This window comes from Corylus avellana, chromosome 10 (genome assembly GCF_965113065.1).
Source record: "Corylus avellana chromosome 10, dhCorAvel1.hap1.2, whole genome shotgun sequence".
Classification (NCBI taxonomy): domain Eukaryota; kingdom Viridiplantae; phylum Streptophyta; class Magnoliopsida; order Fagales; family Betulaceae; genus Corylus; species Corylus avellana.
This window is the reverse complement of record NC_142499.1, coordinates 10924289-11068467: the sequence shown is the minus strand read 5'-3', so window position 1 is coordinate 11068467 and position 144179 is coordinate 10924289. Positions and strand designations below refer to the sequence as shown.

At 37.2% G+C, this 144179-nt stretch overlaps 5 protein-coding genes and 4 pseudogenes across 10 annotated transcripts; 5 read left to right on the top strand and 4 right to left on the bottom strand.

The window, feature by feature from the left end:
• The first annotated feature begins 26302 nt into the window (after window positions 1-26302).
• HIT3 (HIS triad family protein 3) lies at window positions 26303-42163 on the top strand. The gene is made up of 5 exons (XM_059607336.2): window positions 26303-26523; window positions 27318-27375; window positions 39805-39894; window positions 41670-41787; window positions 41894-42163. Exons 1-5 carry the CDS (start codon window positions 26378-26380, stop codon window positions 41959-41961), a joined length of 480 nt encoding a protein of 159 aa, XP_059463319.2. The 5' UTR covers window positions 26303-26377; the 3' UTR covers window positions 41962-42163.
• Window positions 42164-43312: 1149 nt separating this feature from the next.
• Window positions 43313-44636, bottom strand: PKS4 (phytochrome kinase substrate 4). Its single transcript, XM_059572555.2, has one exon. The coding sequence runs from the start codon at window positions 44585-44587 to the stop codon at window positions 43403-43405; it is 1185 nt and encodes a 394-aa protein (XP_059428538.1). The 5' UTR covers window positions 44588-44636; the 3' UTR covers window positions 43313-43402.
• Window positions 44637-50107: 5471 nt separating this feature from the next.
• LOC132191874 (myb family transcription factor PHL13) lies at window positions 50108-64631 on the bottom strand. 3 transcript variants are annotated; one of them, XM_059606993.2, is made up of 7 exons: window positions 64123-64631; window positions 63753-64000; window positions 57648-57724; window positions 57485-57533; window positions 57325-57382; window positions 57141-57210; window positions 50108-50633 (listed from the first exon to the last, which is right to left on the bottom strand). In XM_059606993.2, exons 2-7 carry the CDS (start codon window positions 63973-63975, stop codon window positions 50223-50225), a joined length of 888 nt encoding a protein of 295 aa, XP_059462976.1. In that variant the 5' UTR covers window positions 63976-64000; window positions 64123-64631; the 3' UTR covers window positions 50108-50222. The 3 variants fall into 3 exon arrangements, with proteins under 3 accessions (XP_059462976.1, XP_059462975.1, XP_059462977.1); XM_059606992.2 differs by having other exon boundaries at window positions 63753-64010; window positions 64123-64630; XM_059606994.2 differs by lacking the exon at window positions 64123-64631 and having other exon boundaries at window positions 63749-63898.
• A 1713-nt stretch (window positions 64632-66344) lies between these two features.
• Window positions 66345-67711, top strand: LOC148583353 (uncharacterized; annotated as a pseudogene).
• Window positions 67712-67791: 80 nt separating this feature from the next.
• On the bottom strand, window positions 67792-81216 carry LOC132191873 (FAD-dependent oxidoreductase family protein). 3 transcript variants are annotated; one of them, XR_009441308.2, is made up of 6 exons: window positions 80857-81216; window positions 79355-79636; window positions 78743-79179; window positions 74974-75133; window positions 68246-68451; window positions 67792-68176 (listed from the first exon to the last, which is right to left on the bottom strand). XR_009441308.2 is itself a non-coding variant. In XM_059606991.2 (5 exons), the coding sequence occupies exons 1-5, from the start codon at window positions 81169-81171 to the stop codon at window positions 68338-68340; spliced, it is 1308 nt and encodes a 435-aa protein (XP_059462974.2). In that variant the 5' UTR covers window positions 81172-81216; the 3' UTR covers window positions 67792-68337. The 3 variants fall into 3 exon arrangements, 1 of the variants encoding a protein (XP_059462974.2); XR_009441309.2 differs by having other exon boundaries at window positions 67792-68169; XM_059606991.2 differs by having other exon boundaries at window positions 67792-68451.
• A 3366-nt stretch (window positions 81217-84582) lies between these two features.
• On the bottom strand, window positions 84583-86146 carry LOC148583352 (protein FAR1-RELATED SEQUENCE 5 pseudogene; annotated as a pseudogene).
• An 8816-nt stretch (window positions 86147-94962) lies between these two features.
• On the top strand, window positions 94963-96078 carry LOC132162305 (uncharacterized; annotated as a pseudogene).
• Window positions 96079-104211: 8133 nt separating this feature from the next.
• Window positions 104212-113544, top strand: LOC148583351 (uncharacterized; annotated as a pseudogene).
• Window positions 113545-120604: 7060 nt separating this feature from the next.
• Window positions 120605-143938, top strand: LOC132161841 (protein ZINC INDUCED FACILITATOR 1). 2 transcript variants are annotated; one of them, XM_059572042.2, is made up of 17 exons: window positions 120605-121694; window positions 122362-122402; window positions 123816-123876; window positions 123977-124079; window positions 124198-124300; window positions 125688-125741; window positions 125854-125916; window positions 128463-128512; window positions 128628-128703; window positions 133487-133705; window positions 133819-133906; window positions 135663-135748; window positions 135850-135957; window positions 139823-139867; window positions 139963-140051; window positions 142740-142783; window positions 143585-143938. In XM_059572042.2, exons 1-17 carry the CDS (start codon window positions 121478-121480, stop codon window positions 143686-143688), a joined length of 1551 nt encoding a protein of 516 aa, XP_059428025.2. In that variant the 5' UTR covers window positions 120605-121477; the 3' UTR covers window positions 143689-143938. The 2 variants fall into 2 exon arrangements, with proteins under 2 accessions (XP_059428025.2, XP_059428027.2); XM_059572044.2 differs by lacking the exon at window positions 122362-122402.
• Window positions 143939-144179: the final 241 nt, after the last annotated feature.

The following is a 144179-nucleotide window of genomic DNA, read 5'->3' as shown; positions in this document are numbered from 1 at the left end:
AAAAAAAAAAAAAACAATTAATTTACTAATGACCAAAGCAAATGGTTGATTGAATCAATTTCTATACGTTTATTTGTTTCTTAGATAACTCCGCCGATGGATATACAAATATAATTCGTGGGTTTCAGATCACACTCATTCTCATCCAGAGAGAAAAAAAAAAACACAGAGTTACTGAAAGGTAGGTATATCAACTTTTGTTTTAGAGATGTAGTTCTCAATGAATTTGTTTGAGAACTCCGTTGGCGGCTGCACAGAAACCCTGAAGCGTACGTAATTCATTTCCAAGAGCTGGAGAGAGTCTAAATTTCTGCAGCTGAGCGCTGCACTGCCGGGCAGCATTGAGAGCAACTAACATCTGGTTGCTAGCCACCGCATAACGTGCATTCTGAAAGCTCTTGAGTGCACCCGTTATCTGGTCATCCCCAGAACGAAGCTTCAACGCACAATCAATGTACGAATTCTTCATGGCCTTGTTTGTGGCATTGACCACAAATTTATCCACGAGACCCGTCACGGTTATTGACTCGAGGCTAGCACAATCGAGGGATGTTCTTCCGAGGGCTTTGACATCCTCATGGGAGCTTCGGCTGTACATGTTGTAGCACTTGTGGCAATACACGGGGTCTCCAGTTTTGCTGCACACGTTGTTTATTAGTGCTGCATTTCCACTCACAAATGCAATGAGGCCAACAAGCATGGCCACAACAACGAGAACAAATTTGCAAGGGGAAGCCATTTGAGAATATATAGATGTGTTTAATGCAAATTAATTAAGAACAAGTACAATGAATCAACTCAAGGATGTTATTATGAGTCATGAACTTGCCATTTTATAGCTTACAAGGCTCCTTGAAGTCCCTCAATAAAGGGGGGAAGTAGGCTATAATTAGGCCATTTGGTATTGCTGCAAGGGTTGCTCCCCTATTCAGGCCGTTTTTGCCTTTTATTTTCTATTATTCTCAAAACAAAAATATTAACAAATAACCTAAAAACACTCACAAAAACGCTTCTTTTATTTTCTGTTCTAAGGAAAAAAAAAAAAAACTTTAACAAACGATCTTTCGCGTTTAATTGATTAGCAGCTCCTTTTTCTAACCACTGAGAAATTGCCTAAAAATTTATTTTCTTCTAGCAACAAATAAGGACCTCAATTTTATATATGAGTTTCGACTTCGTGGCAAAACGACATTTTGTCGAATTTTTCATTTAGGCTACGTTTCTTTCCGAATAATACATATATTTTTTTTTGTTAGAAAATGTTTTTAGTGAAACCTTTTTTTGGCAGTTTGTTCGTACAAAAAATCAACTACAGTGGGTTACGGCTGACGACCTACGCTAGCAGATTTCAGCCAGTTCCATCGGAAAATTTTGGCACCCTCCTGTGGGGCTGTTGGCGAACTCCGGCAGTGGATTCTTGCGAATGTCTTAAGCAAAGTCTAGCGAACTTCAACGATGGATTTCGGCGAACTCTATAAGCGACCGATGACCACCGTCGAACGATTCTCGCAACTTCTGGTAAACTTCTGCAGTGGCAGAAAATAAACTGCTGTTTGGAAAAAAAGGAACCCGCTTTATGGAAATTAAAGACAGATTTTCTAGTCAACTGAAAATGCTTCATTTATTTTGACGTAAAAGCTTTTACTTATTTCCCAGTATTTGGTGCGATCAACAATCATGGAGAAACCGAAAACATTTTCGATTAATTAAGGAAACCTCCTTTTAAGCAGCACAAAATGATATAAATATATATAATTTCTTTTCCGAAAACCATTTTTGAGTTTGACCTTCTCCTTGTTGCACACAATCTTTCGCTCAACTCATTTTCAGGCTCCGCCAAGGATAGATTGGACTAATGCACTAAAGGAGACGACACCGTGTTGAATATGCGCCTATTTAAATTCAATTGAGGGTAAAATCAATCCTATAATACGTGATTCAAAAATGTATGAGTCTCATTACTTAATCTTAACAAAAAAAGCATGTGTTAATCAATTATTATAACGACATAGTCTTTTAACTCAGTTTACAAGTTACTTTATTAAATAGGTTTTTAACTTTATTTTGTTTTTTCACTACAAAAGCATTTAGGAAACAATGTATTCAAATGACATATTTTACTCTCAATATAAATGCATGCTTGTTTGTTCTTATAAAATGTTATATATGCCCTCTCCTTTTTCAATTTCCGTTCCTTCTGCACTCCTTATTCTATGGTATAAAGTATCCAATTGATTTTATTAATTGGTACACGCCGCATCTATAATGAATTTAATATTTTCCTTAGACCAAGACCAACCATTTGCATGGAGAAAAAAAGAAATAATGAATCTTGTCTAAAATTAATTCCCAAAGTGAAATAAAACAAAAGATTGGATTTAAATTGATAATGATAAAATGGTAGGGCGTATCCACCACTAATTATATTTAGCTAATATATCAATATGTCATTGTTTTGATCATGTTATGAATATCTAATGTTTGTCAACCTAAGGGCATTGGTGTCTACTCCTTAAGCTATTGATTTCCCTAAGCAACAAATTAGGCATGGGTGTCTACTCTAATTCTTTTCTTTCTTAAAGGATTTAGCGTGTGATAAACGCTAAAATATTCATATTCTCAGCCCTTATCTTACATGTTTTAATCCTTTGATTTTGGTAAATTAGGCAATTTTACTTCCTTTTTGTGTTTTTGATGGTTTTACAGGCTTTTGGAAGAAAGTGAAGTAAAACTGGGTGATTTAGGCTCAAAAGGAGAATATGGGAAAATTGGAGCTCCCTGGTACTGCGATCAATCGCAGGGTACCTGCAATCGAGCGCAATACCAGAGAAGATGCTGCATGAACCAGGCCAGGAGCGATCGAGGTCAGGCAAAAGAAGGATCGATCGCAGCGCACACGGGCTGCGATAGAGCGCACCCGTGCGCGGGAGGCATTCCAAGTGGCGGCTATTATGTCCCTATTTCCATATTAGGGTTTTTCAAACTCCAAATTGTAATAGGACTAAAACCCTGCGAAATCGCTAGGGTTTACTACTTTTCCAAGGACTTCTAAAGCCTATAAATAGACTCCTAAGCCTTTAGAATAGGTAGGCTTGGAGAAGGGAGAAGAATAGGAGCTCTCAAGTTCAAGTCTTGGGTTTATTCTTTCATTTCTTTTCTTTTATGAAGATGTTTAACATCAACTCTATGTGTAGCTAATTTACTTAATAGGGCTAGATTGAAGCCCTAGTTATGTTAAATTAATATTTCAATATTGGCGCCTTGTGATGATCATGTTGTGCTATTTAACTTGATTAATACCTGCTTGCATGAATTCCTCATATGTGTATGCCTGATCAACATGTGCATGTGGTATGGACTTGTTAGTTAGATCAATTTGGATGGCCGAGTCATGGGTTTAACTTAAGTAACAAAAGAATCCACACCGCGATTCTTGGGTTAATCAACATGGGGAACCGAGAGTAGACATGCCCTAGGCCCTGTGTGTTTGTCGATTTCCATAGAACATATGCTTTTCTAAAAAACAACTTAGTATATATCATGCTAAATCGTTTAAGAAAGAAAAGAGTTTGAATATACACCCATGCCTAACTCGTTGCTTAGGGAAATCAATAGCTTAAGGAGTTAGAGTTTAACCAGTAGGTTGGCAAACATTAAATATGCATAACTTGATCAAAACATTGGCATAATGAAATACTAGTTTAATATAATTAGTAGTGGATACCAAAGCCCTACCCTTTGTTATCATCACATCAACAATCAATCTTTATTTTGCTTTTGCTTAAGGAAATTATTTTTAAACATAAATTCAGCAATCCTCCTGGGAATGATCATGTACTTGCACCCTATACTACCATGTTGACCTTATGCACTTGCAGGTAAAATGTACAATTATTTACCTATTAATTTAGCTAGATTTTTGCACAACAGAGTGGGTGTCTACTAAGTTGTTCTTTAAGAAAGCATAAAACTGTGAAAATTGACAAACACATGAGGCCTAGGGAATGGGTGTTTACTTCCGGTTCCCTATGTTGATTAACCCAAGAATCCTCTATGGATATCTTTTGTTACTTACGTTAAACCCAGGACTTGATCATCCAAATTGATTTAACTAACTAGTCCATACCACATGCTCAATAAGCTTTCTGATTGACCCATGTATCGAGTGTTAGGCCAATGACTCCCAAACCAGATGGTTTTAGGGCATTAGGTGTAAAGACACCCTTAAGGACTTACTAACTCGGGTCAAAAAGGCTACAAAGCTAATCTACTTTTTGTTCTCTTTTTTTTCTTTTTTTTGAAATTTATGCCAAGGTCATTTTCCCAATAAGTTGCCCAACTACATTCTGAATATTAAAACTAGACATTATTGATTCTAGATTTTATGCCCCACATACTACATGCTAGTGTGCTTGTGAAAATCAAATTGAAACAAGTAATATTTCATGCTGCCAATGAAAGTAACACAATTTTAATTCCTTAATCAAGTGATCATGTGTTTGTCATATTAAGCCCATCAATGAATTTCAAATCACAACAGGAAAATTAATTGCATGCTCAGAACTAAGATGTATGCCCACAGAGCCTTGTGTTCTAATTCTACAGGGAGGTGACACGCCTTGCCATATACCAGCCTATAGGGAGACATTCCAATGGGGGTTTTGTAAGCTGTGCGGTAGGCCCATAATGCATCATTGAGGCGCAAGGACCAATTCTTTCGGTCTGGCCTAACTGTCTTCTCCAGAATATGCTTAATCTCCCGGTTAGAAACTTCCACTTGGCCACTTGTTTGAGGATGGTAGGGAGTGGCTACCTTATGTGTGATAGAGTACTTGAGAAGCAAGGCTTTGAAAAAACGATTGCAAAAGTGTCTACCTCCATCACTGATGATGGCCCGGAGAGTACCAAATCTGCTGAAAATGTTGGCTTGGAGGAACTTCACCATAACCTTGTGATCATTGGTTTTTGTGGCAATGGCTTCTACCCACTTAGAAACATAATCCATTCCTACCAAAATGTACTCAAACCCACAAGATGGTGGGAAGGGTCCCATGAAGTCGATACCCTAGACATCAAAAATCTCAACAATGAGGATGGGGTTCAATGGCATCATGTCCCTCCGAGACATAGCTCCCAGGCGTTGACATCTCTCAAATGCTCGGCAGAAGTCATGAGCATCTTTGAACAAGGTGGGCCATGTGAATCTGCATTGTAGAACCTTGGATGCTGTCTTCTTGGCACTGAAATGTCCTCCACAAGCGAGAGAGTGACTGAATGTGAGAATACTGGAAAATTCACTCTCAGGGACACCGCGTCGGATGATCTGATTAGCACAATACTTGAACAACTCCGGATCTTCCCAAAAATAGAAGCGAACTTGCTTGAATATCTTAGACCAATGAGAAGGAATCCGTCCTGTAGCTAGATAATTGACAATATCGGCATACCATGGCGGATTTCGCAGAGTGATTTCAAATAGTTGCTCATCTAGGAAAGAGTCATGAACAGGACCCGGCTGGGTTGTCTCCAATAAAAGTCGTGACAGATGGTCAGCAACAACATTCTCAGTGCCCTTCTTGTCCCGAATCTCAATATCAAATTCTTGCAGAAGTAGTATCCAGCGAATCAATCATGGCTTTGTTTCCTTCTTGGCCAGCAAATGTCGCAGAGCAGCATGATCAGAAAAAATGATAACTTTTGATCCCAAAAGATATGAGCGGAACTTATCCAGGGTAAAGACCACGGCTAGCAATTCTTTCTCGGTAGGTGTGTAATTAACTTGAGCATCCATGAGAGTCTTGCTAGCATAGTAGATGACATGAGGAAGCTTGCCTACCCGTTGTACTAAAACTACACCCACAGCATAGTCAGACGCATCACATATGATTTCAAAGGGCAAAGACCAATCAGGGGGCTGCATGATGGGGGCAAAAGATAACAAAGACCGGAGCTTCTGGAATGCCTCATGACATGCTTCATCAAAGTGAAAAGGGGCGTCCTTAGTAAGCAAGTTACATAGGGGACTTGCAATACTAAAGTCCTTGATGAAACGGCGATAGAAACCGGCATGCCCTAGGAAAGAACGGATCTGCTTCACTGAAGTGGGCGGTGGTAGATTTCCAATTAGCTCAACTTTAGCCTAGTCCACCTCAATACCTCTTTTAGACACTATATGGCCCAAAACTATACCTTCCTACACCATGAAATGGCTCTTCTCCCAACTTAGAATTAGGTTAGTTTCTTTGCAATGTTGAAGTACAAGTGAAAGATTATGGAGACAGTTATCAAATGAAGATCCAAAAACAGAAAAGTCATCCATAAATACCTCCAAAAATTTCTCCACCATGTCGAAGAAGATAGACATCATACATCTTTGGAATGTGGCAGGTGCATTGCATAAGCCGAAGGGCATGCGTCGATAAGCAAAGGTGCCAAATGCACATGTGAATGTCGTCTTCTCTTGGTCTTGGGGATCAACTGCAACCTAATTATACCCGGAATAGCCGTCTAAGAAGCAATAATAGCTTTGGCCAGCAAGACGCTCCAAAATTTGATCAATGAATGGGGGCGGGAAGTGATCCTTCCGGGTATGGGAATTGAGCTTCCGATAGTCGATGCAGACACGCCATCCCGTGGTTGTGCGCTGTGGAACCAACTCTCCAGCAAAATTCTCCACGAGGGTGATGCCGAATTTCTTTGGAACAACTTGAGTGGGGCTCACCCATTTGCTATCTGAGATAGGGTAGATGATGCCTGCATCAAGTAACTTGACTACCTCTTTCATGTTGGGATTCAACCGGCGCTGTGCCTCACGGGAGGGTTGAGCATCTTCTTCCAAATGGATCCGGTGCATACAGATAGAGGGGTCGATGCCTTTCAAATCTGCCACGCTCCCTCCAATGGCCTTTTTGTACTTCTTTAACACTGCGAGTAGACTGTCTTCTTGGTCCTTTTGTAGGTAGGAAGCAATGATAACCGGCAGAGTGTTGTTAGATCCAAAAAATGCATACTTGAGCTTTGCTGGCAGAGGCTTCAACTCAAGCTTCGGTGGAGACAGTAGAGAAGGAACAGGAGGAGTGCTCGATGTCACAGGTAGGGGCTCCTTTACTACTCTCCATGGGTGGAAATCTACACTAGCGGCTGTTTCTAGCAAATTATGGACCTCTTTAATGTACTGGTCGGTGTTGAATTCTTCAAAGTCAAAGTAATTCAGGCAGGCTTCCACTGGATCCTTTGTCAGGAGACTAGGTAGTGAATCTTCTACATATTCTTCAATGCTGTCCAAAAAGAAACACTCATCCTGATCAGGAGCATGCTGAAACGCAGTAAAGATATTCAACCGAACCTTCATATTGCCAAATGAGATCTCCATGACTCCAGTTCGACAATTGATACATGCATTCGCTGTGGCTAAGAAAGGACGCCCAAGGACGACAGGAACCAGCTTCTCAGGATTGCGCACAAGCTCGGTGTCAAGCACTATAAAGTCGACTGGGAAGAAAAATTTATCCACCTGGATGATTACATCTTCCACAATCCCTCTAGGCTTCTTAATCGAACGATCAGCTAGTTGCAAAATCACTGTGGTGGGCTTCAGCTCCCCTAGGCTGAGCTGCTGATATACTGAATATGGAAGTAAATTCACACCAGCTCCCAGATCTAAGAGTGCCTTATCAATCTCCCTTTTTATCAATGATGCATGAAATTGTAGGAGCCCCAAGGTCCTTGAACTTCGAAGGAGTGTTGTGCCTAATCAGGGAACTCACTTGCTCAGTTAGAAGGACTTTCTTGGGGATGTTATTTCTGGTCTTCCTCTTTTGAGTACACAAGTCTTTAAGGAACTTGGCATAGGCAAGCACTTGTGCGATGGCGTCAAGAAGAGGAAGGTTGATTTTGACCTGTTTGAACATCTCCATCATTCCTTGTATTTTCTCCCCTTGTTTCCCAAAGTGGGACGGTGCCTTGAGACGTTCTGGGAAGGGAGCCCGTGGCTCATATGGAATCTCAGTAGTGGGAGCTACTGATGACGAAGCCTCATTGCTCACTTGCTTGCATTTATCATTCTGCAGATTCCGTGCAACCTCCATGTGCTCATCCTTCTTTTCCTCCACATAATTGTCAACTATTCTTTCACTTCTCAAGGTAGTGATGGCTTGAACTTGCTAATGGTATGAAGTGCCCTCATCTACCATGTAGTGCCCCTTAGGATTTACCACAGGCTGACTCGGGAGCTTTCCTTCGTCCCTTCTATTGAGGGTGTTGGCAAGTTGTCCCACTTGAGCTTCGAGCTTGGCAATGGATTGGGAGTGTGAGTTTACTATTTCCCCCTGAGATTTGACTGTCTGCTTTATCTCGCCCGCCAGTTCACTCATCACTTTGAGCACCCGATCCTCAAAATTAGAATCTGCGGCCTGGTATTGCTGCTGTGGAGGCCGGTAAGTGGAATGGGGTTGATAGGGCTGCCTGTTGAATTGAGCTTGATTGTGTGGCCCTAGGGCTGAGTTGCCCGAATTTGAATTCTTCCATGAGAAATTTGGATGATTTCTCCACCCGGGGTTGTAGGAATTGGAGTACGGATCATTACCCGGTCTAGAGAAAGCTGCATTAACCTTCTCATTAGTAATATTAGTATAATTTCCAGTAACAAGGCAGTTATTTACATGATGCATAGGACTGGAACAAAATGAACATGGTTCAGGTAGTGTGTGTGTGTGTGTGTGAGCAGCATTAGGAGCAAAACCAGCAATCATCCATTGGTCTAGCTTCTTGGTGATAGCCTCAACTACGTGGTTAGCCATATTTGGGGAATGGCCTGCTTCATACAAACTCTCTGTCTTGACTGCTTTAGGTCCTGGTGCCTTTCGTCTGGTGGAGACCTGTTGAAGAGAATTGTTACTAAAATTTTCAAACATAGCTCATGCTTCATCTTCACTTTTTAACATGAAAGCTCCCCCATATGATGCATCCACCATTTTTCTATTGGACTCGGTTAGGCCATCATAAAAACACTGTACTAGCTGCCATTTTGGAACAACATGGTGTGGGCATGATCTAAGCAAGCTCTGTAACCTATCCCAAGTCTCATGGAAATCTTCTCCCTCATATTGAGAGAAGGTAGTGATGGCTCTCCTAGTGTCATTGGTCATTCCTATGGGGTAGTACTTCTTAAGAAATTCTTGTTGTAATTGAGCCCAAGAAGTGATAGAGTTGGGTGTTAAGGATTGGAACCAATGTTTGGCTTTTTCCTTGAGGGAGAAAGGAAAAAAACGCATCCTTAGGGCATCCTCAGTGAATCCGTTCATTTTAGTGGTATCACAAATTGCTTCGAAATCACTAAGGAAGTCATAAGGATTTTCAGTGCTAAGCCCTAGGAATGAAGGTAAACTTCGTATAGTGCTAGGCTTAATTTCATAATGGGTTGCCATAATTTCCGGCAGCCGAAGACATGTGGGAGTTGTGTAAGTGGTAAGAAGATAATGATCTTGCAGAGCTATGTGGTTACCGTCTCCCATGGTCTCAGTGGAACGCTCTTCTAGCAAATTAGGGGTCCTTTGGGATCTAATTTGTCTAAGAGTGCGTTCAATTTCAAGGTAGCAAGAAATTAATGGAAAAGACAAAGAAAAACTATGCTAAAACAGAAAAGTAAAGCTCACAAACAGCCTTTAGATGCACTTAGGGTTCTAGATGCAGGTTGCCGCAAGTGCGCTCGATCGCACGGCAAGGTGCGCTCGAGCGTACTGCCGCAGATGGGTGCGAGCACAGGAAAAGAGGGCTCGAGCGCTGCGGACTTAGTTCTTGCTGGAATGTGTCTGTGCGCTCGATCGCACGCGACCGGCGCTCGATCGCAGTCACAGAGAGGGCAGCTACGAACCTGTTTGCAATTTCTTAAATAAAATAAAAATAAAACACAAAACAGAATTAAAGTTAGTAACTTGAAGCAGAAAAATAAATTATTAAGCTAAAATCAATCCTTAAATTTAGATAATGAAACGTTAAGCAGTCCCTGGCAATGGCGCCAAAAATTGATGTGGTATTTTTGTGACCAAAAATATCAATAATAAAAATAACCACTCGCAATAGGACGAATCTTTGTAGGATACAGCTATATTGAGGGTGTCGAACCTCAAGGACTGCAGGGGTTTAATTATCAAAATTTAAAAGATTAAAGTTAACTTAATTAAAAAGGAGATTTGATTTGATTTGCTTAAAAACTAAAGTGCATGAAAATAAAAAGAGTAAATATATTCGAGAGAGAGAGAGATAGAGAGAGTAGGGTATTGATTTCACCACAATCCACACATCAATGGTTAACCATATTTAATTCTAGCAATTCGTTCTATGCATGTTATAATTTAAACAAGAAAACAAAAGAAAATAACTTCATACAATCAACAGAATAGCATAACCCATCTTCGGTTGGCACGGATCGTCTACCTAAATTACACTAAACTACGGTGTAGTACAATCTGTCTTTCCTAGGTATGGTCTATCTAACCCTATTGATTACATGCCAATTAAGAACCATTGTATAACCATCATTCTTGTAATCACAGAAAATAAGAATGATTTGAGTCAATAATAGTAAAATAATTTCTAAGACAAGATAATAATTTTACTAATATTGAATTGGAATTAAAGAACAATTGCATTTAATATGAAGAACATAAATCAATTGTAGCAATCCTCAGAGTTATACAATCAACATGCATAAATAGAAAAACTAGAAATTAAATACAATCAAACCATTGTGCTTGGAAAGGGTTACATCAATACCCCACAATTGGGTTTGGCCACTCATGATCTTCTAAGCTTCACAAACAATTTACTGAAATTTAAACTCTAGAAAGCGGTGTGTCTGTTTACAATGTTTAGAGCCCTACTTATAGGGTTTAGGAGAGTCCTAGAAACCCTAGAAATTCTCAGAAAACCGGAGGTCAGTCTACCAGTACAATTGGGAGACTGAAAACCAAATCCACGCTGGAAAAGGATTGCTGCCGTGCAGTACACGCCTGAGTGCGCTCGATCCAAGCATTTGCTAACTGTTGTGCACACGAGCGTAGGCATGTGCTCAATCCCTGGCCGCAGACGCTCGAGCGCAGGTGCGCTAGATCTCAGGAGTGCTGCGCTCGATCCTAAATCCAGAATGCTCAGCTTTTTGCCCTTTTAAGCCCAATTTTCAATAGTTTGTCAAATAAGACCTGAAACACAAAAACAAAACAAAATCAAACAAATAACAATGCTAAGGAATTAACATATGTAAATTAAGGGGCTTGAATGTGCAATATTCGGCACTTATCAAGCATCCTTTTATTATAAAATGATGCATATCCTCTCTTCAAAACCAAGTGCCTTGCTGTATTGACTTGGGCTCCATACTCCGCTAGCTAATCTAAGCAAATGCTCATATGCAAGCTGGCTTCTTAAGCTGTTTAAGAGTACTTGAAGTTTAAATTTATAATAAAAAAATAAATTAATAAATTAAATTAAATATAAGAGCCAGCTCGTGAATTGGCTCAGCTCGGCTTAACTTATTATGAGCTCGAGCTCGAGCTCGATTTCTTGGCTCGGCCTTAAGCTCGACTCGAGCTCGAGTAAAATTTAAACAAGCCGAACCCAAACATGGGAAGCTCGCTCAAGCTCGGCTCGTTTACACCCCTAAGCGCAGTGAGCGCTTGGTACTACAGTGCCAAGCATTCGTGTATTGTTTACCCAGTGGTTTTTAGGTTGCAATCGTATGCTCGGGCAATAACCAGTGGTCAACCAAAAGTCAACGCATGCTCGGGCTAGTCCTTACACAAGCGCTCATGTACTGTTGGCAGGCGAGCGCTTGCGTGGTCCCTACACGAGCGTTCAGCCTAAATGTCTAAAATTTTCAAAAATGACACTCCAGCTGTCTCTAGTGACCCAAAGTCCAATTAACCATCTAACCAAGCTACCTAAGCCTAGTTAATTATTTGGGTCACTACACATTATGTGTTATTAGAATTAAAATATAATTATGAATAAAGTATGATAGTAATTTGCAATGTGGTGAATGTAGTGAGCATTGCAAAGGCTTGGTTGAGGGATCCTTCGCAAGTGAGTTAAGGATAGGTAAGTATTTTACTTACTAAGGACTACACTTTTAATGTTTTACTGATTTAAATGTTTTAAGGTTTAGTAAGCAATTCTACTTACTAAGAAAAAGAGATGTCAATTATTATTTGAGAATGATTGCTAAAAGGAAAGCTAGTTTCATTATTACGCATGAGCACAAATGAGTAAATGAGAATAAGATGTTAATAAGGAAATGTAATGATGTGATGTCATGATGATAATGACAAACCTAAATTACGGGGATTAATAACCGTAATACCTGAATTTTGGGGGTCAGAACCATAATGCCTGATTTAAAGGGGCCAGAACTGTAATACCTAAATTATGGGGTTAAGAACCGTAATACCTAAGTTATGAAGGTCATAATCATAATGCCTGAATTACATGGGTTCAGAACTGTAATACCCAAATGTGCGGGGGTCAGAACCGTAACAATTAATAAAGGAAATGGAAATATGAAAATAGCTAAAAGCATGCATGGCATATGTTTTATGATGTGTTTTGTGAGGGATTTCATACTAGATGTATCAATATGCATATGTGGAGGGAGATGCAATCAAGCATATGTCTATCGTTACAACTAGATGGCATATAATGTTTTATATGAGATTTTACATTAGATGTACTTGTATGAATATGTGACTGAATGAAACAGAACATATGCATACTTTTACAATTGGATTACACATGATGTTTATTAAATGTTGGGGAAACTTCACTTTAAATTCCTAAACTACTATGCGATTTGACATACCCCTAGAACTTTGAAACCTCTCAATTTGGACCCCTGAACTTTCAGTTGCAATCAATTGAACCCCTCAATCAAATTGTAAACGTTAAAAGTGATACAATAACATTTATACCCCTGAATTTTTTATAAAATTTCAAATTTACCCTTAATTTCAGATTAATTTTTTTTTTAAAAAAAAAAAAAAACGGTTGGGCCACCTTGTGACACTTTTTTTTCAATTTTTTTTTTCCATTTTTTTCAATTGTTTTAATAAAAAGAAAATTGAAGGGTAATTTTGTCTTTTTAGGGGTTTTAATGGCAAAAATTGACGAAGTGATTCAAATTGATTGCAATTAAAAGTTTAGGGGTCCAAATTGAGAGGTTTTAAAGTTTAAAGGGTATGTCAAATCGCGTAGTAGTTCAAAGGTCTAAAATGAAGTTTCCCCTTAAATGTTTTCATACCAACAATATTTACTTCATCAGCTACGAAATGTTTTTAAATGTAATGTTGGGTAGTTTTTATTGTAAACTAATGTAAAAAGTGAAAGGTCGGCTTATTGTGAAAACTTAGTAATTTCTATACTTACAAAGACCGTGGACTCATTAATCCGCTTATGTGAACGTGGTTAACTCTACGATCACATAGATAATGTTGTTGCCGCAGGAGATGATAGTGTTAATGAGGATTTGATAGCCTTATACCTAGGCTACTATGATTGAGGTCATAGGTTGTTGGATGCTTTGGAGTCAGTTTTTGCTACCCCTCTCTTTTGAGTTGGGATTTTGTATGTATATAACACCTTGTCCTATAAGACAGCTTTTGTATAGTTTGCTTGTGAGTATATACTTAGTTCAATATAAAGATTTAAAGATATATAGACGTTTATGTCAGCTTTGGATGTTATGTAATATTAATGTTGAGTTATTTCCACTACGTAGTTATAATCTCTGATGTGATGTGCTAATATTATGAGATGATAATAGGTTTTACAGGTTATTGTGGTGACTTGGTCCTTATATATATTAAGGGTATCGTTGCAATACTTATGACTACTTTCAATAAAAATGTGTGATAAGTCAGTTGCCTGAACACGTATATGTTATGAGCCTGTTTACTTTTCATAAAATTTGGTAAATGTTTAACTAGATGATTAATGACATAGTACACCGGTACGTGCAATATAACAACCATGAGCTTACTATACGGGCTTGATTCTATAGTCAAATGAAGTGTGAGTGTTTATGTAGGCCTTGGATCCAATGATTGTTCGTGATTATCGCAACCATATTTGATTAGCGGGTCATTACATGACATACATCATTAGTAGTGTGGGCTATCCAAGGTCGTACTTGGTCGGGGCTACTAGTGTTATGAACGGTAGTGTGCAATATCCGGAGGCTCATGTATTGTATTACAGGTTCCTCAAGACAGTGCCAACCTTGCTGAAAATTGGTAATATCTCGAGTAAACCATACAAGATAGCTACAAATTGAATAATACATTATCTTATTGCATGAAAAGGATTGGGGATTGTCACTAGAATTATGCCATACCACTTCAAAACCAAAACTGCATTTTGAGGTATAATAATAGAGGCAACACCTATTATATTTGTGAAAACTCATGTTTATTATTCTAGTATATATAACTGTAACTCATAAGCTCATTTCATACTCTACTGTGAAGTTTACTTACTAAGTCTTAGACTTACGCAATATTTGCGGCTTATCAGGTTGTCGATTATAAGAATAAGAGAACTCGCTAGAATGTAGATGTTGGACAATTATCGTAGTTTTAGGTTTGACTTGTAATTATTATTTCTGGTTAGGAGCTCCGAGTCATTGGCTGGTAATAATGCTTTTACACCTCATGATTATAGAAATCTCAAATATTATATTTTTCACATTCTGCTTAAATTTACTTTGACTTGTTATGGGTAATTCTCTCAATCAGTTACTAGTTAAATACACTGGCAGAATTGCCAGTAACCCTATCAAAATAGTCCAGTCCAGTTCTGGAGGCGTTCCACTAAAACACATTACAATCCTATATCACACAATGGAATCCCTAAAACAAGCTTTCAGAGTAGTTGAGATCAATTTGAAAAGTTATGGGGTCAATTTGGACAGTCTGAGATCAATCCTGAGAAGCTGAGATTGATCTTGTATGAACTAGGATCGATCTTGCTAGCTAGGATTGATCCCTGCCATGCAGGATCCTGCCTGCATATGCAAGGATCGATCCTAATGCCTTCCGCACTATGTTTGAGCCTTCCGGACCTCCCAAATACGTATCCAAACATCTCGAAACTACCTTAGGTTTGGAAAAGCATCCAAAAACGTTTACAAACAATTTTAGGATCGCAAGGTTATGATCTTGAAATGAGATTATCAAAAGTTTACCTTGATTACCTTAAACCAACCATAAAATATTAAATGTGTGTATTTGTGTTGGTTTAAAACATTGTTTGAATATGTTAAGACATATATATGTAATGCTGTGCAAATTTATTTAACTTGCAAGTGCACGAATCGATTGTAGTTAATTGATTGCAAGTAAGAGGTCGATCCCACAAGGAATTGTGTTCTTGAAAGCAATTTTAAATCTAAATTAATTGAACCCTAACCTAGTTCCAAATTTTGAAAAATTATTGTTTGAATGAAAAATCAAAAGCATAAGCAATTTAATTTGAATGTAATCCAATGACGAAACACTAGGGTTTCAAAATCCGCATTTACAAATTCATAGCAACATAATTCCATGATCTATAATATTTCCCAAAGTTCTCACATATAAATTTTGGATTTGTTTTACTATTGCATCAAAGAATTAATCAAAACATCTCATATATCCATACATAACCCAAATCATAAAAGAAATCAAATAAATAATTAAATCATTAACTGTATCCGTAAATCACAAGAAAACATCCAACTTTCATCAAAATATCAATTGTATCCAAAGTATAAATCACAAGGGAAATCTAATTTTTAACAAAGAAAACCAAGAAATCAATTGTATTGAATAATCTTAAATCATTAAGTGTATCATTGAATCACAAAAGATATCCAAGAATTATTCAATCCAATTGTGTTAAAGTAAAACCATAGGGCAATTAAATTATTAAATTGGGAAATATTACATACATGGAATGATGTGTTAATCATAAGTGATGCTTCATCTTCAACCTTAGTTGAAGGTTTAACCTCTCATATTATTAAAAGACAAAACGAGATTAATTGAATTCATAATGGAAAATTGAGTACTTACAAACATGGAATCACAAGTTGAGATCCAAAAGTTAGGAAACCCTAAAACTCTCTTATTTCTCCTCTGAAATCTCAAAATTCGCAGCCTCCCTAAACTAATCTGATAATTATCTATTTATAGACCTAAAACTAGGGTTTTACAAGTTGAATTCGGATAAAACTACTGCCATATCAAACAGGTGCGCACGATTGCACACTTAGTGTGCCCGAGCGCACTCGAGCATCAATTCTCCTATGCAGTGCACACATGCGCGCGCGATAAGCTTTGGATTGTGCACGTATGCACTTGATCACAGTGCGCTCGATCGTAGCATCTTGCGCTCGATCACAGGTTTGTTGGCTACTTCTCCAAAGTGTGCAATTTTCATATAAATTCCACAGTTTTCTTGTAGCAACCTACAAAACACTAAAGACACAAAACTAACACAAAACATCAAATAATAACACAGCTAAAGGAATAATAAAAGTAAATTAAATTGTCCAAAGATACAATATTTGGCACATATCACGTAACATAAAATAACAACATTTATTTTAGAACACAAAAAAAATAGTGAACATAAAATATAAACCATACTTTGTTTAAAATCATTGTTTAAGACACGTATTTTATTTAAAACAATCTATCTTATTATAAAAACATAATCATAATAATTAAATAGTGTGATTACATCATATATAGCACAAGAACTCAAGAATTATAGGTTTAGAAAATAAATATGGAATAAACATTGTGGTTAAAGGTTTTACCTTGAGAAAACTAAAGAAGAATATCATCAAAATCTTAAAAATCGTCACGGAACATAAGTTTCAAGCTTCACTCAATGGCTTTGTCCTAATGCTTTGGGGGTAAGGTTTTACATACAAATAAGTTGTAAGACGTTTAAGGAGGCTTAAATACGAATTTCTAGGGTTTTAGGTGCTTAAAAACGAATTTCTTACACATGAGAATTGATCATAAAAAAGTGAAGGATTAATCCTGCTGGGTTAGAATCGATCTTGGACAAACGAAGATCAATCCTAAGAGGGAGGATTGATCTTCTCTTTTTTTTTTTTTTTTAAAGAGCCCTAATTCACATAAAATATATTTGTCTCAAAAACTATGTGCATTTAAAAATGATTTATATTTTTAAAAATAAATTTTATTTTTCGAGGTATAACAACATCACATCAAAATATATATTTTTATAATAAAGAAAAAGATACTCTTGAAAAAGTAATAGCAAACGAAGCTATTAAATTTCACAGTAAGTTCATAAAGGAACTTATTTAAAGGTTGAACAAAACCTAAAAATATCAAACTCAAAAACTAAATTAAAATGAACGACCAAATTTGAAATATATATATTTTAAATTTAAATTATAAACCAATCCCTGAACAAATTGACACAATCCAACCGAATTTGATTCTTTTCAACCAGGTTCGGTTAACCGGACTATTTGGACACCCGTACGCTGAGCCGCGATGTGTTTAGGATTGCGATTTTGTAATAATAATTTATGTTTTTAAAATTATCTCAAATGGTGTTTAACATTGTGATTTAAAAAACACTTTATTTAAAATAAGAAAAAAAAAAACTATGATTTCTACGAGCAGGTTATGGGGTGTTGATTTACAAAAACGCGAATTTAAATCAAAATTATAATTTCGTATAACAAATATTAGATAAAAATTTATTTTTAACATATTTTAGCAAACATTTTTACAATTTTAAAAAGGGAAATCATATATAAAATCCTTAGGTCAACGCGCTTTTATTAAAAACTCCCTGGGTATTTTTTTCCGGAAATTTAGTCCCTAAGTCACTCGAAACTACTAGAAAACTCCCTACCGTCAGTTTTTGGTAACTGCCGTTATTTGAGTTAAACGAACCGTTTCACTTAAGTCCACCTCAGTCGAATTTTTGTATCCTACGTGTTCATATTGGACACGTAGGATATAAAACTCACAGTTTTGGACCATCCAAAACGGTGAGTTTGGCTTAAACTTGAGGGCTTCATTTTTGAAACCCTCAAGTTTCATATGGTCAAAAAAACAAACCACCCGATACACCTCAAGCGGCAACCCACCGAAGCAGACCCCGCCGGCAACGAAACCCACCGGCGACAGTACCCACCAGTTAAATCACTCATTCCGGCATCACTTTTCCGGCTAGGTTTTCGTCAAATCACAATATTTTGAATCGGAAAAATCTGGTTTCGACGAAGGTATTTTCCGAAATTTCTTTGTGGGTTTTGTTGATTGACTGAAATGGAAGCCTTTAATAGTTGTTTTTTGAATTTTTTTGTTGTATTGGAAGCTTTTGGTGGAAACCCCATCCCCAAGCTTTTTTTGTCCAACATCTATCGAATATTGCACTGTCGAATAGCTTTTTTTTTAGCTAATATTATTGTTGATTGGCAGTGGGTGTGGTCCACCTTGGTTGTGGTCCTGGAATGAGACAGTTGTTTTTTCGTGTGCACTGGCAAGTTAGTCTATTATTGTTTTGTCATGTTAGGCATAAGGCATTCTATCAATTTTTTTTTCCTGTGGGGCTTAATTTCCTTCCATTTAATGTACAACTCAATTTGCTCAATATACTGTTACCAAAAAAAAAAAAAAACTTGCTCAATATACAACTCACCGTGCTCATTCTAGAAGGGTATGGATGTTCTGAATTTGGAGAAGTCAAATTTGGTGTTTAATTTATCTGTTATTTTAATTTGAGTGTGGCTTTCCCTATATAATACCGGTGTATAATAAACACAAAATGAGATCCCCATTTGGTGTTAGTCAAATGTATCCATCTCAACACAAAATGATATCCCCATAATCCAAAATAATAAATCTATCCCAAATGAACTACTTGGATTGATGCTTGTGTAATGTCTGTATGAAGATCCATAGAATGTTTTGGCTATAAACATACTCTCTTTTGGAAATGTAATTTTTGTGTAATAGTTCCATTGGACATATTTATGAGTGTATTGTATGCATTTGTTGATCTTCCACATATAACAATGGGCAAAAAGTGCACTTTGCACCTATAACATGCATGTGCAAAAGTATATGTTTATTATTACTATTATGTTTTGTCTTTTTTTCCCAAATGAATGGTTGTCAACTATGTCAACCTAACATCCAAAATCAGCTTAACTTGGGCATCTTGAGTCCAAAACATGCACGCATAATTCTTAGTCTGAATATATATATATATATATATATATATATATATATATATATATATATATATATATATATATATAATCATTTCATATCATGCAATAGATAGATATTATTGTTTTTTGTGTTTCCTTGTATGGACAAATAGTTTTTTCTTACACTCTTTTATATGTTTACAGATATGGCTGTCAATATAATCATGCACCACGGTGGGACAATGACCCATACCCCATTTAAATACGTTGATGGCGACGTCCATGAAGTGAAAGCCTATGATGTTGACTATTTCAGTATGTGGGAAGTCAAAGTGTTGGTTCGTGACTTAGGATACATAAGCGACGTTAGATGTTGGTATAACGTCAGTGATAGTTCACATAATAAAGTGATATCTTTACATAGTGATGCAGACGTTGTAGATTTTGTAAATATTATGGCTGATTGCAGATCACAAGATGTTCATTTATATGTTGAACATATGGTGGACAATGCTATAATGGTAGAGGAGCATTTATTTCTTGAAGTTGTTGAAGGACAACATGAAGAAGGTAGTGGCGGGGTGGGTGAGATACCTAGTGCTGCCCAGCATGATGGAGATGGAGAAGGTGGTGGCGGGGTGGATGAAATACCTAGGGCTGAAGGTAGTATACTTATTTCTTATTTGTTTATCCTTTTTTCAAATAATATACCATGAGAGCACTTAGCCTTCCCTCCTCGAATGACTATCAACAAATTTGATTGTTTCTTTTAGGGATGGAGGACATACCTAATGCTGCACGTGAAGATGGAGATGTACAAGGACAAGCTGGAGAAGGTGGAAATTCTCAATCAAGACATTTTAAAAGCCCACGAGTTAAAACTAAGGCTGCTCGTTCTGTTGCGCCATCCCAAAGCAAGCAGGCAACCGACCACCAGCCGAGGAGGTACATACAAATTGAAATTGAGTTGGAATCTTATTAGTTTTTTTTTTTTTTTAGAAATGATATTCACCAGCAACTAACTTTATGTTGTCACAATTATTATATTGTGTTCTAATATAATCAATCATTTGTGAATTGTTGTCGTTGTTGATCCTTTTGCTTTTGGTTTTTTATTTTAATTTTTGTATATATTTTTTTCAGTACGTAGAAGAAGAAGAACACGGATTGCCAAACCGGTTTTGCAGGACGAGGAAGACAATCTTAATGTTGGTGCGGACACCGTGCCCAAAACTGATACAAAAAAAAATGGATGTGGTGGTAGGCCACGGAAGAAGAAAGTGGAAGAGAATATTGATGAAGTCATCAAGGAGCTGTTGACTGACTTCGAAGTAACTGATGGCGAGGATGATGACATTTTCTATGATGATGCTGAGGTTAATAAAGAGAAGGATGGGATGTCCAAATGGTAAGAAAAAGTTGACATTAACATAGGTGATAAAGGAGCCGATTTTGGGGATGAGGAATCTGATGATGAAAGTGATGGTCTTGCAAGTTTGCAATACAGTGATGCTGGCGAGGTTGGAAAAAAAAGGAAGCGGTATAGACAGTTTAATCTGAAATATGACTTGAAGATTCCAGTGACGTTTGAGCTTGGGGATCAATTTGCAGATTCACATTCCTTCAAGATGGCACTGAAGACGCATGCTGTGCAAAAAGGGTTTGATTATAACTACAAGCACAATGACATGAGTAGGGTGAGTGTAGTCTGTAAATTAAAGCATTACTCATGGAGGATTCATGCCTCTACTGATGCTACCAGGACTTGTTTTCAAATTAAGACGTACTACCCGGTTCATATATGTGGTAATCAGTACAAAAACTCCAGATGCGATGTTGAGTATCTTGTTCGTACTTATAAGAGGGACTTCAAGGATGATCCCACGTGGACACCATATGCATTGAAACAGAAGGTGAAGAGAGACCTTAACGTCGATGTTCCTATTGATCGTTGCTATAGAGCGAAGAGGGAGGCATTGCATCAGCTTTTTGGTAGGCACTCTAAGCAATATCGCCTCACACGGAGATACGCACTGGCCATACTCAGCACCAACCCTGGTAGTAGTGCTTTTGTACATAGAGATGGAGCATTCTTTCAGAGGATGTATATTTGTCTTGATGCATGCAAGAAGGGGTTCAGACATGGTTGTCGGCCCATAATTTGTTTAGATGTTTGTCATCTGAAGGGGGAATATGGGGGGTAATTGTTGTGTGCCATAGGCAATGATGGTAACGACGACATGCTCCCCATTGCAATTGCTGTGGCCGAGGCAGAGACAAGAGATTCATGATAGTGGTTTATTGCCATTTTATTGGAGGACTTATGCGGGCCAGAAGGCGGACTTGGTTGGACTATAATGTCTGACAGACAGAAGGTATTTGGTGTAATATACTATTTATGTTCTTATTGTGTTATTTTATTTCTTTATGTTATTACATATAATTTAACATAAATTTATGTGTGTAGGAGCTTGGAACTGCAGTTGAGGTTGTGTTGCCACATGTTGAGCATCGCTTTTGTGTTCGGCACCTACATACGAACCTCAAAGCGAAAGGCTACACAGGGAAAGCTATGAAGGATGAGTTGTGGGGGGCTGCACGTGCAGCCAATATTTATGCGTTTGACCATCACATGCAGAATATATTGTCAATGGAGAAAGGTGCACACGATTACCTTAGTGGTGTACCTAAGGCATCATGGTCCAGACATGCTTTCAACTGCCAAACCAAAAGTGATATGTTATTAAACAACTTGGCTGAGAGCTTTAACGCATGGATTAGGGAAGCTAGGATTAAGCCTATATTGACTATGCTTGAAGAAATTCGTCTACAAATAATGGCACGCTTCCAGCAAAAAAGGAATGGAATCTGGTCGACGCACTACACAGTATGCCCAAAGATCCAGAAAAAATTGAAGAGGTCAAAAAGTAATGCAAAGAATTGTATTAGTCGGTGGTAGAATGAGTTGGAGTTTGAGATTGAGCACATATACGAGCCACGGCGTTTAGTCCGGTTAGATCATCGCACATGCACATGTGGAAGATGGCAGGTGAGTGGGATCCCTTGCTCACATGCTTGTGTTGCAATTTACATGCATAAACAAAAACCAGAGGATTATTTGGATGATTATTACAAGATGGACAAGTACATGCAAGGATATGTAGCTCGAGTTTATGGCATGGAAGGTCCACAGACATGGCCAGTTGATGATCCATGCGATGAAATCCTGCCACCTATCGTTAGAAGGGCTCCTGGTCGACCAAAGATTAGTAGGGAAAAAGCTGTAGATGAGCCGACTAACCCCTAGAAGCTAACCCGTAGTGGATATATCGTTAAATGTGGAAATTGTGGGGGTTTAGGGCATAATTATAAATGTTGTCATTTACCTTTGAACCCGGACCGGAAGAGGTGGAAACCGAAGAAATATAAGCCGAAAAAAGATGCTGCTCAAGCACAGGTAAAACAAAGACATTTTACAACATAAGGTTCATATTCCAAAATTTGTTAACTTAATTAATATATAAGTAATATAATAATTATTGTTGGTATTTGTCTTAATGTTTGGTTAAATTATTGTAGGGATCACAAGCTCAACCCCACCCAAAAGCAGAAGCCCACGAGGCATCACAGCCAAGTATACGTACACGTAGGGCTACTCAGTCACAGGTAAAATCTAAGTTTTTTTGTGCTTAAGAAAACTCATATTTCACGATAATTCCCTTTATTTTATTTTTTTAACGCATTTTTTGGATCCCAACGTGAACCACAGGCAGAAGCAGAAGCCCACGGGTCATCACAGCCAAGTGTACGCACACGTAGGGCTACTCAGTCACAGGTAAAATCCAAGTTTTTTTGTGATTAAGAAAACTCTTATTTCACGATGATTCCTTTTTTTTTTTAACGCATTTGTTGGATCCCAACATGAACCACAGGCAGAGACAGAAGCCCACAGGTCATCACAGCCAAGTGTACGTACACGTAGGGCTACTCAGCCACAGGTAAAATTCAAGTTTTTTTGTGCTTAAAAAAACTCATATACTTGTGCTTAAGAAAGTAATATTCACAATGATTTCCGTTTGTTTTTTAAAAAAATAATATTTGTCTTAATTTTTATTCCTAAACCCGTATTCTTTGGATCCCAACATGAACCACAGGCGGAAGCAGCAGCGGAATCATCACATCATGGTAGTACACGTAGGGCTACACGTGTACTAAGAAGCCGAGGAAGTGGTGCCACGCAATGATCACATTTATCACTTACCAGATCTCTTCCTTTTGCCTTTTTCCCGCATACCCATTTCATAATCAAGTTATATGTCGTTTTTTTTTTGTTTTTTGTTTGTAATATAAAAAACAATTGGGGGATTCATTTTGGGACTTTATGTGCTTGTTAGCTTCAATGTTGTTCATGAAGCATTAAACGTGCATTGTTAGTTATTGAATTACATTTTGGAATTTGGTCATGGCAATTACCAATTCCGGATCGTATTAGTGGACGGAAAAAATTAATTATGCCTGCAAATTCTATTGTAGGGTTCAATATTTCAGACTTAAGAGCAACATACAAATAATCATAAATTGCCGCATACGAATAAAACTAATGCATGGAAATAGTTGTTCCATAAAAGTAATCAGCCAACCTTCAATGCATGAAAATAGTTGTTACATAGAAGCCATAACCATATATTGTTGTGGATAACATAGCTCAGTAAACAATATCCTTGACAACAACAAAATAGATAGTCTATTCCACTCATAATAATCTAATTGCCTCCTTCCCATGCCTCAATGCCCCATCAACCTTAGACAAATCAACAGTACACAAATCACCAACAAAAAAACCAACATATATGTTTGGATCTTTAGTTTGCCCCTAAGTAATGACACTTCACCTTTCAGGGAATAAACTTGTTTATACAGCCCAAGTAGGACCTCCCTTCCGCGAGCACAGGTTTCTTCGTCATACCATTGGAAAAAAACGACATTCGCTAACTTTCTGTAATTACACAAAAAATCTAATAATTACGAACAAGCACGAAGTAATAACTATTTCTTAAAACCAAATTATTCAAATTCAAATATATTTTTACGGTCATACATAGCACACCCATAGAATCGCCTCCCAGGATTTTTTAAAGTAGTGGATGTTATAATTGGGCTTGTAAGTCCGCACCTACACTGCACAGGTTCCATATCCTCTTTGACCGATGATATTATAGATGCCGACGACATTGACTGTTCATTCTACAGTGAAACCCACAATTATTAGAAGTAATTACAGTTCCCTAATGGGTTTCACTAAATAAAATTCACAAACCTTTTTCATTTTCCCATCGTAAAATTCGCTTTCATTGTCTCCTTTCCTGAAATCTTTCTTCCTCCTGTTCATCTTATATATAAGATGAACCTAACAATATATAACTGACATGTGAGAGAATAATCAAGCTCATAAAAGAAAAATAAAATCAAGCTTGCCAAAAAATTGTTCTCACTTTAATTTGTAATCTAAACAATACTGGGAAAAAAAATGTACCCTAAACCCTAAACAAAAGATAATCACATTGTTTAAAATGTGATTCTCCTACAGAAATAGTACTGCTCAATTTGTAATCTAAACAATACTAATTTGTTAGTGTAGTAGCTAGAGATGGTATATGAGCATAGGCAGCTCCCTACAAACATGCAAATATGCAGTGTAATCAAACATGCAATAAGAAGAAATTAGCCGTAACATCCAACTACGTATATAATACTGCTCAATTGTAGAATGATGAAACTTCCCTAAAAAAACTTACAAAGTCATCAAAACCCAACCAACCACAATCTATCATATTTCAACATTAATACCACTTTTTCTCCATAGAAAAATACTTTTCTTTCAAATATTAATACTAATATGATTAACATTTCTTTCAGTAATTGAACTTTCTTCTCATCAACTAAAAATGTGGCAAAAATATTGGAGGACCTAAAAACAAAGACATGCATAGAAAAGTATGGCATGAACTATTAGGTAAAAAATAAAAAATAAAAAATAAATACTGGTCAATTGTAGAATGATGAAACTGGCGTAAACTATGCACAAAGAATTTCTATTTTCATGTCCTCAGCAATCCACCATTTGAGTAAAGAAGCAAAAAAATAAAATAAATAGTTATACAGATGAAAAAATCACCCTTGACCAACTTGCCAGTGCACACGAAAAAACAACTGTCTCATTCCAGGACTACAACCAAGGTGAACCACACTCACTGCCAATCAACAATAATGTTAGCTCAAAAGTGCAATATTCGACAGATGTTGGACAAAAAAAAGCTTGGGGATGGGGTTTCGACTAAAAGCTTCCAACACAACAAAAAAATTCAAAAAACAACTATTAAAGGCTTCCATTTCAGTCAATCGACAAAACCCACAAAGAAATTTCGGAAAATATCTTCGTCGAAACCAGATTTTTCCGATTCAAAATATTGTGATTTTACGGAAACCTAGCCGGAAAAGTGACGCCGGAATGAGTGATTTAACCTGTGGGTACTGTCGCCGGTGGCCTCTGTCACCGGTGGGTTCTGTCGCCGGCAGGGACTGCGTTGGTGGGTTGCCGCTTGAGGTGTATCAAGTGGTTTGTTTTTTTGACCATATGAAACTTGAGGATTTCAAAAAAGAAGCCCTCAAGTTTAAGCCAAATTCACCGTTTTGGATGGTCCAAAACGGGAGTTTTATATCCTATGTGTCCAATGTGAACACGTAGGATACAAAAATTCGACTGAAGTGGACTTAAGTGAAATGGTTCGTTTAACTCAAATAATGGCAGTTAACAAAAATTGACGGTAGGGAGTTTCTATCAGTTTTGAGTGACCTAGAGACTAAATTTCCAAAAAAAAAATACCCAGAGAGTTTTTAATAAAAACGCGTTAACCTAATGATTTTATATATGATTTCCTTTTTAAAAAATACAAATTTTAAAATATAATGTTTTAAATCGCAATTATTAAAAGGGCAATATCAGAAATGGACCCTATTTCCCGAATGGACCCTAAAGCCCAGTAGTGGCCTCTGGAACTGAAATGACCAAAGGCGCTCGGAAGATGTCGTGGCAATCCCGTATTGGGTAGAAGAGGAATCTAAAGGACTTCCCTTGGAGAGACGATGCAAAACAAGGAAGGGTTAAAGGGGTTGTTGATGAGTGATGAAAATACAAGTAGTCGACTCGCTGTGTTGAACTCTCACTTGTCTCCAATGGCTTCAGAGAAAGAGGCTGCTCTTGCTGCCGTTCCCACTGATTCTCCTACCATGTAAGCTTTCTTCCTCTACGTATCCATATTTTCTTTCTTAATTTTAATCATTTTCTTTTTAAATTTGGAGTAATTGTTTTTTAATTGTCAATCTACGATCGATCAACTGTGTAATGTTTTGACATTATGGCATGCATATGGGGGTTTCGATTTGCTTTTTAAGAATAGTGCTTATGAAATGCACTTTCTATGCGAAAATGTTTTCCTGATGATTTTCAGAGATGGGGTATTTCCCATTTATCGCATAATATTTTGGATCTTCAAGCCTTTTCTCATCTCTATGAATGCGAATAGTGAATTATATTTTCCATTGGATCTAAGTTTCCTTTTTGTAAGTTACAAATTACTTTTATTAGCAATTTATTGTTTGTTACCTTTAGATTCTAAACGAGGGTTATAATGAAGGGACTTAGGGAATTGAATTAATCTATTAGGCACAGCTCCAGTCCAGTTATATGCTAGAGATTGAAGAATGAGTGTTACGAGAAGGAACTGGAGTGTATATCAAAAGCATTATTATGCAAGGGCTCTGAGAATAGTGGGTATTAGTTTCAATTGTAAGCTTTCCAAATATCAATATTACATATTTGTGTTATTTTCGGGGTTTACTTATTCAATAGATAAATAAATAATCAAATAAATAAAGAAGCATTTATATTTGGTTTGAACATTGAATCGCTTATTAAAAATTATGCAGAATTGTTCTGGTGCTGTTGTTGTATTTGGATCTTTAATCTCAAATTTTGTTAACATATTAATCTGATATTAATCGTTTTGTTTTGTTTAATTTGCAGATTTGACAAAATCATTAATAAGGAAATTCCATCTAAGATTGTTTATGAGGATGATAAGGTACTACGTTGCTTTTGGCCTACTACTTCCAATGTTTTATTTTTTGGCAGTTTTCATAGTTGATAGACTAGCTCTGGTAGATGCTGCATGATCATTTGTGGTAAAATTGTCTGTTATCTCATGGGAATTGTATTTGTGACTTATGGTTAGGTTTCTCATTCTAACTCAGAGATGATAAATAGAGAAGGCTGCTGTTTAGCAGAATGAAAGAGTTTTTAAGACTCTGTTTGAATCTCTAAGCTAGTGTTTTGTAGTTGATTCAATTTGTATTCTATATAATGAGGTAATCATACATTTACATGAGCAGTTGACATTAAGCGGCAAAGAAGCTTTTGGGCACTGGGGAGCCCTCATTAGTTGAATACTGCTTGTATAAGTTTCAAGCGACCTAGGGGTGATTGTCTAGAAAATATACCTTATGAAGTTTTTAATAGTATAACAAAAGGATAGGATTTAGAGACGAAGTAAAAGGGAAAACTCTTAGGGTTTGGGTGGCTGTTCTTGGACCATGAACAGTAATCCAAGAATAATATTTGGACTTTTTCAGGAGCTATGTGAATGGATGAGTGGTTTGGGGTTCTTTAGGATTGCATTCTAGGGAAATAATGAATGGCCGGCCACCCAATTTTGGCCAAGGGGGTTGGCTAGAGCCACCTGTTTGCTTTTTTTTTTTTTTTTTTTTTTTTTTTAATTATTTTTAGTTTTTTATATATATATTTTTAATTTTTAATGAGTCTTTTAATTTTTAATCTGAGACATCGCCACATGTCAGTTTTTTTATTAGGTTGATGTGGACTTCTGTCAATTTTATGGACAGATTTTAGATGGAAGTACCATTTTTGTTTTTAGCCATAAGCGAGGTACCATCTACGATACAAATTGAAACTTAGGTATGAAAAAAATAAAGTTAAACCACAAGGGGTAATGAGCGTTTAACCCTAAAAATAAAGTACACAAGTAGTGAAGGTAGTCAGGATTGGCCCGACAAAAAGCTAAAGTGTTATTCGTAACAACTGGTGTGATATGTTAACCACACCAGAGTGCCTAGGCCTCGCAGAAAATCTTGAGAAAAAACCCCATTAAGAACTGCAAAAGGCATTCTACTTAAGGCTTCCATAACAATAACAAACAAAAAAGGTGACAAAGGATATCCCTATCTCAAATCACGGGAGCTACTTTAGACATCAGATGGATATCTTAACCACACCAGAGTGCCTAGACCCTGCAGAAAGCCCGAGAGAAAACCATCATTAACAGTTGCAGAAAGCATTCTACCTAAGGCCTCGATCACTATAACAAATTGAAAATGACAAAGGATCTTCTTGTCTCAAATCATGGGAGCCATTGAAGAAACCGAATGGATAGTCATTCCCCAAAATGTAAAAATGCATTGCTGAAATGCAATGTGCTATCCAAGAGCGCAATTTCTCCTCGAAACCGCACCTCCTCAACAAATAAAGTAAGAATTCTCAACTGACATGATCATAGGTCAGCTTCCAGTTTGCTAAGCACCCTTCGCTCACCATATTATTCAAACATTCATTTGCTATGAGAACATAATTAAGGATTTGCTACCTTTAACTTGGGGCTTCAAAATAATCTTTTTCACTACTCTTCTCAATAGGCAAGGACTTTGGCAATAATCTTATAAACTCCACTCACAAGGCTAATAGGTCGGAAGTCCTTAAGATCAATAGCCCCAGATTTCTTCGGAATGAGAGCAATGAAGGTAGTGTTAAGGCTTTTTTCAAACTTACTACTAGCATGAAAATCATGGAGCACCCCCATAATATTTGCCTTGATCACATCTAAGCATTTTTGGAAAAATCCATAGAAAAACCATCAAGCCCTGGTGCCTTATCACTGTTCATACCTTTCAACACCTCAAGAACCTCACCCTTTGCATCTAAGGAGTCAAAAGCAAGGCTAGCCAGTTTAAGTCGCCAGTTGACCTGTGCTGAAAACAAACTACCATAGAATTACACAATGTGTTCCCTGATAGCAAATTGATAGCAATGTGTTCCCTATCTATGGAGTTGTTTCTCCTATTTGAGTTGGCCACCCAATGGAAAACTTTTGAGCATTTATCACTCTCTTGTAGCCAAAGAGCTCTTGACTTTTATATATATATATATATACACACACACACACACGAGCAAGCTAACAATTCAAGCCGAATGAGTCAAGTCAAACTTATACAAGCCAAGCTCACAAACTTTATTCGAGCCAAGCCGAGTTTATATATAGATAAGTTTTTTTTTGATAAGTAATAATGCATTAAAGAGCGCAGAGGGGCGCAACCCAAGTACACAGGGAGTATACAAGAGAGCGACTAAGTGGGGGAGAAAGAAGAAGAGAACATAAAAAGAAAATCAGGAAAATTGATCTCTAAAGGAGCAAGCCAGCCTGTAGTCCATGTGAATAAGGTGTACAAAAAGAAATGTATAAGGTCCTCAAGGTTCCTCGACAAATCCTCGAAGCATCTCACATTCCTTTCCTTCCAAATACACCATAAAAGACAAAGGGGAGCCATCTTCCATACCACGGCACTACTGGTTCTACCTCCGGCCCACCAACTAGCGAACATCTCCTTGACGTTTCTAGGCATAACACAACTCATGTTAAAGCGAGAGAAGATAACATCCCACAACTTGCGCGCGACCCCACAACGAAGGAAGAGATGATCCACGGACTCCCCATCCGCCTCACACATACTACAACGATTAATCACAACAATACCTCTTTTCCGAACATTATCCAGCGTGAGAGATTTCCCAGGGGCAGCCGACCAAGCGAAAAACGCCACTCTCGAAGGAGCCTTAGTACGCCAAATGCTTCTCCACGGGAAGTAGTTAGGCTCCTTAAAGGCAAGCCTCCTATAGAAGGAGTGAACCTCAAACTTCCCTTTACTTGAAGGGATCCACCACATCTGGTCCTCCCCTTCTCCCCAAATCGAAGACGAATACAAGAGCGAGAAAAAAGAGGCTAAAGCCATCTCCTCCCAGTCAAGTATACTACGGGTAAAGGTAACGTTCCAGTGAACCATCCCATTTACACACTTCCGGATATCCGCAATGAAAGCATCCTTGTTGCAGGCAATATTAAAGAGACCCGGAAAGCATCTTTGAGAGACATCTCGCCACACCAACAATCCTCCCAAAACTTGACCTTCCCCCCCAAACCAGGAACTAATCTGAAGTGGCACCGAAACGACCTCCAAACCCCACAAATGTGTTTCCATAACCCCACCCCATGCGTTCCACGTGGAACATTTGAATGCCGGCCACCCCAAACCACCCCATACTTGGCCACCAAGATACTTCTCCACCAAGCTTCTTCCTCATTTGCAAATCGCCATAACCATTTCCCCAAGAGAGCTTGATTGAAAAGCCGCAAGCTCCGAATCCCTAGGCCTCCCGCAGCAATCGGGGAACAAACACACCCCATACTTGGCCACCAAGATACTTCTCCACCAAGCTTCTTCCTCATTTGCAAATCGCCATAACCATTTCCCCAAGAGAGCTTGATTGAAAAGCCGCAAGCTCCGAATCCCTAGGCCTCCCGCAGCAATCGGGGAACAAACCTCGTGCCAACTGACCAAATGGAACTTAGGCTCATCCTTGAAACCTCCCCATAAAAAATTCCGTTGAATCTTCTCAATGCGGTTCGCCACGGAAATAGGAATGGGGAAGAGAGACAAAAGATAGGTGGGGAGATTGGATAAAGTGCTCTTGATGAGGGTGAGCCTCGCCCCCTTGGACAAATATGAACGCTTCCAAGAGGCCAACCTTCTAGCAATTTTCTCCAACATGTCATCCCAAATAGCCAACTGCTTGAAGGAAGCCCCTAAAGGAAGACCCAGATACTTCAAGGGTAAGGAGCTAGTACCACAACCCAAAACTCCAGCCAACTCCTCCATCTCAACCGAATCTCCGACTAGGACCAAAACAGACTTGGCCCGATTAACTTTTAGCCCTGAAACCGCCTCGAAGCCAATAATGAGAGCTTTAATAAATCTAACATGCTCAGAAGCTGCCCCACAAAACACCAGCGTATCATCAGCAAAAAGAAGATGGGAAACCGAAACCCGCTCATGCTCCCTGGCACCCACATGGAACCCATTGATGGAACCCCTACTAATAGAGGCATTAATCATCCTGCTAAAGGCCTCTATGACCATAATGAAGGTCACCTTGCCTAACCTCACGCAAGCTCACAAAAAAGCCGGAAGGCAAACCATTGATCAACACCGAGAACCGCACCAACGAGATACAATGTTCAATCCAAGAGCACCATTTCTCACCGAAGCTGCATCTTTTTAATAAATAGAGCAAAAACTTCCAATTCATGTAGTCATAAGCCTTCTCTATATCCAACTTACACAAGAGACCGGGATCCCTAGATCTGAGATGGCTATCCAGGCATTCATTGGCAATGAGCACCGAGTCCAAAATATGTCTACCTTTGACAAAGGCGTTTTGCGGGTTGGAAATGACCCGGTTCATGACTCCCCTCATTCTGTTGGCTAAAACCTTCGCAATGATCTTATAAATCCCCCCCACAAGGCTAATTGGACGGAAGTCCTTTAGATCGGAGGCCCCATGCGACTTTGGAATAAGAGCAATGAACGTAGCATTGAGACTTTTTTCGAATTTACCTCGATCATAGAACTCTACAAAAACAGCCATGACGTCCTTCATGATCACCTCCCAACAATCCTGAAAGAAAGCCATTGAAAAACCATCCGGGCCTGAGCCTTATCCCTATCCATTTTTTTGACCACCTCCCACACCTCCTTTTCCTCAAAAGGAACTTTCAGACTAGAAGACTCTTCCTCCTCCAACATATCGAACGGAAGATTATCCAACCTCGGTCTCCAACTGCGAGTCTCTGTGAAGAGTGTTTCATAAAAGCGAGTAATGTGATTTCTAATAGTCTCTTGGTCAGAGGTAGTAGTGCCATGAATGTTCAGAGTCTCAATATAATTCTGCCTGCGGTTGGCATTAGCAATCCGATGGAAAAATTTAGTACACTAGTCGCCCTCTTTCAACCAACGGATTCTAGACTTTTGCCTCCAACTGATTTCTTCTTGAAGGAGGGAAATTTCTAACTCCCTAGCAAGCACCCTTTTCTTCTTGATCTCTTCCGAGGATAAACCTCTCTCTTCCTCCACCCTGTCCAGAGCTTTAAGATCTTCCATGCGAGCCTTAATACAAACCCCCACATTGCCAAAATCTTGAGCATTCCATCTCCTAATATCCCACTTTAGAGCTTGCATCTTTTTGGAAAGAATGAAACTCGGAGTGCCCTGAAAAAGATACGAGTCCCACCAGCTGCGCACTTTGTCCACAAAACCCTCCACTTTGAGCCTCATATTCTCAAATTTGAAAGGTCTTTTACCTCCCCCATGAGAGATACAATCCAAAATAATAGGAGCATGGTCGGAACAAACCCGAAGCATCCTCTTCTGACGCAAGTCTGGATGGCGGGCTTCCCACTTCGGGGAGACAAGAAACCGGTCAAGCCTAGACCAAGAATTATTGTTTGACCAAGTAGAAATCCCCTCCACTAAGGGAAGGTCCATGAGACCCTGTTCCGATATGAACTCACCGAAATCCCTCATTGCCGACCGTCAATGAGCTCCCCTCGACCTTTCATTAGAGTAAAGGGTGACATTGAAATCCTCACCGATACACCACGGCACGTCCCAACAGCTCATGACCCTTGCCAGCTCCTCCCAAAGGAAACGCCTAGCATTTACTCTGTTAGGACCATACACCCCCGCAAACGCCCACTCAAAACCATCCTCAACATTCTTGAAAGAGCAAGCTGCCACATAATTTCCAACACTACATCTACCTTCTCAACAGCCCTCTTGTCCTACATGAGCAAAATACCCCCCGAAGCCCCAATGGAAGGAACAAAGCACCACTCCACATACGGACATCCCCATAAGTTCCTCACTAAGTTATACGAAATAAAGTCCATCTTCGTCTCTTGGAAACAAACCACATCTGCCTTCCAACTTCTAAGCAAATTCCTAACCCTCAACCTTTTATCCCTCTCATTCAAACCTCTCAAATTCTATGACAGAATTTTAAGCTTCATGATTTAACTCGACTGACCCTCCCCTTATTTCTATTCCTTGACGAATGCCCCAAGAAATTAACAGAGGACTGTAAGTTTATTAGCTCCCTCTTACCTTTTATGATTGCAGGAGAGCACACTTCCCTCTCCACTTCTTTGCCTTTGTTGTCAGCCATAAGCACCCCAATGGTCTCTTCAAGCTTTCCTTCCTCTCCATCACAAGATAGGCCAACTTCCGTACATGCCTTAATAATAAAATTCCTCTCCTGCACCTCCAACTGCACCTCCTGTACAGAATCTGGGACAAAAGATTGCTAGGAACTAGAACCCTCCACTGCTATAGAAACCCCACCCAAGTTATCCGTCTGTGATATGCAAGGCCCCGGCTCCTTACCCAGAATACCTAACACAGAAATACCCAGAGAACGTCCCCTCCTGGCCTCCTCACCGTCACTGGCAGCCGACCCAGAGGATTCTGAGGACACCCCCTTACCAGGCTGCTTACCCAGGATCCCTGGACCAGATTCGCACGAGACCCCCATCAGAGAACTTTTGTCGGCAAGACTGGAAAGAAGCCCCTGCATCTTAATCGGAGAGCCCGACACTTGAGCTCTGAACTCCATCATCGCTGTATCCTAGAAACTGGAGCCCGCCGTCAACTTATCTCCCGAAGCGCCATACCTAGCCGGAATTTTCCTTGCCGCCCCCTCACTGGGCAAATTTTCCTTCGTTGGGACCTCTGCCGGAGGTGTGGAGGCTATCTCCAGGGCCGAAATGACATGGGCCTCCCTGTCGCCGAAACACAACCCACTGACGACTCCCACCGGAGTCTTTTCATTTCCCGTCGAGCATACTAGCTCACCAACCAGAGAACCCAACATCGGAGCATCTCCCAGACCACCATCCCTTGCCGGATTCTTCCTTGTTGCCCCCTCACTGAGCCTAACTACCTCTGTCAGCACCTCTGCCGGAGACGTAGAGTCAACCTGCATAACAGAATCGGCATGGGTCTCCCTGTTGCAGGCCAGTGACCTCTCCTCGGGACTCACTGCGGTACCGGCGAAGCCCACCGGAGCATTGGGACCTCCCAGCGAACTGTCCGGCACCTCTGCAAGCTTCGGACCTCGGACCGATGCCTCCCCTTTCTCCACAGGCCGGGCAGCTTTCCTCCTAAAATACGTCTTGACCGGCTGAAGACTCTTACCATGCTTGGGCCTTCCCCTAGTAACCTTTTTGGGCTGGGCTAGTCCTCTCTTATAAAATCCCCCTCCAGCTAGCCCATAATCGCACGATCCACCAGGCCTAGAGAGAACACTCGGGCGCTCCACAAAACTAATAGCCCTTTCAATTCTGTCAAGCCCCACGTCCACCTCGCCTCTTAGTCTTCTCAACGACTCCTTTGCATTAATTAGATCATCTTTTACCCGAAACCAAGCCTGCACGTCGTGGCTACCTACCCCTCCCATCCCTTCACGTGATCAACGCCACGTTCCGAAGCAGTCAGCGTCATTGTGGTGATCAACCTGCTCGCCGGAGCTCTGCCGTGAACACCCAGTGGCTCCCCTGCCTTTGGGTTGCTCGTTCCCTCCCCACCGAAAGCATGGTTCTTCTTCGAACCCTCCATGCCACCGCTATCCGACCTCACCGGAATAAAGGACTCGTGCAAAACCTCCTCCTATATAGTAGAAAGCTAAGCTTGCTTCTCCTTCTCTGCAGAAACCTCCTTCAACCACCTTGGCACCCTGGCTATTGGCTCAGCGAAATCATTGAAACAGTCCTCTGTCGACTTCACCGATGACCCCAAAACTTCCACATTGCTCCTTCTTCTCCCCCCTACATCATACTTATAAACTTCCCTGACCTCCCTAGACTCACACAGGGAAGACTTCGCCAGACGTACCTCCGAAATGAGACGTGTCCATCCTTGACCATAACGTCCTTCTGGTATAATGATCGAGCCACTCCTATGCCTGCCATCATACTCTTCTACTGTCAGGAACCGACCATGTCTGTTAGCACATTTTTGTGCAATTATCCGTGGGTACCCTGCTCTAGATTGGTCCAAAAAACCTCAGAAGAATCCACTGTCACCAGGTCCTCTATAATGCGTGCCAACCACACCAGCTCATCCTTCTGCAGAAAGATGGTTTTTTGTTTCCTATTGCCTCTTTCAAAAAATCTCACCCCTGAAGCCCCACTCTTAATCAGTAACTCAAAAGTTTTAGACTCTACTATCCACTTCCTCGAAACAGCCATTACACTTCCCAGACCAAACAATCTAGACACCCAAACAGTAAGCACGCGCCACCCACGCGCCTGTTCTCAGGCGGAGATGGAAGAGAGAGAAGAGAGAGTCCAAAAACAACTCGACATATATATAAAAGTTTTATAAATATAAGTATATGTATTAGTTATTAAGTGTTGCTTGAATATGGATGGGCACACGCTCACAACAGGAATTTCTATTTGTTTTTCATTTAATTTTTAATAATGTTGTTAGCTTTTGGGTTTTGGCCGCGCCTGGATTTACTCTTTAGGCCGCCCTTTTTACTTTTTTGTTTCACAATGGAATTTTACACCGTTTTTAGATTTGCTTTGTCTGCAACATTTATTGACAACTTGGAATTTTGATAGTCTTGAGAAGTGAAATTGTCAGACTTATAGAGTAATAGAAATATTTATTTTTCAAATTGATAGTCTCGATAAGCATATGAAATTGTTAGAGTTATAGAGTCACAGTTGGTAGCTTCGTGTGTTGACAGAGTCACAACCTTCTCTTCAATCAACTTCGATTCGGATTGTTCAAAACGGAGTCTTCTCTTCAAGAGGAATCTAAAATTGTTCAAGCTAGAGTCTTTTTCTTCAATCAACTTTTAATTTACATCTTCATAGTTGAATGAAAATGTAAATTGATAAACTGCATGAGGATAAACTGCTTAGCCCGTCAGGGGTGAAAGCTCTTGGATTACCTGGTAACTGGTTATGGCGGGTGGGATCCGTTACCCGTAGGAGTTTGATTAACGGTGAGGATTGTTGTACAGTATGCGTTTGCGACGTGCAATTAATCTGAGTAAAGTTCTCCTACGTTATCAAAAAAAAAAAAATTTACATCTTCATAGTTAATAGCTCCAGTGTTACATGGAGTGCTGTAGAAGCACTAAGAAGCATGCTTTTTCTTCTCAAATTTTGACTCTCAAATTTGTAGGTAACTCTCTCATAGTCGTTACTATTTTGTTCACTCTAAAACCCTGTTTGGTTGCTAAGAAAATGCACAAAAATCTAGAGAGGTAAAGAGAACGCCCTTCCAGCCTACCCATTACCTAGCCAACTTCTCACCAACTCACCAATGCATCATTTTTCCAAACAAAAAAAAAACACGAGTTTCCTTTCCTTTCAACAAGCACGCCTGAGGGTTGGGATCCTCGCCACTTCAATCAAGCTCGAGCGGCTCATGCTCAATTTGAGGCTCGGCTTGTTCACTTAGCCAAGTTTGAGTAAAGCTCGAACTTGGCTAGGCTGTTAACAAGCCAAATTTGAATATACCTTCAAAACTCGGCTCGAGTTCGAGTTCTCAAGTTATTTGAGCCGAGTTTGGTGGCCCTAAGCTTGGTTCGAATACAACCCTAACTACAATCAAGGAGAATGAGGAAGTGGTCTGAGCACAATCTATGCAATGCTTTTTAGAAATAAATCGGGAAATGCAACTTCGCATTCAGGAGAAACAAGAAACTTTTTAATTCTTGACTAAGAAGGGGAGTCTCACTTATTAGACCACGTAAAATTCCCTGTGGGACTAGAATGAACTTCACCCGATCTTTCACTAGGAAAGCGGTGATGTTGAAGTCTCCCTCAATGCACAATGATAGATTTCACCAACTAAGCAAGCCAGCCAACTCCTCCCATAAGTATCTTCTATCGCAGTCAAAATTAGGCCCATAAACCCTTGCAAGAGCACAAGAGAAACTGTCTTCAACATCTAAAGGAGCAGGCAACAATAAAATCCTCCACACACTCTTTGATCTTCTCCACAACCCTCTTATCCCACAAAAGCAATAGTCCATCAGAAGCCCCTCTAGAAGTTGAGTAGCACCAATCCACATGTTGACACCCTCACAAGCTTCGCACAACACTGCTGAAAATGTGCTCCAATTTAGACTCATACAAACAAATAATATCCGCCTTCTTGTCACCCTCGTTCAACCCTCTCACATTCCAAGATAACAACTTGGGCTTCATTAGAAACCACTAGCAACCCTTCTCTTGGCTCTACAACGACTAACACTGCCATTGTTTGCGTCATAGTTTATGAAACAAAACAACATTCTTAATATTCTATTACCTTTTCTTTCCCAAATTGGAGCAAGAGGCTGACACTTGCTCAGAGTGGCTTGCTTCAATGGCCACAAACAAGGCCAGAAACTCCTCTTCAAAACCCTCGCACGAAAGCCCTACAAAATGACGGATTTCCTTCAATGTTTGCAGAACCCAAGCTGAAGGCAAAGTCCCTACTTTTTTCTTATCAGAACTTGCTTAATAGAATCTCAATGGAGTGTGCTCTTCCGCAGTTACAAGAGCATGCTCCTACCCACACCTCCCACAACACCCCCAACCAACTCGGTAAAACCAATACCTTTATTCTTCTCTACACTTGCACTCCCCCCCTCCCCCACCCAAAGAAGGAGAAGAGAAGATAAAAGACTCCAGCATTGGGGCCCACTTATCCCCCTTAGTGACAAAAACCCACTCTGGGTTTGCCGGCGTAGTGCTCAGCTTAGAGGAAAGCACGTCCTTAGAAGGACTGGCCCTCAAATCCACTTTACTCAAAACAAACAGGATTGGTCACAAAGCCTTCATGGTGGCCTACTTGCCTAACCGGATGGGGCATACCTCCAGGCCTATAGTCATTGCCACCAGACTTCACTATAAAAAACCCTCAAATCCACCAGCTTAGCCACATCACTGGCAAAATCTGAGGCAGGAGGAGGGAGGGAAATGTTTTCGACTGGAAGCACCGAAGGTTCCACCTTGACTAGAAGGATATCGGCTATACGCATCAACGTCAGCCCCCGGAGGAGTCTGCACAACATGCTTGACATCCAACTTGGAGATGATGACTAACAGCGAGTCCACCAAAGGGCCACAACGCTGGGTGAAGCACCTACCCAGCACCAGGTTCTCAAAACCTATTACTCCTGGGTCCTTACCCAAAGTAGAGGCCTCCCCAGCCTGTTTGTTCAGAGCCCACTTAAAACTGACCTTGAGATGGACCGCGTGCTTCAAATACACTTGATTTTTAATTGGATTTGGCATCTTACGGGTGGTTGACTTCCAAAAATAACAACTTGTGATTTATATAGATCCTCATACTTTGTTGTGTATGATAAAAAGTCCTGCTCTGAAACTGACTCATCATATTTAAATATTATAAGGAACTGCATTATATAGCCTACCTCCAGAATACCTTTTTTGTTAATTACTGTAGCATCTGTACATTAGAATGAGTCTTATTCTGTTGCATGTTCAAGTGAAAACAAGGCTAAAGTGCAGTAGTGGCCTCTGGAACAAATTAAGAATAGGAGTTATTTCTGAAAGAAATTTTTTAGCAAGGTTTTGCATCTCAATTACCTTTGTCGTTCCTCCTCTTCTTATGTATATCCTATCTCCAGAATATCTTTATTTATTCAGCAATCATCTATACATTATCATGTCTCATTCTGTTGCATGTTCAAGTGACACTGGATTGATCATGTTCAGCATAACTAGGACAATTTAAGAATAGCAATTATTTCTGAAAGAAAATTTTTAGCAAAATTCTGCATCGCATTCCTCGTTTTCTTTTCTTTTCTACCTTGCCTTGAAACGATCTTAGGTTAGGTTAAGGATTTACTTTCTTCTCCTCACATTTCCTTCGTGATTTGAAGGCATGTCTGAGAGAAATTAGAATGCTTTTGCTTGACCTAGAGGGTGAGGGAAACAAAAGCAATTACCATATCACTTTCTTCTTGTAATTTGAAGATTCTTTTTCTGAATGGCTATCTTACTATATATGGTTGGTGGTCCTATGGTGGTTGTGGTTGAAGTATTGGTTAATGAAATATGTTTACTGCCTAAATTTTTAACTGCTCTTGGCTGATTCTTATCATATTAATTTTTTTTATTTTTTTATTTTATTTTTTATCTGAGCTATTGGTCAACTTTGTTTTTGTTTTTTTTGTTTTCTCATTACTTCTGAATCAATTCTTTTCCACTATTAGAAAACTATTTTCCTCTTTATGATACTGTTATTGGTGTAGCAGTACTGCAATAGCTGTTAATTTTCCGATACTGTTTTATTTTTGGCAGGTCCTTGCTTTTAGGGACATAGCTCCCCAAGCTCCCACGCATATACTAATCATTCCAAAATTTAAGGATGGATTGACAGGACTATCTAAGGTATATTTTTTTGTGGCTTGCTTCATGGACATCATTTGTCAGATATGCTTTGCGCTTAGCATGGATGAAATGACAGGATGGATAGTACAATTTCCAAAAACTGACACCCTTTTTTTTGGATCTGGATCCCTTGAAATTCCAAGGAGATTTCAGATTCTGGAATTAGGGGATCCTAGCCGTCCATTTTAATCCAAAGGCCAAGATTCCGCCACGTGTCCCATTAACTTAAAAAACCTTTAAAATAATAAATTAATATTTAAAATTTAAAAAGTAATTATAAAATAAAATAATAAAATTTAAAAACAAAAAATAATAAAATACTTTGGGGTGGTCGGCCACCTCATTTTTGGCATTGGGGTAGCTTCGGCCACCCCCAACTGCCGGTTGGGTGTGGCCGAAGCTACCCCATGGCCCTTGGGGGTGGCCGCCCAAGAGCCAAACCCAAATTAAAACAAAAAAATTGGGTTTAGCCCTTAGGGGTGGCCGATCCACCCCTAAGGGCCATAGGGGTGGCGTCTGCCACCCCCAACTACCATTTGGGGGTGGTTGAAGCCACTCCCATGGCCCTTGGGGGTGGCTTCAATGTCAAAAATGGGGTGGCCGGCCACCCCAAAGTATTTTATTATTTTTTGTTTTTAAATTTTATTATTTTATTATTTTCTTTTTATAATTACTTTTTAAATTTTAAATATTATTTTAAAGTTTTTTTAAGTTAATGGGACATGTGGCGGGATCCTGGCCTTTGGATTAAAATGGACAGCCAGGATTCCCTAATTCCAGAATCTGGAATCCCCCTTAGGATTTCAGGGGATCCAGATCCCTTTTTTTCTTTCATTCCCTTGTGACCTTACATGTCTTGGGGAAATTTACTTCAATCAGCTAGTGCTTTTGTTATATTCACTCTTCCTTTAAACAGCTCGAAGCATGACTTGAATAAAAAAATGGCTTGAGATATTGATATTATTTTACTGTTTAAAATTTGCTCCTAGTTATTGGTACTGGACCTTTTTTATGGGATAACCTTTTGGTATTTGTAACTCCACGTAGTGGTTCATTTCTTTTAAATCCGAAAATGGTTACTGGAGGGCACTGATTAGTAAGGGACCTGTTTGATCATCCATAGTTTGTAGCAAGAATTTTGTATGCCTGTGCCTGACACTCGTCTGGAGACCTAAAATATTTCACTCTCATCACCTGAAAAATAAATACAGTTATATGTGTGATCACTGTGATATGGTTAATCATATTTAATTGAAGCCAGTTATATGCTATTATATCTTCATTGTACAATGACATATAAATTGACGTCTGTGTCAATTTTAGTTTTGCTTTTCATGTGGGCACAAATTGAATTTGGTGATGGATTGGTAAATCTGTTAGCTTTGATACAAGAGCATTTTTAGCAGAAAATGGGTTGCATAAGTTGCGTAAATGTTATCCTGTAGCTTATTCTTGCTAGGTTTGAGATATCCACTTCAACCTTTTTCTGCCTGGTTTCTAAGTTGAAATTTTTGTAGCATGGAAGCTAGGGATATGGTATGAATATAAAGAGATATGGGGTCCCACTTTTACCCAATTCAGTTTTGGTTGAGTATTTGGTATATCCTTGCCCATTAAGGCGACTGTTTGTGATTACCATATGGTTTGTAATCAGTCTATATTAATCTTTAATCTCTGGATAAGGCAATGAGTAATGCTATTTCATTACTCATCAATTTTTCTCTTGCTTGTTTTGACATCATTGTAAAGTTAATGATATGGGCTTTCTTTCCCAGGCCGAGGAGAGGCACTGTGAGATTCTTGGCCACCTTCTTTACACTGCCAAGCTCATTGCCAAGCAGGAAGGCCTGGATGATGGCTTCAGGATTGTGATAAATGATGGGCCAAATGGCTGTTTGTGCTCGCTCTTTCACCCTTGTCATTGCTTGAAATAAATCAATTCATTTCTTAGATTTCAGATGATTATTTTCTCAAAGTAGAGATATTACTATTTTTGCAGGTCAATCGGTTTATCACATTCACGTCCACCTTCTTGGGGGGCGACAAATGAACTGGCCCCCTGGCTAAGATGTGGCGGATAAGTTGTCTGCCCCCTCATTGCTACCTATAAAATTAGTAAAAGGAGTTAACAAATAAGGAATGCTGCTTTGTAGTTAACAATTAACTTTTGCCGTGTGTTTTGTGCGTACTTGAAATAAATTTGTTGAGAACAGTAGCACTCAACAATGCAAAACAATATAATAAAAAAAATCGGAACTTTTTCTCTCAATTTTCAATTTCCTTTTCCTCCTATCTCTCCTTTGTTCTCTCATCTATGAAACACACTCTCTGTACTCTCCCTCTCTACACAAAGGAGAATAGTATTTGTTGTGAGAAGAATGATGAAGGAGAAAGAGATGGTTGAGCCATAGAAGATGATTCGTGGAGCGATCGTCTCTATTTTGGTTTGAAGTGGTACTAGTCTGCTCTTCAGTTGCAATCCGGTGAGCTCAATTGAGCTTTTTCTTCCACTTGTGGGGTTGTTTGGTAACTTTTGTTAAGTAAGGTAATAAAATTTTGGGTATTTAGAAAGCAAAAATTGAAATTCGGAAGAAATCAGATCCAGAGGCTACAAGCACAGGTTAAGTTATGGAATGAACTAAATAGAAAAGAAGAAAAGAAAAACAAGCCTATGCGCTTTCAAAAAGTAATCACCAAAATTTTCATAGAGATTATAATTAAACATACAATAATCAATTAAATTTTCAGAAGAAATGGAAGCGAGAAGAGGCGGATGGCATCCTACTCTGATTCATTTAACTGTGTACCTAAAATGATATTGTAACCGGACATGAATCTCCTTTGACGGCCATAATGCTGAAACAATGACGATCAGTATGATGTTGGCTTCGAAGTTGGTGAATTGGGCTTGTTAATAAAGGATGCATTGTTTTTGCTTTAAACGGATCTGATATTTTCTGATGATATCTCGTCGTCAGAACTATCATATCATCCATTTGATTGTTGTGGTTTTGTCATTTTCTATTGCAAGTGAACACATGTAAGTAATTTTTTAAAAAATATATATATATTAATGAGTGGTGTTACGGGTAATTAGTTAATAAATTAAGAATTATCACACCGATTTGCGAATAATTTTATAGTAAAAATAGGCATTTTCGTATTTTATTATATAAGGCATGTCTTCCTCAAAAAAAATATATATATATATATATGTAAGGCATGTCGGTGACAGCTCACCAAATAAAGTGCAAGTAGAGCTGCACATAATGCAGAAGAAAAGAAGAGAATATACAAAATCTGATACACAAATTATTTATTTATTTAGGTAACAAATAAAGAAAGCAAACACAGGAGAGAGAGAGAGAGAGAGATGGATATGGCGGCATATCCAGCACGCCATATATAAAAAAAGGAAGCATAATTGGATAGTACTCCCCAGCCCCACGACTCCATGTTGCAAAAGGAAGAGACAATGGAGGTGAGTTGAGAGCTCCGAAGCGATGGCTTATTGGGTATGGGTCATGGGTGGCCTACTGCCCACATGCCTCAACATGGACTTCATGGATGGAGGCGTATGTTCCTGATCAGCAGCAGACGCGCATTTCTTTGGGTTCGGCCCCACACTCACCGCCTTCTCGCATCGACAGCTCAACAGCAACCCATTCCCCGATCTCCATCTGCTCTTTTCCGGCCACCGCATTTGCATAATTGGGTCGTCGTCGGCGACACCCTCGGCTGTTGTCACGCTCCAATCAATGCTACCCTCGCTTGGCTCGTACATATGATTACTAGTAGCAGTAGACGCCGACGCCGACGCCGGTGTCATCGGCGACACTACTGATCTTGTTGTCGGATGAGCTGAGAAGCTTTCTATCTCAAACAAGTCGGAGCTCGCGTTGCTTGCCACTTCTTCATCATCACCATCATCCATCATTCTTGCTGAATTAGTAATGGACGGCCGGAACACTTGCAGAGAATGACGAGGTGGATCTGACGGCGACGATGATGATGGAGGATTTAGTATGGGAAAGGAGAAGGCAGCAGTAGTAGTAGTAGTAGTAGGAAAAAGACTTTTATTGCTTGCTTTCTCCGAAACTATTCTACTGATTTTCTCCACTGAAATGGGGTTTTGCGGTGGTGGTGGTGGTGGTGGTGGTGGTGGTGCGGTTTTCTTGGGTTCTGCTACTTGAACGGACTTTCTGCCTGAGCACGGGCATTTTCTTCGGAAAACGGCCCATTTTCTACTGCTCCCTTTCTTTTTCTTCTCATCATGTTGATGAGTGTGAACGGAAAGTGGGATTGCGCCGGGAGGATTGGACAAGAGACCACTCCGGCTGTTCCAACTGGCTTCCGATGAAGCCGTCGGAGTTGCTCTGTAGTTTGTAACAGTATTATTACTGTTGTTATTACACCCATCCATCCAAGAGAATCTGGTGGGAACAGCAGAGAGATCGAACCGGTCGGAATTACGTTTGAGATTGACGAGATTGACATTAAAGGCAGGGGAAACTCTACCAATATTATTGCAGCTTACTTTACTTGATTCATTGAAGTACTTGTGGGCGTCAAAAATGCTTATCTCGTCCACTGTGTTGCAACCGCCGTCTTCTTGTTCGCCTTCTTCCGGTCTGAGATTGGAGGAGAAAGATAAGCTGCCTTTCAAGGTTTTCCTAACTCCTGCACTCTCCATCTTCCCCAATTTTGTGAAAAATTCTTAGAAACCTCAGAAACAAACTTTTTTAATTACTCTTGGAACTCAATTGCCTCTGAAATTCCCCCCGCCGAAGCCCCTGTTTTATAAAGGCTCTTAAAAGAGGCACCGTATACTAAAATTGTTTTTTTTTTTAAAAAATGGTTAAGAGAATTTTTTTTTTTTTTACATGTTCCGAGAAGAGAGGAGACAAGAATTCTTACTAATGAATTCATTTCATTAAATATAGTTTCAGTTGATTGAGCTATCTCAAGAGAATTTAAAAGATCTTAAAAAAAAAATAAATAAATAAGAGAAATTTTTGGCATTCAATGAGGGCTTAGAAAAAGAGAGAGAGAGAGAGAAAGGGTAACAAGACATGTTTAAAATAGTAAAATATTCCAAACTCAAGCATGTGCCTTACTTTTTCTTTTTTTCCTAATTGGTGCAGGTTGAGATTTTTAGATAATTTTATCGTAAAGTTCAAATAGTTACAGTGTCTTTGATTTATGGAATAGATGCAATTATTTTTAACTTACACAATTCTATTTTTGATGCAATGTGACTTAGTGGACTGTAGCGAAGAACACCAATAAGCAAAAGATAAATACTTCTAGATCTTGATTCTATCAATGATCTAAGAAATCTTCTTGACAAAAGTTAGATACTCTCTAGGTTTTGAAGGAAAAGAAAGAAAAACGCTCAACTCTAAGGTTTCTTATTCAACAAAATCACTAATAAACAACAACTGATTTTCTATGGAGGCTATAAACATATATTTATAGCCCAAAACCTTAAACCTAATAAAATATGACATAAATACCCCCAAAACCCTAAACCCCGTAAAATAACGAAATAAAGACTCTCAAAACCTTAACCCTAATAAAATAACAACATAAAGTCGGTTTAAAAAATAAAACAAACTAGCGGCTACACAATCTGCATCATTCTCCCCTTGTTGGAGAGAATTCGTCATCGAATTCGGCCGGTTCTTTTCACGTTCCTTTGGATGCCCTATCAACTCGTTCCACTCACCCTTCCTCAGATCAAAACAAGATAACACCTCATAATAAGCGTGATGCTCCTCATCCTCGAAATACCTTGACAGTTGTCGTGATGGCCCCAAACACCACTTAGCAATACTTCAGATTTGTTGTACTTCTCTCGCTTCTTTTCCCTTCTTTGTGCCATGAAAATACTCAAGAATGGGTCAGCCATTGTTTCCCTTGTGAACATATAATTTTCCTCATCCGCATAAAACTCACCATAATCTTCGTCAAGAGAATTTAAAATATCTTCAACACCAAGTAAATCAACATAATCAACATTTTCACCATTAAAATTAGGCACTTCACCTAAAAAGTCTTCATCACCCTCTTCATGATTAGCGATGTCATCCTCTTCATAATTGGCAATGTCATCCATGGGCTTTTCATCTTCCAATTGGTCAACTTCGTCGGGATAGAGGTCGTCAAACATGGGAAAAAACCCATCTTCTTTGTACTCTTCCTCTTGGTCATCTTCTTCGGGGTAGAGGCCGTTAAACATGGGATAAAACTCATCTTCTTCATGCTCATCCGGAGATTTTTCCTCTTCCCATGAATCATCTTCATTGGGCTCATAGGTTGGTAAAGAATCCCAAGCCACAAATCCTTGCGAAAGATCTTCAATATCTTCATGTCGGAACTCTTCATCAATGAATTCAGATTCTTGAAACTCTTTATCCACATATTCTTTTTCCTCCTCCACAGAATATGGATCCGGGTTATGGATTTGTGGTTGGCAAGTAGGGGTCCAATTGGCTTGTCATGGACTCTTCGCCTCACTGCATGTTTTCCTAAATACATTTTTTTTATAGGAATTTTCTATTTTCTTTGTCACAGTCATAGACCCTTGTCTCCAATTTTGCGACTTTTGGCTCATGGTATAACTATGGGGCAAAAAAGTGACCCGCATATATTTCAATAGTTTCTCCCAACTATTGATCTTCAATTTGCCTTCCTGCTTCCTAGTTTTCTTCAGTTGTTGCCACCACGCACCAACTCTTCTCCGGAATGTATGTACCACCAAAGAGACTCGTTGTTCATCGGGCACCCCATTGAATTCAAAAACCTCTTCAACAGCCAACACTCAATCCAGAAATTGGTCGGGTTCTAGATCCCGTTGAATTTCAGAATTTTGAGTTCGAATCTACTCACCCACCGAGTGGCATGAGCTTGCACAAGGTACTGACATCCGTGCGTCCGGCACTCCGCAAACAAGTTTCTAGATCCATTCCCATGTTGACCACACAAGTTGGATAATTGAGTAGTGAAGTCTTTAATTTGATCCCTCATAGCCTTGAATCGATCCTCCGCGTGTTGCCAAAGTTCAGCGATAGATTTGCCTTCCACCTCCGCGAATAGCAGTCTTGGTTGGCGATGACAACCGTTCGGCCCACCACTCATGTGCCGCAAGCGAATTGACAATTGCTCTTTACGTGCTGTCTCCGTGCGCATGTGCACCTCGTTCATGTCTACAAAGCGGTTGCTCTTCCCCATTCATGGAAAGTAATTGAGCTTTGATACCAACTGATGCAGCGTGACTTAGTGGGTTGCAGCGAATAACATCAATAAGCAGCGGATAAATACTTCTAGATCTTGATTCTATCAATGATCTAAGAAATCTTCTTGACAAAAGCTAGATACTCTCTGGGTTTTAAAGGAAAAGAAAGAAGAATGCTCAACTCTAAGATTTCTTATTCAACAAAATCAATAATAAACAATAACTGATTTTCTATGAAGGTTATAAGCATATATTTATATCCCAAAGCCCAAAACCTAATAAAATATGACATAAATACCCCCAAAACCCTAAACCTAATAAAATAACGAAATAAAGACTCCAGAAACCCTAACCCTAATAAAAAAAAAAAAAAAAAACATAAAGTCAGTTTAGAAAATAAAACAAACTGACGGCTACGCAATCTACATCAATTTTCAACTTAATTGTTGCTGGCATACGTACACTAGTAGTTCAAATACTGAAATGGAAGTATAAGGCTTAGCATGCAAGGCCCACAAGCCCATTTGACAACTCGCCAAGCCCATAGGACAACTAGATAAAACACGGCTCCAAAGGACCAGCAAGCTCACCAAAACTTAACTTTGTGTGAAGCACAAGTCCAAGAGGAAAATTTCATATCAGGCAATCATCCTCTATGGAAAGCAATGAATGCAACCGCTTAGGAAAGATAATTCACTAAATGAATGTGGATCAAAATCACCCGCACAATCGAATGCCAAATTAATGGTCATTTTACAACAATCCTTATGAAGGCTCATGACACAAATGGTACTTAGCCTATATATAGTTAGTAGGAGGGTAGACTTAGGTGTGCTCTTATCCCCTAATCTTCATCTATCTCTTTCATTTTCATTCCATACCTTTACTGACTCAAATATCGAAGGTGGCACTGCCCCTTTCCCCCTTCTATGGGTGGAACTAAAACTTTTAGTTTAGGGGGGAAAATTTTTCAAAAAAAAAAAAAAATTGTGGGACAAAAATTACTCTTAAGGGTCTATATATATATTAGGGGTGTCAAAAAAAACCAATAACCGGGTACTCGGTTCCGGTTCCAGTTTTTGGCACCCAATTATAACTGGGTATATATATAATAATATTTTTAAAAAAACTTTTTTAGGGCATTTTTAAAAATTGAATTTTTAGGGCATTTGTAAGCATTGGATTTTAAGGGCATTTTTAAACAGTGAAGTTTTAGGACATTTTTAAACATTGGATTTTTATTTTTTTAGGCCCAAAAAGCCAAAAACAATAATGATTTTTTAGGATTTGTTTGGGATTTTTTAGTTTTTTTTTTTTTTTTAAACAATCACAACAATACCCAACTTATTGGGATAAAAATGCTAATTGTGTTTTCTAAAAAATGGGCAAAAAATTGTTAAATTAAGCACACGAATTAGACCAAATACCTCAAAAGAGGTCAAAAGTTAGCCAAATACCTAAAATAAGCTCAAAATGATTTTTTTTAAAAAAAAAAAAACCGGTTACCTGGTCCAGATAACCGGATACCAACCGGAACCGGCCGGTTATTGTATAACTGGGTACCCGGTTCTGGTTTTCCAAAATTAAAAAACCAGGTACCCCAGTTTCGATTCCCGGTTTTGGCCAATAACCGAGACAGGGTTAACACCCCTAATATATATATTATTTTTTCGGAACTACCTTTTGGCTTGGGGGGGGTGGGGGGGTTGCAAGCCTTAAGGTGGTTCCACTCTTGCCTCCTTCGTTGTGCGCCACTATAACATTTGGTTGTTTTGCAAGGATCCCCGATCGAGAACTACGCGTACGTAGTCACTATGTAACAGTCTTAGGGTCCATTGGGATTGTGGTTTCAATAAGTGCGATTTTAAAAATTTTCTTCTTAAAATAGCAACTTTTTAAAATTGTAAAAGCATTTGGTAAAATATGTTTTTTTTTTTTTTTTTATCAAATATTTGTTACGTGAAATCATGATTTTGGTTTAAATTCGCTCTTTTTCAAATAAGCACCGCCTAACTAGCTTATAGAAATCGCATATATATATATTTTTTTTCTATTTTAAACTAAGAGATTTTTAAATCGCAATGCCAAACACTTTACGTTTTGAGATATCTTTTAAAAGCGCAGATTATTCTTGTGAAATCGCAATCCTAAACACACCCTTACTCAAAATGGAATGTCCTAGTTCCATTTACCGACAATGAACTTTATATATTTAAGGATACAATGATTATAGACTAGGACCTTGTATGATTAACTTAGATACCCACACCTACAACTATATTCAATGTTATCCTAGGGCCTTTCACATAGATAATAAGCATGAACTTTGGTAACAAGCATGCTAAAGACATTTTATATGTCAAATGCTCAAATCATTTAATTAATGAATATAATACATACATTCATTATAAACATTTGAATGGCAACACAAATGTTCCCTCGACTTGGGCTTAGCGGAATGATTTACAGTATCATTAATACCATCTCCATTCTCAATCTTACACGTTTCATCCCTAAGAAAGATTCCCTAAGAAAGATAACAAAAAAGGCTTGTAAATGGCGTTTGCTTTGCGTTTAGCATCAAATTTTGGTTACCCACCAAGTCGTTTTGTCCCGAATCTTGACCGTCCATCTTCTTCACAGGAGATGTAACCAGGATCCATCAGGTATAACGCCGATGTTTTCAAACCCCAACAATGCCCAATCTAAGCTGACTCTCATGTGACCTTTTTCTGAATTTTCCTGTCAGTGATGTTTGTTTGAAGGGATTTTCTACTCCTGTTTTGTTTCTGTCCAAACAAGAAACAGCCAAATGCTTACTCACAAGGAAAAAGAAACAGCCAAATGAGGATATGCTTCTGCCATATCCTTTCTGAAACACATCTGCATCCAACAGTTGGGCGAACGGGATTTGAAGTCAACAATAGAAAAGAAATGTTGTAAGAGATTCCTATGGACTGCCACTTGACACAAGGAGAGAATAACTAGAGATTTTGTATTTAATTATATCTACAAATGGACTGCGTGTATAGATTTACACAAAGCATGGTTTTATAACTCCTGCTACAAACATTACAAAAGACCACATTAACTATTTTGAACCACACATGGGACCTAGTTCCAGAGCTGCTCTCTGATCTACATCATCTCCCTCCTTGATCTCAGTTCCCAACTCTAATCCAAACCCAGCATCACTTCCATAAAAGTCCCGATCCCACTGACCAACAAAATCATTCTTTTGGTCACTTTTTGTTGGCACCGAGGCGGCGGCGAAGCCTTCCGTTAGTACATCATCCACCTTTTGTTTCTTCCGGGGAGATGAGGGGCCGGCAGAAGCATCACCAGGTGGTTCTGACTCAAATGGCTTTCGCTTATCTTCCTCATCCAATGATGGCAAGGTCTCAGAAGCTTTCAGTGCACCACCTAGTTTCTGCTGCTCCTCGATTATCTTTTGCAAATATTTACCCTGAGCTTCTATTCTCATTTGTAATTGTCTTTGAACCTGAAATGCACGTATTCAAATAAATACATTGACGTACAAATAACCAACAAAAAAACATCCCCAGAACACACTCATTATTTCATCATTTATGACAAGCTGCATTTGGTACTATAGCCAGAAGGATCCAGGAAAGAGTTCCAGTATTACTTGCGATGCTTGAACTAAACATGCAAAAAACAGACATAAGCTACATGAAAAATCTGACTAAATGCTAGACAAGGAGTCATTTTCATTCACCCTCGCCAGTTGACAAAATTTTTGTTTCATAAAAGTAAATATCCATGCAAACACAACTAAAAAGCACATCCCGAACCAATAGCTATTACTTTTCCATTTGCTAAGCCCAGCCAGGATCGATCCTCCCCTGGCAGGATCCTCCTCTTGCCAGGATAGATCCTCTCTCAGCAGATCCTACCCCCTTCCAGAATCCTGTTTCGTTAATTTTTAGATCTTAGGTCAGTGTCTTTGGTCCGGGAGAATTGTCTAACATTAGGATTTTTGTAGAGAACCTTCTTAGTGAGTTTGAGGTCGATTTTGAGAACTGTTTCCACGACTCAGGTAAGTGAATCTCACATGGATCTCATACAAAATGACAATCATCATGACATGTAGAAAATTGAAAGCATGACCTAAAAGTACACATTATTTATACAGCCAATTACTTAAATTTTCTTTTCCATTTCTGCTTATTAAAATGAGACTTGGTACAAGTTGGTAAAGAAAGACAAGTCTTGACCACCTTTCAGCAAGTCGAGGGTTGCATAGATGGTCCTTGACTTCTTGATTGTATAGACAATCCTTACGCTTCACTTGTTGAGGACAAGCAGCAAATTCTTCGCATACAGTGTTATGTTCAGAGAGCATTTACATCCTCCTAGATGAAGTTGGACTATCAGGATTTCCACTCCATTTAGTGTATATATTCTTTACAGTGTCATGTTCTTTTTTTTTTTTGAACCATAAACCATTTGCTATTCTTTTTTTTTTTTAATAAATAAGTGATTCATTAAAAAGCGCAAAGAGACGCAACTATAGTACATAGGATATATACAAAGAATAACCCCACTAAAGGCGAAAAGAATAACAAAAATTCACAAATTGAAACATAGTAGAGAATTGAGAAATATTTAAAGCTCCCGCCCAATGGAAAAGCATCTTGATAAACATGTTTTTGGGCTCCTCGATCGTCTTTTCTTGATCTTCAAAACAACGTGCAGTTCTCTCTCTCCAAATAGTCCACATTAGACACAATGGGGCTATTCTCCACACCTCCTTTACTAAACGATTACCTCTTTGACCTTTCCAACACCCAAACAAATCTACTACCCTTCCCTGCATGACCCAAGTGACATCAAAGAGAGTAAATAACATTGTGCTAAAGGCTCAGGCCACTTCACAATGAAGGAGGAGATTATTGATAGACTCGCCGCTCCACTTACACATACTACACCAATCCACCACTATCAATCATCTCTTACGCAAATTATCTATAGTCAAAATCCTTCCGAGAGTAGCCGTCCACATAAAGAAACTCACTCTCAAATGAACTTTAACTCTTCATATACTCTTCCACGGGAAAGAAGAGACCCCCAACGTGTCCATCCCTAAATAAGAAAGCACACGAAAAAAAGACCACACCTCAAAAATCTCTCTTTGAAGGAGTCCAACAAATGCAATCCACCCCCCCTAGCCGTCCTCGGAACTCATACAATTTTTCATAAAAGCCATCACCACCTCTACCTCCCAATCTTGAACAGCTCGTAAAAAAGGTACACTCCAGTGAATAGCACCATTAGAAATCTTCATATTATCCCTAACCCAAGCCTCCTTATTTATTGCAATACGAAATAATTCAGGGAATACTACCTTCAAAGACTAATCCCCACAAGTATCATGCCAAAACCTAATCTGAGAACCATCTCCTACTTCAAATCTAATAGATCTCGGAAAAGTTCCCCACCCTCTCCTATTATGTTTCCACACTCCAACACCATAAGGACCCTCTACCATTAGTACACCAACGGCCATTCATGCTCTCCCATATTTTATTTCTACAACCATCCTCCAATATGCTTCCCTCTCTGTAGCATAAAACCATAACCATTTTTCCAATAAAACTTGATAAAGAGACGCATATTCCGAATTCCCAAGCCGCCATCTTGCATAGGAGAGCAAAGTAGAGACCATTGTACTAAATGGAACTTAGACTCCTCATTGATACCACCCCATAAGAAATCTCTTTGCAGCTTCTCTAATCTGTTCCCCACACCCAAAGGAATGAGGAATAACGACAAAAAATAAGTAGGTAGATTAAACAAAGTGCTTTTAATCAACATTAACCTCTCTCCCTTTGATAAATACATCCTCTTCCAACCCCGCCAATCTCATTTCCATTGTCTCGACAACCAATCCAAATAGTGGTAGCCTTGTAAGGCGCCCCCAAAGGAAGACCCAAATACTTCATAGGTAACCCTGCCACCCTACACCCAAAAATACTTGCCAACATATCTATATACTCCACCTCACCAATTGGAACAATTTCTAACTTCGGCAAATTAATCTTTAATCCCAAAACAGCTTCAAAGCATAGAAAAAGACGATGCCAGTTACGAAGTTGTTCCTCATTCGGCCCATATAATATAACAAACCAGGTACCCCAAATCAGAGTCAACTATCAATGCATTCATTCTCTATCAGGACCGAATCCAAAATCTGCCACCCCTTAATAAATACATTTTGTGACTTCGAGATAATCTTCTCTAACATAGTTTTCAATCTATTCGCTAACACCTTAGAGATTAATTTGTACACAGCACCCACAAGACTTATTGGACGAAAATCCTTCAGATCCACCGCCCCTGCTTTCTTAGGAATTAGAGCTATTAAAGTTGCATTCAGACTTTTCTAAAAACTCTCCTTGCTATGAAATTCTTGGAAGACTGCCATAATATCTTCTTTAATCACTCCCCAACATGTCTTAACAAAACCCATAGAGAAGCCATTAGGTCCTAGAGACTTGTCTCCCTTCATATCCTTTAACTACCTCAAAACACCTCATTCTCTTCAAATTCCCTTTCCAGCCACAATCCATCATCACCTCCAATAGATCGAATGGATCATCCATCTAGTATAGGCCTCCAACTACAACTCTCTGTGAACAATTGGGTATAGAACTGAACAATATGCGCCTTGATATCTATAGTGTCAGAAGAAAGAGAACCGTTGACATTTAAAGATTCAATAGCATTAAATCTTCTATTTGAGTTCGCTACCCTATGAAAAAATTGTGTTCCTATCCCCCTCCCTCAACCATAGAGCATGAGACTTTTGGCGCCAACTTATTTCTTCACAGAACAACAATCTTTCCAGTTCCGTAAAAACTCGTCTTTTCTCCTCATTTCCTCCTCATCCAGGCCTTGTCCTTCCCCAATACCATCCAACTCCCGAATTCCATCCAATAAGACCTTTTTCCACTTCCCTACATGCCCAAAAACTTCATCATTCCATCTTCACAGGTCACCTTTCTGAGACTTCAATTTACATGCCAACACATGACTAGGGCTTCCATGAAAGTGATATGATTGCCACCAAAGTTTCACTTGATCCACCAACCCCTCATATTTCAACCACATATTCTCAAACATGAAATATCCGCCACCTCTATTTGTCACTCCACAATCTAGTAAAATGGGGAAGTGATCAAACAAAATACAAGGTCTCCTCTGAATCACGTCAGGAAACTTCTCATCCCAACCCGAAGAGAATAGAAATCTGTCAATTCTAGACCAACATTGACTATTGGTCCAAGTGTATTGACCACCCACCAAAGGAATGTCCATAAGCCCCTGATCAAAAATGAAGCTGGAGAAATATCTCATAGAAGGTGAATGTCGAGTATCTCCTGATCTCTCACTCGGAAATCTAATAGCATTAAAATCTCCTCCGATACACCAAGGCACCTCCTACCAACTCATAATTCCGACCAATTCATCCCACAGAAGAATCCTATCATGATCATCATTAGGACCATATACGCCTGTAAACGCCCATTCAAAATTGTCACAGACACTATGAAAGGAGCACGCAATGATAAAGCGTCCCACACAAACCTCGAACTTCTCCACTACCCTTCTATCCTACTTTAGCAAAATGCCCCCAAAAGCTCCTTGCAACCCTAAAAACACCAATCACCCATTCACACGCATTTGCTGTCAACAACTTTGGACCCTCCAACACATCCACCCTTTGAGCTTTCAAAGGCTCTACCTCTAGCACTTCTTCATCAAAATAGCCATCTCCAAACCAGCAAAGTGCTCACTTCTGTCTACCGAAGACAGACTTGTACCCCTCACAGTATTAAGAATGTGTGCTACAGTGTCTTCCACACAATCTCCCCCCTTATCATAACCCAGCACCTTCCCAAGAGTTTTGGATTCACCCCCCTGGCGTTCATCCTCCTCTTTGGCATACACCTCTGGCTAATAGAACCATATCGGCTCACTTTCATAGCTAGGCCATCAACACCTTGGGATGTCCAATACTATCCCTTTTAGCTTCTCCTCCTTGCCCGCCCTCCTGCTTGTCAACACTGAGACCGCTTCCTCCCTTCTGCCATCTCTACTTGTTTGTAGGGTTAAAGCTCATAGCTAGAATCGCTCCCCATAAGTTCACCGCTCCCCTTAACATGCCGAATATCCTTTTCGGCCCTGCTTGTGCTTGACCCACCGATGTCTAACACCTTCGACACCTTCGTACTGCCTACCTCCGCCTCTACACATGGTAGAACTCTAGTGCTAAGCGTCCTCTCTTGCCCATTGGCCTGATCGGCTTCGTTTGGACTAGATGGGCTAGGGTTTGGTGCTTGCTCAGTGCTCTGGTGAGTCTCCAATAACCCTTTGCTTACCGGTGGATGCACACACCCCATAGAATCGCTTCCCGTGAGCTCACTGCTCCCCATAGCATGTTGAATCATCTCTGCAGCCCCATCTGTGCTTAACCCACCCATATTTGACGCCTCCAGCACCTTCAAGCTGCCTGCCTCCACCTCTACATTCAGCAGAACTTCATTGCTATTCAACCTCTCTTGCCCATTGGCCTAATCAGCTTCATCTGGTCCCGATAGGCTTGGGTGCGGCGCCTGCTCACTGCTCCGGCGAGTCTCCAATAGCTCTTCGCTTACCGGTTGATGCAAACAACCATTTTGCTTCACACGCCAACATAGTTGGGGGTAAACGCCTACGAACATAAGTCTACTTAAATCGCTTGTTGAGTAGCACAAAAATAGGCCCACCCTTGTCAATTCCCATATTTGCACTTAGTTTGTCCAGTGGGTCCAACCTCCTGTTATTCTTTGGGCCCACGGTAAGACTAGCCTCATTAGACACCCAACCCAGATCAACCTTCTCCAAACAGATGTCGATCTCCTTCTTAAATGAAATCATAATATTTATGAATGCCATAACGTAACCTTCCATAACGCTCTGCACCAAAATCCCCCCACTTTGGCCAACGTGATCCTCGGGCGCAATCTTCGGGTGCATGTCTTCCGCTCCTTCCAAAAATAGTGTTGACATCCCCTTACCGGCTGCAAGCCCTCTGGCGATGAGATTTCCAGCCAAACGTATGGGACTTTCCATAGAAGCCTTGGCCGGATTCCTCCTCTCATCCTCCAGCCTTTTGCCCACCACCACTCCGCGTAAGACCCCTTTTCACGGACTCCCTTCATCCCCTCTTGTGACTCTACCGGTACCTTACCCGATTGCGTACCCCCTAGACGGCCCACCTGCCCTTTGTTTTTTTCATAATATTGTTTCAGCCACATAATTTGCACACGGCACTCCTTCCATCCCTTTCCCTCGTTACCCTCCGGGATGATAACAAAGCTTCTACTACCACCCCCTCCATATTCGGATAACTCTATGAATCTCCCATAGCTATTGCTTCTCCTCTACATCACATAAACAATGTTACCGAACTGAAAAGTCCTCCAATTCTCCCGTATCTTGTCGCTTTGAGTCAGGTAATCCCAAGATAGCAGTAACCAGAACACTGTCGGCCATGCCATAATCACTTACCGAGAAACACCTTTACTTCTTTCCGCCAATCGCACTCCTTCAAACATCTGACCGGAATTCAAAGGACTTCGTTTCCACATATAAAAAGCCCAGGTACCTCATTCTTCATCCCGTACAAAAACTACCAGCCAAGAATCAGGTGGGGGAACCACCCCACCACTCCTCATGCACCTACACTCACCTCATGCGCTCCCTTCTACAATAGAGAGAGAGAGAGAGAGAGAGACATGACTGCATGCTATTCCTAATAAGAGCACCTTTCCCTTTACAGTGTCTTGTTCTTACTTTTTGTTCATTAGAGGGATATCTTTTTTCCCTTGAATACATTTGCATATCCTAAAAACCCTCGTTTCCAGTTAGTGTAAAATTTGCAGAATTAATTGTCACCCTCTTTCAGCAATTATAAAAGCGAAAGGAGATCATGAGATCAGACCTCAAGCTGTTCATGAAGACGCTTCTGAACCTCCATTTGCATCCTCAGTGCCTCATTAATTTGCATTCCACTGTAGCACAGGAAGATTTTGTAGCTTGTTAGAAATAGAGTAAGAGAACATAAGGAGGCAAAGTACTGTGCATGCAAAGAGGTATATTGTTTGTGAGAAGACAGAGATACCCACGGGGAAGAATCTGTGCCAGAAAAGCTGTCTCCAGAACTTTTCTTCTCATCTTTAGAACCTAAAGGTCAAAAATGTCATTCTCTGAATTTAGATTCAATGCCCAAAATGTAGAAACAAATTTCAGTTGGTGAAATAAAGACAGAAAAGGGAAATGGGGCACCTTTGCCATCACCAGGAGAATCCGGAAGGTACTTTGCAAGGCGATACTTCTACGATAAGAAAAACAAAGACAATTTCCACTTAATTTCAAATATTTAGATAAATCAACAGCCAAATCTGTGTCTATGTACATAAACAATATGTGACTAGCGAGATATCTGCACCTGTAGATGGCTTTTCACATGATAAATGGTGAGTCCAGGTACGCCCATCACTCTTAGAACACCTTTTGGTGTTGCCCCTGAAACCAAATAAATAGAACAAAAAGCATGAGCGGAAATTTATACTTCATCCATCAAAATTTGCTTAAGATTATACGTCAAGGACAAGGGCTGCTATCTACAAATCTATATTACATTAAAGGTTCATTTGTTTTGATGTAATACATTTTTTTGCTGAAAACACTTTTTGGAAAGCTACTGATATTTATTGTATTTGACTGTAATCCTGAAAATGATCCTAAAATTTTTTCCATTGTTCTATTCGCATTAAAATCAAGGAATTCCAAGTGACTACATTTGCTTTTGTAGCATTTCATCAAACATTTAATCAGTATAATTAAATCCGAAAAAACAAAAAAGTTTATTTATCCTTTCTTGGCTAGAAATTAAAATACCAAGAAAAAATAGAGACCAGAAATTAACGTTAATAGAATTTATAAGGAATAAGTAAAACTGCAAACAAGTTTTTTTTTTTTTTTAGTTTTCTAAATTTGTCTGCTAATTGGTAACTGGGATTGAGCCCTAGTTTTGTAGAACAATGGAAAGAGACTTGTCAACCCAGTGCATGCAGGGGAGGCCAAATTTTTTAATAACATTATTTTCAGTTTGGACCATTCAATTGTAGATATAGTTTCATTTCCATCACCACTATCTTGTTTGAAACTTTTGTTGTTGGACAAATGAAATTCGATACATATTTGATAAGTTTACCAAAGGCATCCAAGACTCCTCCAACATGCTGGAATCTCTTTGTAAGCAAGAATTGTAATCACTAAGCACCTTATAAATTGCTTGGCTAACAGAGAACCCCAAGTACATGGTAGGCTTAGGCAACAAAGGATAATTTACAGTGAAGAATAAATTGCATAGATGCTTGCTTGATACAATAAAATACTACAAATTTCTTAGTCGTAACAGCCCAGTCCCGCATTGGGAAGATGAATAGCCTACAGAAAGTGGATAAAGGTACTCATGGGTACTAAGTTTTGAAGATAAAAACTATTCTCCCCCTGATTTTATTATGATTTTATTTATTCTTTTATTTTGATTGTAATCTCCTAATATTTGCTTTCCTCTAATTTTGTTTCCTATCAACATCTTTCATCATCATATCGTTTCTTTGCGTCGAAATTGTCATCTATGTCTATGCCTAGAAATCTACAAGAGGCACTCAATGATTCAAAGTGGAGAACAACAATCCAAGAAGAGATGAAAGCGCTTCACAAAAACAAGAATTGGAATCTTGTTAAATTGCCTAATAGAAGGTTGTTGTATGCAAGTGGGTGTTCACTGTCAAATATAAGGCTGATGGTTCTATGGAACGATACAAGGGCATGCCTGTTACAAAAGGTTTCATACAAACCTATGGGATTGACTATGAACAGATGTTTACTCCAGTAGCAAAGATGAACTCAGTTAGAGTTCTACTTTCTACAACAGCAAATTTGGATTGGCTTCTCCATCAATTTGATATAAAAAATGCATTTCTCCATGGAGATCTAGAAGAAGCATACATGAAAATTCCTCTTGAACTCAAAAAGTGTGCAAACTAAAGTAGGCTTCGTACGGCCTAAAACAATCTCCAAGAGCATAGTTTGAGCGGTTTTCCCAAGCTATGTAAAGATTTGGTTACAAACAGAGTCAAGCTAATCATACACTTTTCATTAAGCATTCCACTCAAGGAACGATAACAACTTTAATTATGTATGTTGATGATATTTTTTTTGATAAGTAGTATGTTGATGATATTGTAGTAAGGAGAAATGATGATGAGGAGATACAAAATCTAAAACACTCTCTTGCAAACGAGTTTGAAATCATAGACTTGGGTAGTTTGAAGTACTTTCTTGGCATTGGCAAAGACAAAGAATGTTATCTTTATCTCCCAATATAAATATATTTTTGATCTTCTCAAGGAAACAAAATTGCTTAGATATAAAGCTACTGATAATCCGGTGCAGGTGAATATTAAACTGGGAGAAAATGGTGAGAGTCCTCTAGTGGATAAAGATAGATATCAACGATTAGCAAGCCGGTTGATTTATCTATCTCACACTAGCCCAAGCAATGCACATGTTAGTGTGGTGAGTCAATTTATGCATTCTTTTACCAAATCCTTTGCTACCTAAAATCCTCACTTGGTAAGGAACTATTGTTTTCTCGACATGATCATTTGAAAATAAAAGCCTATATAGATACAGGTTAGGGTGGCTCGATTAGGGATCGACGGTCCACATCAAGGTATTATACATTTGTGGGAGGTGATTTGGTTGCATAACGTAGCAAAAAGCAATTAGCAGTTGTCAGATTTAGTGCAAAAGCAGAATTCGGACCCATGGTTCATGAAGTGTGTGAGATATTATGGTTGAAGATACTCTTGAAAAAGCTTGGGTTTGATTCCAAGGATTCTATTAGACTGTATTGTGATAATAAAGAGGCAATTAGTATTGCTCACAATCGAGTCCAGCATAATCGAACCAAGCATGTTGAAATTGATTGAAACTTTATTAAAGAAAAACTCCAAGAAGGTATCATTTGCACACCATATGTGAAGATAAGAGAGCAACTTGTGGATATCATGACAAAGGGAGTGTCTAGCAATGTTCTTCATTCAGCCTTATGCAAGCAAGGCATGTGAGACATCTATGCCTCTGCTTGAAGGGGAGTGTTGAAGATTGAAGCTATTCTCTCCCTGATTTTATTTACTCTTTTAGTCTGATTGTAATCTCCTAATAGTTGCTTTCCATACTTTCCATATTAAACTTTGTATTCTCTCTTCTTTAACCCTATATAACCGTATGAGAGAAATCATCTCTAAATAAAAGAATTTCTTCTTCCTCTCTTCTTGTTCTCTTTTTTTGTACTCTACGTCCTACATTGGTTCCTTATTATGTGAGATCAGGCTTTATAAGTAATTTTAAGGAACTCCAAATTGACTAGTTTTTTTGGAGTAAGAGCACAAATGTAGTTAACGCTTTCCTTGGGTTGTTACAAATGGTATCAAAACAACCTAGTAACGCCATGTGGTACTCGAGCACTGCATGATATGGCCTTGAAGCGGACATTAGAGATTTAAAGGGGAGAAATTTAAAGGGGAGAGATTTTAACACCCTAGTCCCACGTTGGAAAGATAAATAATAGTCCACATAGAGTATGTGGATTATAAAGATACTCATAGGTGCTAAGTATAGTTCCGTACTATGTTAATGTGATACTAGACTTTATAAGTGATTTTGGAGAACTTTAAATTGACTAGTCATTTTAGAGTGATGGTGCACTTGTCACTACCACTTTCCTTGGGGCATTACATTAGTAATATATCACCAACAAACTCATAGATTTTCGAAAGGCAAGTGCATCAATCGACAAAATTTACATATAAATAGTTCAAAATGAACACACACACACAATCATCAACATAAACATAAAAAGTGTAAAATACCATGATTTAGTGCAAAAGAAAAACTAAATAAGCCATAAGTCCTAGCTTTATCATCACTCAATCTCTATGAGAAGCTACCATACCCATGACTACAGAAAAGGTTTCATAAAATTTGCAAAAGAGTTTCTCATAGCTATATATTGTTGGAAAACAAGTTTGGAATTAGAATTTCTTACATCTACGTGCAAAAACTTGGTGCCTCTGTAAAAAACAACAAGAAAGATCAGTATCCTATTAGATCTCAAAATTCTAGTTGATTAGATTTCAATCCATGACAACCAACAGACCAAATGCACAAACCCACAAATCTTGTGCTCACTTTTCAAATGATTTGGTATAAGTACTATTACTCATTATCATTCTGACTGCAAATGATCACACTTCTCAAGTACTTTATCACCAAAAACTGCTTCCCATCCCAATCTCATGATGTTAAAGCCAAGTATTTAGCTCAGATTTTTTCTCACAGTTGGAATCATACAGGCACGTGACATTAAGGATGACAACAAACTTCCAAAACTGAGGGACCAAAGCCTTTTACATACAAAAGTCATTAAACTACAAATTCATGATATTTTACAGGAAACTAGCATTTCTTACAATTTTCTCTATTCATGAATTCGGGAACCCTTTTCAATAAACCACTCCTCTTATTTTATTTTACTTGTTTTAATATTTGTCCTTTCCAAACTTTATTTTTTCTGTTTCATTTGGCTATTTGGAAGAAGGGTGGATGGCTTTTCATTGTACATTCTGCTTTGGTGCTTTCTATACTTCAGAAGTTTTTAATAGTGCATACTAATGCTCATCTTAAGAGGCTTTCTGTTAGCACTCAAAGGACATCTTCATTCGGCTGTCATTTTCAACAGGTCAGAGAAAGGACTGAAGGGACCCTGGATCTATCAAGATCAAATCAGTAAGGATCAGGCGAGAGGCTAGGAGTCTCAACGGAAACAGAATTGAACCATGTTCAACTCAATGGTGGCCAGTGCATGGGATACACTGCAGAAAATTCAATAAACTCAAATTTGTTTAGCACATCTGCATCATCTGGAATGTCATCTGCTGAAGAACCTGAAAAGTATCTTCAAAGCTCACCATGTGGAACTAAGATGAAATTGTACATTGGACAGCATAAGTATGTCCTTAAATTTATAAAAGGGTTGCTGACAAGAAACAAGCAAAGAGAACATGAGCACCTTGCTTTCTATTAGCATTCAGTCTGCACATTATATTTGAAATTGAAGGCATCACAAGCCTGCACGAAACATAGAGTGAACAAATGCTACAAACCAAACAGCATGGAAAATCTACCGTCTTTGTACAGTGCAACCTCAACTGCAGACACAATATTATCCAAATATTTATAACTGTCAACCAATCACAATGATGACCAGCTGCAAAACCTAGTGTTACATCTCAACCAGGTCAACATGCACTATGGTAGCAACAAGTAGCCTGAATCATCCAGACCAAACACACAACCTTAACAGATATACAATTCTTAAGATGATGCATTTAAGCTGTCAAAGGATATTGCAAGGATGCAGAACTGAATCAGGTTGATGAACATGATAAATCTGCTTCTGTGTCAAAAAGTATTTTCCAAGTAGCCTCACTGGTCAGTGATTGTAGGCATTTCCCTAAATTGGTGCACCGAAATGCCACACATATGATAATTTTGCCCTAAAATATGGTAATGGGGGACCAAGTGCAATTAACCACCTACTAGAAATGTGAAGAAACACTAAAGAAATCAGACACTTCCTACTCAGAGCAGCAGGAAAGAAAAGGACATAGGGACCGAAGTTCTTAAAATACTCCAACTTCTAAGCATCAAAATCACCAAAATCAAAATACAAAACCAATTTGGACACACACAGCCCCCAAATCCACTCGATTGTACAAGATATGTATGCCATTAGCTATGATAACATATAAACTTTTATTGATTTAAGTTGAATTAACCAAATTGAGTTATACTGTGAAGAAGCTGAGACAATAGTTAGTGCCAAATTTGCCAACTCTAATTAGGGATTACAATACAAAAGCTGGTATGCTTTGAATAGCACAAACAGATATTGAAAACAGGAGTGGGACACTGAAGAGTCTGCCCACATACAATAAAAAAACATAACTGAAAAACACACTAGATCAAGATTCAAGACATCAACGATCTATCTAATCCAAGTTTTTCTTTTATAAGTAAAACGAACTCCATTAAAATGCAAAAGGGCACACCCAAGTACCAAGAAAGTATACAAGAGAAATATCTAACTAGAAAAGCAAAAAAAAAAAATCATGAAACTAGAAATATGAAAACACTCCTAGGCAGCCATCCAATTGTAAAGGATATTGAAGAAAAAGGACTTTAATTCCACCACCATCCTCCAACTGTCTTCAAAGCCTGGATCATTTCTTTTTCTTAAGGTTCACCACATCAAGAATAAAAGCTCAAAAAAAAACTAGATAGCTTTAAAGGCACAAAGAATATCTACACTCATTTCACACGATCATAATTTTTTCTAATTAAAAAACTAGGAAAGTTGCTCCATATATATGAACAAGTAGTGGTATAATAATACTTTATAAAAGAGAATACCCACTATCTGGTCCGCCAAGTTGCGTGATGGCATCCACAAAACGGTCATGAAGGTCGGAAGTCCAGCGCAAACGTTGCTTCCCAGCTCCCCCAGAAGCAGCAAGCGTCGAATTTTTGACTGCAGAAGATCCCCCCAAAACCCCAGCAGTCATCGCCAGCGGCTCACTACCTTGACCACCTTTGTGCGGCACCAAGTTCGTCATCGAAAATTTCTTAGCGTGATACATGTTCCAACTTCACTACACCTTGCAACTGCAATACCCTTTGCAAACACAAGAGCATCACATAAATATCGGATCCATAAATAATACTAAATTTCAGATCAACTCTATACATACAACCTCAGAAATAGAATAAAAAAGACCATAATTTACCTCACAACGAGACTATGAGCAAACGAGGAAACTCCGATAATTACCATGACCCAATTTTGCTTTGCTTGGTCATTATTAAATAAATTCTTTTTTTTTAAAATAATAATAATAATAATAATAAATGAATTGGATAAACACGCGCGCTCGCGCAGAGAGAGGGAGAGAAGAGCTTTGTGTTCGGGAAAGAAAAAAAAAAAAAAAGGATCGAATCGGCTCGGAGAGGGAGGTGGTGGTGCGGAATGGGAAAACGGTGCGTTTTGAGCGTTGAAATGTTGGGTCAAAATGGAGGGTCGGGAAATTGGATGGGACTTGTACGAAACGGAAAGGAGTCTCTGCTGCAACTGCAAGGAGACAAAATCAAAACAGACCGGAAAGTCGGATTTTCAAAATTGGAAGAAATCAACCACCTGGGGCCGGGGGGCTCGGATTCCTTGCCTCTCAAAGCAGATTTCTGGAATTTTTTTTTATTATTTTTTTTTTTTTTTGCTGTGAGAGAATCTGGGTCTGGAGAGAGAGAGAGAGAGAGAGAGAGGAAAAAAAAAAAAGAGTGGAGGCGTTGTATTGGAGATAGCGTGGAAAGGACGGCGGCGTTTATAGGGACGTGTTAGGTAAATGGAGTGGGTCCCACGTTCTATGCGTTTATATCCAATGTTTGGCATGAGTTATATAACTTATATTGGCCTCATTTGGTAAAATGTGGTACACATTCCTTCTTTTATTCTTTTTTATTTTTTTTAATTAATATGTAAAATTCATAAATTTAATAATAATTTTAATAAGTACGGAGTTGAAACAAGGACCAAAATAAATAAATTAAATAAAAAAAGTAGCATTTTCCCATTTCCATCCTTATTTTAATTTTTCTCAACAAGTCAATTTTTTTAAAAAAAATTATTATTAAATAACTTCTTTCGCTTTTCTCTAGTAATCAATTTAAAGCTCATTTTTACTTTGTATCAAATTAATATATTCTTATTTCTATTTATTGTGTAAATAGTAATAAATAGATTTATGTGACTTAAAGAAAAAGAAAAAAAATTGGATTATTATTTTAGAGAAAAGTGAAAAAAATGTTGTTTACTTTGCTTGGCTGCTTCGAGTGCAACTGAGCTCATAAGACTGATTCCCCATAAGATGCTCATCAAAATTTCTCCTTTTTTGTTTCCTGTGAAACCATAGCAAAGAAAGTAGACAGAAGTAGGGCTGAGCGTCGGTCGGTAATGTCGGTTTCGGTAGAAAATTTTTATTTTTGCCTTTCAAACCGATAAAGTCGGTTATTTCACCGACTTATTCCGTCAAATTTTATTTTATTTCGCATTTCGAACCAAATGCGGTCGGAATAGTCGGTGTCGGTCAGAAGTCGGTAAAGTCGGTGTCGGTTAAGTCGGTATGTGGAAAAGTGGCAAATTTGTCGGTAAAGTCGGTTCGGTTAAAAAACCTCTTCCGCCTACCAAACTGAAAAATTCGGAATAAAAAAAATCATGCCGCCTATTGTCCGCCATTTAGTCGGTAACGGTCGGTGTCGGTCGAAATCAGTCGAAAGTCGGTTAATCGGTAATTTGCTCAGCCCTAGACGGAAGGAATATAGATGGAAAGGGGGAAAAAAGAAGAACTAAAGTATGTGTATATGTACCATGAGCCTTTCTTATGATCATTTGACCATCTGGTGATGCTACTTTTATTGGACTTTATAGCTCTGGGGTTGATGTTTCAATTAACTTTTTCCTTTTTTCTATTGGAGAAAATTAGGTTGTTGTAAGTTAAGTTATGTGCAGGCACAAAAAGTAACTACCCCACTGCTTATGTCAATAGTTCTGTTTGGTTGTATGATGTTGAAGAATTAAAAATATCTTATGGCTTTCTATTGACTTGCTGGATATAATTCTTTTCTAATGAGATGAGCCTTGGGTTGTAGCTTCTTGTAGCAAGTTGGAAGAGTTTCTTTTGTCTCAGTACTTGTTCTCTTTTCTTTTTCTTTTTTCTTTTGCTATTTAAATAAAGGATCGAACAACAATAACGGGGTTGTACAACAAAGCCCAAACAGAAAAGATATTACAAACAATGATTTCATTCATGATCCCAAAAGAATCATAAACAAGTCGGGCCACACAAAACGGTAATAAACAGAAAAAAGACTCAATGAAGAGCCCTAAGCAGTAAATGCAACAACCTAGTACTTGGTCTTTTTATCTATGATTTTTTTATCTATGATAAGTGCTGCTTCCAATTGAATACTGTAAATTGTAATACAATTACTCCATTTTATTTAGATTATTCATGCTAAATCATTTTTATGTGACTGCCTTGTTTCATGTCTTGCTTTCCAGTTTATCGCTGTTGCTGCTCATCCTCCTGCTTCTTCATATCACAAGATGGGTGCCTCACTTAACAAAAAAACAAAAGCAGGACATGAAAGAAAATTCAACTTTATTGAAGGGGCCTAGAGGAAGACCTAGAAAGAAGAGGACAAGGACATAACAACTCAATCAAAGAGGCCTAAAGGAAGACCTAGAAAGATCCAGATAGAAAAATGTTGATAATTTGGATTGCAATGACCAAGTATGCTCGAGATCTTGCTGTTCAACTCCCAGAAGATTCATCAAAATTGCTTGCTATAGATTGGATTTCTGGGAGTGCTTAAGAACATGAGCAGCACAAGAAGAGAATGGTAAAAAATAGGGGAAAATTCACTTTACCCCCTGAAGTTTCAGGAGTTTTTCAATTCGAACTTCAATGTTTAAAAATTGGTAATGTACCCCCCTAATGTTTCAAAAAATTTCAATTCAGACCCTCCATTATTAATTTTCGTCTAATTAGACGGAAATCATCCCACGTGCGTCTCATGTGGGATTTTAATGTCCTCTATTCCAATTTTGCCCTCATTAAAACCTATGAAATTACGTAATTACCCTCATTAAAACATATGAAATTGAGTGTAATTACATAATTTTATAGGTTTTAATGAGGGCATCAAAATTGGAATAGAGGGCATCAAAATCCCATGTGAGACGCATGTGGAATGATTTCCGTCCAATTAGACGAAAATTAGTAACAAAGGGTCTGAAATGAAATTTTTTAAAACATTAGGGAAGTACATTACCAATTTTTAAACATTGAAGTTCAAATTGAAAAACTCCTGAAATTTCAAGGGGTAAAGTGAATTTAATCCCAAAAAATAAAATAGTTACAAGCAAGCGGCATCTGCATGTAATCCAGCAGTTGGGACTCCTATGCAGGGCAGAAGATTTAAACATAAAAAATAAGTTTAAAAAATAAAATAAATAAATTAAAAAGGCCAAGGAGTTGCGGTGATAATATAAGTCCAGAATTATTGACACAAAACATAGACATGGAATTACTTGCAAATCATCAAATACAACACAACTCTGGGCAGGAACCTGCAGCAAGTGTGAAAGAGGAAGGGATGCCACAAAGGAACCAATTGCTAACTAATATCCTCCACCATAAAGAGTTTTCGAAGTAAAGAAGAGAATATTTAATGATTTTTTGCAGTTCCAAGCTGCTGCTATGCTTTTCTTAGGTATGATTGCGTTGTGCCTATAATCAGCTTACAAGGAAAGCAGTGGACAAAGATCATTCGCGAAATCAGACCCCGCAGTTTCTTTGTGGGTCACTAACCCAAGAGGAATCAACTATTGCAATCAACACTCCAGTACCAAATACCCCTTTCCCATTAAAGAAGTCACTTAACAAAAGTGTGGACACCTCTGTATCCTTCATTTTGATTCTTTGAATTTAAGCTTAAAGCAACTTTAATCCTAGCTAAAAACAAGAAAATCTAGTTAGAAGTGAAAATCGAGGTGAAAGAAGGTAAAAAAGCCCAACAATGGAGACTCGCAATGAAGTTTCTGTCAAATCAGTAGGCAACAAAGATCTTATTAACTCTGCATATAATCTAAAAGCTTCATATATAAGAGTCTAGAGGTACTGAATCTATAGTTTGCTTATTCTTCACTATTGTACACATCAGTTGCATCATGCTTTTGTTGGAGTGCTCTGATCCTTGTCAATTCCGAACCCTAGTGCCTATCACCTTGAGGGGAAAAAAGAAATTGTAACAGATTTGATAGATTTTGAAACCAAAGGGGATAGAGACAATCACCTGCTCTGAAGACTTCATTGTCATAGTAAGATGCATGATCAGATGTGTGTGTTCAAATATATAAAATACGGAATGGTAGCTTATGTATGCCATTATCTCAAGAATCTAGCAGCTATATGTTCTGCAATTGCCAAGCTTGAAGTTAAACCAGGTGACTCAATTCCGAAAAGGTTAATAAGACCAGGTATCCCATGAATTTCTTCACCCTGCACAAAATGAAATTGCAATTAGCCCACATATTTCCCTAGTATTCCACACTCAGCTACCTCCCATAGCACCCAAAAAAATGAAAAAGAAAAAGCCAGTTCACTGCATTATTCAATTCTAAATACCATGGAAACTGTTATAGTTTGTATGAACGTTTTAAACACAAAAGGCGGAAGCTATTATATTATTCAACTTATGTTAACCTAATACAGGCATCCTATTATATAGGATTAGGAAAATACCATAAAGACTAAAATACCCCCAAAACCCTAATGACTCAAACCCTAACTCTTCTAACACTCCCCCTCAAGCTGGAGCATATACATCATATGAATCCAGCTTGGAAGATACAAGCAAACGAAAAACAACTAGAAAACATATTCTAACACTCTCCCTCAAGCTGGAACTGCTTGGACCACACAAGTTAATTAAATAAAACTTCAACGCCGGTCGAAAACTCGTTGGTAACTTGAACAACCATTTGATTGGTTCTCGCCGAAAAACACCAAGGCCGGTCGGATGCAACGATCACTTGATCGGTTCTCGCCGAAGAATCCAAGGCCGGTCAGATACATCAATCACAAATAACAAACAAACAACAAATTTTCACATGACTAACCAACAAGATTCGCCGGAAAACAGATACTGGAAAAAAAAAAAAAAAAAAAATCGCTGGAAATACGCCGGAACTTTGTCGGGGCTTCAAAACTGGCCGGAAACACACAGAACTGGCCAGCAGTACCTAAAAACACAAGAAAAACACTGAAAAACAAAACAGAAACAGTCACTGGAGGCTCGCCGGACCTTTGCCGGAGACTCGCCGGAACTTGCCGGAGAAGACAGAACACTCCGACCACTTCAACAACAGCAACTACAGAATCAATAGAGGGCCACACAGTAACGTTTCACAACCAAAAACATCAAATTGTCGGAATTTTTTTTTTTTTTTTTTTTTTCGATGGCCGCTGCAACTTTTCTGGCCACCACAGAATACTCCGGCCCACTTCAGACAAGACAGAAAACCACCACAAAACCATCCGGCCAGCATCATAGAACATCAAAAACAAACAAAATATATATATATATATATATATATAGATATATATATATATATATATATATATACCGGAAGGAGTTTCGGTCACCCTAAAACAAGAACAAAACAGCTCTACGGAGCTCTTTGAAGGTACTGCCCGTGTGGGTTGGGTTAGCCAACACGGGCAGTGTGGCCACCAAGTTGAAAACTAAACTACCCAAGAATCGAAACAAGCTCTGATACCATGTTATAGTTTGTATGAACGGTTTAGACACAAAAGGCGGAAGCTATTATATTATTCAACTTATGTTAACCTAATACAGGCATCCTATTATATAGGATTAGGGAAATACCATAAAGACTAAAATATCCCCAAAACCCTAATGACTCAAACCCTAACTCTTCTAACAGAAACATTAATCAGTAGCAGTATGGTGGGGGGATGGATTTTTCTGTTTTGAATAAGTAAACTTTTATTGACTAGACATAGCAGTACTACAACATGAATGAGAAGGATAAAAAGACCTCAAGCATACAGCTCTAGAATAAAAAGAAAAGTGATGGAGTCAGATCCAAGATGGAGGAAAAGCCAAATGAAAAGTGATCTAAGAAAAGCCAACGTAATATTAATAGGACAGCAGCATTATTTCTCAAATTCCTCAAAGCCTTCAAATAGGACTTAACCTCCAGATTGTTATTATTAGTCGATCCCAAGTCCCTTATCCTTCACTCCATTAAATGCTTTGCCAACAAAAAGGATGCAGAAAAGAGCTTCCATTAATTCACTTCCGAATCTCCTAACAGATCCATATAACCATGCCCTCTTATTTCCAACTATAGCAAATATATCTGGGAAAACAAACTTCGGAGGTATGTTTCCACGCAACATCATGCCAAAGGAAATCATACTCCCCCATCACCACCTTCAAGGAAGCGCCTGAGAGCACCCCATCCATTTCTAATTCTTTAAAACCCTAGCCCCATATGAACTCCATGTTGCCGAAAAAGTCCAACATCCACTCCCCTGCAAAATTAGTCCAATCACCACCTTCAAGGAAGCGCCTGAGAGCACCCCATCCATTTCTAATTCTTTAAAACCCTAGCCCCATATGAACTCCATGTTGCCGAATAAGTCCAACCTCCACTCCCCTGCAAAATTAGTCCAATCACCCATCCCTTCCCCATGTACACCTCCTACCATCTCCTCCACAAAGAATACCTCTTCACTTCAAATCTCCATAGTCATTTCCCTAGTATTGCAGTAATGAAGAACCTTGGGTCATGATCCCAAACTACCCCTCTTGTGAAGCAAATGTCCTTCCATCTTAATAGATGATACTTAAAACTCATCTCCAATACCTGCCCCAAAAGGTTGTGTCTGAAGTTCCCCTAACCTCTCACCCATTGAAGCAGAGATTGGAAACAAATGTATTACAAGTACGCAGACTCCCATAGGGCACTTTTGATAAGGGTAAAAGTTGTCTGGGTTAAGAAAGATACTGCCTCTTCCACCAGTTAATCTTGTCTAGTATCTCTCCTACACTAGTCTCAGTCTCGCATCTCTCCAATAACATCCCACACAGCTGTAACTTTGATGGAAGGCCCCTGAGGGAGACCTAAAATGACATAAGGGAAGAGTGCCCGTACCACATCCCAGCACTGGCACCAAGCTCACCAGGATTACAGACATCAACAATTGGAACAAGCTCAAAATTGTGGAGACTATTTCTCAAGCCCAATTGACATCCCCAATTGCATGAATTGTAAGCCTCAATGCAGAAGCCCATGGATTACAATTCATTTTTTAAGGAAATGATTATTGGATATGAAAAAACCTAAGCCTCATACATAAAGGAAAACATTTTTGTTCACAAGAAAAAGACACTGGTGTAGGACAATACTCTCTTATACCAAAAATTGATGTAGAACGAATAATGTGTGAACAATACATGTGAATAGTATCTTGTAAAAAGTGCACGTGAATAGTGTCGCGAATACTTCATGTTTTGTGGATATTATGGGGCTGTGTGGTTTAGGGTTTTGAAAATTAAGATCTTAGGAAAATAATAAATTTAAGGGTTAAATTCACTTTACCCTCCTGAAATTTCAGGAGTTTTTCAATTCAAACCCCAATGTTTAAAAATTAGCAATGTACCCTCCTAATGTTATACTCGAAGCGCAGTAGTGTGGAAGATGATCCCTCTGTGTCTTATGTGGTGTATATGGATTGAAAGAAATGCTAGATGTTTTGAGAACTCTACTAGGACTATAGAGGAACTGACTCATCTTTTCTTCTTTACTCTTTACTCTTGGACGGCCACTTGGCTAGCTCCTTTAGTGATTAATTTCTCTGACTTCCTATTTCATTTCTCTCCCTCTCTTAGGTGCTTTCTTTTTATACTTCTCGTGTATGTGGATTGCCCTCCTCTACGCTTTTGATATATAACATTATTACTTATCAAAAAAAAAAATGTTTCAAAAAATTTCAATTAAGACCCCGTTACTAATTTTCGTCTAATTAGACGGAAATCAACCCACGTGTGTCTCACGTGGGATTTTGATGCCCTCTATTCCAATTTTGCCCTCATTAAAACCTGTGAAATTACATAATTACCCTCAATTTCATAGGTTTTAATAAAGGTAATTACGTAATTTCATAAGTTTTAATGAGGACAAAATTGGAATAGAGGGCATCAAAATCCCACGTGAGACGCACGTGGGATGATTTTCGTCCAATTAGACAAAAATTAGTAACGGAGGATCTAAATTGAAAATTTTTGAAACATTAGGGGGGTACATTGCCAATTTTTAAACATTGAGGTTCGAATTGAAAAACCCCTGAAACTTCAGGGGGGGTAAAGTTAATTTTTCCCTAAATTTAAATTTCTAGGATTTTAAATAGAAATAACATTGCTAGAAATCAAAAGGAAAAGAGAAAGATTTAGAATGAGACCAGCATAGGCAAGGCACCTACCTTTTCTAAGTATCACACTTCGGTTCCTCGGCATCACACTTCAAAGAAGGGTTGCATCACCCAATCCTCAAGAGCAATCTTTGCTGGAAATTCTTCTTCATTTAATCATCATCATAGAAGAAAGAAAAACATTACATCCTTATAGACGCCTAAAAAGAACTTGGACTCAGCTTTAACTACCAAAAGGCTCAAAACCAATAACTAGGTAAACCCACAAAAAAAAACCCAATAGCATAATAAACCCAAAATAAGCCTAATAGATAAAAAAGTACAGCTCATGCCTGGAAAATAAAAAAATTACATATATACCCTTGACCCTTAAAATTAAATAAAATTGAGTTCTCGCTGCCTGCATCACACTCTCCCATGGTTGGAGAAAACTCATCTTTGAATTTTGAAGTGCTTTGGAATTGCATTTTTCAATCATCGATTGTAACCTTAACAAAAGAAAAGTGTTTTGACCATGATACCATTTCATCTTCTTTGTAGGACAGAAGAATGATGACAACATAATATCCTTCTCTCCAACTAGAGCATTAAAATTTTCAGGAAGGACAAAATCAACATCAGGAACCATAATTAGAGGCAACATAGCCTTAGAATGATCCACATGAAGCACTTTCAAATTGGGCCTTTTCTTTTTGATAAGTAATGTATATTTAATCAAATCGTAAAGGGGAGAAACTCTAGTACACAATGAGTATCTAGGAGAAACCCCTAAATTATAGAAAAAGAAAAACATAATTTCAAAAACTCATAATAATTAGAAACAAGAGGACATAGTGAGTATCCCTGAACTTACGAATGAATCTCCCATTGATTTACACCTTAGCCTCATCGCCAATGGTCAAGAGTAGCCAAAAAACACCGTTTTTCCTTAGAAAATTTTAAATCACCTATTTTCCCTACCGGTGGCCTTACCATGAACAGAGGACGAGTTACTTGGTTTTGTCACTGTCTGAGCATACAAATGCTTCACCGAGACAGACAACTTCTCCAGTAAGGGAGGAGTGGGCTTCATCGGTAAGTAAGGGGACAGTGGAAAGCGCAACATTTCCCCAAACCCATACCAACCCGATTTATCCTTGCCTTCAAGAATCAAAACGAATCCCCTCCCCCCTCCGCCATTGAACTCCTTTATGGCCATAAAGTTTCCACGATTGTTGCAGCAACGCTGGCCCAAGAGGGCATGTTGAGTATCCTTGAACTTATGAATGAAACTCCCATTGATTTCGACCTTAGCCTCATCGTCAATGGTCAAGAATAGCCAAAAGCGTCCTTTTTCCATACAAAATGTTAAATCGTCAAATGCCCTAAAAGCTTAAGCTAATAAGAAGAGGTGAATTTAATTATTTAATTAATATTTTAACACTCATCCTCACGTGTGGGACCAAGACAACACATGAAATATTTTAATTGAAATGGGATTAAATTGTGAGAGTCCGAGTTCGAACTCATGCCCTCTGCTCTAATACCAAATTAAACGACCAATTGTATCAAAACTTGAACTGATAGGAAAATGTGCATTTAATTATTTAATTAATATTTTAACAGAAAAACCAAACGAATGTATCGTTTTCCTTGTTCCAAAATTCTTAGTATGAAGGAATCGCCCCCAAGTTCGAAGAAGAACTCAAATGATGTTGCTTCTATGAAGAAGAACCTCCCCGTGGCACTTTCGACACACTCCCAAGCCTAAAGGAAGAACCCACGCAGGCACTACTTCAAACCCCAGTGACAACCTCAACCCAAGCCATCGAAACAGCCAGCAAGACCACAGTAACATAGAATAAGGGAGGCCTAATCTACAGCAGAAAAACGAAAGACGCTCCCTCACGCATTGCCAAGAGAGGATGGAGAAGACACTCTCAAACTGAAAATTCCATTGTACTCCTAAACTGTATCTTATTTTCCCTTGATAATTTACCAGTACAATTACAAGCATTTATATAGGACTGCGTAATCATACTAATAGGAAAATACAATAAATGAGGAATATATGGATATATAATCTAGGAAACCTGGGAAAAAAAAAATCAGATCAGCCACACATCTTCAGCAGAAACGACCATGTTAATTAGAACACTAGGCGATGAAGGTTTTATTCTCAACCCTAGAAGATTTCACAAACTCCCCCATCCCCTCCACTTGAGACAGAGCCTCCACAATGGCCAACAACCAAGCCACACTAACTTCACCCAAGAAAACAGAACATAGAATTCCCCTCCTTTCATAGATTTGTAGAACAGCAACCCCCTCTACAGCAAACTCGAATAACTTGGATTCAACAAAAAACCATCTCGAATTCCCCATCAATTTGGATCCTCATACTTTTAACAAAACTAAAAAAGTTTTACATGCATGGATCATTAATGATTTGCCATACTTACCAAAAAAAATATATGATTTACCATTGTTGGTGGTAACGGAAGTTAGGGGTTAATTTACTAAGATACTTGGTGATTTATCAACAATGTAAGTTCACATAAAAATGAGTATCGGAGAAATAACCTGTATTAGAAAATCAGCAGTAGAGTGTCGAGGTCCTGAAATTTTAGGACGGACCCCTGCATATCCTGGGACTAGAGATCCATCTCTCAAATTTGGATAGTACTTTCTAATCTCTGGATAAAATTGCTTGGCACGATTAGCACATACTGAATAGTCAAACCTGCGATCAAGGTTTCCTTTTTGCTGAATTTCTGAGCTGGTATCAAATATTATTTATCTATTTAATCAAACCAAATAAAAAAAAGAACAAAGCCATTTTTGAAAGTGAAGCCAATACCAAAAGATCCAACATGTCAGAAGGCAACTAGAGTGCTAAATGACAACTAGTGTTAAATGAGTTTCTTACTTGTCTCAAACATATGTTGTGCAAACATTGATAGCCTATCTGAATGTTATAGTAATGAAAAATCTCCAGTGTCTCCTACAATGCACTTCTAAGAAGATTATTTTATTTTAGCGTCTTTGAAATACATCACTTGAAGCACGTCTTTAACTTTTGATGCCACAGCAGTTAGTTAGATGGAAAAGAAATATTCCCTTTGGATGCCTGATGCTACAGCTATAAGCCCCAGATAATATAGAAGACTTATGGTTTAAGAACAAGTGTACATGGTACTTTATTGGATTATTATCTTAAATTTGTCGATATGTTGGCTTTCAATTTAGTTAGTCTCCATGTAGTCTTTAACTTGGTTCAATAGTCAGATTAGGGAGTCATAATCTGATTATATGAGTTTAAGAGTCAATGTGTAACTCATGTGTCGTGTGGTGAAACGTCTTCCTAGCTATATCGCATATCTTTTAGATAAACCCCTTAAAGAATTAGGACTAGTATACTGTGATGTGCAATTTGATCAAATTTCTGATTTTAGATTCAAAATGAGAAACTGTCATCCCATTCAATCGAGTTGGTATGCCCTTGATCTGACATTTCTCTTGGTAGAAAGAACATGAAGCTCCATTAATTACGGCATTGCTAGCGCGACATCTTGGAGAGGGAAGGGCAAGACTATTGTGTTGTAACGATTCGTGTGGGTTTTGAGGGCCTTTGGGCTTCTCCGGGTGTTTGTTTTTGACGGAATTTGGGTGGGTTTGTTGGGGTTCTTTTGTGGGTGGGCTTCGGTTTCTTCTCTTTCTTTTTCTTTTTCTAGTTAGGTATTTCCGCTTGTATACTTCCAGTGTACGTCTTACGCTTTTAATAAAACTTGATTATTACTTATCAAAAAAAAAAAAAAAGAACATGAAGCTCAAAACTATGGTTGTATTCAATACTCCCAAATAAAACGAGGAATTTGTCTATGGTTATTCACTAACAAATAAATAGGAATTTAAAGTTGTACCTCATGGGAAAAAAAGACTTGTTTTGTTTTTGCGGAATCAACCTTTCCCTTCCTTTATAAAATAAAAGAAATGAAATTATGTTTAAATAAGCATATTATATCATGTCATGGTTGCAAGATTCTATCCATTGCAAACTGTGTACCCATTGGGATTATTTGGAGATTAATCGCCTAGGAATTTGATAATATTAGTCCCATTCTATATGTCATATCCTATTCTGAAAAGGTATTAGTTTCATCACCATCACCATCATCAATTATATTATTCCTATTCTCTACGTTATATCTTAATTAATGCTCAAGGTGTATATGAGAGTATTAAAAACTATTGGTGATGCTTCAAAAATTAAAAATGTAAAATTTTTGACACATCTTTAAAGAATTGGATATTGTTATGTGTATATGTTGTGCTGCCATATTTTCTTGACAGAACATTAGTAATAGTTAAACACAAGTGAGTCATGTGTTGTTGATATTGAAGACTTCTAGCATGAACTCTGAAAATACTCTCATGAGCAACAAGACAATCTCAATTATTTAGGACAGTAACTGAAAATGGACACACATAACCTAAAATTAAAATCTTATGAGAGTATAAGGTGAATAGCAAAGTTTTATATTAAAATTACTTCATTTCTACATACTATTTATTGTCGTTCAAGCTGTAACAATAGCATTCAAATAGTGCCCTCGGACTATCAAACAGATTGGGCTTCTTTTAAGCATATTCGATATACAGTTCAAACAGGCATTTGAAGTGCATTTGATATACAGTTCAAACAAGAAGCTTAAACAAATTGGACAAAGCGCATTGTTCGAATAACGTTCGAAAGCAAACTGAATGTAGTGCTTAAATGTGTCAAACAGAATGCATCTTTTGAAGTCTCATTTGAAATGAGATTTTTTTTTTCTTCAATGAATTCATTTGAAACAAGATGTTAAAAACAGATCTCAGATACATTCTTTTCAAAGCACATTTTGAATATCATTCGGATGTCAAATCTAAAAAATCGTGTCAAGACTGTTCTTGTGAGGGAAAAGATAGACAGACACTGTTCTTGTGAGGGAAAAGATAGACACAATGTTCTCATTGATGAAATCCTTGTGAGAACTTGGGAGAGAATACAAAAGCTTATCATTCATTATCTTGAGTTTTAGGTCTCTCTACAGACCTATAGAAATCACAAAAGCACACGCCTTTGAGATCAATTCTTCTATATTGCAACGTGTGAAGTGTGAAGAAATCTGAAGACATTGAAGGGTCAGCATATATAAAGAGTGCAATGTGGATTCAAAACATGATATTTGCAAATGAAAGCTAGGATGGTAGAATGTGCCATGTCTGTGATGTTCTTTATATTACATGCTTTGTTGTGATTTGATTATTGTTAATCAAGCATATGGTTAATATCATATATTTGCAAATTGTTCACCACCCACTTGAACATGAATTACATGTGACATAATCAATTTTTTATATTCCGATTTACCTGTAAATCGATTAGCACAAAAGATTGAATAGATCGTTTGTGAAGAAAAATGTTAAATTTGAAATACAGAGTAATAGGACCTACCCCCAACCCCCCCGGGCACCCTAGTTTGGGTAAGATAGTTGAGTTGGTATTTTCAAATATGTATTAGGTACCCAAGTAGGAAAATTATAGAGGCATAATTAGAACTACTTGGAGGCCAACCCAGTAGAATAAATAGTATAACAATAAAAGTTCAACATTAAATTTAAGAATTAAGAACATAAACACCATCATCATGAAACAGAAAAAAAAAAAAAAAAAGACAAACTATCAGATACCACATATGAGAACACATTTGTCAATTAATTTGATTTTGATAGTTCAAAATATGAACAACCTACAAAAGTCCTTATCCCAAATAATTTGCTAGCATGGACATTTAAATGCACAAAATGCCCTGTTCATTCTGGAAACCAATAGAAAGCTCCTCATCAAAATGTGATACTGATTATAATTGCAACCATGCCTCCCTCCATACAGAATAGTCAATAATGGGCCCTTCCAAGTCAAACAAACCAGTTAAAATACATATAACTTGCACCCTTAATCCACTTAGGTGATTCAATGCATATCACAAAACTTCTAAATAAGCAGAACATACTCAGGTAATTCCACGTCATTCATAAACTTCATTCATTAAAACTTATTGAACACATGAAAGAGCACAATACACAAAACATTCAAGAAGCTACCACACAGGTATCTGAAAGTAAATATCTGCCAGGAATTTCTTCTTCTGCACAATTTGTAAAGTTTTTGTTCAATGAGGGATGTGACTGCATAAGATAAATGTATATCTGAAGCACTTCTTTTCTAGACAGAACTATAGCACCCAATTGAAAAAATGCAGGGAGTACTGAATGAAGTAGACTGAACAAAGAAATAGAGAAAGAATACCTGTTCAGAAAGCCTGAAATATCATCTATACCTTCAATCCATTCAACATCTGGACCAAACTTGACTTGGCCATCCAAATCTAGAGTAACATGCACTCCAAGACCGCCATCTTCTGGTAATGGGTATATCAAACGATTGAAAGGAGGGATTCTAGTATTAGATAATGTGAAATAGCAACCACGTGCATAATATGCAGTGGGAATAACTTCACTATGCAGGCCATCAAATCTCTTTGCAAGGGCAGGGGCACTCAAGCCTGTAGAGTTCACAACAAGGTCAGGAATGAGTACTAGCTCTGGGTGCAACAGAGACCTCCCATTCCAGTTCTCAAGATGTTTAGTTTCAGATGCATGGAGGCAAATGTTATTTCCTTCAATATGGGCACCCATGACAGTAGTATTGTAGGAGAAGGTTGTTCTATAATTTTCAGCTTCCCCCTGGACCCACACGGGGGTAATATCCCTGTCAATGTACACTAATAACTCTAAATAGAGACAATTTGATAGAATTTACAATAACTCTACAAAATAAGTGTACATACATGCATACATTGAGAATGTAATTACTTGAAATCTATTCAATTTAGGAACCAATATAAATGGAGCCACATACCACTAGAGATAGCATTAGGGAATGAGTATCAACAACCCCAGAAACAGGTGATAGTAAGGCTTTCACACATTGCAGCTCAGGTTCCATTCTCTTGGCTTCGGAACCCTCAATCATCCTCAAGCCATCAACCCCATTTCGAATTCCATGATTCATTAAATTATTCAACTTCGGAATCTCTGAGGTTCCAGTGGCAACTATGAGCTTTCCAATTTGTTTATGAGGAATATCATGTTCAGAACAGTACTTGTACAGCATTTCTCTTCCTCTAACACAAAGAATAGCCTGAAAAAGATGGTTAAAGTTAGATTACAATTGGTACAAAAAGTTTATATTAACGTTCTGTTTAAATGCCTTGATGATGAATTTACTACAATCGAATGGCTCAGATCTTACATGTAGCAGACAGAGTGACCATACTAACTACTGAGCCACAGGGTCTATTCTTTTCTCCCTTTCTCCATTTGGGAAGAGAGTCAAAATTTACTAAAATGGCACTCAAACTATAGTAAGAATAAATCTGACAACTACCAAACACTTTTTAAGGCAATAGTAACCCTGATTTCAAAAGCTACTTTCAAGCAGCTACCTCAACAGATTGGTCGAATCAATTACATGGTTAAACAATGTCTTTAGAAAAGAAATGAGACCTTTTTTTTTATAAATTGAAAAGAAAACAGGCAAAGCCCTCATACACAAAATGTATACAAGAGAGACAACATTTTATTTGAAGTTGAAGTATTAAATGATGTCTACTTAAAAGGTTGAGTTTACGAAGATAAACAAACAAAATTGGTTCCAAGAGCAACAATTAAACGATGGGTTAATGTGTATTTATCAGCCTTAGGAATAGTATGTCTAGATAGTGTAAAGTGAATGATATGATATTATTATTCCATTACCGCAACTCCAGTATATCTGTTTTGCAAGGATACAACCATTGGTTAATATGTTATGTTCCTATGTCTTTGCCTATTACAGGTGATGACTCAGCCGACATGCTGCTGTTTGAAAGTTAGGCAATGTGATCAGTCAACCTTCATATGTAGCTAAATGTAATAAGGTACTTGAACAAGACAGGGGCTTGAAAACTATAATCAGTAAGCTTGCTTAGGGAGCAGCTGTTTACCACATTTGGCGAAAAAGAAATGACTTGAAGCATGGGAATCAGCCTCGAACTGAAGAAACAATCTACAAGATATTGCATGGGCAACGAGAAATCGAATTCTGGGAAAATGAAAGTTTAAGAGAGGTTGATAGGAATACTATATAGGGGAAATGGTTGTTCTTGTCTGTTGTTAATACAAATTCATCTAAAAAAAACCTAAAGCTGATTGGCCTACTTGCCAGTTACCTAAATATAATATGATGGAAAATTTGGAAAGAAATCAGTTTTGAATGATATATTATTAGCAGGCTCTTATAAAAGCACAACAAAATCAAAATTCCAGTCGACAAAGTTAGGGCTTGGATTCAAGTAAAGAGAAAGAGAGAAGCGGGGAGACCTTGAGAGAATCGGAACGATAGTAGATGCCGGCGTGGATGACTTGGCTGTTGCGAGAGCTAGTGCCGGTGCCGAAGGTGGGGGCAGAATCGAGAACCAGGACTTCTCTGCCTCTGAGAGAGAGCTCTCTGGCCACTGCTAGCCCCACCACACCGGCCCCTATTACCACGCATTCCGCCCTCTCCCTCGCCGCCTCTGTGTGGGTTTTGGTGCACAAATCCTTCCGCCTCATACATCTTCTTGATGATGATGATGATGATGATGGTATGATTCCCTTTGAGTTTCTCACCACGCACCCAAGCGCCTGCTTCAGCATTGCCACAGGCTGGAACTGGAAGGTGAGGGGAGCTTCTGATGTGGGCTCGTGAGTTAAGTCAGTGGAGGAGCCACGTTACCCCTTGGGGTGCCCATTTTAATTTTTTTTTAACCAAGGCACCCTCAAAATAAAAAATTTCTTTTTACAATTTTACCTACCCAGCAACCCTTTTCCCGCACTCTCATTTAACCCAGGGCAATTTAAGCACATATTTAATTATTTATAAACTTTTATAGATATTTTTTGTGATGCATATATTGTGTGAATTACCAAATTTTTAAGGTAAAAAAAAATTTTTAGGACGTCAACAAAATTTTAACAGCACTCCCAATATAAAATGACTGACTTCGCCACCGAATTAAGTTTGCATGGGAAGATCAGCAAGTGGGTTTTCCGTTTTGTTTTTATAACTATATCTTTTCTAAAAGTGATAAAGGAATAACTTTTTGACATAATTTTAGCCCATTTTTTTTATGTGGTTATTTTTTTAAAAAAAAAATCTTAAGCAATAACATTCATCCTTTTTTATTTGATAATTTTTTTTTAAAAAAATGTTCTTTTTCTTTATAATAATGACCATTTTTAAAAAACAAAAAATAACCAATTTTATGAAGAAAAATATTATTTAAAAAAAAATACCAAATAAAAAAAAAAAAACCACATAAAATATTATTGCTTCAGCAAGACTGCCCAAGACTTCATGCTGCAGCGGTGCAGCCGGAGAGAGATAAGAGACTGGTCCAAGAGAGAGAGAGTTTGAAAAAAAAAAAAAAAAATTCTTCCGAGAGAGAGAGTCTCGTGAGAGTGAGAGAGAGAGAGATTGAGAGAAAGAGAAAGTCTGGTGAGACAGAAAGTTTTTTTTTTTTTTTTTTTTTTTTAAATGGAGAAAGAGAGTTTGAGATAGAGAAGAGAAAGTCTGGTGAGAGAGAGAGTTCCCTTTTCTTTTTTTTTTCTAATCGAGAAAGATTGTTTGAGAGGAGAGAAAGTCTGGTGAGAGAGAGAGAGTTCCCTTTTTTTTCTTTTTCTTTTTTTTTCTAATCGAGAAAGATTGTTTGAGAGAAGAGAAAGTCCGGTGAGAGAGATTTTTTTTTTTAATGGGGACATTCGCCCCTAATCGAGAAAGTCTGGTGAGTAAAATATTATTTTGGGGGGACATCTTTTTTAATTTGGGAGGACAAATTTATAAATTTTGGAATAAATATATAAAATATGCCTACTTTATATGATACTAGTAGGTCTGCCAGGGTAACCAGACAATCAATCAGCATATTTTTGAACCCTGCTATATCAAAACGTCACCATATTTTTTCAACTTGTGTTTTTGAAAAGTCGTGGTTAACAAGTTGACATCATTCTTTTTGTAGATATACTATTTGGATTTTGTCTATATCATAAGGATGATAATCATAATTGTTTTTTTCTTTATTAAGCAATGATTTGTTAAATCTATCTCAACACAAGCACATTTAGAATTTGATTTGAGTTTAATAGAATCATTATTGTTTTCAATAGTCTCATTCTCTGGTAACTACAATTATATACTTGATACAATTAAAATATGTAACAAAAACTATATATATTTTATAAACAATTAATTCAAAAGGGCAATCTAAATATAAAAGTTTAATCATTGTAATTGCTCATTCAAAACAAGAAAAAGAAAAGAGAGATTGTAAAAATAAAATTAAAAAAAAAAAAGTTTTATTTTTTGCTTTGTTCTCATAGTTTTTTTTTTTTTCTGTACACCTCTCATTTAAAAAAAAAAATTTTTTAAAAAAAAAAAAATTGGCAGATTAAAAGAACTAGTGTAAGAAGAATGACAATTTAATGGCTTTATTAGGTTTTTGATTGGCCTAATTCAATAATCGTTCTTGTAATGTTTGTGTGTTTAAAATTTTGAGTGTTTATGTGTAAAGCCTTAAGAGTGCGCCTTTGGTGGAGAGGTTGCTCAAAAGTGACTTTTGTGCCAACCACTAAATGGCTGCCAAATCAGCCAGGAGTAAATTAGAAACAAATCTCGAATGCACTAGATTACACCCTCTTATGTTGAAACCAAGTAAGAAATTGATATTTTTTTCTCCTTTCTCAATCAATTTTCTAACTCAAATATCAGCCTTCCGTCGGCAAGTTCACTGTCGCCTAGCCCATCGCCACCCAGCCCATCGTTGCCCAGCCGACTGCCGGCCAGTCCATCACCGCCAGTCGATTGCCACCCAGCCCATCACCGTCCAGCCCACCGCCGCCCAGCTCACCACCAAAAGCAAGAACTCCTAAGATGGAGTAGCCAGGAACTTGAGAATATGCTTTCAATTCTGGGTTTGGTTCAATTGAACAACCTTGTTTCAAAACTCACACAATTTTGGGTTTGGTTCATATGCCTAGAAGTGGATGAAATCATGAAAGTGTTTTTCTTTTCTTTTTAACTAACAAGGGATTCATCTGCATTTTTTTTTTTTTCCACTTTAGCACTTGCAATTTAATAGCTGCAGAAGTACTCTGGTATTTTCTTACTGTTGGTTGAAAAAATTTACCATTTTGCTTTCATTGTTGTAAGTTGGAACAAAATATATTGTTGATTTTCAATGAAGTTTAGTCTCAGTATTGAAAAATATTGTTCATTATTTTTCAATGCTGCCGCAATTTGAACATTGTTGGTTATACAGCCATCAGTGAATGACATTATAAACCCCTTGGACATCAATGAATTTGGACATTGATGAAAGTGCATTTAATACCATTATTTTCAAATTTACCATAAACGTTCATGACATAAAAAAACCAATCAAATAGTTGCCATATACAGCTTACATACAACCATATTATGGTCACCACAACCTCACAAAAAAGACCACTTCACATTCCACATAAACCAGCTTACATACAACCATATAATGGTCATCAGAACCTCACAAAAAAGACCACTCCACACAAACCACAACAACTTCAAGGAGTTTCATAGGTGTTGATGTTGTCTGCACCAATGTCAATTGTGGTAGATGAACATACAGGATCTTGAGACATGGCAAATGTAGAGAGATACTCCATAGTTGGCAAAACGCACTGTATTCACAAATAATGAAAATTAGATAATGGACAAAAATGAATTTGATAGAGGATATGTTGTAATAAAAACTTACATTTACTAAACTTTGTTGATCCATCAACCCCAAGGTAGTTGGCCTCATATTGTCTTTCACAATATCCCTAAAGAAAATAAGATTTTAATGTCAATTAAAACAAAATGCATCTTCATGTAAATTATTGTAAATCACAAATATAAGAATACCTTGCTTCCTTTTGCAAAAGACAATTGGTTCTCACATGCCCAGTTTTCTTGCAAATTGAACATGCCATTTTCTTGATTTCTTGATTTTCTTTTGGATTCTTTATCTCAAATATTTGGGGTTTCCTCTACAACGAACATTTAAAGGATCTTGCAAGGTTTGATAGTACTTGGTTGTTCAACATGGAACCCTCCACGCTTCTTACATCGTCATCCTTTATAGATTTATCACAATCATCATCCATTGTCAAAAGCTTGTGATGAAGCTTTTGTAAACCAATGTTAAGATGTTCATATTTTCTTTTTGATTGGCACCCCGCTTCTAAAACTTCATAAAATTTCAACATTAAGCTATTTCTCATCAAAGTGGAATAATTTGGTGTTTCTACTTGATTATCATCATTGGATATGCCGTGTATAATGTGACCCTTAGCATTGATCATCCATCTTTCTAAAACATAATGTTGGGAATAGTATCCACCAAAGATTTCTTCACAAAAATTTAAAGAATGCCTACATAGAATTCCAACAAATTCAAACTTATGGTATGTACAAGTAGCTTTCTTTTCAAGAACTTCAAATACAACTTCATAAAATGGACTTTCTCTCCCATGAAGAGCCACCCTATATATTTTCGTCCCTCCCTCTTTCTGATATTTAGATGCCTTGTAATTTTGAGTGTTAAATAGCTCTTCTTGAAACATCAAAAAAGACTCTCATGTAAAACTTTACCGCCTCTGCTTCCATCTTGTAACATGTTTTCAAAATTGGTCTAGAACTTTTTGTCTTAACATCTCTTTCTTTCTTTTTAAAATAGCGTGCATCCAAGGCTTTTTCATATTAATAGACAAAGTCACTCACTATTATGCTTGAACGAACATAATCTTTAAAAGACTTATTCATACTCTCACTCCTTTGAGTAGTAGACATGCCGACACAAAATGTAGTTCGCAAGTAAGCCGGTATCCATTTCCCACGTCGCCTATAAATATTTTCCAACCAATCATTCTCTCCCAACTTATACTTGTCTACAATTTTTCTCCATTCAGTTTCAAACTCTTCAATTGTGATTGTATTATGAATACAATGCCGAAAATCTCCTTGGAAAGATGAATATTTATTATATATATAAGCCAAATGTTTTGGAACTTTTTGTAAAATATGCCACAAACACAATCTATGAGTAGTATTTGATAGTACCTCTGCAATTGTCTTACCCATAGCCTTGTCATCATCTGTGATAATTGTAGAAGGAGCACGCCCAAGCATTGCCTCAAGCCATGTTTTCAACAACCATGTATAAAATTTGGCGGTTTCATTTATGAGCAAAGCACATCCAAACATTATTGATTGATGATGGTGGTTAACTCCAGTAAAAGGAACAAAATGGCTCTTATAACAATTTGTCAAATAGGTAGCATCAAAAGTAACCACATCTCCAAAATATTGGTATGCAACTCGTGATCTAGCATCTGCCCAAAAGTAATTTCTCATTCTTCCATTTTCATCCACTTGGATTGCGTAAACAAAACCCGAATTTTTGCTTTGCCTCTCGAGAAAATAATTGTACATTTTTTGTGCATCTTCCTCTCCAAAAATAAGACTTCTTCTATTTCCCAAATAATTTTGAACATCTTTGAAAATACAACCAACATTATGGTCACCACCAGATTCTTTACTCAACACTGACATTATCTTCGTTGGAGGTACACCGACCTCATTGAGTGTATCTATAAGACTTTTCTGGGCATGTGTGACCACCCTATGTCCACGAAGTAAACTTGTACTTCTAGGAAAAAGGAGTTCATGGTTATGTTTAATCACGAACTTACATGCAATACATCCTAATCCCACTTTCTTCAAACTCATCATTGCTTTGCATCCTATCCTTGTTTCTACAAGCTTCGAATTTGTATAGATTTTATTTTGACAAATTTTATAACGAGATTCTTCCCTTGAACACACATATTCTAACGCAATTAATGACCTATCAATCAATCGTCGAGTATGATTTTTTCGAATGCTAAAATCTGTTCGCCTTGCATAAGCATTATAACATGAATAAGTATCTTCTAATTCACCAAATCCATACTAAGACATGGTTCAATAGGACCATTACACAAAGAAAAGTGGGCAACAGATTGCTTCAAATCACTTCGATCTTCTACCATTACATTGTTAACATGTTCATCTTCAATAATCTCATCACCACATGATATTATCTTAAGTTCTTTATTATTGGTACTCATTTTAGCAATCCTGCAAGATGATTATCTTTAACCATTGAGACAAAAGAATTTCCATACAAGCTTTTATAACTAGGTCAAGACTAATTTGTTGGGATGTAAATGTGAGTTTTTTAATTTTTATAAATAGAGATGGCAATAATAGAGATAGAGATGGGAATAATGGATTGAAAGAAATAATATTCAGATAAATAAAAAGAAGCCAAATAGATAAATAGAAAGAAACCCCCCCTCCCCCCTCAAAAAAAAAAAAAAAAAAAGATTTGAACGACAATGGAACAAACAAATAAAGAAGGGAAATAATGAGAAACTTATCGATGGAGCAGCGGGGAAAATAGGGTTGGGTGTGGCGGCAGTAAACTGATGTATTGGAGCTTGCGTGCATCAGAAGGGAAAGAAGCTTACGTGAGAAGATAATGGGTTTAGGTTTCACAATAGGTGCACAAAAGGTGACTTTTGTGCAACAACCTCATTTAAGATATTCTCAAACCTTAAAGGATGTTTTTAGGAGTAGTGTATGTTTTTAAGGTCTTCTCAGAAGTTCCCTGTTTTTCAGTCAAAGCCCTTGTTAGAACGTGATATGTAATGGGACTGAGTGAAGAGCTTTCTGGTTTCCTTTCAAGAGTGCCATTAGAACGGAACATGCAACGGGAGCAAAGATGGACTTCCTAGTTTCTCATCAGGAACGGTGTCAAGATGAGGATGTGACAGGAGCAGAAGTTGGACTCCCTGGTTTCTCGTCAGGAACTCCGTCAAGATAAGGATGTGACGAGAGAAAAAGTTGAACTCCCTCGTTTCTCGTTAGGAAGCTCGTCAGAACTGGACAAGTGACCAAAGTAAAATTGAAGCCTTTGTTTTCTAGTCAGGAACCCCGTCAGAACGGGATATGTAACAGGACAAAAGTTGGACTCCCTGGTTTCTCCTCAACTGGTGCATTAAGATGGGACATGTGACGAAGAGGAGATATTTGTTCTTTCCGTCATAACGGAACGTTTTCTCTTTAGGACGTGGAATTCTTAGATCTACGAATCTGTTCTCCCTGTCATAACAGATAAGTGTCCCGTTAGGACGTGGCGAAAAAAATATTTCTCCTATAAATAATTTTCATGTCACTGTTCATTGCAGATTTTGGGAATTTATTTTGTTGAGCTCTCTCTTCACCAAAGTCTCATTTTCTCAATTAGCACTAGATCCTAGTAGATTGATATTCAAGAAGGGACGTGATATAGCTTGAAGCTGCCCTTTCTCTTATTTGGCATCTTAGCCTTTGGCGTGAATCTTCTTTTAGTAGTTTCCTAGGTTTAGCTGCCCCGAAGTAGTTTTTACCTTGAGGTGCTCAAGGGTTTTCCACTCTGTAAACAAACCTTGTGTTGTGGTTGTATTTGATTTATTCTCCCACTTGGATCAACTTCAAGCGAGCTTTCCTCCATGTCTATGAGATCTGCACAAAGATCATGGTCATATAACTACTCAACGAGAAGAGCTTACAACCAATGGGAAGGATATACCAAATGAAGACATAGTCATATCATCCACAACATGTATTACTGAATTTTCATATCAAAAACATAAGTAGCATTACCTAAGTCAGGATCAAATGTTTGGCATGTAACATCAGGAATGGTTTGGCGTCTGGAATAAACTCTTAGCTCTTTGACAAGTGGCACAAAAGACTTATCAATAGGTTTAGTAGGAAACTCATTAGTAAACTTTTGTTTCTCAGGCTCAGACATAAGAGTAGGAACAGGTAACAGAGAGTCGTTAGTAAGCAGTTGTTTCTCTTGCTCAGGCATATGATTAAGAACAAGTAATGGAGTTAAAAAAATCATCTTCATTAGTCCGACTCTACCCCTGAAGAGGAGTTTGGGATAAAGAAAAATAGGATTGTGTTTCAAAGAAGGTGACATCCATTGAGACAAAGTGTTTTCTTGATAGGGAATGATAACAGTTGTACCATTTCTGTGTAGGACAATAATTGGAAGAAAAAAAAAAAATTGAGGGCTTGAGAATCTAACTTATCTCGAGCAGAACCGTGAGTATTGACAAAGCAAACACAACCAAAGACTAGAGAAACACCTTTTGAAGCAAAAGGTGAGGACAAAACCTCAATGGGTGTTTTAAACTCAAATACCCGAGAGTGCATCCTATTAATGAGATAAGCAGCAGTGAGCAAGGCATCCCCCAATAAGACTTGGGAACATGCATATCAAGCATTAAAAAAAAAGTAACCTCTAAAAGACGTCGATTTTCCCGTTCAGCAACACCATTTTGGTGCAGAGTATCGACACAAGTGGTTTGATGTATAATGCCTTCAGTACAAAAATTTAAGGGTTTTATGACAGTCATATAATGATGTTTTTGGGCCAAAAAAATGTCATTATATGGTTAGTAACGTTCAAATAGTGACTTTTTCAAAATGGCAAAAAGTGCAAAGATTAGAAAACTAACTAATGCCGTTTGAACAGTGCAAAATAGCACTAGTTGGTGTCCTTTTAAGTAAAACGGCATCTTTATAGAAGGTGTTGTTTTGCATTGTTCACACATCACCCTTTGGTGCCATGTGAACCATGCACGTCACCTTCCAAAGGTGACGTGCTACTGTTTACATGTCACCATTTGGTGACATGTGCTACTTGGCATGTCACGAAAATACAGGCTAAGATCTTTGGATATGTATTCACCTCCATTGTCAAATCAGACAATTTTAATGTTGGTATTAAATTGAGTTCGAACCATCTTGTGAAACATTTGGAACACATAGGACACATCATTTTTTTTCTTTCTTTTAATAAGTAAACCCTATGTAGTCCAAGAGAAATCATCAATAAAAGAGACAAATCACCAATAGCCAGATAAATAAACAACCCGTGAAGGACCCCACACATCAGTATGAATAATAACAAAAGGTTCATCACTTTTATTGCTACTAGGAGAAAAAGCCATACGATGGTGTTTGGAAAGTTCACAAGTATCACATTGAAACTTAGAAACATTATTATGCTGAAATAAAGAAGGAAACATGCGTTGCTAAATTGAAAAAGATGGATGTCCTAAATGCTTATGTCATAGCCAAATGCGAGTTGCAAAGTCATCTGTTTGAACAGCATGTATGATAAGCCTATGTGCATCGACCTCGTTTGCTTGTTTGAGAGTCAAAATAATACAAGCCATCCCTCAAGCTATCACTGCCAATCATCTCTCTCTCCCCCCCCCCCCCCCGCGCGCTCGCGCGCGCGCGCGTGAGTATGTCTTAAAAGAAGCAAAAATAAGATAAAAAAAAAAAAAAAAAAACTCTACAATTCAACTCGAGGGTAATACAAGCAATGGATAGTAGATTAGCAGCAAAATCAGGTATATGAAGGGCATCAAGTAAGGTCATAGAGGGTGTGACATAAATAGATTCTCTACCCGACATTGGCGAGAGAAAGCCATCAACTATTTTAACATTTTCTCAGCGTGAATAAGGGTTATATGATGAAAATAAATAGGACATAATAGTTGTATGATCAAAGGCACTAGAGTCAATGACCCAAGGATCACCATCGTTGGAGGGAGTAGCAGATGCATTGAAAGCAATAGCTAAATTACCTGTATGGGCAAAGGAAGAGGATGCAAGAGCAAGTGTGTCCAATCGAGATATAAGTTGACGAAGTGCTTTGACATCTTCTGTACTCAAGCCCCTTAAATAAATGGAAGAATGATGAGTATTAAGTGTGGGAACGTTCGTTTCAACTATGAAAGTATGATTGGGTCGAAACCTAGGTCTCCCACCTATGCGACCCCCACGACCTTAGATAGGAAGACAAACATGAATTTTTTAGCAAGTCTCCTGAGTATGCCGTGACCTATTGTAGTGGTCACAAAATAATTTGTCTTTGTCATCTGAGGTCGTAGTTGCTACTCTGCCACCATCTCGACCTCTAAAAATTACCTCTTGAAGTGCGTTGAAATGCACTGACTAGGGCAGATTGAGTCTGTGAACTGAAATGAACCATATTGTTATGATGGATCTCCTCATATTGGTTGTATGAAAAAGCTTCATGTAGTGATGGAAGAGGTTCCTTGCCAAAAATCTGAACTCACACAAGATCATACTCTGAATTTAATCCACCCAAGAACTCATAGATGCGTTCATCCTCAATCATCTTCTTAATTTTCACAGCATCAATTAAACACTTAGGTTGCAAGTTTTGATAGTGATCTAACTCCTACCACAAACTCTGAAGCATATGAAAATAAGTGGTTACTAACCACTTACCTTGGGTTAGTCTGTCGCTTTAAGTCATATTTCAGTGCAGCGTTCCCCATTTTCGAATAAGTTTGAGCAACTGCATTCTAAACTTTTTTTGTCGTACAGAGAAACAAGTATCCTTGACTGATCTCCAGTTGCATTGAATGCAACAACCAAGACATAATAGTAGAATTTTCAACTTCCCATTTATTATAAGTAGGATCATCAAGCTTGGTTCTTAAATTTTTCTATTTAAGTATCTCATCTTCCCTTTGCTCTTAATAGAAGAGAGCAGAATATGACCAAATAAGATAGTTGAGCCCATTTAATTTCACAGTTGTGATTTGAAGAGTTTGATTTTCATAATGGGAGGTCACTTGACTCTCAACCCCTTTCATATGATTTGTCTATATATATATAATCAGACTTCCAACCAAATAAATTGCTCCAAAACACACTACGAGGGCTCAAGGAAAATTACAAATAACAAAGACTAAAATATAAACATAATATCAATTCATAAGGATAAGGGTAAGTAATTAATCTGCTTCTGCCTTCTTCTTTTTTTTTTACTAAACTACAGGTTGTTTAGGCTTACTTGTCGTTTGGCAGAATGCTGGACGACATGTCATTTTCTTAAGGTTGAGACTGTCATTTTGCCTATAGAATGACATGTCGTTCTCCAAAGACTACAAAACAGCATGTCGTTTTGGGTTTGCAGAAACAATAAAACGTTGCCGTTGCTAGAGGTTCATGCTTCACCACTCAAGCACTCAAGTTGACTATAGAAACCTCCAAATCTTGCAAGAAGCTGCCATTAATTTGAACGGGACATAGTGTGATCAGGGTTGAGGCATCAAAACCACTTTGTCCCGTGTTTGTGATGAATTGGGCTTTCACCCAATATCCTTCTTATACCGAAGGAATACCCCAAATGATGCTGGTGGGGCCTTTTGTGGGTGGTGCGACCTAGATGATGGAGGACAACATCTAGTCGCACAACCAGCACCTCGTAAGCAACCCATGAAACATAAACCAGAAAAATGAAAAAAGAAATGGCAAAGCTAGAACAAAAAACCTTTCTTTGATACCAAGTAAGAAATAGAGGAAGATTTCTTTTACTCGAATGATTCAATCCATAAGAATCCATAGGTTTAAATAGTAAAGACCTAGAAACTAAAATGGAAAGCCATAATGAATTATTACATTGAAATCAAAATAATATTGGGCCTAAATCAAGGGGAATCAAATCCATGGTTTCCATCTTCAGTAAAATCATCTAACAAAATACCAATCATGAATAACCCAATGAAATTACTAGAAATCGCTTACCCACATGTTTGAGTCCGGAAACTACTGGTGTTGGGGTTGCTCCTCCGCCTATGGCGCCACTTAGCTTCAAGCACCGATGACCCGCTCCAAAAATCGTACTTCTTTCTCTCGGCTCTCTCTCTCTCAGCTCTTTGTAGGATAAGGGGAGATATCATTTTTAAATAGAAAGCAACTCCAAGCCTTCCCTTGCCTTCACGTGAAATCAAGATATATATATATATATACTCTCTGGAATCTCTTTCCTAAAAAGTTCTCAAACTACTTTTATATACTATTCATAATACATGTCATAAAAGTCATGTATTCATATCATAACTCATGCAAAATGTCAAAATACTCATAACTAACATAACTCATCATAATAAATCTCAAACATATTAAAGCTCATAGAAATCTTCCATAAACTTTCATCAAAACATTTCATGAAACATCATCGATTTATCAAAGTATCACAAATCATGTTTTATATCAATTATTGTTGGCTTGAAGTCAAATAACTATATCTTGCTTTGAACACATTTTGAAAATGTTTTTTTTTGCTCAGTAAGTAAAAATACTTACAATATCCGCTTGGTCACACGTCGGTAAACTTTTGACTCACTAGTAATGTACCTATGCTTTTACATGGTAAATACAACTTCACAAAGATACAACCTAAGCATCTCATTCCACAAGGTAATCCATAGTGCTCTAGGGTTTTCATTTATCATCACTTTAACTTATAACGTTAACTCATAGAGAATCTCTAGGGTTAGACACTCAAAACACCCAAACTCAACACTTGGACAAAAACTAGAGTTTTAGGTCTTACCATGATTTCTTGTGAATAGGAAGTTTTCAAACTATATGATTGCAACCCGTTGTTCTAGGATGATTTATAAGTCCTCTAAACACAAAAAACCCCAGAGACATTTGAGAGATTAAACAAAACTCCCAAAAATCTAACTAAAATCAAGAAAACTTAGGGTTTATGGATTTACCTTAAACCAATTGGTGAAAACGTTGATCTAACACCAAGAAATGTGTTCCAAGGGTTAGATTTGGCTTTGGAAACCTCTACAAATCAATACTTAAGTTTTGGGTACAAACCCTAGGAGAGAGGAGAGAAATTTCAGAGAAGAAGAAGAAGAAAAAGTGAGAGAAATGCTTTTTTCTCACATGCTGGGTATTTATACTAGCGTAGCTCATTTGGACGATGAGACCCTCTGAAATAATCAACAAATTATTTAATGACTTTATTATGACTTAATAAAAATAAGTTAGATTTGTATGAAAAAATTACACTTAAAAATTTAATAGAGAAAGTTTGTTAGTTTAATTCTTCGTGAAAGTATATTATGGGGTTGGTGTGGTAAAATAATATAAGATGCCAATTTCTTATATTATGGGTTATAGTGTAAAGCCCAAATAATATAGAACTAAATTATCCATTTTGAGCCCAAGCATAAATGTCAAGTTTTGGCATATTCTCTCTCAAATTTATTAATGCTAGAGTGGTATTTTTGGAATTCTCATATTTCTCTTATTTCCTCTATTGCCTCACGCACTACACCTTCACTTCTATCCACTTAGAGCATTCCCAACATCTTCCCTGTGATATTCCCTAAGTTTAGGGAACCAAACTACTTTTTGCTTCCCTATCTATAAACACTCCACAATAGCTTTCCTTTATTGTTCCCTATACCAATTAAATATTAGGGAAAAATATAAAAAAGCCCCCCAAACTACCAGTCGTTTTCGATTTAGCTCCCTAATGTTCCAAAAGTGATAAAGTAGCCCCCCAAACTACCAAACTACTGCATTTTGACCACTCCGTTAGTTAAAACCGTCAGTTTGGACGGAAACTGCAAAACGACGTCGTTTTGTTATGGATAAGTTACTACAATGCCCTTTTATGAAAAAAAAAATTTGGAAAAAATATAAAAAAGCCCCCCAAACTACCAGCCGTTTTCATTTTAGCCCCCTAATATTCAAAAAGTGATAAAGTAGCCCCCCAACAAAACGACGTCGTTTTGCAGTTTCCGTCCAAACTAACGGTTTTGACTAACAGAGTGGCCAAAATTCAATAATTTAGTAGTTTGGGGGGCTACTTTATCACTTTTGAAACATTAGGGGGCTAAATCGAAAACGGCTGGTAGTTTGGGGGGCTTTTTTATATTTTTCCCTAAATATTATTTTTTACTTTTTCTTCATTTTTTTTTATTCTTTATTTTTCTACTTTTTTAATGATTCTCTTTTAACTAAACCAACCAACAGCTATTTTGTCAATTTCATTCTATGATTGTCTTTTTGTTTTCTTTTTTTGTTTTTTGTTTTTTTAATGAACCAATTGCTATAATTTGGGATCAATCGAACCAACAGCTATTTTTTTTAATGAACCAACAGCTAGCTTTTTTTTTTTCTTTTCTTTTTAATGGCAGTGTTTTTATGGCTGGTTTTTTGACCATTGGCATGGCAGTGTTTTTATGGCAGTGTTTTGTAGCTGATTTTGGACCGTTGGCTGGCAGGTTTTTATAGCCAACGGTTTTTTTTTTTTTTTTTTTCCAACGGCTACCACTATAAATGTATATATATCTTATTGTTGGTAGTTTAACATACATCCATTGTTTCTAATTTCCATATATTTGAACCCAAATATCTCTTTCATTCATTCTTTGCTTCTTTTTCTTCTTCTTTTTTTTTTTTTTTTTTTTTTTTCTATGAATCATATTTTTAAACTTGATGACCTTTTATATGACTCTTCTTCTGATGATGAGTTAGAAATAATTTTAGCAATTTCTATGGCAAAAGAACAATTTGATAGCGAAAGAGGACCAATATCACGTCGTGATTCTAGTCAACGCCGCAATACCATTTGCAGTAATTCTTTGCAAGGTCAAGAAAACCTTTTCTGCGACTATTTTGCTGCATCGCCAGTTTATCCTGCCAAAACTTTTCGGAGGAGGTTTCGTATGCGTCATGAACTTTTTATCTACATTCATGATGCAATAGTAGATCATGAGCCATATTTTCTCCAAAAAAGAAATGCCGCTAGCAAGCTTGGGCACTCTTCCCTACAAAAGATGATTGCCGCACTTAGAATGCTCGCTTATGGAGTAACAACAGATCTTATGGATGAATACTTACGAATTGAAGAATCTACTGCAATGGAGTGTTTTAAACTATTTGTTCAAGCGGTGAATTCAAAATTTTCCACCGAGTACTTGAGGTCGCCAACCCAAGATGATGTTACTAGATTGCTAGCATTTGGTGAAAGTCGTGGATTTCTAGGTATGTTGGGAAGTTGATTGCATGCATTGGAAGTAGAAGAATTGTCCAAATGCTTGGAAAGATATGTATTCTGGTCATATCCATGAACCAACCATTATTTTGGAAGCCGTGGCATCTTATGATCTTTGGATATGGCATGCATTTTTTGGGTTACCAAGTTCTCACAATAACATCAACGTGTTAGAACGGTCTTCTGTATTTACCAATCTAGCTGAAGGGCGTGCACCTCTAGTAAACTACTCACTCAATGGTCACGACTATATGATGGGATACTATCTTGCCGATGGTATATATCCTCCATGGGCAACATTTGTAAAAAAAATCATGCTTCACAAGGAAATAAAAGAAAAAATTTTGCTGCAGCTCAAGAGTCAACAAGGAAGGATGTAGAGCGGGCATTTGGAGTACTCCAAGCGCGATTTGGTATTATGTGTGGACCTGCACGTTTACACAAACCTGAAATGCTTAAAGAGATTATGACAGCATGCATAGTATTGCATAATATGATCGTTGAAGACAAGCGAGATTTATACCTTCGATTATGAACAAATCAATGAGATTCCACTCGTACCACCATCACATGAGCATACAGTTGAATTTTTGGACTTCATGCAAAATCATCATCGTATTAGACATCGAGCAACTCATTCTCAACTCCAGTCGAACCTTGTCAAGCATTTATGGCAAATACATGGCCCATAAGAACTTTTTATTTTAAATTTTGTATGATTGTACTATGGCTAATTGTTTTTTTTTTTTTTTTTTAAATACCCAGTCTATTAACAAATATATTAAAAAAAAAAAAACCTATAATTTCATATGATTGCACTATGCCTATTAAATTGTAATTCGTATGATTGCACCTTCAGTTTCCAAAGATGTCTTAGAATACATTACAAAAAAAAATAAATAAATAAATAAAAAAAATCAAGAAAACAACAAAAATATTTAGTTAATTTGACAGATTTGATAGGAAATCGAATATGAGCATTGTGCCTTTTACCAAAAAAAGAACAACCTATAATTTAATGACGCACATGCACCCCCTATCGCAGTTATATACAAGTTCATGCTATTGTCTGCAAAAGCTTTAAACATCTTACAAAGATTCCTCTCAGACATGATGGAAGATTCTTGGACACATGCATGCCAATGTTTTGATCACATGTATTGTATAATTAGAACAAAGAACAATTATCTTAGAATATCAAATGGGTAATGAGGATTTAGGTGATCCCAAATGCTACACCTTCTCATACAGAATTTCACACATTGCCTTTGCACACAAAGAAAAGGAACTTGATATACTGATTTACAAAATTATACAGATGCTACACCTTCAGTTAGAACCTCATCAGAGAAGGATCTTCATACATGTAAACAACACAAGCATTCTTAGCTTTAATCAATGTGCAACAAAGAGGTCTGTGCTATTCTTACCTTCAATAGCAAAATAGTCACTGAACAAAAAGATGACAAAATCAATGACTATTTGAAAAATTACATGATTAGTTTACTTAAATACAAAATAATACCCAAATACCAATGACTATTTACTACTACGCTTCTCAATGATTTCCATTTGGAGAGATTGAATATATTCAACTTGCACTTTAGACAAGTGGCTTGTATCCATCATCATAATTTCTCTTTCTTCTTTCTTTTGTTCCCTTGCCTCTTTCCTAAGTTCAACCTCAAGCTTTTGTTTCTCAAACTCTTCTTTCTTTTGTTCCCTTTCCTCTTTCCTAAGTTCAACCTCAAGCTTTTGTTTTTCAATACGAATGATCTCCTCCTTTGTTGTATCGATCTTTTTCTTTCTCTCCTCATGTAATCTCTTATTCGCTTCCGCTAATCCACTCAAAAACTCCATCACAATCTCTTTCTCTCCACAATTGTTGCTCTTTCTTTTTCTCTCTCTCTCTTTCGCGGCCTTCGTGCCTATAGGTCTCTCCGAGTATACATGTACATTTTGATCATCGTTATCTTCCCCTAAAAGTATAACATCTCGAGGATAAGAAGTACTTGTATCAAGGCATTTCCTTTTCAAATTTGATTGACCCAACATATATTTCTTCCATTTCGGTACTGTCTTCAACATATTCCACAAAAGTTCAAATTGAAATATGGCACTGTTATTGAACTCCCAGTACGTAGCCTTTGCCATATTGATCAGAAAGAAAATTCATAAAATGAAAATAATTAAAATCTTGAATCAAATAAATTACTAATTTACACTACTAGTAAGAAATCATTTATACCTTATAATACCACTCTAATTCCTGTGTTCAACTTGTTCTAAGTACCCACAGAATTTGTTGATGACTTTTTGGATGAAAGACCACCGATTTGGTAAAGAATGTGCAGTCCATTCTACAGTGGTTTCTTTCTTGTTCTCATTATAGTTCTCCAAAATCCTATCCCAAAATTTGGTGCTGTTTTGAGAATTCCCTTGAATTGGATCAAGGCCAGTATTGTGCCAAGCCTTTACTAGTAAAAAGTCTTCTTATATTGAGAAGGTTTTTTTTAGTAGTAGATTTCTTTTTAGGTTGGGGTAGATTTTCATTGTTGTATTGACGCCCCCCTTGTAAGATCATGGTGAAGCTTTGGTAGGAGTTTCATTGAACTCTTGCAACCCCTCTTGTGAGTCCATGAGTGCAAGTAGCTTAATGAAAAAAAAGAACTAAAAATATCATAAATTTGGTCCATTCATAGAGCCATGTAATAGTAAAGATGCAATAAATGTACACATAACATCCTAATTTGCCTTGAACCAATCCCTTAACAGTCAGGAGAATAAAATCTAAATGATATTCAATAACCCTCGCCCCTAAAATGACCAAAAAGAAAAGAGTGGTAGCACCTACCAATAACTACAATGTAGTTCTTTTTTAAAGATGCACTTTTGGCTTGGGAAATCAGAGGGTACAAAAGCACTCAAAGACTAAACTGTAAATTTAAATCGAAGCAACAAATTATTCAATCTATAGTGCTGCAATGTGGGATCTACTTCCCTAATTTATTGGGTTTGATTAACAATGTAAATACACATTTAAGATGGGAGGTGTGTGGCACTTTACATATCACTGCAGATTGCAGAAGAGGTAGGCTCTACAAAACTTGAGTAAGAAAAGAGAGATGTAGATTTAGATACAAGCAACACTCTCTTTGTCTGTAACATTATTTATTGGGGTTAAACTAACACCATTGGCAAGCTTTATTGATGCCATGAATTATTGGAGTGACAACAATTTTAACAGAATGCCCTACTCAAATTTGTTTCAAAGCACTGTGAATGAGTATCTGATCTCACACCGATCTAAACCTCCCCAACAATTTGACCCAAGTATATAACCAATTTCCTCAATAGATGCTTACAATGAACACCAAGAACCAAATATAGAAAAATAATTCATGCAGCTCTAAAGTGACAATTCCTAAGACCATCCAAATTCGGTGAACTTAGTTCTCCAATAATTCATGCAACTCTAAGAGGGGCAATCTCAAAAAATAAATAAAATTATTAATTGAACCAAATTGAAATGAAAAATAGAGACCAAATTTTCCATTTCTTCAACTTAGGTATCTGCCATGACACCCAAGAGGCAAAATAATACCCAAAAAAGAAAGAAAAAAAATCGTCACCATATCTGAATAATCACCTCAACTACTATATATATACGAAAAATTCATAAAACATATTCTTACAGTTCATTCATACATACATTTATATGTAAATATGAATGTGTGTTTGTGTGCAATACCTCAAGGTTCAAGCTACGATTGAGCTGAGGAAATCAATTTCTCTTCCTCTCCAAGGTTTCTCAAACCTTCTCAATAAATATAAGAATTCTATATACAAAATAATTTCAAAACACTTGATTACAAAGCAATGAACATTTAGGAGAAGACAAACACAAATTTAGGAGAGATCGAACAAAACGGAAGAGTGAACCTTTCTTCCAATTGAAGAATGAACCTTCTGATATGGACACTGGGAATAACCAAACGCACTACGCTCGCCAAAAGAGGGCTGGTTCAGCTTTGCCCAGGCCCTACCCACTGCACGATGACAGTGGCTCAACCACCGTTCTTCAGTCTCTCTCTCAAGGCTTGAACAGAACGCTCACCATTCTCTCTCAATCTCAAACTTTCTCTCTTTTCAGTCTCCTCTCTACCTTGTGTAGAAGATGGAGTTTTTGTAGAGAGATGTTGTGTTGAGCGATGTTCTGCAGAGAGGGATGGCGTGTTGACAAGAAAGAGAAAGAGGATGCGTTGAGAATTGTGCTGATCGGAGAGAGAAATAGTTTTTTTTTTTTCAATTTAATAAGCCTTTGGATTCCTACAGTAGAACCCAAAACATTGGGTTCTGATGTGGTATTTTTGTGTCCAAAAATATCAATAATAAAAATAACCACTTGCAATAGGACGAATCCCGTAGGATGGGGCTATATTGAAGGTGTTGAACCTCAAGGACTGCAGGGGTTTTATTATCAAAATTCGTAAGATTAAAATTAACTTAATTAAAAAGATGATTGATTTGATTTGCTTTAAAAGTAAAGTGCATGAAAATAAAAGAGATTTAAAATAAGAGAGAGTGTAGGGTATTGACTTCACCTCTATCCGCACAACAATGGCTAATCATAATTAATCCCAAAAATTCATTCTATGCATGTTATAAATAAACAAGAAACTACCTTGTTAAAGAATAAGCGTAATCTATCTTCGGTTGGCACGGATCGTCCACCTAACCACTAAGATGCGGTACGACCCGTCTTCCCTAGGTATAAATTATCAAATTCTTTAACAGGATACATATAATCAATGAATAAGTGTAACACATCTTCGGTTAGCACGGACTGTCTACCTAAATTACACTAAACTAGGGTGTAGTACAATCCGTCTTCCCTAGGCATGGCCTATCAAATCCTATTGATCATATGTCAATTAAACCCATTGTATAACCATCATCCTTATAATCACATAAAACAAGAATGATTTGAGATCAATAAAAGTAAAATACTTTCTAAGACAAGAGAAGAATTTCACAAATATTGATTTTGAAATTTAAGAACAATTGCATTTAATAATTAAGAACATAATCAAAAGGTAGCAATTCTCATAATTATACAATCAACATGCATAAATTGAAAATCTAGAAATTAAATACAATCAAACCATTGTGCTTGGATAGGGTTACATCAACACCCCACGAAGGGGTTTAGCCGCTCATGATCTTCTAAGCTCCAAAGATAATTTTCTGATTTCTAGCTCTAGGAAGCGGTGTCCCTGTTTACAATGTTTAGAGCCCTATTTATAGGGATTAGGAGAACCCTAAAAACCCTAGAAACCCTGAGAAAACCGGAGGTCAGTCTCCCAGTCCAATTGGGAGACTGAAAACCAAGCCCAAGCTGTAAAATGAGTCTTGCCGTGCACTGTACGCCCGTGTGCGCTCGATCCAAGATTTGGTGGGCTCGAGCGTAGTGCGCTCGAGCCTAGCTGGTGTGCGCGCGAGCGCAGGCATGCGCTTGATCCTTGATCGCAGACGCTCGAGCGCAGTGCGCTCGACCCCATGAGTGCTGAGCTCGATCCTAGTTCCAGAATGCTCAACTTTTTGATCTTTTGAGCCCAATTTCCAATGGTTTGCCAAATAAGACCTGAAACGCAAAAACAAAACAAAATCAAACAAATAACAGTGCTAAGGAATTAACATATGTAAATTAAGGGGCTTGAATGTGCAACATTCGGTGCTTATTAGGTTCTACTATAGCAGCTGATGATTTAAGGAACCATATAGGAAATCTGCTATGGGACGTTTTTTGCAATTTGTTGGACATATTCCCTACACTTAGGGAACAGACCCCCTTATAAGGAGTGTAGCACCCCAGATTTTTAAAGTCTTATTTTAGAGATATTAAATTGATGCTATGATTATATCAATATTCATATTAGGTAATGGCATTTACTTTGAGGTTGAGATATTTATTGATGATATTAGGTAATAATATTTATTCTTGAGGAATTTATTAGATCTTATGAATATTATTGGAATGAATATTGATTTGAGGTTATTATATCATGATGATGATTTTATATTGATTATTTTATTGGGAGATTTAAGAGATATGATAATTGATGATTGATTGGTATAATTTGGAGTATGATTGTAATAATTGGTGAAATAATAGGATAGTAAATGGTAGGTATAAGGATGGTAGAATGAGAAGGTAGAATAGTATAGGTAGAATAGTATAGGGTTGGTAGAATAGTATAGGGTTGGTGAAATAGTATTTGATTTTCTCCTATAAATAGAGCTCTTCTCCTTCAGTATTTTCACCACTCATCTCCTCTCCCATCTCTTGCATATATTCTTCCTTCTTCCGCTTTTTACTCGGTCTTTCTTCTTTCTAAGAGTGTTTACTCAGAACAGAGAGAGAAAGGGCGAGACCAAGTGCTACAAGAAAGAAAGAACACAAGAGAAACCGAGAGTGAGATGGGAAATTTAAGACAGAGAGCTGAAGAGGAAGAAAGAGAGTTTAGGCGAGAGAGAGAGAGAGAGAGAGAGAGAAAGTCAGTGAAGGGATTGTTATGGGTATGGACCAACTGCAGCAGAACGGGTTTCAAGTAATTACCTTTGATGATCCATTCATGTAATCCACTGTAAGTATTCTTACTTACTGAGTATGATATTGATATCCAATAATACGGATTTTTGTGGTTTTATAACTTGTCTAGCATTTTGCTATATATGATTCAACAATGATTTATATTATCGGAAATCAATTGACTCACTACTTCACAGTTTTTGTAGTGTTTGCAGGAATGGAAAATCAAGGTAATTATGCAGTTGTGATTAGAGATTCATATTGAGATGTACAGAGATTCCAAGTTGGTTAAGTTTTGTCTAGAGTTAGACTGTCGGATAGATCTGTATAAATGCCTTGTACGACATAGCTTTGGGTATTTTTGTATAAAGAAAAGTATTTTAACAGTATTTTTTTGTATTGATAATTACAGTTTTCCGCTATATGAGATTGTTACAGGGAGTGTGCTGGGAATGCTCTTACATATTTTCTTCTACTTCCTTCCTCTTACAAAACACCCATTCGGTTGTTGATGGCTTGAACCAAAAATCTCTCTCATTTCTTCCTCTCCCACATGAAGCATGAATGTTGGCCATAGATTTTGGCTTCTAATAGTGAAGGCATGGCAAATAGTTAACTAAATGGTAAGTTCATTTCTCTCTAATTCTCATTTTCTCTTGCTATTCCATATGAGTTTGAGACTGTTGGCAGAGACGGAGGAGGGGGGAGACCGGCTGGAGCCAAGGTCCCCTTCGCCCCTAATTTTTGGGAAAAAAAAATTAGGCTATAGAAAATAAAAACAGAGAACACCTGACACCGCTGAGAGAGTCAGAGAGAGAGATTGATAGTGAGAGAGTGAGATACAGAGATTGAGAGAGAGAGTTTTGAATTCAGAGAGAGAGAGAGTTGTTGAGTGCTGGCTGGTTAGAAGAAGAAGAAGAAGTGGGTTTCTGCCATTCCGGGTTCCAACGGCTACGAGAGGTAAAATTCTTACCATTTTCTTGTAAATTTTGTTATATTCGTGGGATTATAATTTATAAGCAAGAAATTGTTAGGATTTGTGAATTGTGAGACTTTGGGGTCCGAATTTTGGAGATTTCTCTTTTTGTTTTTTGTTTTTTTGTTTTTTTATTTATGTATGTATGTATGTAATAATGTAATTATGTAAATCTTGGATCTTTTCTCTGCGGGGATTTCTGGGTCTTGATTTGGTATGGCTATGTTGTGGGAATTTTGATGGGTTTTCTTTCTAAAGCATTTTCGTGGAAGTTGTTGTTGTTGTTGTTTTTTTTTTTTTTTTTTTTTTTTTTTTTTTTATTGTTGTTGTTATTTGGTAAATTGATATAATGGTATATTGGTATAGCCATTGATTTGGTATGGCGGTATGGAAATTTTGATGGGTTTTCTTTTTGTATGTGTTTTACTGTTTTATGTATATTTAAGCATACACAATGGTGCATTAGTTTTTATAACTAATGAGTTTTATTTACTTTGATGAACATTGAACAGGATCTTTTTAGGTGAAGTTTCATGCTGTAAGGGTTTCCAAGTATTTGCATGACAAATTTTGTTCTTATTCATCTCCATGAAATTTATGAGTTTTCTTTTGCACAAAGCACAATTAATGTTAATAAACATACATTGATACATAAATACCTATTTGTTGTGTCTGCTCGGCGTGCGTTAATGGATATCATATACGTATGCATATTATTATCAGCATAATAGCATATGTATATATATTAAGCTTTTCTTTTGGGGAATTAATATATTTCATATTTTGGCAGACATGTTTGATGGGTTTTCTTTCTAAAGCATTTTTGTGGAAGTTTTTTTTGGAATTTTATGACTTCTCCTGATTTTGTTTGTAGATGATAAAAAAGTCAAATACAATACTTGGCTTTTTCAAATGAAAAAATGCACAAACTTAATATGTCAATGTTGGTCATACATTATCGCCAGCTTTTGATATCCCAATTTATGAAAATTCTTCTAAAAGACTTTGAAGAGTTGATGGCAATGAATTTAATATTAGTTCATTGGAATTTGATCCTGGATTGCATCATCAGATATGGGAATATGATGTTAATCACCAAGATGAAATTGGAAGAGCTTACATTAATGCTTGCTTGTACTGACCAATGATCTCAAACTACCCAAAATCTGGAAAAAAAAGTCATCTTCGTAGCTTTCAACCTTCGTGGTACAATCTATTTTCTTCATAGCTTGAATATTCACGTAAGAAAGATGCAACCTTTTGTTTACCCTGCTTTCTCTTTAATAAGCCATCTGGGCATTTTATGCAACGTGTATTCATTATAGATGGATTCATGAATTGGAAGAAAGTTAGAAGTGGAAAAGATTGTGTTTTTTTTTCAATCATATAGGGAAATATCCTAATTCATTTCATAGAGTTGCTGAGAGGTCATATAAAGATTTGAAGAACCAATCTCAACATATACCAAATGTGTTTGAAAAGCTCACTTCTGAACAAATTGCAAACAATCTACTGCAGTTAAAAGCCTTAATTGATGTTGTTCGAGTGCTTGCATTTCAAGGTGTTGCTTTTAGAGGTCGGGATGAAAGTGTGAGTGTAGCAAATTGTGAAAATTTTCTTAAGATATTAGGTTTGACGATTTCATATAATAAACAACTTGCTGAAGTGATCGCTAAAGCTCCCAAAAATGTCACTTACACATCACCAACGGTACAAAAACAAATTTTACATCTTTTTTCAACCAAAGTGAAGGAAGTAATTCGTAATGAAATTGGTAATACAAAGTTTTGCCTAATTGTTGATGAAGCTCGTGATGAGTCAATGAAGGAGCAAATGGCTATAGTTTTAAGATTTGTTGACAAGAATGGTGTTGTGCAAATTTATTTAACTCGCAAGTGCACGAATCGATTGTAGTTTAATGGATTGCAAGTGCGAGGTCGATCCCACAGAGAATTGTATTTTTGAAAGAGCAATTTATATCTAAACTAATTAAATCCTAATCTAGTTCTAAAAGGGTTTTGATTTTTGAGTTTTGAAAATTAAAGGATAAACATAATCAAAATAAAATAAGTAAATCTAAGGATAAAGGTACTAAGGTTTGGGAATTCACACTCACCAAATTATAACAACATACTTTATGTTCATCAATATTAATCCGAAGTTCTCACAAATTAAATCATAGATATGTTTTACTATGCTTCAAAGAATTAATCAAAACCATCCCATGTATCCATTCATTGACCAAATCACAAAAGGAATCCAAATTCAATTGAAACACCAGATGTATCCGTAGAACAAATCACAAGGGATATCCAATTTTTATGAGTTAAAAGCCAAGCAATCAATCATATGAAATTATCTCAAATCATCAAATGTATCCTTGAATCACAAGAGATATCCAAGAATCACTCCATACAATTGATTAGAAGTAAAACAATTGAAATATAAAACCCAATAAAATCAGAATAATAAAAACTTACATAAAAGTATTGATGTTCTTCATCGGTGAGGCTTCATCCCCAACCTTAGTTGGGAATTTAGCTCCACATAAAAATAAAATCTAAACCTAAACCTAAACCTAAAGAAAAACTAAACAAAAGAATTTTGCTCTCTGGGATTGTGTGTCTTTTCTTGAATGCAAAGAAGTCTATTTATAGGCTTAGGGAAGTCCTAGAAGCCCAAGTAAACCTAGATAATTCGGAAGTCTGTCTCCCAGTCAAAATAGAAGTCTGAAATCGGAATAGGATTCGTCCAAATTTGTGTCTCTTAATTGCGGGGCGATTTTGACATAGAAACCGTCCGAATTATGAAAATCCTATTTCACAACAAATTGTAGTATTTTGAGCTAGCTTTCCAATACCGTTTGAATCATTTCAATCCGATATTTGAACGGAGAGTTATGGTCAAAATACTAAGATGTGTGCAGAATCTGAATTTGAATCCGATCCGAAATCTTATCCAATCTGAACTTTAATCTGATTTAACCTTTCCTTAGATTTGGTTAGACTTAACCACACAATCTAAGTCTTCTCAAAGTATGCTTTCTTCCAAACTTCGCATTTTTCCCTTTAAAGCTGCAGTTTTTCTTCAATGACCTACAAAACACTAAAAACACAAAACTAACACAAAATATTAAATAACGACACAGCTAAAGGATTAACTAATGTAAATAAAGGGGTCCAAATATGCAATATTTGGCACTTATCAAATGGCTTTGTGCAATAACGCTTTTTTGGACTTGTTTATGTTTCTGATACTGCGGCATTAAGATTAAAAAAATGTATATATTCTGTATTGTCTAAACATCAGCTAAACATTCAAAATATTTGAGGGCAGTGATAAGATGGCGCAAGTAATATGCGAGGGGGGTGAAATGGGTTGTAAGCTTTGGTTTCAAATGATTGTCCATAGGGGTGATCAAGCGGTTTTTATTAACCATTTTTTAACCGCTAACCGCCTAGGCGGTTGCGGTTATTGGTTAGGGGGTTTCAAACACGGCTAACCGCTAACCACTTTTTCAAACATAATATACATTTCTATTATATATAAATATAACAATAAGTTGTTGTAGTATAGTGGTAATTAGCCCCTTAATTCATGCAGGTGACTTGGGTTCGATTCTCACTAATTGAGTTTAATTTTTTATTTTCAATATTTTTAATAATAAAAAAAATATATTATCATGTTAGGGTTTTTTGTTTAGGTTTTGTAAGTTGACGCAGCCTCCCTCTCCCTCTCCCTCTCCCTCTCCCTCTCCCTCATTTCCCAGACACCTCCAGCCTCCCTCTCCCTCATTTTAGGATTCAAAGTCACCCTTCGAAGACGAAGAGCATGACGTCGTACATCACGACACCATAGAGCATTTTTTCAATCCTCAAATCCCATCCTAAGTATTTTTCAAGTTTTTTTTTTCATGAATCTCTGATATTAGATGTTTGATTTTGGGGTTTTGTTCGATTTTACATAACACACTTTATTTTTTCTTGTTCGATTTCTCTACCTCTCGACTGCTCGACCTTCTCTCTACAGCAGTGCGTCGTTCTCTCTACCCCGGTGACCATTTTTAAGTATTTTGTCCTGAATATCTGAGATTAGATTTTCGATTTTGGGGGTTTGTTAGATTTTACATATCATGATTTTTTTTTTTCTGTATTTACATATCTACTGCTTAAAAATTAATTTTGAAGATTTTGTTTTGGAATAGATTTAAAATTAACTCCTTTATATTCATCTCATCCTCATGGAATATATTTAAAATTACATGAGAGGTTCTAGGAGTTGCTCGTATGTTTATCAGATATAATGGTATATGCAGTAAGTTCTCTCATGGTGTTTATTGTAATAGATTACCTATAAATAAAAAATGTTGTTGCATGGTGTATGTTTGGTGTGCAAACTAGAGTTGGAATTATTCCCAAGAAAAATGCTAAGGAGGTACTTCTGAATTTAAGGTCAAGTATGATGGGAGACATAAATAAAACATAGTAGATATATCATGGGAGATAGGACAAAGTTCCCTTCTGTTTGCGGCAAAATGAGACTTAAATGAAGAAACACTTAAAGGTTGATATTGAAATTATTTTGATCTAGAAATGATTCCTAGTTTGGGATGCTTTGAGTCTTTGATTTCTTTGTCTTTTCTTTAGCCACCTTGAGTCGTTTTGTTGTGTTACTAGATTACACTCTCTCTGTTTTGTTTTAACAGTGAAGTTCTCCCCCACCTAGACAAGATTCAAAGATAATAGTCAAGTATGATGCTTGAGGAAGTTGTAGTCATTTTCTGCTGAAATTATCTTTCTTGGCTGTGGTTAATTGTTCTAATTGCACATTATTATCTATATAATAACAGATGGATGACACTTTGAGTGATGCATGTATTGTGCCCACGGACACACATACCCCTCCTCTTGGGATAGATTCTACTGAAAATGTTAAAAACTAATCATCTGTCCTCAATTCAGGACAACAACAAACCACTAGTTGATGTATAAATGAGCCTATTGTATGGGAACATTTCAAGAAAATGAAACCTATTGACAAGGAAAATCTTAAAGATAGATACAATTATTGCGAAAGGTTAATAGAGTGTCATTATAGGAGAAATGAAACGTCATCCATGATGACACACCTTACCTCTGGTTGCCAAAACTCTCCACTTAGAAAATCTAAAGTAACCAAAGGCCAAACTCTATTGCAAATGTCACTTTTGAAATCAGCGGAAGGCACTATTAGCAACTAACTTGGAGTCATGAAGTATGATCCTGAAAAATGTAGGACTTTGTTGACCAAGTATTTCATTGAAAGTGAGATGCCTTTTAGGCATGTTGAGAGTCCTTCATTTAGAAAATATACAAATGAACTTGAACCTAGGTTCAAATTACCAAGCCGTACTACCCTACAAAGAGATTGCTTGAAAATGTATGAGAGCGAAAAGCTTATGTTGAAAGATTTTTTGAAAGGTTTGCTTAACTATTGATACATGGACATCTATTCAAAATTTGGGCTACATGTGTGTTACTACTCACTTAATAGATAGTGATTAGAAAATGCATAAAAAAATAATTAAGTTTTGCCAAATTTTCGATCATAAGGGTGAATCTATTAGAAGAAAGTTGGAGACTGCATTGTTAGAGTGGGAGATTGATAGTGTTTTTACTATTACAATTGATAATGCCTCGGCCAAGAAGTTGGGGATTGAGCATATAAAGACTAGGATGCAAAATAAGCATTCTGCTGTTTTAGGGGGCAAATTTATTCACATTTGGTGTGCTGCCCATATTTTAAATCTTGTTGTAAAGGATGACATAGATGACTTAAGTGATGAAGTTGGTAATATAAGGAATGCGGTGAAATATGTAAGGTCTTCACGGGTAAGGATGGCGAAGTTTAAAGGTTGTATAAAATGAGAAAATATTCAATGTACGAAGATGATGTGCCTAGATGTTGCAACAAGATGGAATTTTACATACTTAATGCTGAGCATCGCAAAGAAGTACCAAAAAGCTTGTGACCTACTAGGTAAGGATGATGGCCATCTGTTTGATGTTCCTTCCATTACTAACTGGGAAAGTTAGGGCACTTGTGAAATTTTTGAAGACTTTTTATGATGCAACGTTTAAGTTTTTAGGTAAATGTTGATAAATTAGTTATTTGCAAATTCAATTTATTTTTCATTATTTATTAATTCATTTTAGTTATTTATTACTTTTTAGGTTCAATTCATGTCACCTCCAATTCATATTTCATGTAACTTTGTATCATTCAACATACATTGAGTGATGGGTGTCTTAGTCTTGATCCTATCTTGAGTGCTGCGAGTTTAAGTATGAAACTTAAGTATGAAAAGTGATGAGTACCAAATATTGCATATTTAGACCCCTTAATTTGCATTTGCTAAGCTTTTAGTTTTATTATTTTCTAATGTTTTGGTTAGTTTTGATGTTTTAGTGTTTTTCAGGTTGCTAAGGGAAAACTGCGCCTTTAAAGGGAAAATCCATTAATTCTGGGGCTTAAGACACTTTAGGGAACATTGTCAGCGAATCTGAATCGAGCGATAATTCGCACCCGACGAGTCTCACTAAAAAGGCCATATCTAGAGTTGTAGAGCTCGGATTGAAGTGATCTTGGTGTCATTGGAAAGCTAACTCAAAGATTTACAAAGTTATGTTTCACAAGAGTTGGCTAACTCCATAGGTAGTGCGCTTGAGTGCACATATAGTGCGATCGATCATACTTGTGCCCATCAAAAGTGGAAAGTGCATGCTCAAGTGCGATCAAGCGCACTCGGCCGACCTGGCAGCGCTGAAACCCTAAAACTAGCTTATAAATATCATTCTTTTCTATTGTAAATGTACGGAGAAGCGCCAGGGGCACCGTACTTTGTCAATTTTTGACTTTTCTAGGTTTTTGGAGCTTTGAACTCCAATTCAATTGTCAGTTTTATGTTTTTTTCATGATGTCAATGAATTTTGTTATGATTTTTGTTATCATGAGAGACTGAAACTTTTAACTAAGGTTGAAGATGAAGCCTTGTCATTGATAAACATTCATGTTCTTGTTATTTTATGTATACAATTCGATGTTTAATAAAATTGTAGTTCAAATTTAATTCAATTACTTGATTAATTTCATTTGATTGAGACTTATATCCATTGTGATCTACAGATACAGTGGATGATTTGTCTTTTATTCATGCAAAGTTTTATATTCGTTGTGTTTTATCCTTGGATACATCAAATGATTTGATTGAAACTTATATCCATTGTGATCTACGGATACAGTGAATGATTTGATCTCAATTTTATATTCGTAGTGATTTGTTTAACGGTTGGATTCATCGAATGATTTAATATACATGTTTACGAAATTTGAACAATGAATAAAACCAATTGTTTGTCGGGTGTATGCATAAAATGAAAGAATATGTTGTTTGATTTGGCGAGGCGGATTCGGAAAACCTTAGTGCTTTTCCATTAATTGTTTTTAAATCACCATGTTTGTTTTATTTTGCACGACAAAATTTGAAAATTCGGACCTAGGTTGAAATAGGGTTAATTTAAATTAGAAAATTGGTCTTTGCAGCACAACTCCTTGTGGTTTGACCTCGCACTTGCACACACTTTATTGCAAACGACTTGTGCGCTTGCGAGTACAATTAAATTTGTACATCAAAAAGTATTGGGGGAATATTGATAGCATCAACTTTATGATGTATGTTGCTTTTATTCTTAACCCCCGTTCTAAGATGAAGGCATTGGTGTTTTGGTTGAAAAAATGCAATGGGCCTAAGTGGGTAGAAAAGATATAGGGAATGGTGAAAGCTCTTCTAAAATGTTTGATGGATCAGTACAATAAGTTCCATATGGGGGAGTCGTATGTTAATGTGAGTATTAGAAGTTCAAATGATGCTTATGTTAATATTATTTGTAATGACTCGGAAGATAGCGAAACGCAATTTAGAAAGATGTTCTCCCAACATGTTGAGAAAGAGAATGATTTGTAGTGTAGGTCCGAGTTGGATCAGTATTTACATGATGGGTGTGAAGCAGACACAGAAGAGTTTGATATTTTAGCTTGGTGGAAGAGTAATGCATCCAACTATCCTATCCTCGCAGAGATAGCTTATGATATATTGGCCATCCCTATTTCCTCTGTTGCATCTGAGTCCGCATTTAGCACCGATAGACGTGTATTGGATTCCTTTAGGAGTTCATTGTCTCCAATTACTATTGAGGCCTTGATTTGCACACAAGACTGGTTATTGGACCGCTTAAGCCATGATGAGTCGGAGGATTTTTTGGAAAGCTGTGATGATCTAGGTAAATGTTTTTAAATTAGTTATTTGCAAATTCATTTACTTTTCATTAATTATTAATTCATTTAACTTGTTTTATTGTAGATGGGCCTCAAGCTTCAAGTTCAATGATCGAATTTGACTGAATTATCATTTTTTGAATTGTCATGGTAATTTTTTGAATGAGACCAAATAGTGATGGAAGTAGAATTGAATATATTTATGTTTGTGTTCCTTGTTTGGGATATCTACTCTAAGGCTTTTTAACAACTGGGTTTTCCTTGATTTTTATATTTGTATTACTATGGGTTAGGAATTTGATCATATATATATATATATATATATATATATATATATATATATATATATATATATATATATTATGCTAATAGCTTTTGGGTTTTTTAAGGTACCCTTTACATTTTTTTTTTTTTTTATATATATATATATATGAGCTCATTTTGGAGCAAGCCCAATGTGGTATATTGCAACCTATATGCTTGTTAAATAGTGCATATTTTGATGCCAACAAAGGCACAAAAAAGGGCAAAATAAGCCAAAAACTGAAAATTGGACCAAAAGGCAAAAAATAAAACGAACCTGAAAACAAAAAAGAAAAAAAGGTGGAAAAAAAACATTTAAAGTAAGCAAAAAAAAAGGGCTTAATTTCCAAAGTTGGCCCAAAAAGAAAGCCCAAACAAAGCCCAAAAAAGCAGTTAGTAAAAAAAGCGATTGGCCAGATGTGGTTAATCGCTAACCGGTGATTAACCGCATATACGGTTAACCGCTTAGCAGTTAGTAAAATGTACTAACCGCTTAAGTGGCTGCGGTTAGTGGTTTCAGCCATTAACCGCTAACCCTAACCGCATGATCACCCCTAATTGTTCATATGCTTACTACATTCATTGTTTCACATATCGTTTACAATTGGCATTAGTGGCAGCATCAAAAGAAGTTATTTCTGTTCATCAATTTTTTACCAATTTCAGTTTTTTTGTCAATTTTGTTTACACCTCATGCAATTGGTATGAAGAATTGCGGGTCGCCTAAGCTGCTGAAAATGCTTACATGATTGCAATTGATGAGATTGAGAGTGGAATGGAACTTAATCAAATTAGTACGCTACAATGACCTAGAGATATGCGTTGGAGTTCTCACTTGAGATCAGTTTTTAACTTGATCAAAATTTTTAGTCCAGCTTGTGAAGTTATTGTTAAAACCACTGATGTGGGAACTACTTCTTCCCAACGAGTAGAAGCTGATTCAGTTCATCAGGTAATAACGTCATTTGAATTTATATTCATCCTACTTCTCATGAAAAAAACTATGCAGATCACCGATCATCTATCTCAAGCATTGCAATCCAAATCTTAAGACATTTTAAGTGCTATGCATCTTGTTTCATCCACTAAAAGGTGTATCCAACGATATAGAAATGACAAATTTGAAGTTTTACTTACCAAAGTGAAGTCAATTTGCAATAAATGCAACATAGATGTTCTAAATATGAATGCATGTTATATTGAGAGAAGAGGTCGAGCTCGCCATCAACAAGCTGACTTTACAATTGAGCATCATTATTGTGTGGATATTTTTTGTGTTGAAATAGATTCTCAATTGCAAGAATTAAATCGCCGATTTAGTGAGCATGCAGTGGAGCTGCTTATTCTCGGCTCGACTCTTGATCCTTGAGCTGTGCTTGAGTCTTTTAGAATTGATGTTATTTGTCAGTTGGTAAATAAATTTTATCCACAAGACTTCACCAATCTTGAAAAATTACAGTTGGAAATAGAACTTCACTATTATGAGCATGATATAGTTCAACATTCAAGTTTCCAAAGGATTGTTAAATATTTCCGAATTGTGCCAATGGTTGGTTAGAACCGGAAAATCAACTATCTACCAACTTGTTTTTCGAGTTGTTGTGCTTTTGCTTACTCTTCCCATTTTTTCCGTAACTACAGAACGAGCATTTTCAGCCATGAATATCATCAAAACTAGGCTTCGTAACAAAATTGAAGATGAGTTTCTAATGGATTCTTTGATGTTGTACTTTTAAAAAAAAATTCCTGCGACACTTAATATAGATTCAATCATAGATGATTTTCGGGATATGCAAACATGTCGAGTTTCATTTTGATAGGTGTTTGAGCTAAAATTTGAATTGTATTATGACACAACTATCTATGTATTTTTTTCTTCGTATGTTTATCTTTTTGTTAAAACTAAATTGAAGCTAATTTTTTTTTTTTTTTTTTGTATACATTACTTTTATGTATTTTAAATGTATACCTCAGTCCTCCCCAGCAAACTTTCTGGATCCATCCCTGATTGTTGGAGTTAGATTTTGAACTCAAAAATCACCCTTAAGAGGGTTGTACACGTTTTCCTTTATGGCTTAAAACATATTGTTTTCACTCAAGCAACTTCACTCTCTTTCATGTATGAACTAAGTTTGAGCTTGGGCTTTGGTTCAAATCCACTCTTCTCCCATTTCCAAGTACCAAGTTACGTTTGTTGACATTCAAACATCCAATTTACCAATTGGATTGAGGTAATTTCGTAATCCCTAATTTTCCTTTAAGTTAGGTCAATTTTTGAGTGTGTGGCTAAATTCCTAAAATTGGCTTAGGGCTTTTGTGTGTAGTGAATTGCTACACGTTATTTAAGCATTGGGTTGTCAAATTAATGGAATAAAACTTCAATTTTGCCTATGGTTGAAGTAAGGGTGTAAACCCTAATTTTATAGTTTGAATTAAATTTGAGGCTTTTGGTATCGGAACACTAGGAATGCTATTTAAATGGGTTAATTACATTTTAGATGCTAATTAATCCTAGGTTTTCATGGGTTCCATAGAAATTGATTCTATGAGTTTCCTTGTAGTGAGAGATGCTTGTGGGATTCAAGTATCCTGGTGAAGTTTGAGTTGTTGGAGCCTATAATAGAGTTTAACTATGTGTTTATCATGTAAATACATAGGTGGGTCAAGGTTGCTAAGAGAACCCAAGTGGATCATTGTAAGTATTTTACTTACTAGGCAAAAAGATACTATTTTTAAAGTATAAAAGATGTTTTGGATGGATGACTGATGTAAGGTGTTTTGTGATACTATGACTATGTAATGATGTTTCATGAGATGTGTTGGATGAATGTTTGATGTAATGTTTCCATGAGCTCTTATGGGTTGGAAGATAATATGATGATTATGTTATTATGAGAATATTTATGCTTTAAATAGTTGATGACACTATTTCATGATTTTTATGACATGAGTTATGATAGTATATGAGTTCAAAGTTTTGTTAACATAAGCATGAACATGGCATAAGCAATGGAACGGAAATGGGGTTCAATTCCGGTGGTGATTGAGTGTGGTCTCACTACTGTAGAGCTGGCCACATGCATAACGAAAATGGGGTGACAACTCCAGTGGTGATTGAGTGTGGTCTCACTACCGAAGTGCTGGCCTCATGCAAAGAAGGAAATGGGGTTCAACCCCAGTGGTGATTGAGTGTGGTCTCACTACCGTTGAGCTAGCCACATGCATAACGAAAACGGGGTGACAATTCTGGTGGTGATTGAGTGTAGTCTCACTACTGGAGAGCTGGCCTCATGCATAACGAAAACGGGGTGACAACCCCAATGGTGATTGAGTGTAGTCAGTCTCACTACCGTAAAACTAGCCTCACAATGAGAATGGTACAAGATGATGAACATGAGCATATATAGCATATGGTTGTATGATGATGATGATTGGTTTTATATGATCTTTATATTAGGCGTATCAGTATACATATGTGACTGGTATGGGACAGACACATATGTATATCGTTACGACTGGTTGCATATGATGATTTTTATGCTAGACGTATTAGTATGCATATGTGACTGGTATGGGACGGACGCACATTTATACCGTTATGGCTTGATGATGCATGCTTATATAGTTTATATTGGACAAAATGAATGAGTTCTATACTGCTGAGCGTTTCTATTTTATGGAGACAGCGGGCTCATAATTCCACATGTATCATAGGTGGTGGTAATTCCCTTGGTGCAGATGATGTGGTTAATGTTGATGCAGGTGTAGGGACTTTTGATGATGACACAGTGGCTATGTATCTGGGTTACTACAATGTCTGAGGTATAGATGCGTCGGATGTTATTTTGTCAGACTAGATGATACTCCCATTTGTATAAGCACTCATGGATATGCTTAGCTGTTGGTATTTTGTATATGGCTGGTGTTGCATGTGACCCTTTTGTATAGTCATTCTTTTGTATGTAAATTTTCCTTACTTAGATGTACTAATCAACTCTGATGTGTTATGTATGTCTTAAGTTATTTATATTCCACTACAAAGATATGAACTCTGATTAATCATGGATGATGCATATAGCTCTGTGAGACTTATTAATTTGTCAATCAGGTTAATGTACGGGTTCATGGCATATTGCAGTATTGCCATGCCACTGTGACAATCCGCTTTGTTGTGGGTTATTGGTTTTTAAAAAGAAAGAAAAAAATTTTAGTCATGTTTTTATCTAGCAGGTAGTCAAAACCTCATTCGAACGAGTAAGTGAACTCAGTTGCAACTCGTTCGGACGAGGTTGCAGACAAGGTGCTCTGTGATAAAATTGTCTCTTCATCCGAAGTTCATTTGGATGAGACTACAAATGAGACGTTCTGTGCCTCCTCATCTGAAGAGTGTTTGGACAAGATAGCAAACGAGGCCCTCTGAAAGAAGTTCCTTTGGATGAAGAGACTCATGTTCGAACGAGAAAGCCCAGAAGACAACTTTTCTTTTGTTTGTTATAGATTTTACCATTTGTCTCATTAATCCAACATGTTTAATTTAAAATGTGGGCCTATGTCAAACATAACAAAAATAGACCACCAAATAATGGGCCAACAATGGGCCAAAAATATGTACATGTTAACAAAGGGCCAAAAGGATAAGGGCAACTATGAACTCTTTTGAATTTTATTTTATTTTTTTATTGTTTTTTTCCTCTCTCTTCTCCCATGCCGATAACACTTATTTCTTCCTTCTTTTCTTTTTCCTCTTCTTTCTCCTTCTCTTTTCTTTTCTTTCTCTTTTCTCACCTTCTCCCCTTCACTTTGTCCATAACAGAGAATGAAGTGGGAGAGCGAGACAAATAGAAGATCCGAGATCAGAGTGGGCCGAGTCATAGATCGAGATTTTTTTTTTCCTGACCAAACTGGCACCACCGGTTGGTTATGTTGTTTGTGGGATGCCGGATCTATGAGCAACGTGAACCATGCAGCGGAATAAAAGATGAAGATTGAGAAGCCATGTAGCGAAATATTAGGGACTACATTTTTTTTTTCCCTTGATCGACGATGCATGGAAGGAGCAAGAAGGTTGGACAATGTCTTTGGGAGGCTTATGGTGGTTGTTGGTGACAGTCTTCCACAAAATGGTAGATATGAGCCTCGCAAGCTTGTTTATGAAATTATTTTTCCAGATTAGATTGCAATGAAGGCGTGGATAGATTCTGGAATTATTTTTCCAGATCTGACCAGAAATGGGAACCACTACGACGGGTGGAAATCAGTCCACATGTTTTCTGGCTAGCGAAAACGAGTAGTACCAACACCCAAAGAAATAAAATATGGCAAAGCAAATGCCAGGGCAGTAACAAAATCTAACAAGCTTAAGGTGGAAACAAAGATAAAAGAAATAAGGGGTTTTGTGATTGTGAAAACAATCCGAACCAAATGCTAAGAAACAAAACTAAAAAATTAGAATCTAGAATCTAATAACTGGTGCTAGCCTATTAGCTCTGATATCATGTAAGAACTCATAATGCGGAATATAAATGACAAGAACATAGAATAAACACAAGGAGATTAAAGCGGTTCTACATATAGCCTACATCCACACACTAAAGCCATATATGCTACATCTTGCTTTTATTAAGTGATTTGATAGTACATAGGAGGCCTCAATATATAGAAGCCAAATGGAGAGAGACTCTCATACATAAGCAATGTAGGACAAGCCCACATACTCTCTAACATTCCCCCTCATATCTCAGTTTAATATTTGAATTGGTATATATTTTTGGTTTGGTTTCTATAGTTATCACTTTACTTTGTAATTATCTTCGATTGTAAATTGGTTATACATTTACTTGTAAATAGAAACATTGGCTAGCAATGTACATTCACTGAGCCATTTCTGAATTTATTCCTTTTTCTTATAGGAAAAATTACAGTTTACCCCACTGAAGTTGACAACGTTTTTCAATTCGAACACCAAAGTTTCAATTTTTGTAATCCACCAACCCCAAAGTTCCAAATTTTTGCAATTTGACCAATTGTATCCAAAACTTCCCATATTGCCCCTAATTTTTATTTATTTTATTTTTTATAAAAAAATTTAAAAAAAATTCGGGGTGGCTCTTTGGCCATCTGGCTATTTTTACAGACCTAAATTTATTTATTTTTTCATAATTTTTTTTTTAAAAAATAAAAATTAGGGGAAATATGAGAATTTTGGGATAATATTGGTCAAATTGAAAAAAATTGAAACTTTGTAGGGGTGGATTGCAAAAATTGAAACTTTGGTATTCGAATTGAAAAACGCTGTCAACTTTGGAGGGGTAAACTGTAATTTTCCCTTTCTTATATGGTATCAAAGTCTTCTAGGTTCACAGCCAATCTCGATCAAATGACACCTTCATCCTCTTTCGCTACTGTTGTTTTCAACATACCAAACATCTCTCATCTAAGCAACAGAAAACTCAACAATTCCACTAATTATCTTTCGTGAACTTCACAATTTCTTCCTACCCTATGATGCAATGACTTGCTCGGTATTGTTGATGGAACCGAGTCTTGTCCTCCAAAATTTCTTGATGTCTTTGACAGCAAAGAAAATCCTCAAGTTAACCCAAATTTTGTTGTCTGGGTCAAGAAGGACTAGTGGTGCTTGAGTTGGTTAAATACTTGTTTATCTAAGAGTGTCCTTTCCTCAGTCTATGGATTGGAAACCTCATGACAAGTTTGGAGCTACCTTGCTTCAAGATTTGCTTCCCAATCTCGTTCCAAGATAGAACAAATCAAGTGACAATTGTAGTCTCTACAACAAGGAACCTCTTCTTGTTATGAATTTCTGCAATTGGCTAAGTCATGTGTTGATCAACTTGCTGCCATTGGCAAACCAGTTGATGATGACGACCTTATATCTTATGTGATAGGTAGTTTGAACTCCTCATACCATTCTTTTATCACATTTATTAATTTACAATTAGAGATACTAGTTTATCTTACGATCAGTTCCAAACATAATTGTTGAATCATGAGATGTTGATTGTCAACTCTCGAAAGTCCACTGAGCAAGAAGTAGGTGGCTTTGCTCTTTATTCTCAGAAGACCAAGAACCATAAATACCGCAGGAACAAGCCAATTGGTGGTGCTCACCGACCACAGAATCAACGCTTCTCCTTGAAGCAAAATCAAAACTCTGGTTCTTTTGCCCCCCAAAAAACATAACAACCAGTTGAGTGGCACCTCTCAATCCTTCTCCACTAGACCCCCTTGCTAGATTTGTTGGAAGAATGACCACCAAGCCTTGGACTGTTTCTACATGATGAACTTTTCTTGTCAAGGTCGTCATCCTCCATCTTAGTTAGCTGCCATGGCTACAATGACAAACCAAGAAGATGATCAAATCTGGCTTGCAGACAGTGGTGCCAACACCCATATAACGACATACATGAGTAATCTGGAAATCAGTGAGCCTTATGATGGTGGAGATGAGCTTGCAGTTGGTAATGGTTCTGGATTGACTATAACACACACGGATTCTTCCATTCTCAAACACTCTCAATCTAAATTCAATCTTGAGGCCTCTTATGTACTATCAAATCACTCAATAAATGCAAAATGTAGCCTATAAGACTTTAGTGTGTAGATGTAAGCTATATGTTAAACCATCTTAATCTCCTTGTGTTTATTCTATCTTCTTGTCATTTATATTTCGCATTATGAAATCTTACATGGTTTACCTTCTCTCCAATATGTGCCACATGGGCTCGTTTGGCAATGAATTTGCCAAAGTCCAAATTTTTTTCAACTCCCCAACATTGTTACCTTTTGTATTACATTAATCACTTTTTATTATTATTCAAATAAAAAATTCACTATAAAACAAAACATTTTTAATTTTCTATACAAAAATTCAAAATTTTTATTTATTTTATATCACATCAATCACTTTCAAATTAAAAAACACCTACCAAGTCTATTCCCAAACAAGCGCCATGATCACTCAAAAGCCATTGACTAGTAGTTAGGGTTAGACACTTTAAATCCTAGACCTTCACTATTTGTCCCTAGCCTGCGGTCAACTTGGGCTGCTCAATAAGATGTCTTTGATAAAGAGTTGTGTAAGGAGAAAGGCCAAAAAAAAAAAAAAAAAAAAAAAAAAAAAATAAATTAAAAATTGATGAGATATGAAGTAAAAAAAATTTTGAATTTACTTTGAATAAAAATTAACCAATTTTTTTTTTTTGTTTTTTTGTTTTGTTTTAAAATTACTTTTTAATGAGAAATTAGAAGAAAATGAGTAATGTTAGGACTATTATATTCCTAAATCTGATTAGATTTTTAAAATTACTATTGAATTTGATAGGATTATTATTGAATTTTGAATTATTAATGATTTTAAAAGCTATACTATATTTGAGAGAAGTAATGCTACAAGTCTTTCTTGCGTCACTTAAAGAATGATGTGGCTCTTAAAATTACCATTGAACTTATGATTAATAATTATTAAATTTTGATCAAATGATAATTTTAAAGTCATTTTATTTTTAGAATGAAACAAGAGTGATATAAGAGAAATTTTTAAAATTACTCATTTGAGAGGACTAAAAAAATTTTAGTGCTTTTAAAGAAAATTGTTCCCAAGCATGCCGCATGAGGTATGGCTAAGGCTTAGGAGAAGCATTATAGCCGGAATTCATCCGTATATAATGCTTTTTCATGGCACATTTTAATTGAGTAATGCTACGGAGCGTAAAGAAATCCGTACCAAATCCGTAATAGATGATGTGTCCTGGTTAACAAACCTTACTAGGGTTATATCAATTTTAGAAAAAGAAGAAAGAAAATTGAATTCCGAAAGGTGCTATGCGTGGATTGAAATTTCATTTCCCACCTTTTCACTTCCCCTCTCCCCACGGACGCTGCTCCCCCATGAACGCTGCCATCCCCCCTCTCCCGGCCAAGCACTGCTGCCCACTGGGAAGCAGTGGCGCCAGCCACCATCCACCACCAACAAGGCCGCCGCCCACCATCCGGTGACTTTCTCCGAAAATACTGCTCTCTCTCTCTCCCCCCTCCGCCAACCACCGATACCGAACCCATCGGCGACGCCCACCCATCACGGCACCGACTTGGACAGCTACCTCCACCCATTTCACCTCCCCCATTTTTCCTAAAATTTTCCCAAGCAAGGCTATCCTTTCATAGTAGATGCACGCGGTTTAGACCAGTGGGAAAAAAAAAAAAAACACACACCGTGTTATCAAGTCCATGAAATGGGTATAGAATTTTTCCACCCAGAAGAATTTTGCCGGTGGGCGGCAGTGCTTGGACGGGAGAGGGGGATGGCGGCGTTCGAAATGAAATGTCAATCCAGCGTGATTGGATTTGAATTTTTCTTTTCTTTTTTTAAAGTGGATATAACCCTGGTTTGTTAACTAGTATACATCCTACTGGTATACCTCAAAGGGCTGCGGAGCTCATGAATGAAATTCCTTTACTACTCATTACTAGGTTTCCTAGTAAACGACGAAAAGAGGAAATAATTTTTTTTTTTTTTTGTTCTTGGGTGGATTTTGTGTTCTCCGATTCGGACAAATGGACGACTAATAATAAAAGAAGAGAGACATGTTGCGCCGGAGGAACGCTACTTGTTCATTCTGGGTCCCCGCTACTTGGCGGTAGCCGAGAGGTGGCGCATGCGGCGTGCCATAACCCCACCCACCTAACTTTCTCGTCAATGAAAATGGTTGTTGTCTAGCCACCGTCTCTTCAATGCTCTCAAACTTATCTTTCAATTTCAATGATCCACTCCATTCTAAGTGGGGTGAGATGGCTGAGGCTGAGCTTAGGGAAGGGTTGCTTAAGAAGAATAACAATGTTGATTACTATGACAACTGCCCCGGCTGTAAGATTGATCGCCTGAAAGAAGACACACCTGGCCCTCCTTTCAAGCTTCTGCTCTATGTCTTTATCGTGGTCCTCGCCGCAGGTAGGGGTCCCCCGCCCCCCCTCTTTTTTTATGTTCGGTTTGTCAATTTTGGATAATGAAAGATTGGAGTAAAATTAACTTCTTGTTTCTGTTTGAATTGCCTATTCTTCTCTGCATGGAGCATGTTGGAATCAGACCATTCATTTTCTCATATTATCAAGTTGTTAAAGGGTGTTAAGAAGTTGGAGTAAATTTTCTGTTTTCGTCATTTGTTGGGAAATACTTCTTCGCAAATTTATATTATTATCTTAATGAAGTCAAGATTTAAACAGATAAAATGTATTTGGGTTCCAAGCATATAATGTCTGTATCTTTATCTTCTGTTTGCTTTCCAAGCATATATATAATGTCTTCATTTGCCTTTGAGATAGCATCGCTATTATTTCATTGGACTTTGATATCAATCCATTTATATACACTTCACAGGAGCTTGGTATCAACTTTGCTTGAAAAAAATCAACAGTTCCTATGGCATAGTGCCGTATGTTTCTATTTAGTTGCAGGAACTTTAATGACATTAGATAATTCTTCCCATAGAGCATGTTGCATTCTTATATGGCCCAATTCATTTTTATATTAAAAAGTATTAGTTCTTTTCCTACACATTTTGTTTTTTACTGAAGAATTGCAACCATTACGTACTCTTTTGTGGTTTTAATTTTTGCAGCTTTGCCCATATCATCTCTGTTCCCTTTCCTATATTTCATGGTAAGTATGTTACTTTGTGAAACTTCTATCTATATTCTAAAAGATTGACCCAAAGGCAAAACAAACAAATCACTACTGTTCATCTTTTTATTGTTTTATTGATAGCTTGAAAATTTTAAAAGTTCCCAAATCACAAATGCTGCAAGTTCAAAGTTTGTTTTTTCAGGGTCAGGGATGAGACTTGTAGTCTTTTTATTTTTTATAATTTTATAATTTTATAATTTTTTTATTAAAGGTTTTCCTTCATACAAGTAAAATACAAGCACCTAGGGGGGGGGGGGGGGGGGGTGTCCAAATGATGATGTTGAAAGGAGTCATCTTTGGGATGAATTGGTTAGTCTTATGAGTTGGTGGGAGTTGCCATGGTGTATTGGGGGAGTTTTCAATGTTGTTCAGTTTCTGTGTGAATGCTCAGGTGATTCTAGACATTCAAGAGCTATGTTGGATATTTCAAAATTTATTTTTGATTAGGGCTTCATGGACATCCTTCTTGTAGGTGGGAATTTTACTTGGTCTAATAATTTAAATGTGTAGTCATGGTTTAGAATTGATAGGTTGCTCCTATCTCCGGTATGGGAAGAACGATTTCAACCAGAGCTTGGATATTCTTATTCCAAATAAAGAAAAATGTGCATGGGTGACCAAACAACCATCTTCTTCTCTAAACCTCACTGGAAGTTTGCTGGTGACACTTAGAAGTTGCCAATGACTACTAGAAAGACAATGACAAAATCAACTGATGATCATAACCACGCAAGAATCCGTAGCAACGCCATTGTTTTTGAAATCCCCAAACCACCACTGCAGTCGTATTTGGCCACTAAAGACAGCACTGTGTATCATAGAGAGCGCCAATTACACCACGCAATAGCCTTGGGCAGGATAAAACTCAAATCCCAGGAGCCACGATTGCGGTTTTTCTAGTTAGGCCGATGACATCATAACACCAATGACGGTGATCTCGACACCATTGGCCCCCTAACACGGGCATTAAGCCTAGTACTCAATAGTGTTTGAACAGTGCCAAGAACAAAAGGGGTGAGAGAAGAAAGGGAAAAGAGAAGAAGCAGGGAGAAATGGGAAGGATCACAGGGAAAGGGTTAAACCCTAGGCTCTGATACCATGTTGTAGAATTTGCATGCAATCAGACAGAAAGAGAAGGCTAGCAAATCTAACGTAGCCTCTCTCACCTCTTTATTATTTATATATATTGTAAAATTCAATATAATGACCAAAATACCCCTGTAACAAATCCCTATCTCTAACAAATTCTTCTATCTCTTCTAACAAGTCCCTACCAATTAAACAACTTAGAGACAATCAGTATATATTGGCATTTTCTTTTCATTTTTTGTTTTCATTATGTTCTTCTCATTTCTTTATTTTGATCCCTTGCATTTTGACTTTTTGCAGATAAGGGACTTCCATATTGCTGAAAGGGAGGAAGATATTGGCTATTATGCTGGTTATGTGGGTGAGCATAATTTCTATGCATCTATATTTATGGTCTTTTTATTCTTAGGAATATTTTTTGAGGCCCTTATCTCTTATTATATACCTCCTATTCCTTGAAGGATCTGCATTTATGTTTGGAAGAGCTTTGACTTCTGTGCTATGGGGAATGATAGCTGATCGCTATGGTCGAAAGCCTGTAATATTGTTCGGCATGATTATGTTGTTAGTACAGCTCATCATGAGTTTCCTATTTTGTAATTAATACTCATTGATGCAGTTCTGCAAATTTCAGATAGAATTTCTCATTTTAGTCCCTTTGCTTGTGGTATGACCGTTTCAGGGTTATTTTCAATACTCTTTTCGGCCTTAGTACAAACTTTTGGATGGCAGTTTCTACAAGGTTTCTTCTTGGAAGTTTGTGTGGTATACTTGGCCCAATGAGGGTATGTCTCTTGCCTTGGGAATGAATGTTTGGGTTCTGTAACAAACAAGAGAAATGCTACAATTCCCAAAATGTTTCTCCAAAATATTGTCCCCAAATGATGTGTGTCACAATCCCATGAAATGGTGACACATTTCCCAAAATAATGGATTACATAGGATTGTGACACATCATTTGGGGCCATATTTTGTTGAAAAAAATTTGGGAAGTGTAGCACTTCTCAACAAACAATAATGATAATAGATTGAAATTTTGTCCATATGTTTTCCTTTTGGGTTTGTAGATTGTTATCCCAAGGTCTTCATTGTTGAAAGGCCTGGAGTGATATGAAATTTTGTTGTGCTTACACATGGTTAGGGAGGGAAGCAATGGTGTTAATATGGAAATGTTTTGACTTAAGAAGGCCAGAAACAGTTTGGTGTCCAAATAAGATAAACTGTCCCGGTGTTAGTTTATATTGTCAAAGGCAAGCTTAAAATGGTGTCAACTTATGTTGTCATGAATGCTAAATCACCATTTGTCCCAAAAGCTTAAGTTGATAGGAAATAGTTGATTTAATCATTTAATTAATATTCTAACACTCCCCCTCACGTGTGAGCTCAAACTTCCCCTTAATAAGTGTGGCCCAACATGGAGAATATGTAATTGAAATGGGAGGTGAATGATGGAAATAAGGTTCGAATTTAAGACATTTGCATTGGTACCAAGTTGGAAGAGAAAAAATGAAGGAAGAATGACAAAATACTCTTATTTTCCTTGATGATCACTCGACGCTATCACATCATGTATATAGAAATTGGTACAATCTAATATGGAAATATAATCAATGAAAAATAAATGGAAATAAAACCAGATCAACCGTTTTGGAAGTTTCCTTCTTCAACAATGAAACTCAGTACACTTCATGGTGGAAACTAGTTCTTGATATAATACCTATATGATCATCCCTATCATGATATGGCAGACTCAGCATTAGCCATGCAGCCTCAAGCAGCATCCATCTGCAGTTAAACCTGATCTATACATCATCATCAAGAGCTTGGTTTGGCCTTGCTTTAATATTGTGATCGTGGAATTCTAAGCTGACCTTGCTTTATCCTGAAGTTTGTTTGTGATTTAGGGACAATCTCTTGTCAGTTTGTTGGCTGATGGGTTTTATTACTGCTAACTACCATATTGTCATCTTTGGAAGCCATTCCTAGCTGTTGCTTTGTGTTTAGGCCAAATTTGGGCCATTTGGCCTGTGGTTGCTTTTGCTATCTGGCGCATGTATGAAACAATTAGTGATAATTTTTTCCAGATAGCTGATAAGCAATACCATTGTTATTATTGTGCAATTTGTAAATTGGATTACATGTAAACATATGAAGTTTTTTGAATGTAACCAGGCATATGCTTCGGAAATTTGCCGTAAAGAATATCAAGCATTGGGAATGTCAATTGTAAGAAAATTTTTCCCTCTTCTTGTAAAGTTTTCAACTATGATGCAAAATAGTGAAGGAAGAAGCTTTTTTTTATTTTTTTATTTTTTATTTTTTATATTTTTTTTATCAGATTAGCACATCATGGGGCATTGGATTAGTCATTGGTCCAGCTGTTGGAGGTTTTCTTGCCCAGGTACTGTTTTCAGTTACTTATTTGTTCTTATTTGTTTATTTTTTTCTTATGCAAAATATAACTTTAAGGAATGGGTAAATGGTGCCATTATAGTACTGAAATATATTGGCAACGTTGCGACTAACAGTGAGGAATAAGTTCCCTGGGTATGTGTTGCAGCAAGAAACAAAAAATTATGTGCAAACTTGATGGAAAAACAGTATCAAAAGTTGAGGGATTAAATACAAATTTTGGAGTTCCATATGTGTTGGACACTCAACCTGGTACAGTTAAGCAGCTATTTGGCATGTTTGGTCCAATTGACGAACCATGGTCAATGATATTATTAGCGATTATTTTCCATTTGTAACAAGATGTCTATTTCATTTCAGTTTAAATCACTGAAAATTGAGGCGAAGTCAATGAGCTGGTGTCCTTCGGCAGACCTCATTTGGTGGTGATGGTAACATGGTTCACTTGGACTAAATTTTTTGTTTTGATAATTAATCAAAATATCATTAAAAGTGTAAGGCGCCCCCATGTACACATGGAGTATGCAAGAGAAGCCACCTAAGTAGTAGGAGCAAAAAGAATAAAAAATCATGATAACTAATCACTAAAGGAGAAATGTAAGTAGCTGTCCAAAGATACAAAATGTTGAAGAAACAAGATTTCAACTCCTCCAAAGTCCTCTCACGATCCTCAAAATACCTATCATTCTGTTCTCTCCAATGACACCACGACAAGCACAAAACCACCATCTTCCAAAAAGTAGCACTCTGAGAGCTACTGGTGGTCCACCACCAAGCAAACAAACCGACTTCTTGTTTAGGCATTCCCAAGACAAGAATCGATTGAAGAAAACATTCTAAATGGCGCAAGCAACCTCACAATGAACAAGAAGGTGGTCCACAGTCTTTCCATTCTCTTTGCACAAAACATACTAATCAACCACAATGATGTGGCGCTTTCGGAGATTGTCTGTTGTAAGAATCTTTCCTACGGTTGCCGACCACACAAAAAAGGCCACCCTTAGAGGAATTTTAGTCTTCCAAACACTTTTTCAAGGGAAACATAAACTATCATGACAACCCATGACACTGTAGAAGGATTTAACACCAAACAACCATTTTTTTGGAAGGGATCCACCACAACCTGTCTTCCCCTTCCCTTATCATTCTTATCAAGGACAACAACTTGTAGAACGAGGCAAAGACATCCACCTCCCAATTGTTAGCCGTTCCAGAAAATTCCATGTGAGCCTCAACCGGAGCATCCTTTGTGCAAGCAATACCAAATAAAATTGGGAAAACATCTTTAAGGGTCATATCCACACACCAAAGGTCATACCAGAACCAAACCTTGGAACCATCATCCATTTCAAATTTGGTGTGACTACAGAACTTCCTCCAACCCCTCCTACTATGAAATAATTCGTTTCACTATAGAAGGCAGAAGCCCTAAAATTTGACAAAAGATACAGCCCTAGGCAAGCATAATGGTGAAAATGAATATGTTGCTAAACCCTGATAATTGGTCTATGGCATTTTGGTTACGTTCAATAAGGGCGTTGTACCTCTCATTACAATTTCAGCATTGTTTTTGGGCCTTAATATGATAAAATGTTACTTCCATTTATGGTCTCCTGTTTTCCAGTTAATTAGCACTCTTTATCTTTTCAGGGGATTGTTGTTTTTTCCTTTTATAATGTTTGCTATCATCAATACCAAAAATTAAAAAGCTCAAGAAGTGGGCCATCGATGTATATTATTAAGCTCACACGTACTCCAACATATTAAAGCAATTATTACTTTTGATTTTCTTCTTTGATTGTTTATAATTAATGGTTAGTATTACCGCTTGTTCTTTTATAAAGAGGGCAAATTTGGCCTGCCAAGTGAGATCCAGCCATCCTGTCCCACATTTGGTGGGACGGGGGGTGGACACATGGATCTATATTAGGGATTGGGATAGGTCTCTCCCCTACCCGTTCAATCCTGTTTGACATTTAGTATTTGTTTGTAGTGCAATTTAGTATTTGTTTAATTACATTTAGAAAGAATTATCTTTTAATTGCCTTTTATGTCTTGTGTTTTATACACAAATTTCTACCGATATATTTCTATTGAAAAATATAAAAACATATTATAAAAGGGTATAAATATACATGGTGAGGCAGGGTGGGGACAAGGATTTATTTTGCCTTGCGTGGACATGGGGGATCCCCATAAGTTCTTAACTCAGAGATGGGGAAATTTTGCTTGTTAGGGATTGGGGTGGGAATGGATTCCCCAGCTTTGCTCCTTCGGGTCGCCATCTATCGTTTGACTTTACTTTGAGGGAATTTGATCCACCAATGGATCTTTGAAACCCTTCATAAATCTTGTCTAGTTAAGCATTGCTTCAAACTGAATTGTGGAAAGCAAGCTTTTTGAACTCAGTTTGGACAGCCTCTTCTACCTTGTTTTCTTATGAATGTAGACAAACTTAGTTGTCTTCTTTGATTTATAAAAGGCTTTGTAAGTCAAACTTACTGATCATTTGCGGTTGATTGATTGATATGTTAGCCTGCAGAGAAGTATCCAGACATATTTTCTGAAGAATCTCTGTTTTGGAGGTAAGCAATAGCCTTTCTACTCCATATGCTTAAGCATTACTTTTATGCTTCTCTCAAACAATAGTTTTGGTTCATCCTTTATGTTTAATTAGTAAAGCATAAATTATATTTGTAGGTTTCCGTATTTGTTACCTTGCCTTCTCATATCAATCTTTGCATTGGGAGTATCTGTACTTTGCTGTTGCCTCCCGGTATGTTACGATATCACAAGTTACAGTGCTTTGTCATTTTCTTTCTTTCATAAACATATTGGAGTTTTATATATATTTTTTTTCAGCCAATTTGGTCTTACTTTATCTTAATCTATGGTCCTTGTATTGTCTGATGCATTCTTGTGTTTATGAAAAGAACCCCCCAAAAAAAAAAAAAAAAAAAATCTCATTGAATATCTATCAAGAGTGTGTGGACAAAGGATTATTCATAATAATAATAATAAAAAAGAATGTGGACAAAGGATTGTCTATAGTTTCTCAAAAAATTTGCAGAAAGCAGGTAGCACCATTAAAGTTCAAAAGACTAAAGGCTGGAAACTCATCAGTTGAGGACAATATTCTTATTAGTAATTGCATCTATATACCAAGGTCTGCCAAAGTCTGTTTTGCACTGACTGGGGGATGGATATTATGGATATCCATTTAACATTTGTTTATAACTTCTCCGAAGTTACTAAATAGGCCCATATACTATGCGGCTATTTGACACTCCCCTTGGTGTTATGATCAGAAATCATGAAAAGGTTGGAAGTAATGATTGGGTGTCCATTTGAGGATGTTGGGTTGAAATGCCAGCCAGTGTAACATAAAGGTGCAAATGTTAGGCAACTTGGTTTTCAATTGTTAAACCACCATTTATCCCTGTTGAGAGGTTTGCATGAAGAATGTTTGGGAGAAAGAGGACGCTCGTGCTTCTTACATAGCCTACCTCAAACATATTATTATATAAAATTAAAGAAATACAATGGAGAGGTCTTGTCATAATCAATACCATATGTTTGCGTAATCCCTTAAATCAAGCAAGCTTTCAATCTTTCATCTTTCCTCTTTTAGCTAGGTGCATCCTCTTGTATACTTCCTATGTAATTAGAGGCGCTTTTACGTCTTTAATGATAATTATTGATTACTTATCAATAAAAGCCTTCGATCTTTCAACAAACCCATTAGGATTTAACTTAATAGTGTTTATGTTAGAATATAAATTAATTGATTAAATTTATAATTTCTTATCTGCATAAGCTTTTCGGATAAGTGGTGATTTAACATGGAATCAGAGCGGAGATCTTGAGTTTGAACCTTGTCTCTGTCATTGGCCTCCCGTTTTAATTAAATATTCCACGTGTTGAAGTTTACCTATTAAGAGGGAGTTTGAGCTCACATGTGAGGGAGTGTTAGAATATAAATTAATTAATTAAATCTACCCCATTCTCTTAGTTTAAGCTTTTGGGATAACTGATGTTTTTCCTGTATACCCATTTGCAATCAGCAGTCTATTTTTGCCGGGTAGTAATGGAACAAACTCCCAAGTTCCATTTTGATGCGAGGCCTCTATTTCCACGGCTTACTTCCAATCAGAGCTAGATAACGTGTTGACCTTACATATTAAGAGGGATTTTGAGCCCACACATGAGGGAGAGTATTAGAATATAATTTAATTGATTAAATCCATCATATTTTCTTAGTTTAAGCTTTTGGGATAACTGATGATTTAATAGTATTCTCATTTGCAATTAACAGTCAATTTTTTCCAGGTAGTAATGGAACAAACTCTCAAGTCCTATTTTGATTGGAGGACTCTATTTCCATTTCCATGGCTTACTTCCGATCAGAGCTAGATAAGGCATCCTTCATTCCTTATCAGGGATAAGGATATCTACAATTCTCATGTGTATTCCAGTATGAGGATAGATCTAGTTCAATTTGGCCGAGCCCTGCCTAGAAGGAATAAAAAAAAGAACAGAGGTTTTGTTTGGTCTGCGTCTAGCCCAAATTGACCGGGTCAACCCATTTCAGCTCGGCCAAAAGTTCTATTTAGACTTGACACTCTTTCAGGTCAAACCGGGTTTTATCAGGTCAACTTGATACCCATTCGATTAATGAGATAGCATGCAGCGAGAACAACATCACTCCAAAATTGTTTTGGAACATGAGCAACATCAACAGATGAAGTCTAATGGATAATGTCTTTGTCAGACAGATAGGGTGCAAAATAGCTAGATGTATATTCTTTGGCATTATCAGAACGTAAGATAAGTATTTTCTAATCAAATTGAGTCTTAATTGTATTACGAAAAATTTGAAAAATAAAAAATAACACGGAGCGATTTTTCATGAAAAATAACCATGTAATACGAGAAAAATCATCTACGAAGTTCACAAAATAGTGAAATTTATTTGACGCTACATTAATTGGATCCCATACATCAAAATGAACTAACTCAAAAAGACTCAAAATCTTACTAATAACTCTTGACGGAAAAGAGACACGATGATGCTTGCTAAGCTGATAAGCTTTGTAATGCAAGGACAACTCATGATGAAGACTAGGAATTTGATGCTTCAAAGTAGAAAGTGAAAGATGACCAAGACGAAAATGGCATTGAAGACCAAAGACAGACGACTACAAAGCTCGAGATGGAAAGAGAGGCGCAAGATCTGGAGAATATAATCCACTAGCTTCATGCTCCATACCAATCATCATCTTCGTCTCGAGATCCTGAAAAATGCACAATGATGGATTAAAACTAACAGAACAATTAAGAGTTTTGGTAATTTTCCTAATGGATAACAAGTTAAAAGGAAAACCAGGAACATGTATTATTAGACAACAACTCGAGATCAGGACTAAGATGGGGTAGTGCTGGAGCTGCCAACTTTGGTGAGGGAACGAATGGCTAGGGTGAAACTTTGAGGTGAATCAACATCATGGTAATTAGAGAACAATAGAGGATAAAAGACGATGATAACAATAGAGGCAATCAGCGAGCACAACACAATTTAATGGAAACACAACCTGCCACTGAAACAATCAACCACCAGAACAATGTCCAGCCACCATAGACACCATTGAACACCACAATGCTGATCAACACAAACACACACCCTGAGCGATTTTCTATACAGGACAAAACTCATACAACAACAGCCACAATACCGGTTCTGTTGTTTACCCCTAAACTATCGACGATGACAGAGCCGATGGCAGTGATGACAACGACATAACACCACTAATGATGGTGATATTGGCACCATCTACCTTCAATCATGGGCATAAAGCCCAATGTCTTAGTAGTTTGAGATCAATAGCACAAGAGGGAGTAGGAAAACAAAACAAAGGGAAGAAGAAGCAGGGATAAATGTAAACAATCGGAGAGTGAGGGAAGGAGTCAAACCCTAGGCTTTGATACCATGTTGTAAGGTTTGCATGAGAAGCACAAGGAGAAAAAAGAGGCTAGAAAAGCTTGCGTAGCTTCTCTCACACCTGTATTATGTTTTGGATTGCAAATATAGTAAAATGACCAAACGACCCCTTAACAAATTCCTCTCACTAACATATTCTTTTAACCCTAACAAACTCTTCGAACCGGAGGCTTCTTTTAGCATCAACCAAATAGCCAGCATACAGCATAATGTTGCTGGCAGCACAGATGGTAAAGATTGAACATGTTGCTATAGACCAAAATGTCACGAAGTAAAGGATCACAAAGGCCTTTCCTGTCTTAAGGAATTAAAAGCAGACTTATGTCGAGAAATGCATGTATAGAGGACATGCGATCAACCTTTATGCTAGAAAACATTGAAGTTTACCTAAATATGTAATTTTGTAATTGAAGTGAAGAGTTACAAAATATTTACTCTATGAGATTTTAAAATTTATTACAATGGTGACTTTGATTCGTGGGGTCTAAGTGCCATCATGTAGTTCTAGCTATTTATTAAGAATGAAACTTGTTGACTAGTGTGATTGAATATTTGACTTTTATACTAAATTAGATGAGATTATTGTCTACGTCTAACAGTAGATGCTTATCCGCTTTAATTTTGATTAATGCCATTCGATTTTATTGTACAATGTTTTGTACTTATAGTGAATACAATTTAAGCATTTCTTATCCCTTAGATATTCCCTTTGTTATTTTAAGGGAAAAATACATTTAGTCCCCTCAATCTACCCCTCCTTTGGCACTTAAACCACCACACTTTAAAAAGTGACACTTGACTCATTCCAACTACTACATGGGTTGGAAGTTCACTCTTCATTAGCATTTGGCATTAAAATGGACTGAAAAATGCTGTGTGATTTGCATGTGAATTGTTTTACTTGAATTATCCACTTACCCCTAAAAATTATTTTAAAAATAAAAACTAAAAAGAAACTTGAAGGGGTGGCCGAACACCCCCGCCATCTCTGAACTGGTCAGGAGGGTGGTTCGGTTACCCTTTATTGAGAGGTTTGCATGAAGAATACTACAGAGAAAGTGGAGGCTAGTGCAACTTACGTAGCCTACCTCAGACATATTATTATATAAACTTTGAGAAATATGATAATGACCAAAATACTCCTAAACCCTTATACATTCTTCTAACATCCTTCATTTTTTTTTTTCAATTGTTTCTAATTTTTATATATTTTAGGGGCAATTTTGGTAGTTCAAATAAAAAAATTCATGTGCATGTCATGTGCGACATTTTTTCGTTTATTTTAACACCATATGCTAATGGAAGGTGTAACTTGTAATGGTGTGGTAGTTGGAGGGATTCAAGTATCACTTTTTGAGGTTTGGTGGTCTAAGCAAAGTAAGGGGTGGTAGTTTGAGGGAACTAAGTGTATTTTCCCCTACTTCAATTATTAATATTGAAGTGTAAAGTATGATTTAGCATATTAATAATATACTATCTTCAGTATAATTTTTTTGCATTTATAATATTGTGGCTTGCAATGATTAAAACTTTAAAGTCTAAAAATTTCTGGATGGGGCAGGAAACGATGCATATGCATACTAAAAATAAAAGAGAGCTTGAGGACTCACATGATCAACGAGCGTCCACCACTTATGGGCCTGATGAGGAAGGAAGCATGCAAAAAAAGTCTGAGGAGAAGTATCCAGCTTCTCAACAGAGCCTTCTGAAAAATTGGCCATTGATGTCATCTATCATTGTCTACTGTGTTTTCCAGCTTCATGATATGGCTTATACAGAGGTAAATTCTCTTCTTGAATTCAATTGTAAATGTTTTTTTTTTGGATAAGGAAATTATGAGTCTTTTTAGTAATAACTAGAACGGTTTTAATATTTATCCGTCCTGGTCTTCAGATTTTTTCATTGTGGGCTGTTAGTCCCAGGAAATATGGGGGATTGAACTATACGACTACAGATGTTGGTGAAGTTCTTTCTATTACAGGTAATATGGCTAGATGGTATGTTACCATCAAGTGAACTATTCTATTTAGTGTTTGATCTCTTTTCTTAGCAGTCTAGTAGTTTGTCTCCTCGTACTCTGAACTTCTTGTTTTTTCAGGATAAACTTGAACTGTTTTGATCTCATCACTGTTACTACCCCAAGGGGTTGGCCCAAGTGGTGGAGGCCTTGGTCTTGAGGTATCATCCCCTTCAAGGTCCAAGGTTCAACACCTCATGGGTGCAAACAATCCTTTGGGGCACACCCCTGGTGAAATGCCAGCGATTTAACCAGTTCTGTGTAGGGAAACTTCTGAGAGTGCGATGCACGGGACCGGGGTTTACTCTCCAGGGGTGGGTCCAAAGGGCCCTGCCTTGGAGAGGTTCCCCGACATCAAAAAGAAAAAAAAAAAATTTTTTATTTTCTGTTTTCTTGGCACTTGTTCTTTTCTAATTAATATAGGAAAATCGACGTAAGGGAAGAGTGATGCCTATAATTTTATCTGGGAAAATGTAAGAAAATTAATAAAACAATAGAAAGGAGATCTTATGCAACTTTAAGTAGTTGATACAATTAACCTTTAAGGAGGGGACTGTAGAAAGATCACAAAGATACTGTTGTGCATGGAAAGAAAAAATTGAAAGAGGAGGCTTATGTTTGTACTTTGCCTCTCATCTCATAATCTATATACATTGTAATATTCAATACTGTTAAGAGGTTTGCAGGAAAAAGGTTAGAGAGGAAGAGGAGGCTCGTACGTTGTAACGTAGTCTCTCTCAAACATATTATTATATAAGTTTAAACTACCCTCAAACCCTAATACATTCTTCTAACACTCCCCCTCAAGCTGGAGCATATATATCATATAAACCTAACTTGGAACAAATAAACTCTAATCGGTTACGACATAAATATTTTGTAAACATATTAGCTAACTGGTCTCCAGACTTCGCGAATGTTGTAAAATTTGTCTCGGACATAATGACAATTAACCTCAATATGTTTAGTCCTTTCATGAAAAACTGGGTTAGATGCATTATGTATAGCAGCCTGGTTATCACAAGATAATATCATACAATTATTATAGAAATTCCTAATAATATAGAGATTGCAATTAATGTGATAATTTTACAAAATATGACAATAATGTAGAAAATATTATGAGGATCCTATCACCCATCACATTCTGATCTCAACCATGGGTTCGTTTGCCACGCTGACATTAGCATTCGTATGGATCATATCAGCTACTGTATGTTGCTGATAAAACTTATTAAGCCTGGATTCTTGCTTTGATACAAGGTGAAGAATATGAACGGAAAAATAAAAAGAGAGAGAGAATGAAAGAGAGAGAAAGTGGTTGTCAGAAAGACAGAATCCAAAATTCGAGTTCCTACTCTATCACTGTATTATTTATATTAGACTTGAAATTATCACATTAAAGCTCTCAATAGTAAAAATATTAAAAAAATACGTCACATCAACAAAACCTTCCTCCTTTCTCAGAGTGTTCCAATCTGTTATCATTTTGAGTCAATGACCATATACTAATAAGCCAATCATATGGCTCTTAACATAAAAATAACCGAAGTAACATCTACTGCAAAGACAGTGCAAGAGATGATGTTTTTCATCTGAACTTTATCTAGTAATGTGCAAACTAACATTCAAATGCATTTCTCATCATAGCATAGTTTTCATATGAAGGGTATTACTCATTGGATATTTAATGGTTACCTTCTATTTTCTAAACTACCAGGCTTTGGTCTATTATTCTTTCAACTATTTGTATACCCCGTGGTGGAGAGGATATTTGGGCCCATCATGGTATCTCGCATTGGAGCTGTATGTCTTTTAACAAAATTTCTTTTATATATCATTGTTTTTTGTCTTTTCATGATGATATAAATTTTGCTCTTATTATTACCTATTGATTTCCTATGAAGGTCTTGACCATACCATTGCTGTCAAGTTACCCTTTCATATCTATGCTTTCTGGCCTCAGCCTCACACTACTGGTTGACTGTGCATCGATATTGAAGAATGTGCTCGCTGTAAGTGCAAGCTCAAACTAGAAAATGTACTTCTGGTATCACCACACACTCAAAAGGAGAAACTTATCTTTTAATTTTCCCTGCCCTATACTATACTTTTGGTATACCATTATTAAATACTGTTAGAAGAGTTAGGGTTTGAGTCATTAGGGTTTTGGGGGTATTTTAGTCTCTATGGTATTTCCCTAATCCTATATAATAGGATGCTTGTATTAGGTTAACATAAGTTGAATAATATAATAGCCTCCGCCTTTTGTGTCTAAACCGTTCATACAAACTATAACATGGTATCAGAGCTTGTTTCGATTCTTGGGTAGTTTAGTTTTCTTCTTGGTGGCAGCACTGCCCGTGTGGGCTAACCCACACGGGCAGTACCTTCAAAGAGCTCCGTAGAGCTGTTTTGTTCTTGTTTTAAGGTGACCGGAACTCCTTCCGGTGAGAAAAATATATATATTTTGTTTGTTTTTTATGTTCTGTGATGCTGGCTGGATGGTTCTATGGTGGTTTTCTATCTTGTCTGAAGTGGCCGGAGTATTCTGTGGTAGCCGGAAAAGTTGCAGCAGCCATCGAAAAAAAAAAAAAAAAAAATTCCGACGATTTGATGTTTTTGGTGTTGAAACGTTACTGTGTGGCACTCTATTGATTCTCTAGTTGCTGTTGTTGAAGTGGTCGGAGTGTTCTGTCTTCTCCGGCGAGCTCCGGCGAGTCTCCGGCGAAGGTCCGGCGAGCCTCCGGTGACTGTTTCTGTTCTGTTTTTCAGTGTTTTTCTTGTGTTTTTAGGTACTGCCGGCCAGTTCTGTGTGTTTCTGGCCAGTTTTGAAGCCCCGACGAAGTTCTGGCATATTTCCAGCAAAGCTCCGGCAAAGTTTTTTGTTTTTCCGGTATCTGTTTTCCGGCTAATCTTGTTGGTTAATCATGTGAAAATTTGTTGTTTGTTTGTTGTTTGTGATTGATGTATCCGACCGGCCTTGGATTCTCCGGCGAGAACCGATCAAGTGATTGTTGCATCCGACCGGCCTTGGTGTTTTTCGGCGAGAACCAATCCCAAGATCGATGTATCCGACCAGCCTTGGATTCTCCGGCGAGAACCGATCAAGTGATCGTTGCATCCGACCGGCCTTGGTGTTTTTTGGCGAGAACCGATCAAATGGTTGTTCAAGTTACCAACGAGTTTTTCAACCGGCATTGAAGTTTTATTTAATTAACTTGTGTGGTCCAAGCTGTTCCAGCTTGAGGGGGAGTGTTAGAATATGTTTTCTAGTTGTTTTTCGTTTGCTTGTATCTTCCAAGCTGGATTCATATGATGTATATGCTCCAGCTTGAGGGGGAGTGTTAGAAGAGTTAGGGTTTGAGTCATTAGGGTTTTGGGGGTATTTTAGTCTCTATGGTATTTCCCTAATCCTATATAATAGGATGCTTGTATTAGGTTAACATAAGTTGAATAATATAATAGCCTCCGCCTTTTGTGTCTAAACCGTTCATACAAACTATAACAAATACTATAGAAGGTAGGACTGCATCCAAGCCATTCCTCCCAAGAACCCATTGATTAGGTCCAGCATTAAGTAATGACCACTTTTTTGTTAGTATATTGTTGTGGGGATGCTTGTCGTTGCTGGCTTTCTTGGCGGCCATATCCATTCTTATGAGTCTTCAATGTCATAACTCTCTGAATTTTTTCAAGAGAGAGATCAAGACCATGTTCTTTTTCTTCTATTCATATCAAGTGCATACCTTTTATTGAGCTTATGTGGCATACAGTTTTTGTGATAAATGGTTATATGCTTAGGTATATGTTGAGTCTCTAAGACTTCATTTGTCTATCTTCCAAGGATGATGTCAATAGTTATTTTGACTGGAAGTTTCGGATCATATTATTCTTTGATTTCCCCATCATTTTTTCATTTAACTTTTTTCCTCATCCCAAAATGGATAAAATTTTTGGATAAGTAAGAACTGGATAAATTAAACGATTTGGACATAACATATATATTTTTGATGCGACATCAATAGCATGGCCAGAGGAGTTCTCTTTAGAGGCTTAAGACTACAGTACTTGCTTTGACCAAACATGAGTTTTTTGGTACAAAAATAAGTGTCCATTGTATATAATAGTATTTTACTTGGTGTAGAAAAAGTTGCCTGGTGAGATTCTTTTTCTTTCTTTTCTCTTCTTCACCTTCCTCTTCTCTTTGTCTTCATTCAAGCCATTGTTAAATGTAGTATGCATAGCTTCCAAGGTTATTGATTACGCTATTTTGAACCCAAATCCAAAAGCCATTTAAAACCCTAGACCTGCAATATTTTCTCTTAACCATTAGCCATTGTTAAGGTTAGGGTAAGTAACCCTGCTAGCTTTCACGGTACAATTAGAGGATACACTTTATTACGAGAATGCCAACTCACATTCCCATCATATAAGTCCAACTTTGAACAAATAAGTTTCAATCGATTATGATCCAAAGATTCTGTGAATGCCTCTTTAAATTGATCTTCAGACTTTACATGTGTGAGAGAAATATCTCCGCTTAGTATCTTTCTTACATAAAATGACAGTCAACCTCAAAATATTAGGTTCTTCCATAAAATATAGGATTGGAGGTGATATAGAGAGCATCTTGATTACCACAAAATAGTCGGAGAGGTGTAAGCCATTGCCCTGTATTCCTGTCTTCTAAACTAAATCGCCCTACCACAGTCTGTTTCTTACTCTTCCATGTAACTAGATTACCTCTCGAAAAGATACAATACCCAATAGTAGATCTCTAATTTGAAGGAGAACTTGCCTAATCAGCATTAGTGGAGTCTTCCACTCTGAGATGCCTATTCAGCAAGGATACAGAATTAGTAGGATGAAGAACACCTTTCCCAAGGATAGGCCAAGAAGTACCATCAGCTAAAAAAGTTTGGTATTCAACAGGAATCAAATAAAAAGAGAGAGATACTGTATGAGATATATGTTTGTTAGCGCCAGAGTCAATGACCCAAGACAGGGATCAATTGACCACACGTGCAACCTAACCTGAATCAGTTAATGTGGCAGTGGAAGAAGAAGGAAGTGTAGTGTTCAGGGGCTGAGCAAGCTTGCTAAAATGAGTGGTGAGTGCATCATGGGAATCAGAACCAAACGGTACATGTACAGAAGAAGTAAAAGTAGGTTGTGACTGATAGTTCCTCTCAATGTCGCTTCTGTTGCTCCAAATTAGTAGTAAAGGGACGATACTGCAGTAATTAATCCCACAAATTTTTAGAGAACTATAGTACTCAGACAATGGTCACCCAAACTGCGTTGTAATGAAAAGCTTCTCATATATCTCATATACCCAAGAAACATTACTCTGATGCGAAAAAGATTCTGCAATAGATTCCCAAATCTTTTTAGAAGAATCACAAAATTCAACTGTGGTAGCAATGCGGGGTTCCATACTATGCCACAACCATCCTATAACAGTAGAATCCGCACTCATTGAATCCTCATAAATTGGATCTACCTTATCAGGTGGTTTATTTGTCAAATATTCAAGTTTATTTTCCCACAAAGGAAGATTTTCACAGCATGTGTCCAAGCTAGATAATTTAGACCTTTCAGTTTTTTCGAAGTAATTGATTTAGGCATAGCATGTGTCCATGCTTCAGATCGTGTGATGCCTTCTATGATTGGATTTTGGATGCTCTGATACCAAGTTGGATTGTATGTTCTAGTCCCTTAACCATAGCATATGTTTATATTAGGATAAATATAACATAATTACAAGAATACCCTTAAGCTATAAGAATAAAAAGCTAATATAAAAATATAAAATATAAAAACTCTAGCATCTATTATAGATTTTAACGCGGCTCTTACATTTTCAAATATAATCAGGTATCCATCACTACAGGATTGTTCCTTTTGCAGAACAGAGCGGTGGTAATATTACTTTTCCATTATCTTATTTCGTATCTTAAGATACATGAATTGGTAAATTCATTGTTGATTTGATGCTTCTTTGACACTTATGATAGAGCCAAAAGCAAAGAGGAGCAGCAAATGGCATATCAATGTCTGCTATGTCTTTCTCTAAAGCAGTTGGTCCAGCTGGTGGAGGTTCACTGTAAGTATTATCTTAAAAGAATCAATTGTTCATTCACTATTTAATTTGAGGCTCTTATTGGTCTATATGAATTTATTTTGGTTCTGGAAAATGTAACCTATGTCTATTTTAGGGTGGGGGGAGTTGGCTGTGTTTAGTTTTTTTTTTTTGATAAGTAATAACTAATCTTATTGAAAGTGTAAAGGCGCCCCAAAGTACACCGGGAGTATACAATAGGATCACCTAACTAGAAAGAGAAAAGCGAACAAGAAGCAATTTTAGTTGTAGCAAGTCATATTTAATTAATTGCTTTAAAATTTCAATTTTACTCAAATGAAAATAAAACGAAAGAAGAATGTACATAAAATTAGGCCAATTCCATGTTTCTGATGGATAAGCCTAAAGTTCAAACACATGCAATTCAGAATAAAAAATTTGCAGAGTGGATTCATGTGGGAATTTAGACTATTTAATTGAATCATTTGGCACAAGTTGGAGTTAGGAAATTCCAAAACAAAAAAGGGGGAAGATAAAACCAATTTTCTTAGTAGAATCTTGGTCAAATGATGGAAAGATATGTAAGAATGTGTATGAAAAATAAACAGCTTTGTACTGCTAATTTCCATAGCCACTTCTTAAGGACAAAAATAGATTAAATAAATTTCTTGATTTTACCGTTTCCCTGAATTATGAAAACCAACTAAATATAATTAATAAAGTTTTGCTTTTTGGTTAGAATTTAAACAAATTTTAAGAGACTCGTTTAAATGAAACATAAGCAATGGCGAAATCTTTATTGGATGTAGATAACAATTTTTATAGACAACTGATACTTATGTTTATCTTAATGTCTTTGGTCACTTCAAGTTAATAATGTGTTGGAACCAACCTGAACAAGGGGTTTGTTGTACAAATTATATTAACTCGCAAGTGCATGAATCGATTGTAGTTAATGGATTGCAAGTGTGAGGTTGATCCCACAGAGAATTATATTCTTGAAAACAAATTTATGTCTAAATCAATTGAACCCTAACCTAGTTCCAAATTTTTTAGAGATTATAGTTTGAATGAAAAATCAAAAGCAAAAGCAATTTAAAGTAATTGTAATCTAATGACGAAGCACTAGGGTTTCGGAATCCGCACTCACAAATTCATAGCACATAGTTCCATGATCTATAATCTTTCCCAAAGTTCTCACATGTAAATCTTAGGTTTGTTTTACTATTGCTTCAAAGAATTAATCAAAACATCCCATATATCCATTCATAACCCAAATTACAAAAGAAATCCAATATTTAATTAAATCATTAACTGTATCCATATATCACAAGAAAATATCCAATTTTTATCAAAACATCAATTGTATCCAAAGAATAAATCACAGGGGAAATCCAATTTTTAATGAAGAAAACCAAGCAATCAATTGCATTGAATAATTTTAAATCATCAAGTGTATCCTTGAATCACAAAAGATATCAAAGAATTATTCAATTCAATTGATTAGAAGTAAAACAAAAGGGAAATTAAATCATTAAAATGCGAAACACTACTTACATGGAACAAAGTGCTAATCATAAGTGAGGCTTCATCTTCAACCTTAGTTGAAGGTTTAGCCTCTCATGGTATTGAAAGACAAAACATGATTGATTGAATTCATAATGGAAAATTGAGTACTTACAAATATGGAATCACAAAGTTGAGATTCAAAAGCTAGGAAACCCTAAAATTCTCTTCACTCGCTGCCAGATTGGACAAGTGCGCTTGATCGCACACTTAGTGCGCTCGAGCGCACTCGAGCATCAATTCCTCTTTGCGGCGCAAGCATGCGCTCGATGGGCTTTGGACTGGGCGCGTATGCGCTCGATCTTGGGGCGCTAGGCTCGAGCGCACGTAGTATTCTCCGCTCGATCGTAGATTTGTTGGTAGCTTCTCCCAAGTGTGCAACTTTCACATAAATCCCGCTATTTTCTCATAGTAACCTACAAAACATTAAAGACACAAAACTAACCCAGAACATCAGATAATAACACAGCTAAAGGATTAACAAAAGTAAATTAAGAGGTCTCAATATGCAATATTTGGCACACATCAAGGTTGTAGGAAGGCTGGCCAAGTACAGAATTTTGGAAGTCTTAGAAGAACATTTCTTGGAGTACAATTATTGGGGTTGGTTACTTAAAGTGATATGTGATATGTGAATGTTGGCCCAGAATTCTGCAATGGTGCTGCCAGTTTGGTCTTAGGGTTTACTCGATGCCTGTGGTTGGAAGGGGATGGAATTGTCAGCACCGTAACAGTTGGGATGTCGTTGCCAACCTTCTCGTATGTGCAGCTGTTGCCATTGGTGTCGTAGTGGTGGATAGTAGAACCATATTATGGCTGCTGTCGTAGTGGTTCTACTTTGACAAATATATTGATTCAGGGATATTGGGCGTCACCTATGGTGGATCTTTCCCACTGTCGATCCAAAGGTTGAGGAGAGGAGTCATGTCAATGTGAATGCTTCATGTGAAAAAGTAGGACAAAACCCAATCAGGAGGTTGTGTGCACATATGTTTGCACTTCTACGTACTTTCTAGTACTTTCTAAGTATCTTAGAAGTGAATTTCCCTCTGCGTTAATGCCCATGTAATGTTAATGATATTCTCGCGTTAAAATTGTTCAAATTTTTTCCTTTTCAATTATTAATGAGTTACCATATATATGCAGATTTTCTTGGGCACAGAAGCGTCAGAATGCGTCTTTTCTTCCAGGTACAGAGCTCTACTTAAGCGTCATTCCTATTCTTTGTTAATAAGAACCAAATTAAGAATTTTGTCATGATATCATACTGTCCTATTGATGAAGGATAAGAAGAAAGAATTCTTATTATTTCTCAGTACCTCAATAATACATCTATACTTGTTTATATAGAGAAGCAACACCACTAATATGCAATCACAATAAATGAGAACATGTATAGAAAGGAAATCAAATCACATTCGTTGCATATCTTCAACACTTCCCCTCAAGTTGAGGCAAAGATATCTCGCATGCCTAGCTTGCACAAGGTTGAATAAAGAACATTATTCGACACTTCTTTAAAATATCCGCAAGTTACTCCCTTGTCTTCACATAAGGTATACAAATTAACCCTGCACGCAATTTTTCCTCGATAAAATGTCGATCAATTTCAATTTCCTTCATAAGACACTGTCGGGGTAGCCAGCACAGCTCCAGCTAAGAGTATGGTTTAATGTAGCTTTAGCGTTCCAAATTAGATTATGCCATTTCACCAAAAGTAACCTCCTCCTCTTCCTCCAAACCATGAATTTTCACCAACTATTCAGATTTTTTTGATAACCATTGAATTGCTGTTGCTACTTCCTGTACATTGGAATTATCGAATCAAGTGACATTAAAGCCTTAAGTGGTTATTAAAGGCCCCTGCTGAAGTATTGTATCTTCTCCGTTTCAGATTTTTTGTTTTACTTTCTCTGTTATTATATTTTCAATAACTTATCTTAGTTAACTTAGGCCTCTTATCTGAGTCCAATTGTTATTTTGAGATGCAGGTGGGCATATGGTTTTCTTCATTCTGAACTTGATTGAGGCGATTGGACTGCTGATGACTTTCAAACCTTTTCTAGTTGAACCAGCTGGGGACAGCATTTCATAGCTCAATCCTAGAGGTTGACTAGATATTGAAATCCCATCCTTAGAAGAATGTTTCAAGAAATTTGTTCCAATCATTTCAATGTTGCTAGTAGAGGGGGTAAGCTATAAATAATGGGATACTCACATCTCTCTCTCTCTCTCTCTCTCTCTCAGACCCAAACCATAGCCATTCCACGGTCAAAGCGACGCATCATTTATGTAATTTCAAAAATATATTCATTCTATTATATTCTGATTACATTTTATTTCGATTTTTATGTGTTGTGAATATAAAAGTCTTTGGCATGTTGGCTATAATTAGTTTATAGCCAAAATGCCACTTGTCACAGTCTTACTCACGCTTGGATTTAGTTTCTTCTTTTATATTTAGAAGATAAAGACCTCGAAACTGAATTTGTGTACCATGAACCGCATATTTTCATGATACGCCTCACAATGCCTTGCAATGTTCTTTTCTTTTAAATATTATTATTTTTAGCTCTCCCCTCTAAT

Coding starts and splice junctions, on each gene's coding strand:
- PKS4 (XM_059572555.2), bottom strand. CDS start 44,587: ATGGAGAGTGCAGGAGTTAGGAAAACCTTGAAAGGCAGCTTATCTTTC.
- LOC132191873 (XM_059606991.2), bottom strand. CDS start 81,171: ATGCTGAAGCAGGCGCTTGGGTGCGTGGTGAGAAACTCAAAGGGAATC. Junction 79,637..80,856: donor ATCGTTCCGATTCTCTCAAG/GTCTCCCCGCTT, acceptor CATCTTTTTCAG/GCTATTCTTTGTGTTAGAGG. Junction 75,134..78,742: donor ATTTCAGGCTTTCTGAACAG/GTATTCTTTCTC, acceptor CCTTGATCGCAG/GTTTGACTATTCAGTATGTG.
- LOC132161841 (XM_059572042.2), top strand. CDS start 121,478: ATGCTCTCAAACTTATCTTTCAATTTCAATGATCCACTCCATTCTAAG. Junction 133,907..135,662: donor TGAAGTTCTTTCTATTACAG/GTAATATGGCTA, acceptor CTAAACTACCAG/GCTTTGGTCTATTATTCTTT. Junction 135,958..139,822: donor TATTGAAGAATGTGCTCGCT/GTAAGTGCAAGC, acceptor AAATATAATCAG/GTATCCATCACTACAGGATT.
- HIT3 (XM_059607336.2), top strand. CDS start 26,378: ATGCAAAACAAGGAAGGGTTAAAGGGGTTGTTGATGAGTGATGAAAAT. Junction 27,376..39,804: donor TTGTTTATGAGGATGATAAG/GTACTACGTTGC, acceptor TATTTTTGGCAG/GTCCTTGCTTTTAGGGACAT. Junction 39,895..41,669: donor GATTGACAGGACTATCTAAG/GTATATTTTTTT, acceptor TTTCTTTCCCAG/GCCGAGGAGAGGCACTGTGA.
- LOC132191874 (XM_059606993.2), bottom strand. CDS start 63,975: ATGTATCACGCTAAGAAATTTTCGATGACGAACTTGGTGCCGCACAAA. Junction 57,211..57,324: donor TCTGGCACAGATTCTTCCCC/GTGGGTATCTCT, acceptor CCTGTGCTACAG/TGGAATGCAAATTAATGAGG. Junction 50,634..57,140: donor GTCTTCATGAACAGCTTGAG/GTCTGATCTCAT, acceptor CGTGCATTTCAG/GTTCAAAGACAATTACAAAT.